At 47.8% G+C, this 144,179-nt stretch overlaps 2 protein-coding genes across 8 annotated transcripts; both read right to left on the bottom strand.

The window, feature by feature from the left end:
* Positions 1 to 39,603: 39,603 nt before the first annotated feature.
* PARD6G (par-6 family cell polarity regulator gamma) lies at positions 39,604 to 106,572 on the bottom strand. Its single transcript, XM_079783394.1, has 3 exons — positions 106,245 to 106,572; positions 81,076 to 81,298; positions 39,604 to 42,400 (listed from the first exon to the last, which is right to left on the bottom strand). Exons 1-3 carry the CDS (start codon positions 106,314 to 106,316, stop codon positions 41,583 to 41,585), a joined length of 1,113 nt encoding a protein of 370 aa, XP_079639520.1. The 5' UTR covers positions 106,317 to 106,572; the 3' UTR covers positions 39,604 to 41,582.
* A 7,127-nt stretch (positions 106,573 to 113,699) lies between these two features.
* On the bottom strand, positions 113,700 to 143,839 carry ADNP2 (ADNP homeobox 2). 7 transcript variants are annotated; one of them, XM_079783391.1, is made up of 5 exons: positions 143,817 to 143,839; positions 142,289 to 142,393; positions 134,845 to 134,965; positions 120,662 to 120,751; positions 113,700 to 118,435 (listed from the first exon to the last, which is right to left on the bottom strand). In XM_079783391.1, exons 3-5 carry the CDS (start codon positions 134,950 to 134,952, stop codon positions 115,169 to 115,171), a joined length of 3,465 nt encoding a protein of 1,154 aa, XP_079639517.1. In that variant the 5' UTR covers positions 134,953 to 134,965; positions 142,289 to 142,393; positions 143,817 to 143,839; the 3' UTR covers positions 113,700 to 115,168. The 7 variants fall into 7 exon arrangements, with proteins under 7 accessions (XP_079639517.1, XP_079639515.1, XP_079639516.1 ...); XM_079783389.1 differs by lacking the exon at positions 143,817 to 143,839 and adding an exon at positions 143,454 to 143,496; XM_079783390.1 differs by lacking the exon at positions 143,817 to 143,839 and adding an exon at positions 142,911 to 143,141.
* Between the last annotated feature and the right edge of the window lie 340 nt (positions 143,840 to 144,179).

Here is a 144,179-nt window from a genome sequence, read left to right as displayed (position 1 = left end):
TTTTTTTTATTACTTTTGTTTTCTCTTGCCTCACTTGATAATAGTTGCTGTTGCAGTTTGTATTAATCTCCAGGCTCGTGTTGCTGGAATTTGCTGGGATTAGTGGTTGTTCTAGTGGAGTCTACTCCCCATATATATAGTTTGTTCCCCTTTTCTCTCTTAGTATTGTTCTTGCCTCTCTTACTCATTTTTCTTTTCTTTTTTCTTACTGCTCTTCTCCCAAGTTCAGATTCACACTCTTTTTTTTTTTTTTGTTCTTTCTTTTTACTCTCCCTCTTCCACTCCTATTCCCTAATTTGTCTTTCTCTGGTGGTTACCTTTATTGGAGGTTATTAATATCGTGAATACAATTCTGTTTAGTGCCTTGTGTGTTGTGCCTGGTTGTGTTGTATTTTGTACCTTTAAATCAACGCCGGAGAGAGAGAACTATATAACCAGACATCCGGAGAAGAGAGACCATGGGGAAACAAAGAATTAGCCCCCCCAGGAAAGAGAAGCAGGCATCACCAGAAAAGGAAGTAAACGAACTAGAGGCAAACAACCTATCAGAGAAAGAATTCAGAGAAATGGTCATAAGGTGGCTGAAAAGGATGGAAGACAAATTCAACAATATGAGTAAGAACCAAGAGGAAATGAAGAAGAACCAAGAAGAAATGAAAAATGACATCGCTGCTGTAAAGAACTCAATAGAAAGCATCAAGAGTAGACTAGAAGAAGCAGAGGACCGCATAAGTGAGCTAGAAGACAAGATGGAAAAAAATACCCAATTACAACAGCTTCTAGAAACAAAAATTAGAAAGCATGAGGAGAGCCTAAGGGAACTTCGGGACAACACAAAACAAAACAACATAAGGATAATAGGGGTACCAGAAGGAAAGGAAACGGAGCAAGGAATAGAAAACCTGTTAGAAGAAATAATAACAGAAAACTCCCTTGATATAGGGAAGAAAAAACCCACACAAATGCAAGAAGCTCACAGAGTTCCAAGCAAAATGAACCCCAAAAGACCGACGCCAAGGCACATTATAATTAAGTTGGCAAACACCAACGACAAAGTAAGAATCTTAAAAGCGGCCAGAGAGAGACAGACAGTTACATACAAAGGAACCCCCATCAGACTAGCAACTGATTTCTCAACAGAAACTCATCAAGCCAGAAGGGAATGGAATGAAATATACAAAGTCATGCAAAGGAAGGGTCTCAATCCAAGAATACTGTACCCAGCAAGGCTATCAATCAAAATTGAAGGTGAAATCAGGAGCTTCACAGACAAAAAAGGGCTAAGGGAGTTTATCACCACCAAACCAGCAATGAAAGAAATGCTAAAGGGTCTGCTGTAAAAAAAAAAAAAAAGAAAGAAAGAAAGAAATAGGAAGCAAAGAAGGAACACAGGGGTATAGAATAAAAATGGTGACAAATAAGTGCCTATCAATAATAACTATAAATGTAAATGGATTGAATGCCCCAATCAAAAGACACAGGGTAACAGATTGGATAAGAAAACAAAACCCATATATCTGCTGTCTACAGGAAACCCACCTCAAAAAAAAGGACGCATACAGACTGAGAGTAAAGGGATGGAAAAAGGTTTTCCAGGCGAATGGAAATGAAAAAAAAGCTGGGGTAGCAATACTTATATCTGACAAATTAGATCTCAAAGTGAAGGACATAACAAGAGATAATGAAGGCCACTTCATAATACTAAAAGGAGAAATCCAACAAGAAGAAATAACTCTGGTAAACATATATGCACCCAACACAGGAGCACCAAGATACATTAAAAAACTCCTGGAAGATATCAAAGGAGAGATTGACAGCAATACAATTATAGTAGGAGACTTCAATACCCCACTATCACCATTGGACAAATCCTCTAAACAAAAAATCAGCAAAGAAACATCAATCCTAAATGACTCACTAGACCAGATGGAATTAATCGACATCTTCAGAACATTTCACCCCAAAGCCACAGAATATACATTCTTCTCAAGTGCACATGGGACATTTTCAAAGATAGACCATATGTTAGGACATAGGCAAAGTCTCTCCAAATTCAAGAAGATAGAAATCATATCAAGCTTCTTCTCAGATCACAGTGGCATAAAACTGGAAATCAACTACAATAAAAACAACCCAAAGAAATCAAACACATGGAGACTAAACAGCATGCTATTAAACCATGACTGGGTTACCAAAGACATCAAGGAAGAAATAAAAAACATCATGGCAACAAATGACAATGAAAACACAACAATCCAAAATCTATGGGACACAGCGAAAGCAGTCCTGAGAGGGAAGTTCATAGCTCTACAAGCCTACTGCAAAAAACAAGAAACAATGGTAATAAATTACCTAACCAAACAACTCAAAGAGTTAGAGAGAGAGCAACAAGAAAAGCCCAGTGTAAGCAGAAGGAAAGAAATAATAAAGATCAGAGCGGAGATTAACGACATAGAGACCAAAGAAACAATACAAAAGATCAACAAAACCAAGAGCTGGTTCTTTGAAAAGATAAACAAAATTGATGGACCTCTAGCCAGGCTCACCAAGAAGCAAAGAGAGAGGACCCAAATAAACAAAATCAGAAATGAAAGAGGTGAAATAACAACAGACCCTGATGAAATACAAAGGATTGTTACAAAATACTACGAACAACTCTATCCCAACAAACTGGACAACCTGGAGGAAATGGACATATTCCTAGACAAATACAACCTTCCAAAACTCAATCAGGAAGAATCTAAACAGCTCAACAGGCCAATAACTATGGAAGAAATTGAAGCAGTCATCAAAAAGCTTCCGGCAAACAAAAGCCCGGGGCCAGACGGCTTCACAGGAGAGTTTTACCAAACTTTCAAGGAAGAACTAAAACCTATCCTCCTCAGACTATTCCAAAAAATTCAAGAGGAAGGAACACTTCCAGGCTCCTTCTATGAAGCTAGCATCACCCTAATACCAAAACCAGATAAAGACAACACAATGAAAGAGAATTACAGACCAATATCCCTCATGAACATAGATGCCAAAATTCTCAACAAAATCCTAGCAAATCGGCTCCAGCAATACATCAGAAAGATCATACATCATGACCAAGTAGGATTTATCCCAGGAATGCAAGGATGGTACAATATCCGCAAATCAATAAATGTGATACATCGCATAAACAAATTGAGAGATAAAAACCACATAGTCATATCAATAGATGCAGAAAAAGCATTTGACAAAATCCAACACCCTTTCTTGATAAAAACTCTCAACAAGGTGGGAATAGAAGGATCATACCTCAACATAATAAAAGCTATATATGATAAACCCACAGCAAACATCATACTCAATGGGCAAAAACTAAAACCATTTCCCCTAAGAACAGGAACAAGACAGGGATGCCCACTCTCACCACTCCTGTTTGACATAGTACTGGAAGTATTAGCTACCGCAATTAGGCAAGAAGAAGAAATAAGAGGCATCCAAATTGGAAAAGAAGAAGTGAAGCTGTCCTTATTTGCAGATGACATGATATTGTACATAAAAAACCCAAAAGATTCCATCAAAAAACTAATAGACTTAATAAATGAATTCGGCAATGTAACGGGATACAAAATTAACGCCAAGAAATCTATGGCATTTCTATACACCAATAGTGAACTTAAAGAAAAAGAGACTAAAAAAGAAATCCCATTTACCATCGCACCAAAAAAATTAAGATACCTAGGAATAAACTTAACTAAGGAGGTAAAAGACCTATACACGGAAAACTACAGGACACTGAAAAAAGAGATAGAGGAAGACGTAAACAGATGGAAGAACATACCATGTTCATGGATTGGTAGAATCAACATCATTAAAATGTCCATACTACCCAAAGCAATCTACAGATTCAATGCACTCCCCATCAAAATACCAACAGCATATTTCACAGACCTAGAAAGAACTCTCCAAAAATTCATCTGGAATAAAAAAAGACCCCGAATAGCCGCAGCAATCCTTAGAAAGAAGAATAAAGTAGGAGGGATCTCCATACCAGATTTCAAGCTGTATTACAAAGCCACTGTTCTCAAAACTGCCTGGTACTGGCACAAGAACAGACATATAGATCAATGGAACAGAATAGAGAATCCAGATATCAACCCAAACCACTATGCTCAATTAATATTTGACAAAGGAGGCATGAACATACAATGGAATCAAGACAGTCTCTTCAATAAATGGTGTTGGGAAAATTGGACACACACATGCAAAAAAATGAAACTAGATCACCAACTTACACCATACGTGTATTTTTACAAAAATAAACTCAAAATGGATACAGGACTTAAACATAAGACGGGAAACCATAAAAATACTAGAGGAATCCACAGGCAACAAAATCTCAGACATATGCCAAAAGAACTTTTTCACTGACACTGCCCCTAGGGCAATGGAAGCTAAAGAGAAAATTAACAAATGGGACTACATCAAAATAAAAAGCTTTTTTACAGCAAAAGAAACCATCAACAAAACAACAAGAAAGCCCACTGCATGGGAGAACATATTTGCAAATGCTAACACTGATAAAGGTTTAATCTCCAACATCTACAGGCAGCTTATGCAACTTAATAAAAGGAAGATAAATGATCCAATAAAAAAATGGGCAACGGACCTAAACAGAATATTTTCAAAAGAAGACAGAAGGAAGGCCAAGAGACACATGAAAACATGCTCAAAGTCACTTATTATCCGAGAGATGCAAATCAAAACAACAATGAGGTACCATCTCACACCTGTCAGAATGGCTATCATCAACAAACCAACAAACGACAAGTGTTGGCGAGGATGCGGAGAAAAAGGAACCCTCGTGCACTGCTGGTGGGAATGCAGACTGGTGCAGCCACTGTGGAGAACAGTATGGAGTTTCCTCAAAAAACTGAAAATGGAACTCCCATTTGATCCAGTAATCCCACTCCTGGGAATATATCCAAAGAAACTAGAAACACAAATCAGAAAGGATATATGCACCCCCATGTTCATAGCAGCACAATTTACAATAGCTAAGATTTGGAAACAGCCTAGGTGCCCGTCAGCAGATGACTGGATCAGAAAACTGTGGTACATCTACACAATGGAATACTATGCTGCCATAAAAAAGAAGGAATTCTCATCATTTGCAGCAACCTGGATGGAATTGGAGAATATTATACTAAGTGAAATAAGCCAGTCAATGAAAGAAAAATACCACATGATCTCACTCATTTATGGATAATAAAGAACATTATAAACTGATGAACAAAAAGATAGTTACAGATACATTAAAGCAACAAATAGACTTTCAAATTACAGGGGGAAAGTTAGGGAGGGGGGGGTAGATAAGAAATCAAACGAAGGACTTGTATGCATGCATATAAGCATAAACAATGGACGCAAAACTCTGGGGGGTGAGGGCATGTGTGGGTGTGGGGTGGGGGGGTAATGGTAAGATATGTACACATATAATACCTCAATAAAAAAAAAAGAAAAAAAAAGAATACATTTCCAGTTCAAGTGACACAGACAGTGAGAGCTCAAGTGATGAGGAGAATCTTGAACCTTATAGACCTAGAGCTAGATCGATAGTAAGAAAAGGGGGCGTGTCCCTCAAACAGCTGATGGGGGAGATCTAGGTGGTGATGAAGGTTAGACAAGGAATTTTTTATCACCAAATACAGATCTGAATTTCAATGAGGATGGAAAAGGCCCAGTGAACATTTCCTGGATCTATCACAGAGGAGAGTGAACCGACTAACTTTTTATCCTTGTTTTTGGATGATACTTTCTGGCAAAATTTGACAGAGAAAACCAACCTCCGGGCCCACCAATTGCACATATAGCAAAGCCCAACTCCTACAATGCCAAAAATTTCAAGGATGCCACAGTAGAAGAAATGAAAGCTTTTCTTGGACTGAGGATCTATATGGAATGCTTATGTATAAAGCCCAGCTATCGGGATTATTGGACAAATGAGGGCTCTAACTTTGTTAGATTTACTCCCGGATTTCGAAATGTTATGACTCGAGACAGATTCTTGGCCCTTTGGAGTTTTTTACACATAATTGATGAGGAAGACACAGATATCGATAAGACAGATAGAATATATAAAGTCCTTAGGCCTTTCTTGAAAAGTCTGCTCCCCAAGTTTCTCCACTTCTATCTGCCAAAGCAACATTTGAGCCTAGATGAGGGGATGATCCCGACAAAAAACCACTTGGCCATCAAGCAGTATATCAAGGATAAGCCCACAAAGTGGGGCATCAAATCTTTCCTTCTCTGTGAAGGTGAGACTGGCTACATTTTGAATGCAGAAATCTACACTGGTGCTGCACCAATGCCTACAAAAGACTTGGGCGCAGTAGGAAATACAGTCATTCGTCTCCTGACCTCATGTGCAATGGAAAATAAATCTCATGTACTTGTCATGGACCGGTTCTACAACTCTGTAACCCTTGCTAAATATGCACTCTCAGAATTACACACAGGAATTGCGGGAACCCTGCAGCAAAACAGGAAGCAGTTTCCTAAGTCGCTGAAAAGTGTAAAAAAACTTGCTAGGGGTGACAGTCGCTATCTATGTCAAGAAAGTGTAACATGTTTAATTTAGCACGATAGAAAGCCCATCACATTTATTTCGAACTAACACGATCCAGCCAAAAATGTAGTAATAAACAGAAGAAATAAAGATGGCAGTGTGCAAGAAATACAGATGCCACAGCTGGTGAAGGACTATAATAAATATATGGGTGGCTGTGACAAAAATGACCAGATGACCCGCCTTCACCGGTCTCGTCATTACCACTGGCCCCGGCGGCTTTTCATAAAATTTTTTATGTGGGCCAGTTATAATTCTTATATCTTGTATGCTTCAAAGCAGCTAGCTGCTTCAAAAAAGCCAGTTTATTTCACCAGATATATTCAGAAACTGTGCCTGCAACTTATTGGTGGATACAGGACATCAGCCCACCGCCACCCACAAAAGGAACCCTCCCCTCAACGGATGACGCCAGGCAATCATTTTCCAGAGATTCCCCCTGGGACACTGTCTAATCATATCTGTGTTGTGTGCATGGAAAAGCACTCCAGGTACAAGCAAAAATCCTGGAGTGTCTTACAAAGACAAACCATGCAAGAAGGTGAAGAGCAACATCTGGTGCTCACTTTGCAAGAAGTACCTCTGCGTGAAACAAGGCTCATCCTGCTGGGTGGATTGGCACACAAAGGTGGAATATTGGTGCTAGATGAAAGGTAGACCTATTTTCTACAATGTCTCCAAATTCCATCTTATTCTAACCACTTGTTTGCATGTAACTAACATTTTTCTATATCATGTTGATTTTTTCTCTTTAATACTCAGGAGCCCAGGTATAGGGGACAGTTAGGTTCAGGGCCTCAGATCTGGTAGGGTTAAGAGAAAGAGAGGACAGAAAAGGAATGAAAGGAGAAAATAAAGAAAAGACAAAAGATGAAACATCAAGAAAAAGAAAGAGAAGAAATGAAGAAACAACCACATGATATCACCTTTCCAAGGTCTCATGAAATTCCTATTTAAGGAGTTTATTTTATGACACTTTTAGTCTGGGTTTACATTTTTACTGGTTTGTCAAGACCACAGCAGGTACACTGTCCAATATGTTAAAGAAAAAGCCCTATCTAATAAAGAGGGAATATGCAGGGGAAGGCATTTGGGGGTGACCGGGCTGTCAGGGGAGGGCAGTTGGGGATGATCAGGCCGGCAGGAAAACAGTTAGGCGTTGATCAGGCTGGCAGGGGAGTGGTTAGGGGGTGATCAGGGTGGCAGGCAGAAGTGGTTAGGGGCAATCAGGCAGGCAGGTGAGCAGTTGGGACCCAGCAGTCCTGGATTGTGAAAGGGATGTCCAACTGCCAGTTTAGGGGATTGGGCCTAAACAGGCAGTTGGACATCCCCCAAGGGGTCCCAGATTGGAGAGAGTGCAGGTTGGGCTGAGGAACACTCCCCCCGCCCCAGTGCATGAATTTCGTGTACCGGGCCTCTCGTCCTATCTGATAAAAGAGAAACATGAAAATTGACCGTACCTTTGCTACGCCCACAGCCAATCAGAGAATATGCAAATTAACCCAAACAAAGATGGCAGTTAATTTGCGTATGCAGGCGCTGAGCGGCCTGGGTCCCGGAAACATCCTCCAAACCCAGGCTGCTCCTAGCCTGTAGGCCCGTGCTTAGGTCCTGAGCGGCAGGGGTCCCAGAACACCCCCTGGCCACTCGGAGCCTATGGGTGCAGGCGCCAAGTGGCCTGGCAGGCTGGAACATCCCCACATCGCTATAGCCCCGCCCCCAGCCACTTGCAAAGGCTCGTGCATGAAGCAGCGGTTTGGGTCCATGCCTGCAGCCAGGCGCCCACGACCAGGGGCTGGCTGCTGGCCTCTGGGGTGTGCCAAGACCCTGGCGGCCACCGATGCATGCTGCCCAGGGTCCCTGCATGTCCCCAGCCTGGGGCCAATGGTGGGGCTGGCTGCTGGCGTCGGGGGTGTTTGGAGATGGGGATGTTCCCTCCCTGCCCCCAGCCGCTTGCAAAGGCTCACACACAAAGCAGTGGTTTGGGTCCACGCCCCCAGCCAGGTGCCCACGACGGGGGGCTGGCTGCTGGCCTCTGGGGTGTGCCAAGACTCTGGCGGCCACCGCTGTGTGCTGCCCAGGGTCTCTGCATGCCCCCAGCCTGGGGCCCATGGTGGAGCTGGCTGCCAGCCTCAGGGGCGTTTGGAGACAGAGATGTTCCCGCCCAGCCCCCAGCGGCTTTCCAAGCTCCAGCACCAAGTGGTGGTTCATGTCCTTGCCCCCAGCCCAGCGCCCTCCACAGGGGGATGGCTGCTGGCCTCTGGGGTATGCAGAGACCCCGGCGGCCACCACCGGGTGGCAGGGACACGCCCCTAGCCCAGTGGACACAACCCAGGGGCTGCATGAGCTGCATAGGATACACCTTTTTAAATATATATTTATTGATTTTTTTTACAGAGAAGAGGGGAGAGGGATACAGTCGGAAATATCAATGCGAGAGAAACATCGATTAGCTGCCTCCTGCACACTCCCCACTGGGGATTGCCTCCAACCAAGGTACATGCCCTTAACAGGAATCAAACCTGGGACCCTTCAGTCTGCAGGCCCACGGTCTATCCACTGAGCCAAACCAGTTTGAGAGTAAATACCTTTTCTGATAGCTCATTGGCTAAGCTCCCTGTAGGTCACCACTTGCAGTGTTCTTGGTAATTTGGGTTATAAGAATCCAAGAAGGTGATCTAGGGTTTTTACACCACACTCCTGTAGGAAAAAATGAAGGTCCCTTGAAGGGTCCCAGATTGGAGAGGCTGCAGGCTGGGCTGAGGGAAACACCCCACCCCCATGCACTAATTTCATGCACCGGGCCTCTAGTATCCTACCTAATAAAAGGGTAATATGCAAATAACCATCACTCTGCTACGCCCACAATTGGGCCGGTGGGAGGCTGGGGGGGGGGGCGGGACTCAGGGTGGCCTATCCAGCCGTTGAGAGGCGCCGCTGAGGGGGGACTGATGGGGCCGAGGGAGGACCGATGGGGCCGGCGGGAGGCGCGGTGGGAGCGGCGGCAGCGCCCGGTCCCGCCCCTCAGCGTTCGCGGGTCGGAGCGGCAGTGGCGCCTGGGTCCCTCCTATCACTGAGGGACCTGGGCGGTGGCGGCGCCCCAATCGCGGATGGTGGCGTGGGGCCCGGCAGCTCCCGCCCCACGCTGCCGCCGCTGGGGTCCAAGTCCCCACCCTGAAAGAAGGCGGAAGGAAAACTGGTGCCAGTAGCCAGGTGAAGGAAGGTCTATTGCACGATTCTTCATGCAAAGGGCCTCTAGCCCTACCTAATAAAAAGGTAATATGTAAATTACCATCACTCCGCTACGCCCACGATTGGGCCAGCAGGAGGCACAGGGGGCGGGACTCGGGGTGGCCGGGGTAGCCGATTGGGCTGGCGGGACGCTGAGCTCGCGTCCCCAGCAGCGGCACGAGCTCAGCGTCTGCGCCATGGCTGTGCTGCGGAACAGAAGGGGCCTTTGGGGCAGCGAGCTCACATCCCGCCACGGACCATCAAAAGCGGGGGAGCTGGGTGCCTGTCTGCTCCGGCACCAGCCACGCCGGAGGCTTCTGAAAGGCCTGGTGCACCAGCGGACAAGCACCCAGCTCCACCACGATCAGAAGCGAAAGCGTGTAGGGGACCCTACACATGCATGATTCAATCATGCACTGGGCCTCTAGTCCTATCTAATAATAGAGTAACATGTAAATTACCATCACTCCACTACGCCCACGATTGGGCGGCGGGAGGCTGGGGGGAGGGACTCGGTGTGGACTATCCGGCCATTGAGAGGCACGGATCCGCTGCCACTGAGGGGGGCTACCCTGCTGTTGAGAGGCACAGGGGGTGGGAGTCCCACCCCCTGTGCCTCTCAACGGCCAGATCCGCGGCCGCTGAGGGGGCGTGCCGCGACACCCAGCTGCGCCTCTCAATGGCAGGGTAGCCAGGCGTCCGCGCAGCCCCCCTCAGCAGCCGTTGAGAGGCGCAGGGGGCGGGACTCCTGCCCCCTGCGCCTCTCAACAGCAGGGTAGCCCCCTTCAGCGGCCGCGGACCATCAAAAGTGGGGGAGCTGGGTGCCTGTCTGCTCTGGCACCAGGCCTTTCAGAAGCCTCCGCCGCGCCGGAGGCTTCTGAAAGGCCTGGTGCACCAGCGGACAGGCACCCAGCTCCACCGTGAAAAGCGAAAGCGTGTAGGGGACCCTACACATGCATGATTCAATCATGCACGGGGCCTCTACTATATATATAAAAGCCTAAATGACCATCTGACCATTTGCCCAGTAGCTATGACATGCAATGACCACCAGGGAGCAGATGCTCTGACCAGTTGGAGGAGGGAGCCCGATTCCTCACGAAATCAGCCATGGGTTAGGTTGCTGTTGGGACACTACTGGCACCGAATCTGCTTCACCTGCACCCCAGACACAGAGAGGAGGGAGGAAGGATCCCGATCCCTCGCAGAATCGGCCATGGGTTAGGTTGCTGCTGAGGGGAAGGCGGGAAGAGATTAACCAAAGATCTTATCCTATCTAATAAAACAGTAATATGCAAATTGACCGTACCTTCACTATGCCCACAGCCAATCAGAGCAAACAAGATGGTGGTTAATTTGCATATGCTGAGGGAGGGAGGAGTGAAGAAAGCAGAAAGCATGGCGGCTGCGTGGGTGGGCGGCGGCGCAGCTGTGGAGCACGCGGCCATGGTGGCCTCTGAGGCGGTGGCAGGCAGTGTGAGCGGTGGCAACGCGGCCACAGCGGTGGCGGCGGCAGCGGTGGGCAGGGCGCGCAGTGGATGCGGCAGGCGGGGCGTGGCGGGCGGTGTGCGAGGCCGCGGTGGCCTTGGAGGCGGTGGTGGCTGTGGGCGTGGCGAGGCGGGTGGGGCGCGCAGCAGAAGCGCATGGGGCCGAGGAGGTGGCGGCAGCGTGCGCGGCGGGTCGGGGTGATCAGAGGCGGCGGTGGGCGGGGCGCGCAGTGGAGGTGGCAGGCGGGGCGTGGTGGGCGGTGTGTGAGGCCGCGGTGGCCTTGGAGACGGTGGTGGCTGTGGGCGGGGCGTGGCAGGCGGTGTGCGAGGCCGCGGTGGCCTTGGAGGCGGTGGTGGCTGTGGGCGGGGTGTGGCGAGGCGGGTGGGGCGTGCAGCAGCAGCGCGCAGGGCCGAGGAGGCGGTGGCAGCATGTGCGGCGGGTCGGGGTGATCAGAGGCAGCGGCGGCGCACGGCCACAGAGGCAGCTGAGGCAGCAGACGCAGAGGGTTGGGAGTGCGGGGCGAGGCGGGCTGGGTTGGGTGGGCGGGACGGGCGGGAGGCGTCCCACCCGTTCGGCCTGCCCCGCCCTGCCCGCCGCAGCGGGAGAGGTGGGGGGGGGGCGGGAGGGAAGCCTGCCAGAAGTCTTGCAGGAAATATTCCTGCAACGGGTCCCTAGTATGCATACTAAAAGCCCAGTGCACAGATTCATACACTGGTGGGGTCCCTTGGCCTGGCACGTGGGGATCAGGCTGACACTAGCTCTCTGACATCCCCCAAAGGGTCCGGATTGCAAGAGGGCAAAGGCCAGGCCAAGGGACCCCACCGGTGCACAAATCCATGCATTGGGCCTCTATCTACATATATAAAAAGCCAACGTTCCAGCGACTGGAACGACCGGTTGCTATGATGCCCACAGAGGCCAGCAAACCCGCCTGATCGGGGGTGGGGCCAGCCGGCCAATGTCACACAGCCACTCTCCCCCACCGGCCCCGCCCCGATCGGCCCGCCCCTCACGGAATGGCCCCCGCAGCTCCTCTCCCCCACTGGCCCCACACCTGATCACTCCCCCTACTCCAATGGAGGGGGCCGGCTAGTCAACCTCCTGCAGCTCCTCCTCCTGCCCAGCCCCACCCCAGATCAACCCCCTCCTCTCCAATCAGGGCAGAGCTGGCCAGCCAACCACCTACGGACCCTTCCCCCGGCCAGCTGCACGCTGATGGGTCCCCACCATCCCATTTGGGGACAGGGCCAGCCGGCCCACTGCCCACAGCCCCTCCCCACATCCGGCCCTGCCCCCAATCGGTCACCCACCCAACTGGGGGCGAGGCCTGCCAGACAATCGCCCTCAGCCCCTCCCCGAAGCTGGCCTGGCCCTAACAGGGCCCCTATCAGGGCAGGTTAGCTGGCCAATCTCCCATCGTCTCCTCCTCCCAACAAGCCCGGCCCTGATCTGCCCCGATTGGGGTCAAACTGGCCGGACCCCACCCATGCAAAAATTCATGCACTGGGCTTCTAGTCTACACAGTAGGTCCTAGGGTTACGTCAGAGATCCATTCCTATGGCGCAACGTAACGCAATTTTCGCCGTAAGTCAGTACCCACCTACATAAGTATCTACGTCACTCACATGGAGCACATACACAGCAGTAATGAAGTGAAACAGTAAAAAAAACTTAAAAGATAACAATTCCTGACCTCTACTTGTGGTAAGTAAATAAAAAGAAACATAAAGCACATATGTACACACAGCGAAATGACAGAACTTTTTTTTTTTTTAAATAAACTAGTAGCCCGTTTGCACGAAGATTCGTGCAATAGACCTTCATTCACCTGGCTGCCTGCACCAGTTTTCTGCCGGCACCAGGGACCCAGGCCTTGGCTGTGGCCACCGACTTCTGCCTTTTTCAGGTTCGGGGCTTGGCCCCGGGCGGTGGCCTTGGGCTCGGCGGCACCCAACATCCTTGCTAAGGATCGCAGGAGCCGACCCCCAGTGGTTTCCTGCGATCCATGCAGGCTGCCCACTGGTGCCCAAGGCCGGGAAAGCCTCCGCCCCAGGCTTTCCTGGCCTTGGGCTCGCCGCACCCAGCGTCCCTGCTACCGATCACAGGAGCCGACCCCCAGTGGTTTCCTGCCATCGGTGCAGGCTCCCCGCTGGTGCCCAAGGCCCGGAAAGCCTCGGCCCCTGGGACCCCCAGGAGCGGCCGGGCCACGCCCCCCAGGTGGCCGATCGACCCCCGGGACCCCCGGGAGGGGCGGGAGGGGCCAGGCCACGCCCCCCTAGGTGGACGATCAACCCCGGGACCCCCGGGAGGGGCGAGAGGGGCCCAGCCACGCCCCCCGGGGTGCCGATCGCCCCAGGCACCCCCGGGAGTGGCTGAATGGGCCCGGCCACGCCCCCCCAGGGTGCCGATCGCCCCAGGCACCCCCGGGAGTGGCTGAATGGGCCCGGCCACGCCCCCCGGGGTGCCGATCGCCCCAGGTACTCCCGGAGCGGCGGCATGGGCCCGGCCACGCCCCCCCGGGGTGCCGATGGCCCCAGGCACCCCCGGGAGCAGCGGCATGGGCCCAGCCACTTTGCACCGCCATCTTGAACTTCTCAACGGCGGATATGCCACCCGGAGTCCCGCCCCCAGCCTCCTGCCGGCCCCATCGTGGGCATAGCGGAGGTGCGGTCAATTTGCATGTTTCTCTATTATAAGGTAAGATGGGCAATGGCAGCGTAACCACGAAACAACGTACATCAAGTCCAACATAATCTGAGGACTGACTGTACTAATAAAAGCCTAGGTGGTCCTTGTGCAACACCCTCATATCATCACAAGATGGCCGGCAGGGGTGGGCAGTTGTGGGCGATCAGGCCAGCGGGGGAGGGCAGTTGTGGGTGATCAGGCTGGCAGGGGAGCAGTTAGGGGGCGATCAGGCTGGCAGGCAGAAGCAGTTAGAGGCAATCAGGCAGGTAGGCAGGCGAGCAGTTAGAAGCCAGCAGTCCCGGATTGTGAGAGGAATGTCCAACTGCTGGTTTAGGCCTGACTGGGCCTAAACCAGCAGTCAGACATTCCCTGAAGGGTCCCAGATTGGAGAGGGTGCAGGCCAAGCTGAGGGACACCCCCCTCCCATGCACAAATTTCATATACCGGGCCTCTAATCCTATCTAATAAAGCAGGAATATGCAAATTGACTGTCACTCCATCACAAAGATGGCGGCGCCCATAGCCACAAGATGGTGGCGCCTAGTCCTCTCAGCCTCGCCAGAGTCCCCCAGTCCCAGGGGAGCAGCCGCTGAGAGTGGGCAGCGTGAGCGGCGTGGCGAAATGCTTGCTTCATCGCCGTGGCGACGAGGCAAGCGTTCCACCCCAGCCATGGACGGCCTCTGGGCAGCAGGCACAGAGAAGCCGGGGGGGGGTGGGGAATGCTTGCGTCATCATCCCAGTGACGAGGCAAGCGTTCTGCGCCCAACCACAGAGGGCCTCTGGCCAGGCCGGGCATGGAGTGGCCAGGTGGAATGCTTGCTTTGTCATCGTTGCCGCGGAGACTCTGACAACAGGAAGGAGGAAGTCCCAACCCACAGAATCAGCCAGAATTAGCCAGAATCAGCCGTTGGTCAGACAGCCCTCAGCGGCCTGACAGCCAGGACTCTCATTCATCTGCATCTCAGACCATGACAGCAGGGAGGTAGGACTATGTCTAAAGAGCAATTTTTGATACAATGTAGCTCTGCAGCCAAAAGAAGCCGGCGTTATCGACAGAAAATGTCTGAAGTCTAAGTGCGTCTGATCTTGAAAGGAGGAGGCGCCAGCGACAGAATGTATCTGAAAAGCTACTATTGGCAAAATGTAGCTCTGAAGCCGAAAAAAGCTGGCATCATCAACAGAAAATGTCTAAGGACCAATGTGCCTTTGAAGTTGAAAGAAGGCGGTGGCGATGACAGAATATGTCTAAAGAACAGTCATCAATAAGTACTACCAATACTGGTATGAAATGCCTTCTCAGCGAAAATGGAGTACATAAGGAGCAATTCTCAAACATAGTTGTGGTGGAATGACTGTTAGATGTCAATTTTGCCTATCACTAAATTTCTCTGATGAAAAACCATCTGATGGGAAATTTACTTGATGTTGTAGCAAAGGTAGTCTGTCCGAATGATATACATTTTCCTGAATACCCAGCATATTTAAAAAGATTAGTGACAAACAAAGATTCTGACAGTAAAAATTTCATGGAAAATATTCATTCCATAAATAGTTCTTTTGCTTTTGCTTCCATGGGTGCAAATATTGCATTGCCATCAGGATATGGGCTATACTGTTTTAGAATATATGGACAAGTTTATCACCATACTGAAACTTTACATCCTTTGGATGGTGTTTCTCAGAAGCAGGGGAGGGCAATTGGGGGGAAGGGCGGACCAGGCCTGCAGGCAAGGGCAGTTGGGGGCAACCAGGCCTGCAGGAGAGGGCAGTTGGGGGCAATCGGTCCCACAGGGGAGCAGTTAGGCGTCAATCAGGCTGGCAGGGGAGTGGTTAGGGGGTGATCAGGCTGGCAGGCAGAAGCTGTTAGGGGCATTCAGGCAGGCAGGCAGGTGAGCGGTTGGGAGCCAACAGTCCTGGATTGTGAGAGGAATGTCCAACTGCCCGTTTAGGCCCAATCCCTGTGGGGTCCCAGATTGGAGAGGGTAAAGGCTGGGCTATGGAACAACACCCCCCCCCCCAGTGCATGAATTTTGTGCACCGGGCCTCTAGTATATATAAAAAAGGTTAAGCGACTGTATGGCCAGTCGCTATGACAAGCACTTACCACCAGGGGGCAGACACTCGATACAGGAGCTGCCAAACTGTGGTACTTGGCAGCAGCATTTCTCAGGTTACACACCCCAGAATCAAAGAGGGGTGTGTCACTCAAGAACCACCCTCTCATAATCTTGGACCCCTTGAGGTATGTCGGAGAGCCAGTTTCAGCTGGATCCCCACAGGCCAGGCAAGGACCCCACCTGCCAGAGCAATCCCACTCACTCCACAGACGCCCTTAAAGCTGCAGCGCTGCCCCAGGTGTGGCCAGCCAGGGAAGAACTGTGGGAGGTTGGCTCCACAGCATGTCCAGCCCATCTCGCCCAGTACCACCCTGCCAGCCACCTTCTAATTAATTTCCTTTCAATGTGCACAAATCCATGCACAGGTCATTAGTCCTATACAATAAAAGCCTAATATGCAAATTGTCCCCTTGGGCAGTCCTTCAACCAGTTCAATCACTAGCTATGACATGCACTGACCACCAGAGGGTGGTGCGGAACAGGGCAGGCTTCGGCAATGCGCTGCGACCTCTCATTGGCTACTTGGGGTGGGAGTGACGGGGATGGAGTTGCGATGAGAATGCAAGGTGTCTGCCGAGCTCACTCTCAGTCCCCCTGCTACCCACCTTGGGGACACCAGGGCTCATGCCTGGGGAAGCTCCCGCACTCAGGCGCTGGGCGAGCCAGGCCACAGCCGCTGGGACCACAGGGGCCAGTAGGGCTCCCCATGGGTTCACACAGGAACCGGTCTGCGAGGCCAGCCAGGAGAGAGCACGCTGCCGCCTGGCTTCTGTGCGGTGCTGCTGGCCAGCCCAGAAGCCCACGCTGTGCCCCGGCCTGGGGCGTCCAGCTGCACTCACCACATCTCCACGTGGGGACTCAGGCGCTGTGACTCAGGCAGAGGGGGGCATACCAGAGCCCAGGTGCTGCCGAGGGCCCAGAGGTTAGCTGGGACCTGCCCTTCCACATCAGACATTCACACTTCTATCGCCGGCCAGGCCTAGGGACTCACCCGTGCAGGAATTTCATGCACCTAGGCTCTAGTCTTACCTAACAGACAAACATGTAAATTGACTGTACCTCCACAGCCAATCAGAGTGAGTATGCAAATTAGAAGGCCAAAGATGGCGGCCACCAAGCTGCTCCAGGCACGGAGTGGCCAGGTGGGGCAGGATGCCTGCTATGAGAGGGAGGGCAGGGGGCGAATCTTACATAATAAAAAGGTAATATTTAAATTACCATCACTCCGCTACGCCCATGATTGGGCCAGCGGGTGACATAGGGGGCGGGACTCGGGGTGGCTGGGGTGGTGATTGGGCCGGCAGGACACTGAGCTTGCGTTGCCAGCGGCGACGCGAGCTCAGCGTCTGCGCCATGGCTGTGCTTCGGCACAGACAGGCCTCTGGGGCAGCGAGCCGAGCCGGCGTTTTGGAGGTTTGGAGGCGGCTGGCGGTGGGCGGGCGGCGTGGCTCCCCGGGGAGGAGTCTGGCAGCAGTTGGGCTGCAGGAGCACGTGGCGGCGGCCCCAGCCTTCCTGGGCGGGAGGCAAAGGCAAGACCCTGGTCTGGGCTCCGGCCGCAGGAGGACCACGCCCCCGCCCCGCCTCGCCCTAGGGGCCCAGGGACTTCGGAGCTGCCGACCAGAGGACAGACAGCTTACACGTGCATGATTAAATCATGCACTGGGCTTCTAGTGAATCTATAAGAGTGGAGTGCCGCAGCTAAGACAAGACTGCAGACTCCGGAGTCTGCAGCAAAGATGGCAGACTCTGGCTGGAGCGAAGGCCTGGGTCCCGGGTGCTGGAGGAAAACAGGTGCTGGAAGCCAAGGGAAGGAAGGCCTATTGCACGAATCTCTTCATGCAATGGGCCTCTAGTCCTACATAATAAAAAGGTAATATGCAAATTGCATCACTCCGCTACGCCCACAATTGGGCCTGATGGAGGCGCAGGGGGCGGGACTCAGGGTGGCTGATTGGCTGGCGGTAGGAGCGGGGGACGGGGACTCGCGAGTCCCGGACCCCCGCTCCTCCTGCCAGCCTAAACGGAAGATGGGGCCCGCGGAAGATGCTGGTAGCGGAACTCGGGGTGGCCGATTGCGTGGCTGCCGGCACCAGTTTTCTGCCAGCAGCAATTTTTCTCTGGCCACCCGCCGATCGGAGCGCCTCCCGATCGGAGTTCCTCTTGGGGTGGCCGATCGTGCTGGCTGGAGGCGCTCTGATCGGCGGGTGGCCAGAGGAAAACTGCTGCTGGCGGAAAACTGGTGCCGGCAGCCAGGTGAAGGAAAAGTCTATTGCACGAAACTTAGTGCAACGGGCTTCTAGTTGAAAAACAAAAATCATAGTGACAGAAATGAGCTGAGACAGAGCTGGCCTCACTGGGCCTTAGCCACTTATCCCGGCCACTGCCCCATACCTCACATCCTGCCTGCCCTTCACATTAGGTCCTCCCCACTGCTCACCTCACACCTCAGGACGCTCCCCACCTCTCACCTCAGGTCCTCCCCACTGCTCGCCTCACACCTCAGGACCCAGCCACGCTATTCCCAGATCACCACTCGCCTCATATCTGCCAGCCGCCTGCCTCATACCCAAAACATCAAGTGGGCCAACTTTCTCTCCTTATGTCCACTCTGCTCCCACTCAAGTTAAACCCACCTCTCACATCAATTCCCACTCTGCCACACACATCATTGCAGGCTTTCTGCTTCAGGTGCACAGCAAGGCCAATCCCCTAACTTCCAGCCCCAGCTCTAGCCTCAAGTCCAACCCTGCCACTCTACTCCAACATGGTCCTGCCTTACCACCCAGGAAAAGGCCCTACTGCTAGAGTTTTATCTGTGACTGCTGTCTGCCTCATGTCCCCACACCATTTATGATATAACTAGAGACCCCATGCACAGATTCTTGCACTGGTGGAGGGGCATGGCCTGCGGGGATTGGCCCGCTGTGGGAGCACGGCTCATCCTGGTCAGCCGAGCGGCGCTCCCAGTGTGAGCGCACTGACCACCAGGGGGCTGCTTCTGCATTGAGCATCTGCCCCCTGGTGGTCAGTGTGCATCATAGCAAGTGGTCGACCAGTCCATTCTAGTCATTCTGCCGTTTGGTCACTGAGTTTTTATTATATAGGATACCCATTTTTTTCTAATGATCTGAGGAGACATGTTTATCATGCAGAATTTACCTACAGATTTGGGTCTAATACTATACCTTCTATTGTGTTCCATTAACTCATCTATTTGGAAGTAGTGCATTCCCAAATCCTGACCGGAGGAGGAGATCACAAAAAGTGGTCCCACCAGAGACTGGAGGACTAATCCCAGGAAACCAGTCTTAAGGAAGTGCTGACTTGAGAACAGCCTGGAGAAAGTGCTCACAGGACTCCAGCTGGCTGCAGTACACCCCTCACATGCTGCCTAGAACAGGATGGGAAAATCACATCCAGTCTCTCCTCGCCTTTTCCCTCAGAACACCTTCTGCTCATCACGTACTTGGTGGAGCCAGGAAGAAAAAAATGGCTCCAGGTCTCGCTTCGCCTATTTACACAGGTACCAGCTGCCCATCAGATGCTGGGCTAGAGTCAGGATAAACATTTGCCGCAAGGTCTCTACTGGCTCATGTCCCTTGGCCTCTTTTCTCAGATCCTCTTGCTCATCACATCCTAAGGCAGGGATGGAAAATTCAGCTCCAGATCATTCTCCTTTTGCCAGGCAACCCCTTTAACCACACAACCGGGATACAGAATTCCTGGCCGCTTATCCCAAAAACCACTGTGCTCTTCACACCCTGGCTTAAGCAGGGAGGGAGAATTTGCCTGGACTCTCCTTGCCTGTTTACCCATGACTCCTTCAAAAGCTGTGTGGAGAGGGAATAAATAATTCGTCTCCAGTTCTCTTCTCATCCCTTAGCCAGGCATCCACTCTGCCCCTCACATACTGGACTCAAGCCAGAATGGAAATTTTACCCACAGGTCTACTGCGTCCTTCTCCAGACACCCCTCTTCTCAATAGCTGGATGGAGCCAGGATAGGAAATCCGCCTCCAGCCCTCTCATCCCTTACCCGAGGACTCCCAATGCAACTCACATAGCAGACAATAGATATGTGGATCCTAAGAAAAAAGATACCTCCTATGAAGGGCTCCTGGTGGATAACTGGGCTCAGTTTTTTTTTTAGAAAAACAGAGCCTCATGTTCATTTCTACATAGGGGCTTCTCATGCAAACCTCAGTTCAGGGAGTGACCTGCAAACTTCCACATTGAACTGACTGATAAAGACATCTAGGTTGGGCAAAGAAGAAATGACAGGTCCAGACTAGAACACATGGATTAGAGTAGAGCAGTTGTTTAGCCTGAAAGGGAACTCGTCCAGAGCAGCCTCATGCTTCATAATTAAGAAGTAGCACTATAGCCAGTCAGTGTTGCTCAGTGCTGAGTGTCAACCTATGAACCAGGAAGTTATGGTTCAATTCCCAGTCAGGGCACATGCCCAGGTGGCGAGCTCAATCCCCAGTGGAGGGTGTGCAGAAGGCAGCCGGTCAATGACTCTCTCTAATCATTAATGTTTCTCTCTCTCTCTCTCTCCCTCCCTCCCTCGTCTTCCATCTCTGAAATCAATTAAAGAAAAACTATGAGATACCACCTCACACCTCTTAGAGTGGCCATACTACTATCTAATAAAAGGGTAATATGCAAATTAACCGCCATACTGTCACAAAGATGGTGGTACCCATAGCCACAAGATGGCGGCGCCCAGTCTTCTCAGCCCTGCCGGAGTACCCCAGTCCCGGGGGGTCAGGGGGTAGGGGGTGGGAGCGGCCACTGAGAGCAGGCAGCATGAGCGGCCTGGCGGAATGCTTGCTTTGTCACCGTGCCTGGCTCCGCGCGCCCCCCCCCCCCCTCCCGCCACCCCAAGCAGACACCTCTGGGCCGAGCGCAGGCCTGGAAAGGAGACAGCGGCCCGCCTCCTGCGGAAGCAGCGCGGGTCCCTCCCATCTCCCGCATCCCGTGGAAGCAGCACGGTTCCTGCCAGCTCCCGCGGAAGCGGCGGGCGGCCGACTGCACGCGATATCACGCAAAGGGCTACTAGTCAATAAAATAAGCAATAACAAGTGTTGGAGAGGTAATGGAAAAAATGGATCGCTTATCCACTGCTGGTGGGAATGTAAACTGGAACCACCACTATGGAAAGCAGTCTGGTGATTCCTCAAAAATTGAGATAGAGCTACCATACAACCCAGCAATTCCTCTCCTGGGTATACACCCAAAATCCTCAAAATCATGTATTCGCAAAGATATACCCACTCCTATGTTCACTGCAGCATTAATCAAGGTGGTCAAGACCTGGAAACAACCAAAGTGTCCCACAATAGAGGACTGGATAAAGACGTGGTACACTGTTCAAATCCTGCCATGCTTTACAAATGATGTGAAATGATTTTTGTTTCTTGCATTATCAACATTTAAAGGGTACAGTTGGCTATTAGTAACTGTGTAGTAAAATAAAATCCTGTGGCATCTCAACTAATAGTTAAGAGTCTCAGTTGATTTCTATAATGTTTGACCTAATAATAGCCCATTTCACTCTGAACAAACATCATATCACCTTGGAGGCATCAGCCTGGCGGTCCATTCCAATGTTTCCTTCCCCTGGGAGAATGAGTGAGTGCCACCACAGGAGCTTTTGAAGTGTTTTCTCACAGACACAGGGAGGCCAGCTTTGTTTCAGAACAATTCTCTTCACCCATTCTCTGTTATGGTGTTGGGACTGAGTCTCCTGGCTTGTTTTCATTTCTACTGCTAAAATTCTGTCTTGATCACCTTCTTCTTCTGTTCCCGCTCCCTCTTATATGCCTATGTGATGCTGTGAACAGAAATAAATTATTTATACACAAAAAAAGAAAAGATGTGGTATATATACACAATGAAATACTACTCAGCCATATAAAAGAATGAAATAGCACCATTTGCAACAACATGGATGGACCTTAATAACATTATACTAAGTGAAGTAAGTCAGTTAGAAAAAGCTAAGAACCAGATGATTTCACTCATATGTAGGATCTGAAACTCGTGAACAGAAACTGTGTGTAGGAAAAAACCATAAAACAGAAACAGCAGTGTGGTGGTTGCCAGAAGGGAGGGAGGTTGGAGAAGGGAGTCCTAATATATGATGACAGGAGAAGATCTGACTTCGGGTGGTGGGCACATGGTGCAATATACAGATCTTATAACATGGAAACCCATACCTGAAACCTATATGTTCATGTTGACCAATAAATTTAATTTAAAAATAAGTAAAATAAAAAGCTACAAAACTGCATTCCTGTTTTCTCCTGTGTTATCTTTTTTGCTGTCAAAATCTTACATTTTATTTTTATGTATGTGATAAAACCATGACTTGTAGTTATTTTCAATTTAACAGGCTAATTTTCATATTTTAAAATTTAAAGATAATTTTTAGTTTCTACATTTTACTATTTTTAGTGATTCATATGTTATCATTTCTGGCACTTTTACGTTTGTATTTTTTTCAATTTAGACTTTTTGTTAGAATATAACAGTTAATGTATACTTCATTGTGTCATGTCAAGAGGGATGCAGAGTCTGATAACTTAATTTGGTGGCTCCAGATTTATACATTATTTAAAAATACTTTGTTTGTCAATATTCGGTTTAATTAACTTGCACCCAATGGCTATCCCACCCATTGATAATTCTTGCCTGAATAAATTATTACATCAGTGACTGCAGAAAGATGATTTTGTAGTATTAATTATGTATTTTTCACCCAACATTCTTCTGAAAAAGAAACTTATCCATCTCCCTCCCTTCTCTCTTTTTTTGGGGGGAGGTTGATTTTCGTTGTTCAATGGTTTCAAATCAATTGTAACCAGGTTGTTTTGACATTTAAATCCCTCAAAGTTGGACAGTAGGAGCCTCTCAATGCCTCCATCAGTCTTTATGAACTTCTTTGCTTTCTGGTACATTAACTCACCTTGTATCTTCTCTCACCCAAACTTTCATCAATTCTTCTCCAAAGAGATTAGCTTCTTTTACTGGAAAATGATATTAGGAATCAAGAACTGTCTAATTCTCTGGCATACTGGAGAAATCATTCTTATGTGTAGTCTTCATTTGTCATTTACTTGCTATCCTTCTTTTCTGATGTTTTGTAGTATCTAAGGAAAGATCACATGTTGGGCCTTTCTGAATATCATGTTTTTAATAAGGCTGTTATACTTATTTGGATATGCCATTAGCTCAAGAATATTGTGGGAGAGGGGCTGGGCCCAGTAAATTACAGCTTTTTTTTATATATATGTTTACATTTATTCCATACCACATTTCAAAAAGTATATGAGATATCTTAAAATGTATAAACAAGAGACTGCAAGTAACTTTTTATATAATGCAAAGAAAATTAAAGACCAAAGACAGGTTATGTTGCCTGATATATATGCCTAGAGCCCTTTATCCCTACTACAGTTCATGTGCATTATCCCATTTAATTCATAACACAGTCCTAGAAAATGGAGCCTGGCCGGTGTTGCTCAATGGTTGAGCGTCAACCTATGAACGAGGTGGTCACGGCTGGATTCCCAGTCAGGGCACATGCCCAGGTTGTGGACTCAATCCCCAGTAGGGGTCATGCAGGAGGTAGATCAATGATTCTCTCTTGTAGTTGATGTTTCTCCCTCTCCCTTCCCTCTCTGAAATCATTAAAAATATATACTAGTCTATAGGCATAATTAACCCAATTTTACAGATGAGGAAACTGTGTTACAAAAAGCTTTAATGTGTGGACGAAAGGAGCCACATGCTAACCTGACAAGCTCAGGGGAGGCCTGCGTGGCAGTCTTGCAAACTCAGAGACCTGGAATAACCACAAAGGATGGTTTGAAAATTAAATATTCAACTACAAACAGGTTATAGTGGGCAGTCATTCCTAGGCTGCTATCTTCCCTGACAAAGATCAACTTGGATCTTCTTTACTGAGCCCATTTGCCTTTTTGCCTCTAAGATAACATATCTGTGAGATGTCTGGGTAACTTGTAACTTCCTTCTTTTGCTGGAGCCCCTGGGGCACAACCAAATGTGGTAGGCGCCAGGACAGATGCCTCAAATTCCTTCATTATCCTGTTAATTGTTCCTGTACCCACCTAAGTATGTGTCCATCATTTTACTTTTTGTCCAATCCCAGGGGTTTCCCACCATTTGACTTTATCCAATGAATTTCATGTAGCCCACCTATGTCCCTCCTTTGATGGCAATGCTTAAATACAGATGTAACCCACCATTCTTCGGAGCATAATCTCAATTCGTTGAGGTTCTGCTTCCCGGCATATGTCGACAGTTTGGCTCAAATAAACTCACTAAAATTCTTTACAGGTTTCAATGGTTTTTTTCGTTAACATTACTTGGCGTAGTCGTGGCAGGATTCCAAAGAAGACTCACCCGGGATCATCCCTTGGACATGGACTTGGAGCTAGGATCCAGCAAAGGGCCCCTTGAGCCCACCGGTTCTCCGCCCATTGGGTGAACGTGGGTGAGTCGTCTCTTGGATCCAGGACCTTCCCTCGCTTTGGTAGAGGGTCTGACTTTATTTGAGCTGTTTTAAAATCCTCGAGGTGGAACCAGGGTTGACAGAACCCCAGGTTAAGGGTTGGCAGAACCCAGGCTAAGGCGGGACTGGAGAAAAAAAAAATGGGTGGCTGGTTTTGATTTTGGCTTTTCAATTGGAATTGCTGAGAGTCTGAGCAAAAGTAACTTTCGCCGTATAAATGAGCTGAACTCATTCAGCTCCGAAGATAAAGGGGCAACATTTTCTTTATTTTTAAAGAATAGTCCGATTCTGAGGTGTTCTTAGGTGACTAAGAATTTTGTGGAAGTGTCAGAAATGCAGGAGCCCCATCTGGAAGTTCCGACACAACTGCTAAATGGCTTTTCTAGGGGGCCACCATAAGGTTTGGTCTGCCCGGGCCCCAAAACTTTTTTGTGGTTTTAGACAGCCGGGAGAGAAACTGAGGCCACATTTGACCTACTACATAACATATCTAAAGTTTGCTCAGACTACAGATATCCAAAAATAAAAAAAATTTAACATGGGAAATTGTGCCTCCAAGGCTAGAAGCTCCCAAGACCCCAGCCCTCATTTAACACTCCTGATAAGAAGCCTTTACTTGCAAGTACTTAACAGAAATGAGAAAATTTAACTAGAAAATATTAACTGAGGAATGGCCAGAAAAAAGAAAGAAAAAAAATGCAGTTTGTTTGGGGTACCTATGTTAATATTTTGCATGCAGAAAAAAAAAAAATGCCGGCTCTGAAATTAAAGTGAATGAGTATATGGGAAGCGTATCTTGATTTGGAAACTAGAAGCTTCTAAGAAAAAATTTTCTTCCAATAAGATGGAAATTAATAAAAAAAATTTTCAGAGACTGTTTCAGAACTATTTTGAAGTTAACAAATGTCTACAGCCATTTTTGAATAGTCCTTTGGGAATGTACTGAAATTCTAGAGAGAGGCAGTTCCCGAACCGGGGACAAAAGACACTGCTTTGGTAATTTTAATGCTAGACATTCTCTGGTGTAAATTCTTAGTGTGTTTTCTGCGCGCCTGTATAAGAGCGTTGATGTTTTTGTGTCTCTTTGTTGTTGTTTAATTAGTTGAAAGGAGAGGCAAGTCCCGCTTTGGGGAAGCCTAGTTGTGTGTTGTGTGGTTGAAAGCGTGAGAGAGATTGCAAGAACATCCCAGCAGCTGCCAAGAATTCTTATTAATCTTGGGGGCTCTTCTTGCTCTCCCTCTCAGGGTTCAGCCTCCAGAAACAGCTAGTGAGATTTCTGTCTGTTTGTCTGAAATATAATTGTGGCAGTCTATCTTTTAGGGATTTGGTTTGCTCTTTCCTTATTTGTTGTGAGAATAAACAAATCATCTTCTCTGTCAAAGAATAGTTTAGACAGCCTCCATTTTGGACTGTGACTTGGCAGCCGCCATGTTGGCCGCATGGCTTGCTGCTCCCCTTGAAAGAGCAAGGGCCAACCCCTCCCTTTGAATTAGCCAATCGGGAAAGACCATGTGCCTGAGGTCCAATCAAGAGCAAGGACAGGTCACGTGCGTTGTTAAGGCACTCTGCTTCAGAAAGAAACTTGCAGAGATTCTCAGAGCCAAGTTCTAACAGGAAACTTTAGGAGGGTAGCATGTGTCCAGTCAGGGACACTGGCAAGCCAAGAGTCATGATTCCCTGTGGGGGCGTCTGCCAGTGATACTCTGGGTATTTGCGTTTCACATATTGGGAGTTTATGTATTATTTTCAATGCTCAATACACTGCTTGCAATAAGCCATGTGCCTCATTTTAAACTCTTACATATTATTTTTTATATGTTGAAATTATAATTGAATCTAAAGGTATACAAATTTTATATTATTCTCTATGTCATTTTACAGGGATTATTACTTACCAAGAAGTTGTTGTCTTGGAATGTTATATTTTATAGAAAAGCAAAGTTTTTATCAAATCTATAACCATGCCACTTTTAAATTTTTGTCATTTGTGGACAGCTTTATTCTGATGCATTTGTAGGTATATATGTCTAGAAAAATCCATGAAAAGGACTCAGATTTACTCTAACTTGCAGGCTTCTAAGCAGGTCATATTTTGAACTGGATGAAGATTTATAGAACTTCAAGGAATAAATAAACAAAAACAACTATGGGACTAAATAAATTGAAGATAATTATTCTTATGATTCTATTTAAAATATTGTTGACTCTTAAATCTCTTGTTTCCTGAATATAGGGAAAAGTAAAGAGCAGACATTCTGCATTATAGAAACTAACAAATTGGTAACAGATTCATTTCACAGTGCGCTCCCGGGAGACGAAGCGTTCAAAGATCATGGCTTACAACCAGGAGATTTGCTGTCTTGGAAAAGACACCAAATAAAAAAACTCTCCAACCTCATTGGAGGGGACCTTACCAGGTATTACTAACTAACCCATGTGCAGCTAAACTTAAAGGAGTTAGCTCATGGATTCACATTTCTCATTTAAAAAAGGCATCTGACTGAATGGACATCTACTCCCATCTCTGACACCATCTCCGTCTGCAGCGGAGATCACAGACTTTTCAAGGACGAGAAGTCGCTGACCACGGAGGCAGACAGCTATCCCAAGATGACGTCAACAAGGCCTGTATACTCACAAACTGATAGCTTGTTTTTATATCATCTGATTGATACTGATTGAATGTACATAAAATGATTTTCATATTATTATTATCCTTATGGTTCCCTAGTGGAAACAATGTCTACCCCCCAGACCTCTTTCTTTATTAGATATGAAAAATTTAACTTAGATACCTGCTAACCTTTCCTACCTACTATACAATGATGTTCTGGTTATCAGGTATGATAGTGAAATTAATGCCTTGTTAGCCACACATTGGTCTTCTGCTATCAATATAAGCTTTGGTTGTTGTTGTTGTTGTTTTCTGGCTCTATCTATGATAAAAGACCCACCTTAGGCAAATACCTCCAAGAATATCTCCCTGATAATTCCACTGGTAGAATTGTATATGGATGTAATTTGGATGAATATTGTATGGCTATAGAGATGGGTGATGAATAGCTAAGAAAAACACATGGATATGATGGCCAAAGGCTTGCAGCAGCTTGTGCTATCTGTCATAGCATACCATGTCCTCGGACTCACCAGCCATGCTCTTATGGCTGAATGTCTGTGAAACAAGAAAAAAATCAATGGATCCCATTTCAGAAATTATTGACATCATTTGGTGGGTAGAGATGTTTATAATTACCCCTCCATCCTTGCATCCTGGATGCTTGTGGGAAGCCCTATGGAATACTCAAACTCTAGCTCATTTGGGGGTCACCTTCCCATTTAACTATGGCATGGGAAACTCAACATTTTGGGCTCCACTCAGTATACCCTAACTGCTCCCAAGCCATAGCTACCCAATGGCAACAACATTTCTGGTGGATCCAACAACATTGGTCTCCCTAAAAGAAGCAAAAGAGGAATACTTGGAGGAGCGGGGGCTGGCCTTGGTATCCGGGACAAGCTGAAGTTGTATGTAGCTAATGAAGAATGTCATTCATTAGAAAAAAATTTTTATCTCAAATAGGTCACATAGAGGGAATGCTGTTTCTGGAAGAAGGAACAACAGTGGGAAGCAGCATAGAAAGATAATAAAGCCTTAGTTTAATGGATAGAACAGGCTCGACAGACTAAAAACTCATGCCCAAACCCAACAATGGGAACATGCTTGTGCCCTAATTCAACTGGGCCTGTTGTCTATGCTAATGCAAGGAATCTGAAATGGCTATGAAACAATGGCCAACTATAATGGCTGCAGAAGCCCAGGCCAGACACTTATGGGACTCATATGGTTCCCCAGGCATTTGGAAAATTTTAAATGGGAAATGTGATCTACAATATTGTGTTTTTAAAAGCCCAGGTGCGAGTTAAATCCTAAGCTTAAAATTCCCAGTAGTTCAACTGGCTGGTGTAAGGACCATCCTCAATAATACTAGAATACTTCCAATGGGAAGTAGATGGGCCATATTTAAAAATAATAAACAATGTGAACCCATCTCACTGTCTGTGAAAATTGGAAAAGTGAATGGTTATGCCCTCAATCCATATGGAATACTGAATTCACCCAGTCCTGGCTTATTATATCTACCCCCATGAATAACAACATATGGTATATGGGAAAGGGGCGTTTTTGCTGGGAAGGGTTAAAAAAAACTCTTCTGTTATAATAAGTGATTTTTACTGTAATAACACCAAATTTACATTAAATAATACTAGAATATGGTGTAATACTGAAATTATAGTCAGAATGACTTTGCCTGATGTTCATAAAATCTGTGATAATATTGATACTGAAAAACCAATGTATTGGGAAATTGAACTCCTCCCCATGAAGCCATTTTTATGGGAACTAATTGGCCAGAAGAAAATTAGAGCTTCTAGATAATGAAATAGTAGAGTCTTAATTCATTTGGCCAAACATATCATAAGGTACAAATGACAGTGGATGAAGGAGGAAAACATATAATTAACTTAATAAAAAATTATGATAATACATGTAAAGGGTTTTTCGGTTGGCTGGGATGCTTGTTCCCCTTAGACTTTTGCTTGTGTAATATTAGACATTTTCTGTTCCTAATCACTGTTATTGGTTTACTATTGTTACTTTTGTCCATAATATGTAAATGTTATATTAGATGCAGAAAAGCAAAACGTAAGACAAACAGCAAAAAAACTCGGATCATGGTGGCTCAAAATTAGAAATGATCCAGAATACTTTTTAACAAAGACATATAGGATCTGACTGCCTCCCATTTACCTGCCTTTTTTAAAATATATAATTTGACCTTAAATGCCATCTAAGGTTATGGTCTCGCCCCCATCCCCAGTGGTCCACCTGTTCAGCAAGACATGCTGACACTGAGACATCCTAGGAATGAGCCTTCCTAGTAACGTGGGATTCCATTATCCAACCAAAAGGTTGGTCATCAATGCATCCTTTGGATTGATTTATGACCAAAAGGGGAATGTGTGGACGAAAGGAGCCACATGCTAACCTGACAAGCTCAGGGGAGGCCTGCGTGGCAGTCTTGCAAACTCAGAGACCTGGAATAACCACAAAGGATGGTTTGAAAATTAAATATTCAACTACAAACAGGTTATAGTGGGCAGTCATTCCTAGGCTGCTATCTTCCCTGACAAAGATCAACTTGGATCTTCTTTACTGAGCCCATTTGCCTTTTTGCCTCTAAGATAACATATCTGTGAGATGTCTGGGTAACTTGTAACTTCCTTCTTTTGCTGGAGCCCCTGGGGCACAACCAAATGTGGTAGGCGCCAGGACAGATGCCTCAAATTCCTTCATTATCCTGTTAATTGTTCCTGTACCCACCTAAGTATGTGTCCATCATTTTACTTTTTGTCCAATCCCAGGGGTTTCCCACCATTTGACTTTATCCAATGAATTTCATGTAGCCCACCTATGTCCCTCCTTTGATGGCAATGCTTAAATACAGATGTAACCCACCATTCTTCGGAGCATAATCTCAATTCGTTGAGGTTCTGCTTCCCGGCATATGTCGACAGTTTGGCTCAAATAAACTCACTAAAACTCTTTACAGGTTTCAATGGTTTTTTTCGTTAACAAATGATTTTCTCATTTCCTAATTTCCTAACTGAGCTCAATGCTCAGTCCCTGATGCCTGGGATGCCAGGGTGGGAGAGACCCAGGGAAAGCTGGTATAGCCCATCCAACACTTTTTTGACCTGCCTGAGTTCAAGTCCCTCTGCTGTTCGCTGGCTCCCCAGCAGCCCTGCCTGAGCTGTTGCCATCCTTCACTCCTCCATCTCACCCCCACTGAGTTTCATTGAGACTCACTTTTAAAAAAAATATCTTTTATTGATTTCAATAAAAGAGGAAGGAAGAGGGAGATAGGAACATTAATGATGAGAATCATTGATCTGGCTGCCTCTTGCCTGCCCCACAATGGGGACTGAGTCCGCAACCTGAGCATATGCCCTGACCCAGAATCAAACTGTGACTTCTTGGTTCATAGATCGACTCAACCACTGAGCCACACAGCTGGCGGAGACTTCTTAATTAGTATAGGCATTCTATGCCTTTATCCTGAAAAAAAGCCCAATCTCCTTCAGGGGCTAAGTAAGGATCAGCTGAGCATAAACATTAGGATTATGTATTGTTATGCAAAGAGCAGAGGTCCCAGAAAACCTCAGTCTATTGTTCTTGGATCCCAAAGACGAGAGGTCAAAAGACATGGATTTATTAGGCTTAAGTGCGAACCGGTGGCCACTGGTGCTGGTGCAGTTTACTGTGGCACCAGCTGCCACCAATGAAGCTGATCTGCTAAGTCCCATACAGCCTTGGGCAGGCGGTGCTATTGTTTCGCCACTACCCTGACTTTCCAAACACAAGGTTTTATAGAGTCCAGTACAGAAAACAGAGAAAACCAGGGCACGCAGAGGGAGGGGGATGTGTTTTCGCACAAGCTGTGTGAGATCAAAACTGCTAGCTGTTTTTTTGACCCAAGAGCTGGCTAGGCTTCCAAGATCTCAGCATCCACTTACTGATGGCCTTCCTCGTCTTCCCACAGGGTGGGAGAGGGAGTTGGAGCAGGGGAAGGGGGTCCATGTTCCCATTTACCATACATGTACGTTAAGGCAAATCATGAACCAAAGGTCGTAATTATAGGAAATGTTTTGGTCGCAATACAATAAAGATCCTTCTATACACAGTTGTCTATACCCAGAGTGTGCGGGTGGTGAGGGGAGGCACTGCTGGGTAGCAGGCTCCCATCCCTGCAGCAGCTCCCACACAGGCTCCTGCCCGCCTGCCTGGGAGAGACGGGCAGGGGTCGCCTTGGCCTCTACTAGTTACATTAGATGCCTCTGCTTCCAACTCCTCCAGATTTTAGGAAGAGAGAGGAAGAGGGGGGATATAAGGAGAGTTTTCTTAAAAACTTTTTGCATTGCGTAAACATAACATAAATAAATATTGGGCTAAAAAACAATTAGGTACATTTACACAATGGAATACCACTGTCAAAAAGGAAATCAATCCACCCCCCCCCCCCGCTCCCGCCCCCCAACACACACAAAAGCACGGGTGGACCTGGAGAGCACCCATGTCAAGTGAAATAAGCCAGCCAGAGAAAGGCAAGCACCACATGACCCCACTCATACGTAAAATCCCATGAACAAAACAAGCCAACAACATGAACAGGCTCTTTCCATTTGAGACCATATTGTACTTTCCCTCTTATTATTATTACCTACCACAGAAATGGTCCTGCAGATGCTTGTCAAGACACAGTCCGGTCCCTTTGCTGCCTCTCACGAGATACTTCCCTCTTGTGACGCAGCAGCTTGTTGCAATGGCGGCTGCCTCTCCGAACAGTGTCTTCCCGTGGCGAAAACAGCCTGCCTCCCGCGATAATAGCCTGCCTCTCGCGATAGTAGCCTGTCTCTCGCGATAGTAGCCTGTCTCTCGCGATAGTAGCCTGTCTCTCGTGATGGTAACAGCTTCTTGCCAGTGCCCAGCCCGGAAGTCATTTCTAGCACTTCTAGTTTTTACGTAACTTACTTGTCATGTTTTCATTTAGGCCATTTGTAAAAGGAACTGCGGAGCCCGGGCTGAGGTGCTCTCTGATGTGTGTGAATTTTAATGTACACATATTTAAACAGTAACAGTAAATGATAGTGACGTGCAGCTGTAGACAGGCACATAGAGCATCCAAATGTGTCTCCTCCCTGCAGCCATTCATTCATTCATTCATCTAAAGAATTTGATGGCAGAAGGAGCCGAAAGTGGCCAGTTAGAAGTGCATCCAAGTATACCCTGGGCTTGAATTCAACACTTGTCCCCTGTTGACTGGGTGGGAAATTCACCTCCTGAGCTTATCTTACTGCTTCCTTACCAAAGCTGGGAGTGGGCGGAGAGCATTCATGTACTGGTACCTGATAAGTTGTTTGATAATAAGTGAGGCTTTCTTTAAAGGCAAATTCTGAGATTTGCCATGAGGGGAAAAAAAAAAGTGTGATTTTTTTATTTTGATGTTTCAATAGAATGTAGTTCCTAAGAGTGTCTTTTGCATTTGTGTAGCAATTACAGTCTCTGCCCCGATGAGTCTCTGGTCAATCCTGTGGGAGAGGCAGGTGAGACTTTCCTTTTTGCAGCCAAGCAAACCAGCAGAGAGTTAAGCAGCTTTTCTTGGTCTGTGGTAAGTAGCTGGAAAGTTGGAACTAAATGGAGTGATTGACTTATTTCCTAGCATATGCCACTTCAGAATGAACACAAGTCTTTTAAAAATAGAGTTTTGCCCTAGCCAGTTTTGCTCAGTGGATAGAGCGTCGGCCTGCAAACTGAAGGGTCCTCGGTGAGATTCTGGTCAAGGGCACATGCCTGGATTGTGGGCTCGATCCCCAGCGGGGGAGGGGAGAGAAGCGTGCAGGAGGCCGCCGACCAATGATTCTCTCTCATCATTGATGTTCCTATCTCTCTTCCCCTCTCCCTTCCTCTCTAAAATCAATAAAAAATATTTTTAATGGAGTTTTAACTGTGTGATAACCATTGACCTCAATGAGAGGTGGCAAAGCCGCGGAAGCTCAGTAAGGGCGGCCAAATGCGTGCACTGGTTCCGCAGCTGCGGGGAGACCAGGGTTAGTGACGGGCCTGTGGCTGTCACTCGGTGTGATTTCAGAGGAAGGACAAGAGGCAGAGTGTCTCAGCTTGCGTTTGACTGTTCGTAATCTCTAACAATGGTTTCCAGCCTGGGAAATGTAGGAAACCCTAAAGAAGAGAATTCAAGTCAAACAAAGAAAAGCAGAATGAGAAGAGATGCTTTCAAAGACGGGCAGGGCAGCCTGGAAGCCCAGGGACAAACTGCTGAGAGCATAGCAGAGGGGACTGCACAATCCCTGCCTGTAACCTGGCAGCGGCAAATGTTCCCCCTTTCAAAAGGGATGCGTTTGTGATCAGCCCAGGCTTACTAGAAGAAGGGCTTCTGCTGCTTGAAGAAAAACCTTGCCAAAGTCAGGACTGGGTCATGTCTAATGGGACCTGAGTGATTCTATGGGAACACAGCCCTTGACCTGCCTGCTTTCAACCTCATTTCAGATTCAGAGAAAACTCAAACCTCCAAACCCCCCAAACCCTGACAACAATGGCTCCTCCCCATCCACAGAGGCCTCTGGAACCTGGGTTGGGGGTAGAAGAAAACCTGGCAGCCCACACAGCCCAGTGGCCAGGAGGGACCCTCCAGACGGCTGGAACACCTTTTGGGAGGGGCTCTGGCACTTGCTTCATCCCTATGCCTGCTCAACTTGTGCCAAGGAAGGGCAGAAAGTCTTTTTTCTTTAAAACCATAGGACCCGAGGGGCGCACAGGTCCTGTCTTTGCTGGAAAGGGATGGTGATCCTTCTGGGTTTCTCCTGTGGGGACTGAATTTCATATCCAGTTGGAAAACACCACCTTCATGTTACTGCTGGACCCCAGACCTCACTGCCCTAGCCTTTCCCACTGGGAAAGCATGCTTAAATCAGCTAGTCTTTTTTGTTTCTTGCAACTAAGGACCAGCCTGATACACTGGCTATTGTGGATAATGCTGCCATGCACATGGGTGTACAAATATTGTATTCATGTGCTTCTCACTCATACTCTGAATGTCCAGGGTACCAGTATGGCTCAACTATAAGGTACATTTGTCACAAATAAATGACATGCAGTAAGGCCCCAGCCACACAATGGGTGGTGAGGCTAGGAGTGATTTTCTTCTTCGTGTTTTTCTGCATTTTACAAATTTTCTAAAATTAATGTGTATTTATTTATTTGTCTAAAAATGTAAGTAGCGTATCATCTAACAGTGTTACAGTTGGAAAAGTGACTAAATTCAATTGATCCATGAAGTGACTGTACACAGAGATGCTGATGTCATTGTTGAAGAAAGGGGCTGCTTGATTGTGCAAAAGTTTCAAAGCTTGGAGTTTGAGAAGCAGAGAGCAGGTTGTCTAGTTGGCTGTTATCACCCCCAATAGCAAAGTTCTAGGATAATCAAGTAATGAAATGTCTTTACTACCTTTGAAACTTGAGTGTAAGGAAACAACAAGCAGTACCTTATAGGAGCAAGTCCTCCTGCCAAAACCAGCCTCATAAAAGTGTTCTTGAAACTGTTTTCCTCCCGCTCTGCTTACTTTCACTAAGCAAAAGGCTGCAGGTGTGGTCTTCACAGCGTTTCTGGGATGTTCTCAGAGGTGGAGATGCCCACATGGTTCTCCCGCTCTGCCTCAGGAGTCCAGGGTTGGAAACTGCCTCGGGGGTTACAAACAAGGGGCCAGAAGACAGAAAGAAAAAAAAAAAAAAAGGTTGTTGAAAAAAGCTTCAGCACCACCTGGCGAGTCTGAATAGGCATCTGCCAGGCCCATTCACACCACCTGCCGTGCCTGTGGAGATGGATTACTAGCAACCACTTCTCCTGCCTCTTTCCTGAAATTCTGTTTCCTGAATTTCCTGAAATGCATGGCTTATGCTCCATATATCCACTGAATTCTATTATGTGCAAGTCTCTGTTGATGCTGGGAATGAAGCAGTAATATATGGAGCCCCCAAACCTAAGTGGCAACCTGTGCTGTGTCTGCAGGATCAGGGAGAAGGACAGAACCAGAGGATGTGGGATCAGAGTCCGAGAAGCTTACAAATCCTTGCTGTTATTTTGCCGAGTAAATAATTTGATATTACTCATATGGCAGCATGTCTGTGTGCTTGCATCAAGAGCTTCACACTGCCCATCTCTTCCCCCTCCTTCCCGCTCAGTCATAAATGGGGGCAAAACACTTCCAGGAACACACAGGTTTGGGAGGAGCTGGTGTGGGGAGCAGGCAGAAGGAAGCCAAGGTTGGACGGGGCAGGAAGAGATAATAGCCATTGTCAGCACACGTGCAGTGAGGAGGATTTCTGCACATGGGAGAAACCCAAGTGTGCAGAGGGCAGCCATGTGTGGACTGGTGGGGAGGGGTGGTGGCACTGGTTTGGCAGGGGGTGTTGAACCTGTACATGGGTTAGTAGGGAACCTGCATAGAGAAGAGTCCTAGTAGCTGACCCCTTCTTACCATGTGTGTGTACTCATGTGTTGTTAGTGCACACACATGCACATAGCCATGTTCTGTCTCTGGGAGGCCTGGAAGCAGGGTGGAGAGCTTGACTGTTAAATGCCATTTTCCACAAAAGGAACCAGAGCTCCTGGAAAAAAGGCTGCTTGTCTGAGGCAGGAAAAGTATAAGATAAACATGAAACATCTTGTTGAACCAGAAAGCAAGAATGTGCTTCAGGCCCTGGCCGGTTTGGCTCAGTGGATAGAGTGTTGGCCTGCGGACTGAAGGGTCCCGGGTTCGATTCTGGTCGGGGGCATGTGCCTTGGTTGCGGGCGCATCCCCAGTGGGGGGTGTGCAGGAGGCAGCTGATCGATGTTTCCCTCTCATCGATGTTTCTAACTCTCTATCCCTCCCCCTTCCTCTCTGTAAAATATCAATAAAATATATATATTTTTAAAAAGAATGTGCTTCAGGAATGATGGGGGATGTAATGAAGATCCACAAGCCAGCTTGAAGACACTCCCACTAGCCAAATCTGAGACATTTTGACATCAAAATAAATAATGATAGTAATGGATTGTAACTCATCGAATAAAATAGGAATCCACAAGCTTATACTGATAGAAATAAATTACTTGAAATTTGATGAGGAATAATATTTCCGTAGTCTCAAAATACCTCCCTAGAAAGTACTTAATTACAAAGGGAGAAAGAATAGCTTTTTGGTGGGGAAGCCTGACAGATTGACCACCTTGGTGATGTGGTCAGGGTAATAATGGACATCATCAGTAATGGGACAAATCAAAATGGCGTGCCATCTGCTCAAGGGTATGAAGAACAGTGTTACTTCAATGATTATTCCTGCCAAAAGGACAGCGTAACCCAAAACTTACCATGGGGTATCCTCAGACAAAACCAAATTACAAAATAACTGTAGCCTTCGGAAGTGTCAAGGACATGAAAATAAAGGAAGGCTGAAGAACAATTATGGATTGAAGGAGATTGAAGACAATTAACTGTAATGAGTGATTCTGAACTGGCCATTTTATTGTAAAGGACATTATCAAGGCAAGGGGCAAAGTGGGAATGAGGTCAGGGATTAGATGGTTGTAACGTATCAATGTTAACTTCTTGACTGGGGGGGATCATCAAAGGAGATATTTAAAATATTTTCATTGATTTGGGAGAGGGAGAGAGACAGAGAGAAACATCTATTTGTTGTTCCATTTATTTATACATTCATTGGTTGCTTCTTGTATGTGCTCTGACCTAGGATTCAACCTACAACCTTGGCATATTGGGATGACTCTCTAACCCAGTGGTTCTCAACCTTTATAATGCCGTGACCTTTTAATACAGTTCCTCATGTTGTGGTGACCCCCAACCATAAAATTATTTTCGTTGCTACTTCATAACTGTAATTTTGCTACTGTTAATGAATCGTAATGTAAATATCTGTGTTTTCCGATGGTCTTAGTCTCTACAGCAGCGGTTCTCAACCTGTGGGTTCCGACCCACAGGTTGAGAACCACTAGCAGGGTCGCCTAAGACCATCGGAAAACACAGATATTTACATTACGATTCATTAACAGTAGCAAAATTACAGTTATGAAGTAGCAACGAAAATAATTTTATGGGTGGGGGTCACCACAACATGAGGAACTGTATTAAAGGGTCGTGGCATTAAAAAGGTTGAGAACCACTGCTCTAACCAAATGAGCTACCTGGCCAGGGCACGAAATATTATTTAATGGGAAAATCCAGTGCTGGGAGCCAGGATCTCTGGATTCTCATGAAAAAATTTTAAAATTTAGGTATAATTGAATATAATGAGGAATTTTAAGATCTACTCTTTTATAACGTCTAAATACACAATACAGTATTATTAACTACTGGAGGACCGGTGCACGAAATTCGTGCATGGGTAGGGTCCCTAGGCCTGGCCAGCAATTAGGGCCGATCTGTGGGGCAACCAGCAGGGTGATCGGGGGGTCCCCACTGGCACCTGCCATGGCTGGCCTGGTGCCGCCCACTCGCCAGCCCCACCCCCTGCTGCCACCACTGGTCACCTCCCTCTGTGGGAGGTGATCGGCGGGGCAATCGAGGGGTGGCACCGCCCTCTCACTGGCCAGCTTCTTCCCCCCTCCCCCGCCACAGCTGCCAGTCACCTCCCTCTGCAGGGTGACCGGCAGAACGATTGGGGACCCCTGCTGGCACCTACCTTTGCTGGCCTGGGGCCTGCAGGCTAGGGGAAGCTCCTGCATTGAGTGTCTGCCCCCTGGTGGTTAGTGCGCATCATAGCAACCTGCCATTCCACTGGTCATTTCGCCGTTAGGTCAATTTGCATATTAGGCTTTTATTATATAGAATAGTCACCTTTAGGGAGTGGCTATAGGGTTAAGCCTCGGACTGATCTGTGGCAGGGCCACAAACAAGTCCCAGCTTGGAGAGCAGAGCCCTCCTAGCACAATTAAACTTGACCTTATAGTCCTCCCTTGCTCCTAGGTAGCTAGTGGGCTGTGGGAGGTGCAGCAAGTGATGCCAAAACAAGGCTTGAGAAATGGAATAGATTTGAAACTTGCAAGAACATTGTAAACCACTCCCCTTGTTTTGCTTTGTGTGCTCTGACTATAAAATAAAGCTTTGGGCTTACAGGCTGGATCACTGTGTCCTCATCCAGGCACAAGTGAACCTACCTAGCCCCAACTGTATTCTCTTGTCTGTCTTCTTTAATCCTTCACCACCCTTCAGGTTCACCCCTGGCCATGTTGAATGCGGTTCAGTCGCCATTCTGTATTACAACTTCATGACTTAGTTTACAACTGAAAGTTTGTACCTTTTTACCCTGTCCCCCATTTCTCCCTCCCTCAACCCCTTTGGCAACCACCAATCTGTTTCCTGTATCTTTTGTTGTTTGTTTTTAATTCCACATACAAGTGAGATCATACTGTATCTGTCTTTCTCTGACTTATTTCACTTATCATAATGCCCTCAAGGTTGATCCATGTCACATTGTGCAAGATTTCATTATTTTGTGGCTGAATAATATTCCGTTATATATATGTACATCTTTATTCATTTTTCCAGTGATAGACACTTAGGTTGTTTCCATGTCTTGGCTATTGAAAATAATGCTGCAATGAACATAGGACACATATATTTTTTAAATTAATGTTTCTTTGTGTGTTTTTTAATCCAGAAGTGGGATGATAATGTGTTATTGCAAATTTTGCAAACCAGAGTATATTTAGGAGGAGCTGTGTAAGAATTCAGAAAAGCTTTTTCAAAAGGACTTCAAAAGAAGGTTATAGACCTAAGACACATCAATCTCCCACCAAATATGTCTGTAATTTGGTAATTTAAAATGACACTATTACCTGCTTGAGTTTAGACCCATTTTCTCATCTGTATAATGAGGATAATACTTGCTTCATGGAGAACATGTGAAGATTAAGTGAAAAAATATGACCCATGACAGCCCTGGCCAGTGTGGCTCCTTTGGTTGGAGCATTCTCCCCTGCACCGAAGGGTTGTGAGTTTGATTCTTGGTCAGGGCACATGCCCAGGTTGCAGGTTCAATCCCTGGTCAAACCTGGTCAAGTTGAACCTGGTCAGGAAGTGTACAGGAAGCAACTGATAGATGTTTCTCACATCAATGTTTCTCTCTCTCTCTCTCTCTCTCTCTCTCTCTCAATAAAAACATATCCTCAGGTGAGGCTTAAAAAATAAGTATATATATGATCCATGACAGGCACATCATAAGTATTCCAGGCATCCCACCAGAGCTATAAGTTTATCTGTTTTGTTGTTAACACTGATATTGTCTCTGTTATTTAGAACACAACTGAAGAACACAAAGAAAATGTTTTTATTCTTTGATATATAAAACCAAGAAAACTTTAACACGTAATACAATATTGTTTGCTTTTTAAAGAAAATGGCAGAAGTAAAGACCTGGGTAGAAAAATACACGCAAGCAGCTATTCCAAGCAATTTGTAACTCCTAAAATTCTGAATAGCGCACAATCTTTTTTTTTTTCTTTAAAAAAATTATTCACATTTGCTTAACAACTTAAAACATGATAAGAAATATAACTTTATTTTGTGGTAACAGACCCAGTTATTCAACAAGATACTCTTGAACCAGCAATAACTTAGTAAAATAACATTTCCTTTGTGGTAGTATGTTAGCATTAGAGTTTTGGTTTTATAATACGTGTCATGGTTAAAAAAAAAAAAATACCTCCGACTGCTGGGGCACCAAACAAGATGCTTGCACAGTTCATTGGAGCCCACAAATTTGGAAGTGTGTGCACTCTCACTAGGACCTCAAAGTGGGGAGTGTCTTTGGTCTTCCCTATGCCAAGGGGAAAATGGGTAGGAGAGAGACTGGCATTCAAATAAAAAAAATCAAACATAGGCGCAGGGAACAAGTACTCAATAAAAGCTATTTCTGAACAATAAATACTTGATGCACAAAAGAAAAATAATTTGCTATTCACTTAACAAGTTCAGGAAAAATGAAAACAGTGAGAGAGTTTTCAGATAGTCTGACATCCATGAAGGAAGGACAGTTCTGCCATTGACCAGCAGGGGGTGCTGGGCCACAGGAGCAGCAGCTTGCATTGAAAGGCCACCTAAAAAAATATTTTTACCTGTATTTATATGAAAGCTTTATTTGGTCAAAGTTTAGTCCTCAAAATATAACTGTAACATTTTCTCCTCAATATCGGATTCAAACAGAATATACACTTCATATAAAATTTCATTGGTATAAACATGAATAAAACATTCAAAATTCCTACATATGTAAATATTGCTAGAAGATCAAAGGGAAGTGGCAATGGGTCTAATCCGAGATAAAAATCATTACGTTTCATCTGAAGATATTTTAAAATGAAGATAACCGACACAGGCCCAAATGTCTGTGAGCTTTCAAAGGCTTGTCTGGAGGTGTGGTAGGGTTGTCCACCATTTCTATGGAAACATTTCAGAAATTGTGCTCAGAGTCAGTGAAGTCATGGAAAAGACTGGTTTTTATCTCCAAGTAAATACTGGCTTTTGATCACAAATGGAATTGCTGAGCAGAGCTGGCTGCTTTCCTGAGGGCAACTGATAGCCCTCAGGGCGTCCCAGGTCACCAGGCATGACCTCAGGAGAGCGCCTTTTCCCAGTGAGGTCTGGGAGTGCAGCTCCCATTTGGCTATTTGAAACAGGACTATGAACTGACCATTTGAAATTTGTCTTCTACAGTCATACCTATGAGAGACGTGGGTGCGTCTGTTCTTAAAAACCAGTCTTTCCCTTCTTGCCATGTACCTTCTTCGCAGTGTCCAGCCCACCAGAAGGTTCCACGTGAAACAGAGAAGACGCGGCGCCAACATGTAGGTGTGTTTGCATCGCTGAAGTTAAAAACATGAATTTATCCTTTTAAAGGGTCATTTTAAAGCTTCATTTAAAAAAATAAAGTCTTTTTAAAATTTAAAAAGCAAGTATTTTCTACACTTGGTCAGAAAATAACTTGACAAAGGCCCTGGACCTGCAACGGGCCTGGTGTGTGCACACAAGTGGGCACCTTCTGTTTGTGGAGAAATTTATAAAAATAGGCAGTATTTTTTACTTTCTGTCCATAAGTTGAAACATCGAGGTGGGTTGTGGAAGAAAAGGGAGGGATAAATAAAAATACAGAGGAGGGGTGACATATACAATTACTTTCTTATTTTAAAAACGGGAGGGGACCGGTCCCTGCCGCCAGACTGTTGTCAGGACGCTCGGGCTGGGCCAGGATGCTCCAGGGTGACGCCCGGCGCTGCAGGGGGAGCCCCGCGCTAAAGGGTGACAGCCGGCCCGTGCTCCTCCACGCCGCCGGGGGGCAGCGCCAGGCTGTGGCGGGGGTCGGACCGCAGGGAGCTGATCAGCCGGAGGAGGCTGCTCTCGCGCCCAGGGCCGTGCAGTCCGGACGCTGGGCCCGCCCCATTGACCCGGGTGAGGCTGCCGGGAGGTAGCCGCGGCACCGACCGGGGCTCCAGGTCACCCTCCAGCACGACGTCGGGCTCCTCGTCGCTCTCCATGTCGTCAGCGTGCAGGCCGTGTGGCGCAGGGGCCTGCAGGCTGTGGCGGCTGGCCGTGCTGTCCGAGGAGCGGCCGGAGCTGCCGGAGGCCGCGCGGCTGCCGCGCAGCACGTTGTTCCGCTGGTTGGCCGGCTTGACCGTGACGATGAGGTTGTGGCTGTTGGCGATCATCATGTCCGTGACCTGGTCCAGGGTCTTCCCCGCCACCTCGATGCCATTCACCTCCAGCACCTCGTCGTCCACGGCCAGAAGCCCGGTGCTCTCGGCCAGGCCCCCCGGCACCATGCGCGAGATGAAGATGCCCGGCACCTTCTCCAGCCCCTGCGGCGCCACCCGCACGCTCATGCCGTCACGGATGTAGAAGCCCAGAGGTTTCTGGCAGCCGTGCCGGTACAGCCTCACGCGCCGGTGCGTCTCGGGCAGGATGTCCACGTCGATGATGGAGGACACGGGGCGGAAGTCGTGCGGGAGCCCGATGTGCAGGTGCGCGCGCCGGCGGGGCCCCTCCTCCCGCAGCGCCAGCGCCTTCTTGCGCCGCGAGAGCGAGCCGGTCGCCAGGCCGTGCTCAGCCTCCTCTGGAAGAGAAGATGAGAGTCAGGACCGAGGACGCCGGTGACAAAGCACAATAAATACAACAGCGCAGCCACCCGGAGCCCGGGCTGCATCCGGTACATCTCGGCTCTTCCTGCGGCTCACCTTTCAGCCGCTTCTCAGACTCACTCCCCACGGGACCCCGGGGACCATCGGAAGAGTGGGCCCCACTCACCCCAGCCCCACAAGTCACACACACACACACACACACTCACACTTCGGAGTTGAACTGTCTGTTCATTCTGTCACACTTCCCCGTTCTGGAAAGTATCAAATAACCTCCAGGATGATAAGCGCACAGCCATCCTGGTAGCAGCTGGGCTGGCCCAACAAGTATTCACCAGGCAAATGTTTGAGGCCAAGTTCAAGTGCAGCCACGTCCCTATAATTGACTTTCTACAAATCTCAAAACTGACCCACGGCAACCAATGAAACGATGGAAAGATTACGAGGTACTAACAAGACACTGCGATAAAGAGAATTAACAATAGGCGGAAGGGTTAGGAGTGCCTGTCAGGATTCTGGGAAGATGGTGGAGAGGAAGTACCAGGAATTTCTCCCCAGCAGGACAACATTTGGGAACTCTGGAGTCTGTATCGAAGGTCTGTACCTACAAGAAGATGAGTTGGAGAGAAAATGGTCAATTTTGGTAAATCCCATTGACTAGCACAGTGAGGCTGCCCATCCCCCGCCCCAACTCCCTGGCAGGCAGCTGTGCACGTGGTTTCGTACACAGCAGCCCGTACAGACTGTGGAAGCCACTGTGGCCAGAAAGACTCTGTCTTCCAAATACTGGGAGCCGGTGCTGATGGCTGATTGCTGCTTCTGGCTAAAGAGATGCAGACAAAGAGATGGGTAGCCATTGTCGATGCCCCTCCCCCTAGGTGTGAAGCCCCTCCCCGGCTCAAGTGGCTTCTGTGAGATTTAAAGGAAGAATGTCCGGGAGCCAGACATTAAAGACGAGGACATTCAAAAACAACTGTCACCTTGGCCTGGTGACTCAGTTGGTTGGGGTGTTTCCAGTGAACCAAAACGTTGCGGATCCACTTCCTGGTTAAGGCACATACCCAGGTTGCCCATTGGAACCCTGATGGGGGTGTATACGGGAGGCAACCAATCTATTTCTTTCTCTCGTCCCTGAGTTTCCCCTTTCTCTAAAATTGATGGAAACATATCTTCAGGTGAGGATTTTTTTTTTTTAATCACAAAAACAACTGCACATAGAGGAAAATTACAAAGTGGCAAAACATCCCCAGAAAAGACCCGAGGAAACATCTCAGGCTCATCCGAGGCACAGAAAGAGCCTATAAAAAAATAAAAAATAAATAAAAAGACTAAACCAGCAAACCCTGGGGAAGGGGGAGAATCTGATTTCCAGAGTTAAGGTATTAGATCCAAATGTCCAGTGTTCAAGAAAAAAACACCACAACATATTCAACAGGAGAGTATGTTCCATTAAAAAAAAGAAGCCTCCTCCTCCCCAAAACTACCTCTGAAAAGGCAAGACCAGAAAGCAACGTGTGAACAAAATGGAAATATCACTAAATGACAGAAAACCTAAGAGGAAACGAAATAGAAATTCTGGAGCTGAAAGGTATAATAACTGAAGTACAAAATTCACTAGGGGGGTTCAAAGTCAGCTTTGAATTTGCAAAGGAAGGAATCAATGAGCTTAAGCTAGGACAATATACATTATTATTGCTGAGAAACTAAAAGAAAAAAATTGGAGAAAAGTGAATGTCTGGTGCCTCAGGGACCTGTGGGACACCACAAAGCACACTGTAAACTATAATAAAAATGGAGTCCCTTTAAAATGGAGCCAGCCGGAGCTGCGCTCCCAGAGGAACTGCCTTGCATATCTTATGCCTCAAATCTTTGGATATTAAAGCAGGACAAAATAACTTTGGACTGGGCCCAAGCAATTTTGAGTGCCACCCCCCCCCCCAAATTGTTTGCAAAGATAACAAGAAAACAGTTATTATGACTACTAGATTGATGGCTACTCGACTGAAAATTGAAAGCATCATTTGGAATTGGCGTCACTATGTTATGTTATCTGCATCTGTAGAAATGCCTTCCTTCTATGGATATAATTGTTCCCCTTCCCTTTCTCATAAATACCCATTGCCTTTGTCTCCTAACCAGAATACTATTTGGGCTTCTACCTGAATCAGTGCTTCCTGAATAGCTATTCTTACTGATCTCACATAAACATGTGTTTGCTTCTCATTTTGAAAGGCCTTTTATTTTTACGCTAACAAAACCAACATGTGCATCATGGGAGTTCCAGAAGAAGAGAAAGGGATGGAGAGAGAATGTTTGAAGAGAAAATGCCTGAAACCTCTCAAATTTGATGAACTGCATGAATATAAACATCCAAGAAGCTCAATGAACTCTATGTAAGATGAAGTCAAAGAGACCCAAACTGAGATACATTACAATCAAACTTTCAAAAGACAAAGACAAAATCTTAAAAGCAAGAGAGAAGAGAGTCATCACATACAAGGGAGCATCAGTAAGATTATCTGCAGATTTCTTAGCAGAAAATTTGGAGAACAGAAGGCGGAGGGCTGATATAGTCAAAGTGCTAAAAGAAAAAGTACTGCTGCCCTAGCCCAGTGGTCGGCAAACTGTGGCTCTCGAGCCGCGGTTTGCCGCTCTGTTGACTAATGAGTTTGCCGACCACTGCGTAAGGCATTACCCTTACCCAGAAGTTTTGACTTCAGGTTAAAGACATTAGTACATTATTAAAATATTTTTAAGTGTTTTTCCCTAGCAGTGGTCGGCAAACTCATTAGTCAACAGAGCAGCAGACTGCAGCATGAGAGCCGTATGTGGCTCGCGAGCCGCAGTTTGCCGACCACTGCCCTAGCCAGTTTTGCTCAGTGAGTAGAGCATCAGTCTGTGGACTGAAGGGTCCCGGGTTCAATTCCAGCTAAGGGCACATGCCTGGGTTGCGGGCTTGAGCCCCAGTGTGGGGGGTGCAGGAGGCAGCCAATCAATGATTCTCTCTCATCATTGATGTTTTTATCTCTCTCCCTCTCCCTTCCTCCCTGAAATGAATAAAAATATATTTTAAAAAAGAAAAGAAAAAGAACTGTCAACCAAGAATCTTACATCCAGCAAAACTGTGAGAAATCCAGATAGTCCCAGATAAAAGCTGAGGAGTTTGTGAGCACTAGACCTGCCCTGCAAGAAATGCTCAAGGGTGCCCCAGCCAGTGTGGCTCAGTTGATTGTACATTGTCGTATGCACCTGGGGTTTGCCAGTTTGATTCCGGTCAGGGTACATGTCCAGGTTGCAGGCTTGACCCCCAGTAGGGGGTATGCAGGAGGCAGCAGATCAATGTTAGGCTCTCACATCGATGTTTCTCTCTCTAAAAATAAATTGAAACTACCTAAATAAGAACTACATTAAAAAATCTTAGACATAGAAGCATCAAACAGACCGTCAAACCTCAGAGGGAAGGCAGGAGGGGGTGGGAGTCAGAGATAAACCAAAGGACTTGTATGCATGCATATAAACATAACCAATGGACACAGACACCAGAGGGGTAAGGGCCTGTGCTGGGGGGTGGGAGCGGGCGGGAAGAGGTCAATGGGGGACAAAGGAGACATTTGTAATACTTTTAACAATAAAGAATTTAAATTAAAAAAATAAACATCTTTTTTTTTTAAATGCTCAAGAGAGTCCTGTAGGTCAAATGAAAGAACAACAGATAGTAACTTGAAGCTGACTGGGAAATAAATATCTCAATAACGGTAAATACATGTGCAGTTATAAAAGCTAGTATATTATTGTAACAATGGTTTAGAAATGCACTTTTTGTTTTTCCATGATTTTAGAGATTAATATATTTAAAGGAAAAAATAATCTGTCTAAAAAGCAGTATTACTATTACTTTGGTTTGCAATTTCAAATTCTATTTTCTACATTACTTAAAAGTCTAAACCATTTACAAGAATTATTAATTTACTAGAGGTCCAGTGCACGAATTCATGCACAGGTGGGGTCCCTTGGGGCATCGGGCCAAAACCCGCAGTCCAATGCTGCCTGCTGCTCCCGCGCATCCCGGCCCCGCTGTGCCTGCCTCGGGCTCGCGTTCAGTTAGTCCCGATCAGGAGAGGCTCACGCCACCACAGCAGTGCTCACCAGCCATGAGTCCTGCATCTGGCACCTGTCCCGAGGGGGGGGGCGGGCAGGATACGATCGGCCCACCGGGTGGGCGGTAGGACGCCCTTGCCGGTCTGGATCCATCCCGCTGATGTTTGCACCGATTGTTGGAAGCCACCTGGAGGCCGCTTTTATATTGTTTCTTCCTTGCAGAGCATCTAGGGAGGGGAAGCAGCCCCGGTGCCCAAGGCCAACTGACAGGAGGCTGGAGGTGCTGTCGGAATCGTGCCAGCGGTGCAGATCCATCGGTGCCTGGCCCATTCTCTAGAGACTGGACCTGCAGGATTACTGAGGGAGGGAGAGGCTGCCGCTGGGCCAGTGGGCCCCCAAGACCAGTCGGTCAACTGAGTGGCGCTCCGGCTGTGGGAGCGCAGTGACCACAGGGGCAGCTCCTGCACTGAGCATCTGCCCCTGGTGGTCAGTGCATGGCATAAGCAACCAGTGTCAACTGGTTGACTGGTCGACCGGTCATTCAGTCACTTAGGCTTTTATATATATAGAGATAGGATTCAATCGAGCAAGAAGATATAGCAATTATAAACATTTATACATCTACTGACAGCAAAAACTGACAAAACTTAAGGAAGTGAGTTCTAGAATAGTAGTTGGACTTCAATACACCACTCACAAAAATGACCAGAGAGAAGATAAGTAAGGAAATAGAAAATTTAACACAATAACTCACTATACCTAATGGACTTATACAGAACACTCCACCCAACAACAACAGCTAAATTGGTTACTTAGATGAAATGGACAAATTCCTAGAAACACAAAACCTACAAAGTCTTTAAAAAGACCTTTAAAATCATGAAGAAATTTTAAAAAGCTACACATCAATATTCCTTATAAACATTGATGTAAAAATATTCAACAAAATACTAGAAAGCAAAACACCCAACAGCAGCAGATTAAAAGGATTCTATACCAAGACCAAATGAGATTTTTCCTGGGATGCAAGGTTTAACGTAGGGGTAAAAATCAATATAATAAGACACATCAACAAAATGAAGTGGGGGAGAGGGGAGGCGGGACATGATCATCTCAATTAGTGCAGAAAAAACACCTGACAAAATTCCACACTCTTTCATTATAAAAACTCTCAACAAACTAGGAATAGAAGGAAACTCCTTAACGTAGTAAAAGTGATGTCTGAAAAAGCCAGAGCAAACATCAGATCAATGGTGAACGACTGAAAACTTTTCCTCTAAGATCAGGAATAAGACACGGATGTCCACTTTCACCACTTCTGTTCAACACAGTACTAGAAGTTCTAGCCAGAGCACTTAGACAAGAAAAAGAAATAAAAGGCCTACCAATTGGGGGGAAAGAAGTAACATTATCTCTATTTTCAGATATGATCCTACACATAGAAAATCCTAAAGACGCCACAAAAAGTTGTTAGATCTAATAAATGAATTCAGCAAGGTAACAGGACACAAAGCCAGTACACAAAAAGCAGTTGCATTTCTATCCATGAGCAAGGAATGATTTGAAAAGTAAATGACCTGTCAGGCAGGTGCCACTGGGAAACACTGAGGGAAACATTTTCTCATGTCAGAAAAACAGCGTGTTTGGTTTATGTCTTTTTTTTTCTTTTTTTTATACTATTCCTCTTTTTTTTCTTCTTCTTCTTTTTTCTTTTGACATGGGAAAAGTATAAGAAAAGTACTGGGAGCCGATGGAGGTGGTTTATGGGGGCAGGAGATGAGGGCTGTCCACACAGACAAGAGGAGGAGCCAGCCATCCCCAAAGGTGTGCCCACTCCCACACGCGCATGTCGTGTTTGGCATGGATGGTCCTGTGGAATTTTTGCTGCGTCCAAGAACCTCCCCCGTTTGGGGTGGGAGCCATCTCCATTGCTTTGCTAATGGAAACCTGACAAGAGTGCTGTTTCTCTCCATACCCCCCACCTTTTGCCAAAGGCTGACCATTTCTCTGATCGGTGCCCCACAGCAGCCATAGTGAGAACAGCTCACAGGCAACCACAGAACAGTCGGAGTGTCAACTACACGGTCCCTTCCTCATTCATGCGTCTGTGAGATAAAAGATGGATAGATTAAAAAAGCAATAAACCGCCCCAGCCGGTTTGGCTAAGTGGATAGAGTGCAGACCCAAGGGTCCCTGGTCAGGGGCATGCAGGAGGCAACCAATCTATGTATTTCTCAAACATCAATATTCCTCTTTCTTTCCCTCTCTCTTCCACTCTCCCTAAAAATCAATGGAAAAATATCCTCGGGTGAGAATTAAAATCAATTAATTAATTTAAAAGAAAGCAATAAACCACAGAAAGCATGAATGGGAATGTTTGGGAAGAGAAAAAGGAAAAATGGGAGGAGAGTGATTTGAGAATAATCATAGGAACCACCAAGAGAATGCCCTCAAATGCCTACCTATAAACAAGGAAATTTCTCCCAGCTCAGTTCCCTCCAAAAAGGTATTAATACTTCCCTTAATTTGCAGGAACCCAGCACACACCCTCCCCAGGGCCTACACCTGTCCTGCCCAGATCTGAGGCTAGAAACAGACCCCCAGGCAGCTGGGCTTTGCACTTCACCAAGCAGGCTCACCGCCTGAGTTTTCTAGGGATTGCAGAACTTGGTCACAGCTCAGGAAAGGACTTCAAAGACAAAGTAACTTCCACGTGCAGAGCAGGAATTCAGGCAGCTTGGAGCGGAGGCCTCGACAAGCCCTCGTGCAGGCACAAGCTGAATGCCAGGACACCTGGGCGTGACGAGGACCCAGTCCTTGGAGCCAGAATCCTATGCCAGCCTTTAGCAGATTGATCAATGAATTAATTACAGCATCAACCAGATTATCATCTCCTTTTAGTCCTCACCCAAGGATAGGTTCTTATTGATTTCAGAGATAGAGGAAAGGAGAGGAAGAAAGAGAACATTGGTGTATGAGAGAAACATCGACCAGTTGCCTTCCGACCAGGGATTGAACCCGCAACCTGGGTATGTGTCCTGATTGGGAATCAAATCTTCAACCTTCTGGTGTATGGGACGATGCTCCAACCAACTGAGCCACACTGGCCAGAGCAAATTATCATCATTTTTTTTATTCCACGTTGATATAGCAAGGTCCAGAAGGACTTCTGAAATAAAGTGATTTTTTAAAAAAAATTATAACATATGAACACATTCTGCTCTGCTCCACAGACATGCCCCCAACATGTGGATCTATCGGACCCCTTCCATACATTCACTGGGTCCACGTATGGCTGTCTGTGCTTTTGTTCCTTGGCTTTTAATGCTGACGACTGCCCAGTGTGTGTTCCTAGCCAGCATGCAGCCTCTGTACTCAGCACATGCTCCTACTGGCATCAGGCCCTGTGACTTTAGCAACACAGTGATGCGTTAGAGAAAGTCTGTCTTGAAGAAACCATGAAGCTAGTGGGAAAGGGCGAGAGAGAGAGAGAGAGAGAGAGAGAGAGAGCGAGAGAGAGCGAGAGAGAGAGAGAGAGAGAGAGAGAGAGAGAGAGGCATAATTTTAAATGAAACTGGAAAACGCTGTAAGAAGAGTACGTTCTGGACTTGACGGGAACAGTGAGGGTGGGGCATCCTGCCTTAGGTCTGCGGGAACTCGCCTCCCACCAGCTACAAGGCGGAGTAACAGGAGAGACAAAGTCGGATCCACATAAACATTAATTAAAGGAAAGCATGAGATGCTCCACTGACGTCAGATAAAGTAGACTTCAGGCAAAGGGGCCGAGAGAAACAGGGATAGGAAGGGACACACAAGGACAAAACCCTAAGCCACCACATTAGGGGAAATATGTGCAAGTTCTGGGAAGCAAAACTAACAAACTAAAAAGACAAGCAAAGCCTTGGAAGAGCTGAAAGGAGAAACAGAGCCCCAGTTACAGTTGGAGACACCAACCCTCCTCTCATTCATAGAACAAGTTTGCTGAGAATCAGCAATACACTCAATAGGACGGTCGACCAACAGGACCCCGCAGACACATCGGAACAACCAACAACAGTGGACACCCATTCAAGTGCCTGTGGAACGTAGCCAAGCAGACCATATCCTGGGCCATGCAAAGCTCAACAAATCCTTAAAAACTGCAATCACACTGAGTGTGTTCTCTGAGAGTGTGCTTGTGAGTCATGACTCAAACTTGAAATCAATACCAGAGACCACAGGAAAATCTCCAAACACTCAGGAAATAACACACTTATAAATAATCTATGGGTCAAAGAGGAAGGTTCCAAGGAAGAAACCACACTGACCTGGGTGAACACAAAACACGGCTGAGGGAGCCACGCTGACCAGCGCGGGGGGGGGGGGGGGGGGACGGGGGGGCAGGGAGTGTGCAGCACCAAATGCATCAGAGAGGGCAAGTCAAGTCAGTAATCTAGGCCCCAAACTCAGAAACCTAGAAAAAGAGCAACATGAGGCCAAGCGAGACAAAGGAAGAAAACTGTAAGGATAAACAGTGACTCAATAAAACTGCAAACAGAAAAAGACCAGAGAAAATCCACGAAGCCAACAACCGGGTCTTTCTGCTGCAGTGAGACGAGGCCAGAGCTGTGGTCCTGGCTGTGTCCCGTCTCTGCTGCCCCCCCACCGCCCCCCGTACCCAGTTCTACCAGGGCCTGTCCTCCATCTGCCTCACACGCTAGGACACCAAGGCAAACCACTGGTCTTTTCCCTGGAATCCAGATCCTTCCATGGCATGTTCTCTTCTCGTCCAAAAGGTGACAGCTTATCACTTTCATTTCAGTTTCTGCGGGGTCCACATTGCTCTTCCCTCGTGTCCTGTCTGAATGCCGTGTCCACAGCAGAGCTCACCATGGGTCCTGGACCTCTCAGGCCCTCAGAGAGGACGGCGTGTCGGGGAGCCTTCCGATAACAATATGTAATCCCAGCCAACTTCACCTTTTAATACATGCTTGTTGTAAATGGTGTTGAATTGCTAACCTAGGACGTTGCCAGAAAGCCATTTATCATTTCCACTTATTTCCTGAGTGACAAACCTACCACTTTGTCCCCATCAGGACCTGTAAACAAAGGCTGTGGCTCTTGGCTTGTGTTTTTCCTTCCGAAAGGAAGGCAGGGACAGCCACGGTGCTACCTGACACACAGCGTGGCTCCCCGAGGCCAGTGGCCGGGTTGGCGAAGGCCACGTGCCCCCACCCCAGCGACTGTGTTCCTGCTCCCTGTCCATTCCCAAGTGAAGCCAGCCAGTGTCTGTCCACGGGAGTCCCGGCCCACATCCCGGGAAACCCCAACGAGGCAGCACAGTCGGGGGGGTGGGGAGTCAGCTGCTGAACTCAGTAGCCTCCCCACCTGCAGGACATCAGGACTCCTCATCCTGGTGGAAAGCTCTGGAATTAGATTTTGAGAAAGGGCAGGAAGCTGGTAAGAAGGCGTGTCCTTAGGGCCTACCGCCTGGCTGGCGCTCTCGGTCTAGGATGGCAAAGTAGGCCAGGGAAATGAGAGCGTCTCCCAGGCCCTTACTTTCTAGCAATTCACAAACAGAAATACAGCGATTGCTCATATTTGCCTAATTATAAGTCAGACAGTAACTACAGTCAAAACCAGCCCTTACTTTTAAATGCTACGCTACATTTTTGTTGTTCAAATCACTGTTAATCCATCTAGCAACTATATCTGCACGCCTGTGTCTGAGTTCCTTAATCATCCTGACTTCTTGTACACAATTTTGATTTTGAAACTTTTCTTTGAACTACATATTATTATTATAGACTCGTTTCTCAACATTAAGACTGTTCATCTGTTTTTTTAAAAAAATCTTTATTGTTGAAAGTATTACATATGTCCCTTTTCCACGCCCCATTGACCCCTAACCTGCACCCGCCCCCCGCCCCAGGCCTTCACCACACTATTGTTGGTGTCCATGGTTTATGCATATAAGACTTAACAGTGTTTAGAATTAAAATTCTGTATTTTAATTTTTGAAATTCTGTTATTTTGCTTTGGTTTCATAATAAAAAGTTTTTTTTAAAAAAAGACTGTTAATCTGTTTTAACTAATAAAATATTCTACCTGTACCAAATAAATACTTGAAACTGAGTGCTGGTATGAGTTATCAGACTAAATGCACATACGTACACATACCTCCCCGTCCATTAGAACCTAAGGACATCAACAAGTTTATTGCAAGCAATTAATTTCAACCTCCCCGTCAGGGTGTGACCCCAGAACCACCGTTCCAACATAAGAAAACAAGAAACTGCTCAGTCCAGCGTATTCGAAAACAAAACAATATTTTCAATTTTCCACTAAATGTTCTCAGCAGGGACTATCAGACAAGTGGGGGAGACACGTGTGGGTTTCAGCCTGTTCTCACAGCTACGGCACCTGAGGTTTCTAAAGTGTGTCCAGCTCCCCTGGGGGGTCAAGGCCACGCGTGCCCAGGCACACGGGCGCTGGGGCTAAAAGCCCAGGCCCGAGGTGGCCACAGCGTGTGCGCAGCAGGGATGAGGGCTTTGTTCCTGCAGCACGTCACTCACCCTTGTCCACCCTGCGGGGTGGAGGCTGGAGGACGAGAGGAGATGGGGCTGGAGCTCCGTTCTTCGTCCGCACCTGGTGCCTCCCTTCTTTAGGGACCCCACAACTGCAACCACGGGAAGGCCCCACACACTGGGGCCCCTAACATTTGACCTTTGTCCCACATGCTGAAATGATGACTCCTCTGTGTCCAGAGACCCTGATTCATTTAACCAAGCCTCCAAGGGAGTTGAAGCAAATGGGAAGGACCCAAAGTGTCGCTGCGCTGGGCACTTGTTATATTTCAGTACAAGACCCTGGTCGGTCATAACAGAGAAAGGACAACGACAACTATAACCTCACAGTGTCATAGGACCACCCTCACTACCGCGAAACACGTGTCCTCCAGGCTGGTCTGGGATGCTTGGCAGAAGGGGACCCAGGACAAGTGTGCTCCGGGCACTTTGGAGGTTCCTGCTTTGTAAGTGGACTGATGCCTCTCGCTGACCCCGTGGCTGAGTGAGGCGGGCTGACCGGCAGAACCAGGGGACACCTCCACCACCTCCACCAGTTTTCTTAATGGAGGTAGTGACATTGGTTACTAACATTTTATAAGTTGGAAAACAGTTATTTAAACGGGAAAGTGGCCCTGGCCAGTATGCTCAGTGGTCAGAGTGCTGGCCTTCACACCAAAGGGTCTTGGATTAGATTCCTAGTCAAGGGCACAGACCCGGGTTGCAGGTTCGATCCGGGCCTTGGGTCGGGACACGTGTGGGAGGCAACCAATCGATGTGTCTCTCTCACATCAATCTCTTTCTCTTTCTCTCTCTCTCTCTCTCTCCTTCTCTCTCTCTCTCTCTCTCCCTCCTCCTTCCTTTCCACTCTCTGAAAAGCAATGGAAAAAAATATCATTGGGTGAGGATTAACAACAACAAATAAACTGAAAGGTGAACAAGTCTAGGCGTCTATCGGAGTAGGTGGCTCAGAGGTGGTGGCGTGCAGATGGCCTGGTGAGGAGGAGGGACAGTGACTGTGAGCCCAGCTGTTCTCGTCGTCCTGACAGGTGGGGTCGGCCCCAGTGAAGGGGTGAAGGTGCACAGCGCCCTCCTGGCCCACCCAGGGCGGAAGGTGCCGGGAAGGAAGCAGCGGGGCCCCTGGGCTGCAGCACCTCAGAGCTGCACACACAGCCCGCCGCTATTGACACAGGAGCCACTGCATGCGCACTTTATTAGTCAAAAATTCCCAACTGTCCTGAAGAATGTCACTTTCCTAACATTCCAACCTGGGATCCTAAAATAGCTTTTTACAAGAGTGAAAATCGTCACAGCTCTTCTATCAAGCAATCTGTTACATCTTGTATTTTCCACAAAGTAAACAATTAGGACAGGTAGTTATTGTTTAGGCAAATGTCCACCCACCCTCTCTCCATCCTGTTTCCCACGTCCACTCCAATTCAATGATATTTTCTTCTCTACTTCTAGTTCCGACAACAGCAGGAGGAGAAACAACCGGTCCGAGTCCTCACTCAGGCTCACGTGACACGAGGGAGCTCCTCTGTAAGAAAGTGCTTCTTGCCCAACTGGAGTGGCTCAGTGGTTGAGCATGACCTATGCACCAGGAGGTCACCGTTTGATTCCTGGTCAGGGCACATGCCCGGGTTGTGGGCTCGATCCCCAGTGGCATGAGGGAGGCAGCTAATCAATGATTCTCTCTCATCATTGATGTTTCCATCTCTCTCTCCCTCTTTCCTCTCTGAAATCAATATATATATTTAAGTGCTTCTTCGAATCATTTTCAGTTTGAAGACCTATAATGTCACAGTGTCATAGGACCAGCCGACCAGCAGCCTGATGGAGGCAGACTCTCCTTCTCACTGTGGGAGCTTCGTCCAGGGACCAACTCCTAAAAGACACACCAGGCAAGCAAGTCCAGCATTCGAGGGTAGGAAGCCCACGCACCACCACGGAGCCACGTGGAGCCTGAGGACGAGGCACCCCTGCTAACCCAGCTTTCCCATCAATGCTGTAGGTTAGGAACATTTGCTCAGAAAACATTCTGCTCTGAGATACTTTTATAGACTCATGAGACCCCAATAGATGGATCTGCCTGAATTTATTTAACCTCACTCTTACAGCTGCACTCCTGCTTCGATTTCACTTTTATTTTATTTTTTATTTTTTTTAATATATTTTATTGATTTTTTACAGAGAGGAAGGGAGAGGGAGAGAGAGTTAGAAACATCAATGAGAGAGAAACATCAATCAGCTGCCTCCTGCACAACCCCTACTGGGGATGTGGCCGCAACCAAGGTACATGCCCTTGACCCGGAATCGAACCTGGGACCCTTCCGTCCACAGGCCGACGCTCTATCCACTGAGCCAAACCGGTTAGGGCTCGATTTCACTTTTAATCTTACAAACAGCAGTGAGGGCGCGCGCGCGGCTGTGACCAGCTCTGACTGTGGAATTGCCAGGTCAGCCGATGAGCGTATCACGGGGACTCTCGGTGTCACATAAAATGACCGCAGCCATGCCCGTATGCCTCACTCAAACAGGCATCACAGTGACAACATGAAAACAAACACGAGAAAGCGCCATCCACAGAGCTGAAACGTGCAATTACAGGCGTGGTTGTGTGCGCACAGCAACTGTCAGACCGCAAAGAAACAGCTTGGCGCAGATATTCAGCAGAAATGACACTGAGAGCCAGGCTGCAGAAGGACATCAAACGGCAGGCACTGCACCCCGCAGGGTGTCTGGGTGCGCAGGGCGGAGAGGGGGAAGGTGCTCCACCCACGCACTTGATTCTTGGAGCAGAGACCGAGGTGCAGGGCAGGGAACCCATCCGTCGGAGGGTGGCTGCGGGAGGGGCGGCTTCACAGGCACCCGCTCCACCTGACAGGCTGGCTCTGCCCTGGTCCACACCCGTCCTTTCCTCCCAGGAGCCACGAGCTGACTTCACAGCATCATGGAGAGAAGAGCTTCCTGATCAGCCAAACTTGGCAGCAGGGTCACAAGATGAGCAGCCGGGAGCCCATCCCACCTGGTCACCTGGGAGAATCATCAGGGCTAAGCGCCACAGGAAGTGAGCAAGCAAATGGCTGCTAGCTTCAAAGCAAGAGAATTCTAGAAATAAAGAGGTGTGTGTGCGGGGGGGCGGGGGGGGGGCGCGGGCCTGTTTGTCACTGTCTGCGATGCACGCTGCACGGGGGCCTGAGTGCTCCCACAGAGACTGGAATCAGCCTTCAGCACAGCCGCTGCGAACACCGGCTCCAGTCTCAGCTTGTCCAGGGCAGGCAGACCACACAGCTCCCCTTCCCACACCTGAGCGGACACGCAGACACACGCAAACCTTCTGGAAGGACTGCTCCCCTGGATCAAAGCAAGTCAGAACAAGACTTCACTCTCACTGACTCCAGAAACGTCAGCACTATCAAAGCCTGCCACATAGGTCGAAAAACAAGAGGTGCCACATTGGACAAAGGAATCCAAGGCTCCCAGCAGTTTTCTCTCCCCAAAAACTTGGTCTTAAAGCCTTAAGCTGTCTCCTTACTCTACGGGCCCCTCCAGCCCCCAACCGTGCAGTGCGCGGGCACTGTTCCTTGAGGATGTGGGAGGGAGATCAGGATGGCGCTCCCAGGAGGCCGGCTGGTCAGCTTCTCCTGTTTGCACGAGCACAGCCCCCCAGGGGTGCTGCCCTGGAGTCCAGGGGTGTCTGTCTGGGGTGTCTCACTGTGCACATAGGCCCGTCCGTCGCAGGAAGTGGCTGCATGTGTTCCAAGTGTCTGTCCTGCACTGTGGTTGCTTTTGTCAATGCTGGTTCCAGATTCAAAGAAAATCCAATGAACGTTTTTAGGAAATGACTCAAACTGAATGCAGATACGATGTCGGGCGGCAAGTCCATTGGGACCTCTAGTAGTAAGAGCTCCAGTGACAAAGGAAACTTCTTAGCTGAAAACTGCAGGGCTGGGCAGATCACCCACCGTGTTCGTCTGTACCTTCCTGCTTCGAGGGCCCCTGCAGCCCTCCCCATGGCTCAGGCCAAGTACTTCGAGATGCTCGCCTCACTCCAGCCCTGAGCAAATACGAGTCATTTTCTCTCTATAGACTTGCCAATTCTGGACATTTCATATAAATGGAATCATACACTGTGTGGCCTTTGTGTCTGACTTTTTTCACTTAGCACAATTTTTTAAGGTTCATGTGTGTTGTAGCATCCATCAGTACTTCCTTTCTTTTTGCGGCCAAATAGTTTCCATTGTGTGGATGGATACATTCTGCTAATCCATGTATTCCTGATGGACACTTGAGTTATTCCCACTTTTTGTCTATTGTGAATAAGGCTGCTATGAAAATTCATGAACAAGTTTTTGTGTGGACGCGTGTGTTCATTTCTGTTGGGTAAAGATCCAGGAGTGGAATTGCTGGGTCACGTGGTAGCTCTCTGTCTGGCTGTCTCAGGAATCACCACCAGCAGTGTCTGAGGGGCCGAATGCTCACATCCTCAACATTTGTTTTTATCCGTGTTTCATGTTTTCATGTGCATGTTGGCCATCTGTATATCTCTTGGAAGGAATCTCTATTCATATGCTTTGCCCATTTTAAGTTGCTGCTGTGAGTTTTTTATATATAAGTTCTTATAAGATATATGACTTGAACTCAGGCAGTGTTGCTTAGTGGTTGAGCGTCGACCTATAAACCAGGAGGTCACAGTTCAATTCCTGGTCAAATCATATGCCTGGATTGCTGGCTCAATCCCCAGGTGGGGGTGTGCAGGAGGGAGAGAATCAATGATTCTCTCTCATCTTTCTCTCTCTCTCCCCCTTCCTCTCCAAAATGAAAAAAAAACTTGAGCCCTAACAGGTTTGGCTCAGTGGATAGAGCGTCGGCCTGCGGACTGAAGGGTCCCAGGTTCGATTCTGGTCAAGGGCATGTACCTTGGTTGGGGGCACATCCCCAGTAGAGGGTGCGCAGGAGGCAGCTGATCGATGTTTCTCTCTCATCGATGTTTCTAACTCTCTATCCCTCTCCCCTTTCTTCTCTGTAAAAAATCAATAAAATGTGGGTTTTTTTAAAGATATATGACTTGAAACTTTTTTTCTATTCTGTGGTTTGTCTTTTCATTTTATTATCGTGTCCTTTGACATCCAAAAGTTTTAAATTTTGACGAAATTCAACTTATCTAGTTTTTTCTTTTGATGCTGTGCTTTTGGTGCTATATTTAGGAAACTGTCACCTAATCCAAGGTCATGTCCCTATCCATTTCTAAGTAAAGAGCAAACAAAAGTAGCTGTGGCCTGATTTTAAAAAAAAACCCCATCAGAAACATAAATAACACCCTGGGCTTGGGGTCTGGTCTCATGAGCTCCTGCTGTCTGCCCTGGAGAAGCAGCCCTGCCCAAAATAGCAGGCGTTGGTCGAAGTCGCCTGGAACCAGCATGACATAAACATGAACAAACCAAGCGCTCAATGTGGAAAGTCCTAATTTAAGAAATTAAGTCCCATCAAGTCCAGCCACCAGCTTCCCCAACTTGGTACGAGTGTGATACACGCCCGGAAGTATGTTGCTCTGGGCTGAGGAGCGTGTCACGGAGAAGACGAGATGCGACCACACGCACAGGAGTGGCACCTGCCAGGCAGGGCAGTCCACCCTGGGCAGACACCACCCGGAAGAGGGGGAGAAAGCACAAACCTATCTTCATTTTTTCTGTTACAAGTTTCTTCAAACAACGGATCTCTCCCGAAAGCACCTCAAAATATAAATAAAGCCAACTCTGAAACAATCTTCTCCGCCGAAAGGGGCCCATGCTCAGATTTTGGGGGGCTTTGAACTGCTCCCCGAAGGGTTTGCTGAGATGCTCTCAGAGTGCACAGTGACAACTGTGGGGCTCCTGGCAGCACCCAAAGCTCTCCACTGAGATTGTGGGTCCACGTTGCTGACGAGACCGCTGAGGTCACAGAATCTGCTCCTCCTGGCTTTACGGCTTCAGGACAGTGGGAGGAGCCCGGCCCACAGCCCAGCTGTCAGCTGAGGCAAGCCGGCTGCCGTTTCTGAGCCAGTCCTGACGTCTCCCTGAGCATGAAACACAAAGACGCCTGCAGACACCCACCCTACTGCATGTTCACCACCTAAACCATCCTCTCCAACCTGCTCTGGGTGCTTGGCAGCATCCCAGGACCCACCCTTCCAGCCCAGCATCCCCCAGGTCCACAGACAAGGGGCAGATGCAGGGGCCTGGCAGCCACTCCCAGGGGACTTTCCTGAGGCCCCGAGAGCCCAAGTCAGCTGAGCACATCCCTCCTAGAAGCTGGGCCCAAGTCAGAGCTCCCCCCACACCACCTTCCTCTTGGTCCTCACAGTTCTTGACACCTTCCTTCAACAAGCGAGGAAACTGAGGCTAAGGCCGCTAGTGCCTGGTAGCAGGACTACCCGGTGCAGCGGCTACTGCACTGTGCTGGCGCAGGAGGAGGCCTCGGAAGGCGCGTTCTTCTCTGTTAAAGTGAAGACGTCCTGGGAAAGCTCACATTATCTTTGCTCACTCGTCACTCAGCTACACCAGATGCAGAGAAAGTGCTCAAATCCACGTGTTGGGAGCAGAATGTAAAGAGATTGGATCAAATGGGTTAAAAAAGCAAAATAGAAAGAAAACGCCCCAATAATCATGCCCTTTCCAAATAACAGTCTAGAGCACATTTCCCCGCACTGTTTAGTGCAACCAAAACACGCGTGTGTCAGTCAGGATTCTCCAGAGAAACAGAACCAATGGGAGATATACAGACGAACAGAAAAGATTTGTTATGGGAACTGGCTCAGGCAGTTACGAAGGCCAAGAAGTCCCCAAATCTGCCGAATGCAAGCGGGAGAGCCAGGAGCTTCGATGTCCAACGGCTGGAGAAGACAGACGCTCAGCTCAGGGAGAGAGAGGATTCCCCTCCCTCACCTTTGCGTTCCATGCAGGCCCTTGGCAGACTGGAGGCCCCCCCCCGCCCCGCCCCCCCCGCCCCGCCCCCGGCTGCTTTACTCAGTCTGCTGATTGAAATGCTAACTCACCTGAAAACATCCTCCCCCCTCACCTAGAAGTCATGTCTAACGTCTAACCAGCTATCTGGGCACCCTTCAGGCCAGTCAAGTTGACACATGAAATTAACCATCAAAATGTCCCATACAGACAATACAAAGAGTAACTGTTCCGTCATTGTTTTGTTGCAGAACTGGGACCACCCGAGGTTACCCGCTCCAGCTGCTCTAACAGAACAGCACAGAGGGGTGGCTTAAACGACATTCGCCTCTCACAGTTCTGGAGGCTGGAGGCTGCTGGGATCAGGCGAGGCCTCTTCCTGGCTGCAGATCCCTGTGTCCTCGCTGTGAAAGCCAGTGAGACAGGCTCTTCCTCCTCTTGTGAGGACACAGCCCGGCTAGATCCAGCCCCTCCCGTGACCTCTTTTAACCTTAGTTACCCCCTAAAGACCCTCACACTGGAGTTAGAGCTTCGACAGGCGGGTTGTGGGCACAACTAGCCCCCAGCCCTGTGCTCACTGTTACAGCCATCTCTTCACTCTCTGTCAGGACAGAGCGCCCAGCTGTGACAGCTGTCGAGGGCACACTGTGCTTTTCTCTGGCGTGGGGGTGCCGTGCTTTGAGTCAACATATAGGAAGAGACATTCTCCACCTGCTTCTGTGACGGCTCTGCGGGCCTCACCAGCTCCAAGGACCCCAACTACCCACCGGCCCCAGCAACCACCGGCCCCAGCAACTACCAACTACCAACTACCCACCGGCCCCAGCAACTACCAACTACCAACTACCCACCGGCCCCAGCAACTACCAACTACCAACTACCCACCGGCCCCAGCAACTACCAACTACCCACCGGCCTCAGCAACTACCAACTACCCACCGGCCCCAGCAACTACCAACTACCCACCGGCCTCAGCAACTACCAACTACCCACCGGCCCCAGCAACTACCAACTACCAACTACCCACCGGCCCCAGCAACTACCAACTACCAACTACCCACCGGCCCCAGCAACTACCAACTACCCACCGGCCCCAGCAACTACCAACTACCGACTACCCACCGGCCCCAGCAACCCGCTGTGATGTCATTCTATTCAGAGGACAATAAATCCCGAGAGGCTTCCTGAAGGAGGTGCTTTGGAAGGAGAGGAGAGGTTTGTTAGAGGAGGGAGAAGAGAGAAAGTTGGGAGGAGGTCAAAGGGGATGGGGGGAACTAAAGGACACACACACACACACACACACACACACACACACACACACATATTTTATTGATTTCAGAGAGGAAGAGAGAGGGAGAGAGAGATAGAAACATCAATGATGAGAGAGAATCATTGATTGGCTGCCTCCTGCACGCCCCCCACTGGGGATTGAACCCGCAACCCGGGTATGTGTCCTGACCAGGAATCGCACCATGATCTCCCGGTTCATTGGTCGATACTCAACCGCTGAGCCACGTCGGGCTAAAGGACACTTCTTGAAACTATGGGCATTCACGTTTTCACTGGAAAGTATTAGTAACAGGGAGAAGTATATGAAAGAGGAGGTAATAGTGGCTAAGGGGACAGATGACAACAGAAACCCAAGCAGATACTTGGCCAGACTTAAAGTATGTGCACATGTGCTTTTTAACCGAGGTTTTCCTCATTTCTCCACCTGGAAAAGTTCAACACACTGAGAAAAGGCTGATGGATGTGCTCGTGTGTTAAGTTTAAACTTAGAATGTATTTTTCAGAACCAGGCACCCTACTTATACTGTGTATTTCCTATTCCCTTCAAAACTGAAAACAAAACTGACCCCAAAACCCCAAACAACAAAGCCAGCAGCTGCTGTGGGATCTCGGCTCTGCCGGCCTCGGCCTTCCAGGCTTCTGCTGCAGGGAGGCCTTACAGGTGGCCCTGCCGTGGGCACGAGGCCCCGAACTGCCGCAGGATGGGAGGCCGGGGCCACAGACAAAGCTTTGTTTAGGTCAGCAGCCTTTCCCGGCCCTAAAACCGGAGGAAACACACGGGAGAGGCTGCAGTCCCATGAAATAGCATGTGTTGCCAAAGACGGGAGGCAGGGACTATGTAGTGTTCAAATTTACCGGATAGTGTGCTGTGCTCTGCTCCTAAGACTGCACGCATGCGCACAACTGCACCAAGGAACACGGGATTCTGACAAGGTGGGAGGAGGGCACCAGCGTGTGACATCCTGTGACCACTTTGTAGAACGCCACCACTGGGGAAAACAGGGCAAATACATGGGGATCTGTGGATTATTTCTGACGACGGCAATCTTCTAAAAGAAAAATCTCAATAAAAAACCCCACCCCCGCAGAGGTGGCTCCCAAGTGCCCGTTCCCTGGGCACACGGGCAGAAACCTCTGCCTCCGGCTGCGGCACTGCAAACTTTCTGCCTTTGCGGCCAAGTCCTCCCTGAGCTCGTGAGCCTGTGAGCGCAGCTCCAAGGCTCTACCGCCCAGCCCATACCTCCAGTGGCGGCACTCACGGCGGGAAACTTCTCCAGAGCCCTCTGTTCTCTGGGATGCAGAGACGAGCACAGACGCTGAGAGCCCACAGGGAGTTTCCAGAATCCCTCATGCGTCCTGCTGGCCAGCTGGCCCCACACTCCACACTCCCCAGTCAGGGTTTAAGGCTGGCCCACTTCAGGACAGCGATTCTCAAGGGGGTAGAAGGGTGGGGCACTGAGTTTGAAGGCGCATCCCCCTGAGCACAACCCTCTTATCAGGGTCCTTTTAGGAAACCAAAGAGAGTATCTCCATGACGCACACTCAGAAAACCAAAGGCAACAAAGGTAGGTGGAGGGAGACGCACCCTGGCGAGGGGCACGTGGCTGGCTGCTCTCAGCTGCTGAGAAGGGACGTGGACCAAAGACAAAAGGGTCGGAAGACACCGTGTCAGGGGCACCTGGAACCTCCAACGTGGCTTCCCTGAATGTCCTTCCCTAAGCCCACTCTTCTCTCCCTCATACAGGCCCGTGTCGACTCCAAAGCAGCCCAAGGTTTCATGCCATTTGCGCCTCATCCTGGAAGCAGTGACAGTGGATGAGGAACACCCCGAGTCCAGGGAACAAAAAAGCTAATCCTCCAATTTCCTACATTTTTTGCATGAGCCGCGAAGGGGTGCTGAGAACAAAGCACCAATCCAAACTCAGGGTTCCGGCCTCGAGCCCACATGGGAGGGCTTTTGGCCAAACCTCCTGGCATTGTGCCCACGGCCGTGCCCACGGCCAGGCCCACGGGGCGTGGCCCCCTCGCCTGCACAGGGGGGAGTCTGGACGGATGCCTGCAGTCACATTTTGAACCAGAGGGGAACATTTTCACTCAGTCATCCCAGGAGCTGCAGTCGCTCAGGTGCTTCTGGGTGAAGCAGCCTCAGACAGAGCGAGGCCAGGGCAGGGTGAAATCACCTGCAAGCAGGCTGGCATGCCCCAAAGTGCAGCAACACGCCTCCTGCCCACTCCACCCCTGGGGAAAACATTCCTTTCCTTTCAGGGCCGCATCCTGGTACCACCAGCAGCCGAGAGCGGGGGCTCTGTGGCAAACCTGGCACAACCAGCTTCCAACAGGGAGGTTCTGTGATGGTCCTGGTATAACCGATAGTCGGGACCGGGGCTCTGTGACAGTGCAGTACAGTCGGCAGCCAAGAGCCAAGGCTCCGTGAGGTTTTGGTAGAACCGGCAGCCAAGAGCCAGGATCCCGATGGCTGTGGTTCGGCCCTGCCCCCGCCCTGCAGGTTCCCGTGTGCCCGGCACAGATAGCTGTCCCACCCGGAGGCAGAGGTCCGACTGGAGTGCCCACTGTGCCTCTGGCCGTAATACAAGGGCGGTGCCCTGCAGAGAGGGGCTGCAGGTAGCCGCGTGCGCCCGGATAAGGGACAGGAAGGCTGGGCCTGGTGGGTAGACTTGGCCTTGAGCTCCATCTGCTCTGGGAAGTAGAGTCCTGGCAGCCCCCCTGACCAGAGGCCGGGGCAGGGTGTGGGCAGTGACCCCTGGGTGACAGCAGGCAGGGACAGGCAGCGTGGCCCACAGTGCAGCGCTCGGCTCCATTCCTCGGGGAGCGGACTCGCCCTGCACGGGCTCCCGCAGTCCTGAGAGCGAGGTCACCCACCCAGAACCACAGTCCATGCTGGCTGCCCCGGGCCCTCCCCGCACTGATCAGACCAGACTCAGGGTGGGGCCCAGGACACAGAGTCCCTGTTCTTCCCAGTCCTGTGATGCTAACTGCAGCAGAGCTGGGAGCCACCCAAAGGCCGGGGCCTGCAACCTCCCTGGAAGTTTCCAGAAGGACCACCGCAATTTTAGAATGACTCGTCTCTGTCACACCAGTGACAGGTGCTCTCCAAGGTGCAAAAAGCAGGTCTGGCCCAGCTCCGGCCTATGCCTTCCATGCACGCTCCACATGCCCGAGAACCAGAGGCGGCCCACCCTCAGCCCGCAAGCCCAGGGACTTGCCATGACTGACCCCAGGGTTCCCCAAACCCAGGGCACATGTGGTGATGGTGGAGATGCTTGTGGGTGTCATAACTGGGGGTGCCCCTGGCATAATGTGGGTGGAGCCAGAGGTAAACACCCCATAATGCTCAGGATGCCCTGAGGCAAAGAGTCATCCACCCAAACTGCCCGTGGTGCCGTGGGCGGGAGCACCTGTGGCACACACGTTTCCAGGAGGCAGGAGCCCTGCAGAGGCAGCTCTCCTAAGGCCAGCCTGCAACTAGTGAGCCATGGCCACGTGAAAGCAGGGTCACACGAGAGAGCCAGTGGGGACGGTGGGTGAGGTGGGTGCAGGTCAGCACCGCTGAGTGGGGACTCGGAATTCCCATGGAGACGCCTAGAGAAGTGACCCTTCTTCCCCAATGTCCCTCACACGGCGTCCGATCCTGGGCCCCGTGGGTGCTGAGAGGAGGCCTGGCCTTGGCCCTCATTTTGCTCGGCGGGGGCTGCCTGCCGCTTGGGCCCTCTTAATGCCGACCTTGTCCCTCCCTGTGTGAGGTGCTGCAGGGCTTGCTGGGCAGGTGGGACCATGGAGCTGTCCCCCTGAACTAGGCAGCGGAATCCCAGCCCGCCAAGACCCAGGACCACGGCACGTGGCAGCCCACGTGGAGCTGCCATGTACCTGCATCTGACTCCACCCCTCCCTCTTGTTAGCAGGGAAACTGAGGCCGGAATCAGGGCCACCCAGGCACTCAAGGCCCTCCTGTGCTACAACGTGATGTCACCTTCGACTTGGACTACTGTGTCCCTCTCCTGAAACACCTGGGCCTCCTCGGCCACCTTTGCTGATGGGCTCCGAAAAATGGGAGCCCTACCCCCACCCCAGCCCTGCTTTCCCCCATCCCTCGTCCTCGGAGAGGCAGACACAGCAGGTGAGGTGTGACGCTGGAGGAACAAGCTCTGTCCGAGCCCGGACTCTGGAACTGCAATGAAAACTATTAGCTTCCACAGATACTAAGCACACTTCCTTGTCCCTTGTTAATGGCCGAGGGGTCAATCTCCAGGTGTCGACACCTCAGCTCTGAATTTATTTCCAATAATATCTAAAATACACACTAAAAATTAACTCATATTTTAAGGTACTGTTTTTGGCCAAAGTGTCTAAGAACAAACACAAACTGCATAAAGACAACTTTCACAGGAAAAAATAAAACAGCTGCTAATCCAACACTTCCTTCAATTACCCAGAAACCATCTGGGAGGCAGTCAAACAGCCCAAGGTCCATTCTGCACCAGCTGATTCTTGGCCATGGCACCCACACAGCTCACCAACGCCTGGATTAATTCCTTTAAAAAGTACAGTTATTATTTGGGCCGGACAAACATGCACGAATACCTTTGTAATCCAAGGTCACAGTTTTACTTTTTAGTTCTGGGTGCAGGGCTGGACACTCGGCTGAAGCTGACAGGTGCCAAAAAGCTGAGGTGCTGCATTTAATGGCAGAGGTCCCTGCTCCAGCCTTCCCTCTGCCTCATGGGGCCGGGCCTCCTGGAGGAGCCGGCAGGGTGGGCAGTCTGTGCCGGCAGTCAGGGGGCCCAGGCGGCCTCCCTCGGAGACTGCTTCCCAACCCACCCTGTGAGCTCCCCGTCTGAAGGAGGAATCTAGAGGGAAACTGAGGAAGACAGGGGCTGGCCACGTGAAAGATGGTGACAGCCTATTTCTGTGAAACAGGCCATGAATGAGCACGGGGGAGGGGGTGGGGGGGACATAACAGCCACAGTGGAAAAGTATGCTGGTCTTCCCAATGCTGCTTCTGAAAAATAAAAACTGAAAAACCCAAGGACAAAAAAACTGCCAGCATCATTCTCCTCCCTTTATTTTACAGTCAAAAAACTCCCAGCAGCCCTGAGGGCACACGCTGGCCACCAGTCACGGCAGGGTGGGACCGGCTAACCTCCACTCAGAACTGAGCCAGCCTCACACACACACACACACACACACACACACACACCCCGAGCACCAGGCAGTCTGGTTAGGAATCCATTTCATCTTCTGTCTCCATCTCTGTGCTATGAATAACAAGCACTTCTCCGCTGAGGCTGGGAGAAACCTCTCATTTGTTTCTGCAGACATTCCTTTGGCTTTAGCACTCCACTGTTCCCCAGACCACGAAGATATGAATTTAGCAAAAGCAGTCATAATGATCTTTCTATACCAAAACCAGCCTTAACAACATTCTATACAACTTTTAAACGAAAAGGAATGGAAAATACAATACAACGGATCCTCTAAATAAAGCTGTGGTGTAGAGTTTAAATTCCCCGAGTCAGGAAATCAACTCAGATGTCTTCATGTGCGCCAAGAGCACATGGGACACACGGAAACCACACGTAGTCACAAGCCAGAACTGTAATTCCAACGACATGTGTGCAGTGAATGTTGACATGGCCAAAAGTGTTTTAATTCCTGTTTTTATGGTCTTTCTTTTTATAACTATGTTAGTGGTCAGGTAGCTCTGTATTCTTTGATCCTTTTTATTTCCAAAACAAGATGAAATTAAGACTCCCTGCCCCCCTCCTCCCGCAATGCACTTGCCCTGAAGTAAGAAACAAACTAGGGTCTTCAGCCTGATAAGGGGCTTTCACTAAAGAACACAGTGAATCTCATGCTCATTGGTGGAAGACTGAATGGTTCCCCCAGCCCAAGATCAGGAACAGGACTGTGGACCCTGAGAAAGAAGGTACCTACTAAGAACAGCTCCTGGTGGTTAACTGGGCTCAAATTTAAAAGTAGAGTCTATCAGCCATTTCTACACAGGGGCCTCTCATGCAAACAGCACTTTAAAAGAGAAGTCTGGCCCTAACCGGTTTGGCTCAGTGGATAGAGCGTCAGCCTGCGGACTCAAGGGTCCCGGGTTCGATTCCGGTCAAGGGCATGTACCTTGGTTGCGGGCACATCTCCAGAAAGGGGTGTGCAGGAGGCAGCTGATCGATGTTTCTAACTCTCTATCCCTCTCCCTTCCTCTCTGTAAAAAACCAATAAAATATATTAAAAATAAAAAAACAAAAATAAATAAAGGAGAAGTCTGCACAGAACTTCCCGCCTGTACTGTGTTCCTGTCATATGAGCTGGTCCTTCCTTACAAAGGAGTTCTTGAAATCCCATTTCAACCAATAGGTCTGAAGCTTTCCTCATCCAATCAGAGATTTGCAGTTCTATCCATGAACATCTTCACTGACCAATAAAAGCAGCTCCATCTGCCCAATCAGGACAATGCCTTTTGGACTAATCAATCCAAAGATTTGGAGCCCTGGTTTGCATAAGGATGGAGCAATCAGGGACCAGGAACAGGGACTTCTGTCTACCTAAGCCAGCCCCTGTGGCTCAGGGAGCGCACTTTTCCTTTCCACCTAGGACTGATGATCGCGCCAGGGCAGAGCAGAACAGAGCTGTCTAGCTGGAGAGAGGCCTTGTCCCAGTCTACCTCACAGCCATGTTGCTTCATCATTGAGCTTTTGGCACTGAATAAAGTTTCCTTCTTCACCACTCCAAACTGGGAATTCCTGTTGGTTCACCTGCTCTTCTATTGGACACTACACTGGAGGTTCTAGACAGGGCATTTAGGCAAGAAAAGGAAATAAAAGGCATCCAGGTGGGAAAGCAGAACCATGTCTAGGAATGGAACTGCTGAGTCACAGGGCAACCCTATGTTTAATATTCTGAGGAACTGCCAAACAGAACTGAACACAAATATCTACACAGAAACCTGCAGAAGAACGTTCATAGCAGCATTATCCACAATAGCCAAAAGGTGGAAAATAACAAAGTGTCCATCAACTTAGGAATGGATAAACTAAATGTGGTCTAGCCGTGCAGTGGAATATTATTCAGCCATGAAAAAGGAACGAAGTACTGACACATGCTACGATGTGGATGAATCTTGGGAACATTATGCTAAGTGAGAGAAGCCAGGTGACAAAAGATAGAATATTGTATGATCCCATTTATGTGAAGTGCCCAGAATAAGCATATCCATAGAGACAGGAAGCGGATTCGTGTTTGCTGGGGACTGGGGAGAGACTACTTAATGGGCTCAGAGTGAAAAAAATGTCCTAAAATTGAATGTGGATATTCAATTCTGTGAACATCCTAAAAACCACCAAACTGCACACTTTAAATGGGTGAATTCTATCTCAATGTAAATTGAGATATAAAATCAAATAAATTAATAAATAAAATGGTTCCTTCCAGCTTTTGGAGGAACAAAAATAAATACTAGGTCCCACAGACCTAATGGCACGGTGCTTTTCTAGTTGCTGCAATCTCAGAATGCCTTTTGAGAAGAAATCGCTGAGAGTTTAACCTTTTTCCTACTTTTGATGTATTCTTCTCCCCTCAATTAGGCTAAAATCAACATCAATGACTTAAAACCTGAAAGTGTTTGCCACACTGTCTAGTACAAGCTTCGCTTTATAAGTTCATATTCTCTACTTCAAACAAGCTCACCAGTACCTGTGTCCCAGGAAAAGGGCCCCACAAGAGCAGAGACAGGAGCTGCCCCCACCTCCCACCCCAGGTTCCCAGAGACCCAGCTGGGGAAGTCCTGGCTGGCAGCAGACCACTGGTGAGGTGCCAGGATTCACAGCCAAACGGATTTGTGATGTGTTTCCATTTTTGCTGAAGGCTCTTTTTCCTCCTGACTATTTTGGATTGTTTTCATTTTTGTTACAAACTTGGGAGTTTTCAGTCATTCCATCTTGGCTTCTGTGCAGGTCTCAGGTGGCGCTGGTGAGGACACAGGCTTTGCAGAAGGAAGGAGCAGCAATCCAAACACCTGTCCTGATTTCAGTCCACAGGGAGAGAGGCGAGTGACAGACGAACCTGCTAATTATCGTAGCTTCAACGATGCTTCAAACACAGGACCTTGCTTTTCAGAAGAAGCTGTAGGTCATCTGCCCACATTATCTCATTAACTGGAATAGCACCTTTGTCAGACAAGCATCCAACAATAACATCATCTTCATTTGCAGAGGGCAGAGATTAAGGCGACACGGTAGGCAGAAGTCGGCGCAAGTCTGAAACGATGATCCCAAAGGACAGGTGTGCTCTGTTCCTTCCGAATTCACCAGGTTAGCGACACTCGAGCAGCGCTGGGAGCCTGTGCCCACTCCGTGCGCCCACTGAAAGCAGCGTCCACTCCGCCTTGCTGCTGCCTCACTCCATGGGGACAGGTGTGAGCCAGTGGTCCCGCCGGCCACCAGCACAGTCCTCTGAGGTGGCTCAATGAGGAGGAGCGCAGGATCCAAAGCAAAGCCAAGACCTAATCAGACAACAGTTTACCCACTGGCGCAGCAGGAAGACAGAGGCTGAGCTGAGCAGGTAAATCCAGAGGACGTGGCCGGCTAGTTTGCAGGCAACCTTCTCAGCTGTCTGCGCAGGAGTTCCAGGTTCTGCTGTAGACACAAGGAAACTATTCTTTCTTGTGCATTATTAGAAAACCATATTGTCTACAATGACCTAGAACAGGGGTGGGGAACATCCAGACCGGGGGTCATATGAGGCCCGAGAAATCATTTGGTCTGGCCCTGCCAAGGCAACCGCAGACGGGACTCAAAATTCAATAAATCTAGGAGCTTTTTTTTTTTTTTTTTAAATCCTCACCCGAGGATATTTTTCCATTGATTTTTAGAGAGAGTGGAAGAGAGAGGGAAAGACAGAGAAATATCGATGTGAGAGAAACACATCAATTGCTTGCCTCCTGCAGGAGCCGCGACCAGGGCCTGGGCTGGGGAGGAGCCTGCAACTGAGGTATGTGGCCTTGACCTGAATTGAACCGGGGACCTTTCAGTCCACAGGCCAACGCTCTACCCACTGAGCCAAACCAGTTAGAGCTAGGAGCTTTTTTCATAGCAACATACATTTATATCAAGTGAATTATACTAAGCGAATGATGTTATAAATATCCAAGTGGCCCTTGTTAGAAAAAAGGTTCCCTACCCCTGACCCAGAGGGTCAGGCACTCAGGGGTGTGGCCTGGGTGTTTTCCAGTAACTCCCCTGATTAATAAAAGCCTAGAAGGTGCCGACTCGCTTTGCTGAGCTGAGTAATTAATTTCCTTGGGCATACAGGGGGCAAAGCCACAGCGTCTCTACTTACAGACCCATGTGGAATGGCCAATTATGTTCTTCAGAAGGTGGTTTACTTGTACTGCATTAGGAAGAAGTGATTTTAATGGAAGTAAGTTGACTTTCACTGTATTTCCTATCTAGCCAAACTTGAAGCCAAACACCACCCTGAAGCAAAACTATTTCAAGCACAAAACCAAAGACCCTGGGACACCATGATCCATACCTGCACATGCACACATGCCATGCGCACACATACACACCACATACATACATGTCATACACATGCACACACCAACCCTTAGCTGTTCACATCTGAAATCAAACATTAATAAGCACTTCATCTGTAGTTGCTACTCCTTCCAGTGTTCTTCTTTTTTTTTTTTTTCAATCCTCACTCAAAGATATTTTTTTCCATTGATTTTTAGAGAGAGTGAAGTGGCGGGGGGTGGGGGGAGAGAAAAATTAATGTGAGAGAGGCACATTGATTGGTTGCTTCCCACACGTGCCCCGACAGGGGCTGGGGATTGAACCTGCAACCGAGGTACATGCTCTTGGCAGGGAATGAAATTCCTGACCCTCAGTCCACGGGCTGGTGCTCTAACCACTGAGCAACCAGCCAGGTTTCCTTCCACTGTTTTAAAAGTAACTCACAACATTTTACCATCAATCCCTAAAATCTGCTTCATGACCAATGTCTTTTCATCTTTTCTGGTCTTCAGAACCATCTTAAGAAATCAAGGAAGAATACAATAAGAGTTACTCAATTAGGGGTGGCCTGGTTCTGCTGGGGGAGGGAGGGAGGTGGTTGGCAATGCACAGGTTCTGCACATGGACTCCTTCCCTGTGAGAACTCAACATGCAACACCGGGCTTAACTGTCCTCAAATTTTGCTCCAGGTGGAAGGAACAGGTGTCCCACAGCCGGAGACAGGCAGTGTGAGAACGACGGCTCTGTGGGCCTGCTGACCAGGTCTGCGAGGGGTGCGCAGCACGCTCAGGGCAGCAGCTGATCAGGTGCCAAAGGGAACCAGGCAGACCCAGACCCGTCCTGGTTGCTACTCAGAGACCAGGATCCCCAGGACACACCCACAGCCCCCATTACACCTCCTGGCGCCACAGAAGAGGCGGGGGACGAGGAAGCTCACACTCGGCAAAGCCCCGACGTGTCAGGCACCATTGTGAGGGGCTTCCAAATATTTAAAGCGAGGTTTAACAGGTGGGGAATCCAAGGCCCAGGAGAGATGAAGTCACCTGCCCAAGGCCACATGCCGATAAGCTGAGGAAGCAGGCTTACTTTAACCACTGTGTGTCCAGGGCCTCAGCAGCCCAGCAGCTAGAGGACGCTGGTGCTTTAAGGGAGCTGGATGGAAAACACTCGTGTTCTGGGAGCTGAGCTCAGACAGAAAGCTTCCCTAAAAATGCTCGGTACCAGCAGTGAATGCCTGGACTCAGTCAATCCTCTTGCTTTATAGGATTTCTACCTCTTCTGAGTTGTGAGACTGAAGTTGACACTATTTTATCTTAAGTCACCGATCCAGACACAGTGCCCCCTGAGAAGTGGGGTGTGAGCTCCCGCAGGCCCTCCTGTGGCCCACGTGCTGTCTCTCCCAACTGCACACCCGGGTTCCAGCACCCAGAAGATGCCGAGATGCTAGCAGTTCCCTTTGGCACCTGACCACTCCCGTCAGCCTTCCAACCCGGCCAGGGAACAAGCCACATGGCTGTGCCCCACTGGCTCGTGGCCTGGACACGACACTCCCGCAAGAAGATTAGTGCTCTCCTCTCATCGGCCCCTGCAAACTGTGCTGAAGGCCAAGCTGAGCTCTCCCCCTCCCCAGTCATCCAGCCCCTCCGCGTCCCACAAGTCGGCTTCCCACGCTCTCTCACTGAAATCTTTTTCATGGCGTAGGAGGAAGGGGATGGGGGGAAAGTGCCCCACGAGAACGCAGGCAGGACAGACTGCACTCGGCCTCTCAGGAGCCTGTCAGGACTGCTGCCTGGTCACTCTGCCCTGGGGGCAGCTTGTCTGACAGTGGGCAGACTTGGAGGGTGGCTGGGATCTCGGCAGCGACGTGTCCCCAGTTCACGGTGGGTCTGATACGAGCGACCTCAGTGCCTGAGCAGAGGCTGTGTGAAGAGCAACCTCCATGGGCTCTGCCTCCCCAGAGACGCTGCTGAGAGCCTCAGGGGAACCCCCGTCCCCTCCAGGAAGAGCGTGGCCATCCATGTGTCCACGTCCCAGCCGACTCCGCGGCCCGGGGCTGTGACACGCTCAGCCTGTATTTACAGGACGCTATAGTGGTGGCCCGAGAGGACAACTGTAATCAAACAGCCGAAAATAACTGCTGGCAGGAAAGCCCCTACTTAGAGCAGACCCTCCAGCGACTCGCACGGTGGCAGTCAGCAGCCCCGGCTTGGCCAGTGCACCAAGCCAACTGCCCTCTGCCCTTTCAAAGGAGATGGACGGAGCCCCACACCAGGGGGTGCCAGCCAGGTCCTCAGCCCTTTCCAACTCAGCCACGGGCCCTGCCTCCCTCGGCTGGCCCATCAGCCGAGTCCGGTGCAAACACAGCGCAGGCCCTTCCTAAGCAGAGGGTCGCTGGGCCGGACCAAGTGCCAACGGGCCAACGTCTCTGCTCCTCTGAGCCCTCCCAGATGCTGCCCGTGTCAGCTGTCCATCACTGCGCCTGCTGCTCCTGAGCACCGGGGCTGGGAGAAGCTCCCCACAGTGACTGGGGTGCGGCCCGGGCCTGTGTCTCCCACACAGTAGACCCTGAAGACCCCCTAGAGGGACCCGGCTTCACGGGGTCCCCACAGTCATCTCCATTAGACAAGACCCTCCTTCCAGAGAAGGAGCAGAGCACCAGCTTCAAGGCAGGTTCTAGGACAGCTGGACTGAGACATCGTATGGTACCTGGCTTACCTGCCACTGAGTGCGTGCGTGACTGTGTACAATCCCACAGCTCCTGGTGCGTCTGCTGCCTACTTCCTGAATTGTCATTACCCCAAAAGGACACCCCTGGGTGACGCAGTGCTCTACACCCCAGCTCGACCTGTGCTCTCGAAAGGCCGGCAGCATCACCACACTTTTTTGGTGGTCTCTGAAGCTGAGCTCCGCACTGAGGTCACACGGGGGCCATTTGGGGCCCATCTGCATAGAAGCCCAAAAGAGGCCTCAACCAACCATCCACTCCAACTGCAGCCCACGCCATGATGAGCCAAGGCCAGGGAGGGCAGACCTGACAGCGCGGAGAGCCAGCTCCCAAGGCTGTGGGGCTGGTTGTCAGGACACCGAAGGGAGTGCCATGCTGGGTCCACCAACTCCAAGACAAGCAGTTCCGGAGTGGGGACCAGCTCGTCACCTTGGGCGAGGAGGGTCGCCAGCCCCAAGCCTCCCCGTTTTCTCGCTCTTATCTCTGTCAGCAGAGAATCTCTTGGGCTTAACAGCTGCGGAGAGGAACTGTGTGAGCCGGGCTGTCACCAGGAGCCCCCACCTGGCTTTGGGAGACAAAATGGAAATGTTTGGAGGGGGCGGACCTGCAGGGTCTTTGTGGCTGTGCCAGCAGAGGACGTCCTGGGATTGTCAGGGTCTCCCACCCCCAACACACACACAGCACAGCACTAGCATCTCGAGATCCACAGCTCAGCGAGGTCCCACGCAGGTGGGGGCCAGGTTAGGGTTCCCACCCTCCAAGTCACTGCTGGTGCCCTGGCATGTCCCGGGGAGCCGGCAGGGGCCTCTTCCTGGTCATTTAACTTGAGACTCACCACCTGCCACGCAAAGTCCAAGACACAGGGTCAGCGTGGGAGGGCCAGGTCTGAGCACCCAGATGGGGGGGGGGGGGGAGCCTGGTGTCTCTGCAGGGATGTGATGACTCCATCCACAAGTGACAACTATTTCCTAAGTGATTTGCAGCCTTTAACAGACTTAAAGACATACAGCAGTGGTAAGTGTGCCATGGACATTGTATAGGAATTTGTACTTACAGGTACAGAGCTACTTCTTGGAGTTCGACGGTAACTCAGCAAAACACATACTGTTTTACTGCTACAGTTTCAGGGGGGAATGAAAAAGCTCAGGAGATAGATAGTGGTTGCACAGCCATGTGAATGAACTCAATAGTACTGAATCACATGATTAAAAATGGTTAAAGTGGTAAATTTTATGTTATAGGTGCTTTGCCACAATAAAAAATTAGTTATATATTAGTTAATATATATGGTATTAACACTCTCTTTTACAGGGTAAAGCACTCCCAACCCGCTCGTCTGCCCTCCGTGGTTCTGTGGAGGCTGCGCTGTGCTGGGCAGGACCACAGGGGCATCCCCTGCACTCACACCACCCCCAGAAAGCAGCTTAGGTGTAAATAGCTGCAAACTCCACTGCCGGTCCCACCCAGTGCCCTGTCTGCATCTGTTAAAGGCCACAAAGTGCCTCGGTGTTTACGAGAACCCCCGGGTGCAGGTGGAGGCTCGGTGCTGAGTCACTTTCCCACAGGAGAGATGGAAAGGACAGAGATACAGGGGAAAAAACAGGAAGACACACCAATGTGCAAGAGGAAATCCCAGTCTTGCTTACGCTGCTGGAAAAGAAGAGGTCATGATGGAAATTTTTATATCTCTGGACTCCAAACTGGTGCAGGTAACATCCCTTACACAATGAGCTACTCTACACAATGGGCCATGGAGTCCACTGTTTCCCAGGAGGGACCGTTGTGGTGACGGCCCAGGAGCTGCGTGTTCACTGGGGCTCTGTAGGTTGTGGTGCAAAGTTAGGGCTAGCTGGCTGACCGGGCGCCGTCGTCCAGGTCAAAGGGCAATGAAGGAAGGACTGGCCTTTTGGAAGGTGCCAGAGGCCAAAACCTCTGTGCTGATATCTGTGGCCAACCAACCCCCACAAGGGCCACAAAGCTCAAATATAACCCCGTTTTCCCCAAAGCCCAGAGTGGCGGGCACTTGTTCTGCCCTCCTTCAGCGACATTTCATAAAGCATCACACCAGGTTTTAACTCCATGCTCTCCAGACTCAGCAGGCCTCGCCTCCCAAACTGCACGCCTAATGCAGGAGACACTGAGCAGGTTAAGCCTCTGCTTAAACCTCCCCCTTGTCCCCATCAGACTCACCACCACCTGCCCGCAGGTGCTCCGCTGACCTATCCTGACAATATCTAGACATGTCCAACACTGTTTATAATAATGAAACATTGGAACAGTGGAAATACAAATTCATAAAGAATTGGTTAAATTTTGTTACATTCATACAACTGCTATGTCCATTAAAAGGATCATATAGCCCGGGCCGGTTGCTCAGTGGTTAGTGTCAGCCTGCAGACCGAAGGGTGGCTGGTTCAATTCCCGGTCAAGGACATATACCTCAGCTGCAAGTTCCCCAGCCCAGGTAGGGGTGCGTGTGGGAGGCAACCAATCAATGTCTTTCTCTCTGTCCCCCCTCCTCCCTCCCTCCCATCTCTCTCTCCTTCCTCCCTTTCACTCTCTCTAGAAATCAATGGCAAAAATATCCTTGGGTGAGGATTTAAAAAATAAAAGGATCATATATATCTACATATATGTACAGAAAGTCAAAAATATAATTCTAGGTTAAAATAATCTCTACAGGACACATATTATGACCCCGTTTATGTGCCACGGGGTCCCACGGACTGTCCGCTCCACGGGTCTGAAGGGGCGCACCAAAATGGACACGGTGATCACCTCAGGGCAGTGTTGTTTCCACGTTGTTTGAATTTTCTTTTATGAAGATGTTATGAGCAGAAAAGACTTTTAAAAACAAACAGTTTTACAAATAACTTAATGACATAGGACATGGTTATTTATGATGTTGAGTTTTTTAAGTGCATGAATCCAAATTATAAATTATACTACCAGCTTGAATATGTAAAAGCACATATGACTAGAAAATAAGAAAAAAGTAGAATCCGATTCCATTGTGTCAGCTCTGGCTGGAGGGGAAGAGGCAGAGCCCAGACTCAGGTGGACTCACTGGGCACGGCCTGCAGGCCGGCCCTCAGGACAAGGCCCGGGTTCTGCGGACAGTGGGCGGCTGGCCTTTGTTTTCCTTTTCACGAGCTGCATCAGCACATTCTCTCCCCATCACTCCCACTCCTGGGGGGCGGGGGGGATGCCGGGTCAGGCATTTTGTTTTCTGCATGTTCCCACGGGAGGCAGTGGGAGAGGTTCTGCCCTTTTTTCAATTAAAAAAAAGAAGAAGAAAAGAAAGAAATTCTCCAAATACTCAAACTTCCAGGACACAGTGACAATTAAAGAAGCAGACGTGTCTCGTGAAAAAGCTCCAGATTCCAGGGAGTAGGGACATGAGGAGCCCAATCCAGCAAACCTACACCTTTACCCACAACTCAAAGAGCCTCGACAGCCTGGGCCGCGTCTGAGGACGAATCAAACAGGGTGGGGGTACAGAAACTCAGTGGTGGCAGCTCCAATTCCTGCTACACGGGGAGCCCCCAACTTAAAACCAAACACATCTCCAGCTACTTTTAATACGGAATCCAAGAAAAGCCACCGTAATCAGGATTTCATATGCCTGGTAACAAGATTCTGCCAACGTCTAAACCCAACTCTCAATAATTCTATACATTTGACTTGGAAGAACACGCCTTAATTACTTTTTCTGGCAACTCGCTTAAGTGGAATCACAAGCAAACACACCCCTCCCCCTCGCCCCAGCTCCCAATCATGCAACTTCTGATAAATCAAAAAGTTTATAAATGTGTCTTCCTCATTCGAGAAACCCAAAGAATTGCCAGAGAACAGTTAACAGATACATGCAAGTGTGCTATATTTAGGCTGGTTTAAAAGTAAACAGTTCAGAGTACTCTAATTGTTCCGAAAGTCCTGTAGTATAATGAAGACTTCATCAACCTCCTCTTGATGCCCGGGCAGTGGTACCCCAGGGACAGAGAGCAACTGAAATTCAGCTAGGGTTCCACCTCTACTCCTGGGCTGGGGTCCGAGAGGTAAAGAGGCCCATCCCTTAAATAACAAGAGTACAGGGCACGCTGGTAGTTGAAGTAATTATTTGATGGGTATTTGCACTTCCTGTTTATTCTGCTAAAATTAGAAAGAGACACTCCAAATATCTCTGCTGGTCTTGTCCTGCGTTCTCTCTGGCTGGGCCAGCTTCCCCGGGAAGGACAGGCGTCCGCAGGGCACAGAGAGATGAGCTTCCCGAACACTGGCTGGGTCTGTCCAAATATGCAAATGGGACTCGCGATTCTGCCTCTGTGACTACTTTATTCTCTTACTAAAATGGGCAAAGCATGAAGTGAAAGGCATAAAAACATCTGTTATTTAATCCAGGGAAAACCCCACAGCTTGTAACAGTAGCCCAGCCTGGACCGAGGGCTGCAGAAGTCTAGTAAATGCAGGAGAGCCTGCAGATGTGAAGCCAAAGGGGTGGTCCTCTGCCCTTCGAGCAAAAACACCACCCAGCGTCCCCAGGAAAAGGCCCCTGACTGGTTCCTGGCCTGTTGTCCGAGCTCCCAAATGCTGACTGACTGCAACAGGGTCCTTACCCCAGTGCCCAAGAACGCTCAGCCAGCTCATAATGCTGGGGATGCCTTCTCGGGAAAGCATTTTTAAAGGCGTACAGTAAAATACATGGGATTACAGAGGAGATGATCCCTTTGGAGACAATTATCAAAATATTAAAGCAATTATGTACACAATATCCATAGGGGAACTGGTCCAGGATCCCACACACACACCCCCCCCCCCAAAAAAAATCCACGGATGCTCAAGTCCCTTCTATAAAATGGTTTAGTGGTTGCATTTACCCTACGGACATCCTCCCATACACTTTAAATCATCTCTAGATTACTTATAATACCTCACACAATTTAAATGCTGTATAAATAACTGTTACACTGTATTGTTTAGGGAATGACCAGGGAAAGTCACCACGCATTTAGTATAGATACCACCATTGTAGGAGCCTCACTGTGTTGCACATTAGCAAAAAACAAAACATTTCCCCCAAAATATTTCCGATCTGTAGTTGGTTGAACCCATGGATGTGGAACCCACAGACATGGAGAGCTGACTGTATGTGATTTCTCACTCACACATTAAATAACCATCTGTACCATTGTTGTAAAATTATGACCAACTATCGATGATATTCAAGATATCTGGCTACCACTAACACGATATGAACATGTCTGTGATTTCTATGGGCAGGTCCTGCCGATCCTGGGCAGGGACACTGACCGCTGTGAACACGGGGACGTCTTCCTGTGTCAGCCGGAAAGCACCCCGAGGTGGGTACCTCAGCTGAGGACAGGAGGGCTCGCTGGTCACAGCCAGGGAGCAGGTGCTGGAGGGGCAGTCTCGGGTGCTCCGAGCTCCTGCTGCCACTCGACAGAGAAAGGCAGGGGCTGTAGGTGCTAGGCCCACGCTGAGAACAAGATGGGTCGGAACCGTAAGCCAGCTCGTTCATCTCCGGGCTAAGTCTCTGATGCCACAGGAAGGAGGAAAGGTAAATAATGAAGACAGGATGCAGGACCTCGGCCCCACAGAGAGGCAAAGCCACGGAAGTTAATGCAACCCCACCTGCACACACAGACCTGGAGCTTCCCGCGTCACCGCGTCGGGGAATCAAGAGCGAGGGTGCCAAGCGTCCTGAGGACCGGCCTCGTAAAGGGCAGGCAGTGCCTCTGTCCTGCTCCACGCCCAGCTCCACACGCAGCAGTACAGAGACGCCTTCCCTTCCCGCAGATGACAAAGCCCGTGTCCCCTGCAGTCCACGTGGCGTCTCACACCCACTGCTCACCTCCCACCCCAGTGAGCCGACAGCACGACCTGTGCGGGCAGAGCTGTGGGACAAGCCAGCCCCGAGAGCAGCGAGCAAGCACAGCAGAGAGAGCGGATGGGCAGGCGGGCGCCTCAGATAGAGCCTTTGGGACCAGGCCCTCCTGAGAGGGGGCGCGAACACCTGCCCACGTGCTGTGTGGTGGGGGCCGCAGGGGCAGGGAGGAGGCAGCAGCCACAGCACAGCCAGGGCCTGCCGAGGCAGAAGAGGGTCCTCCGCCTCAGCCGCTCCCCCAGGCCACCTGAGGAAGTGACAGCTGTGTTGACGTCTGGGACACAGAGGCGGAGCTTTCTGATCTCGTGCCAGAAAAAAAGTCCGGAGTGAGGTCAGCGGTCTCCTGGTGCTCCCTCTCCACATGCGTTCCCTCCGTCACTACAAACAGGATGTGACAGCTCGTTCACGGGGCACCGACCACCGGCCAGTGTGCTCGCAGCTGTGCACGGGCTGCGCTCACCTCAGGACAACCTGCGCGGGAGAGCAGCACCTGCCGCACCGAGCCCAGGCCCCGCGTCCCCGAGGGCCTCCCCCGGCCTCGTGGCTGTGGCTGCTACTTTTGGTGGGTGCTTAGGCTCTGCCCCCATCCAGAGACCGGGACCCGCCCCCTCCGGCTAAGGTCAAAGTCACCGCAGCACGCACATGGGCTGCAGGTCTTCCCGAGGCCACGCTGTTCTTTAAGGGCACCCAGTGCTCACATGTGACAGAAGGCGCCCTCGGAGAAGGGGGGCAGGCATGACCAAGTCAACCGTAAAACGCCATTTTTCCATTTCCTGAAAATCACGTGTCACCTCAGGGGGTTCTTTCCGTCAGTACAGTTGACCCTTGAACAACCTGTGTGGGTCCACTTACACGTGGACGGCTTTCAATAAACACCTGCTCTGTTTCTGATCTGTGGCTAGGGGTTCGAGCATGCAGGGGGCTGACCGTATTCACTAACCTAGGCTGTCCTAGAAAGGGGACTCGAGCATCCCCGGGATTCTGGTACCAGCAGGGGGTCCTGGAATGGATCCCCGGTAAGTGCCCAGGGACAACAGCACTCTATGGAGTCAAAAGTTACAGTGGATTTTTGAGTGCCAGGTGGTTGGCACCCCTAACCCCCATGTTGTTCAAAGGTATATAATTCTGAAATGTTAACGCTCTCCCAAACTTAGCAAAGAGGAAAAAAAAAAAAAAGAGGCTCTGATGTTGTCACAGCAAAACTAGGTCTTCAGAGCTCAAGTTAACCAAAGTAACAATTTAAAACTAACATCTTTTTCCAATCCCAAAAACACAGTGGAAAACATACTGGCAACCTTAAGTTTCATTCTTGGGTTACTGACTAAGGCCTTTTCGTTACTGAATTAACTTGCTTCCAGTTAAAATACTGAAAGTATCAATATTACTTTTTTCCTCCGTATTTAAAAATCACAAGTCAACACTGAAGTGGAGAATACAGTTTAGATATTTTTAAGCCTTTCTAATAAAGCAATGTTGACCAAACAAACGTTAATTCCTTTCGTCTCTTACCACTGGCGAGAAAACAAAAATCTCAGGCTCTGTAATGACAGACAAAACTGAGGACTGTATTCATCTCTGAGATGAGTGCCGCGCCCGGGAAGCAGTACCTCGTTTCTGGATGAAGACCCTGAGCAGGGGATTCGCGCTCGAGACCGCCTTGCAGAAGTTGTCATCGTTGTTGATGGGCAGCAGGTCGCCGTGCACGTCTGCGTAGCCAATGGTCACTTCGGTGTTGGCGATGTGGTGGGTGTGCACCACCAGCTGGTAGAAATCCTCAAACTTCCCAGGCTTTTGGCGGTCTAAGGAGAACCTCCGGAACTCAGCCCCAAACTACAATGCAAGATACGGGCGTAAGTGAACAACAGGGAAAGGGCACCGAGGATTAATAAGTGTTTACCGAGCTTCTACAAGGCCTGGGACACAGTGGCAAGCAGGGCCCCTGTCCTCATGGAGCTTCCATGAGCCCACGAGGGAACAGCTGACTCAACAAGTCCTGAGAGCAGGCCAGGCGCCATGCTCAGGTTGTAGGGGGAAAGCAGTATCAAAATGAACTATAAGCACAGACGATGGAATAAAGCGCCTGTTTCGTTCCTCACCGGGTCTGGGGCCCGGGACCACACCTGCACAGCCCTGAGCAGCTCAGACACTCGGAGACAGGGGAGGCAAGTGCAGCGGACACTTCTGGACTTTTTCCTAAGGGCACAGGAAGTCCGGGAACAATTTTAATTTTAAGCAAGGAAATGATTTGATGTAATTTGCATTAAAAAAAACAACAAACAAATAGCTGTACTTCAAAAGGATCAGAAGTGGAAGCAAAATAGAAAAAAAGGAAGGAAGGAAGGAAGGAAGGAAGGAAGGGAGGGAGGGAGGGAGGGAGGGAGGGAGGGAGGGAGGGAGGGAGGGAGGGAGGGAGGGAGGGAAAGAAAAAGAAAGACGGGGGCGGGGACCTGGTGAAAACGACGATTCACAAATCTTGGGGAGACAGAGAACATAGAGGTCTCTCTTTAAAAAAAAAAAAAAAAGGCCCTGCCCTGGCCGGGTGGCTCAATTGGTTGGAGTATCATCCCCTACACCGAGGTTGTGGGCTCAAAGTCCAGTTAGGGCACATACGGGAGACAACCGATCGATATTTCTCTCTCACATCGATGTTCCTCTTCTTTCCCTCTCTGAAAAATCAATAAAAAACATATCCTCGGGTGAAGATTAAAAAAACAAAGGTGGTCCTCACTCTTCCTGCTCTGGGAATTGCCCAGGCCCCTCTTTCCCGGCCTCCCAGCCCTGGCCTGGCTCAGATACCCACAGAGTTGCCTGCAGAGCTCCGGGCCACCTGCCTGGAGAGGACCCCGGGTCACCTCCCACCGGGTGAACTGTCCAGGGACCCAAAGACACCGCCTGTTTGTTTGGAGTGAGGGTTCTGGCTGTTGTTCCTCACTTGGCAACAGGGACCTTCCTGCATCAGGCAGGACAGATTCTGTGCTCTTCAATAAAACTGCAAACAGACTATACTGGTTCCAAAATACACAAGAACGAAATGCCTGGTGTTTACACAAAAGCGAGTCGCCATATCCTCTGGACATGATGTCAAGAGCAAACCCACTCCAACCATACAGGTCTGCACGGTTCTCAAATCTGGGCAGGCGTCGGCCACCTAGATGCCCACGTTCTGGAATTGGCAGCTCAAGAATTGGCATTTTTACAAGTTCCCAGGAGAAGCTGATGCTGCTGGGACCGCACACATAAAACCACTGGTTTTAAGGGAATTAGTCTCCAGACGTCAACTTCCACAGATCTCGGAGAACCGGTCTCCTAAGGCATTTCCCTTTAAAAAAGCAAAAGAAAACAAACTCCTCACCCATCCTGCACTGCCCCAGGAATAAGAAAACTTCAAGGCACACAGCTGTGGGACAACCCAAAGCACTGGTTTGGGAAAAGCTGTCTTCAATGGCTGCGTTAGGGAACAAAGGCTCTGAACTCAGCAGGGCCTGGCAGGGGCCAGGGAGGGCTGGGGCCGGTGCCCAGAGCACAGCAGACCTAAAGCCCCCACATTACTTACAGATAAGCATTACTTTTCTTCTCAATATTTACTAGCATTCTAAGAATACACCATTGGCTGGCCCACACACGGGCTATAAAACTTTCTAAGACAAGAGATCAAGGCTACAACATAGGTTTAATGTGATTTTTTTCAGATTTGGTTAGCCAATCACATCACACATGCTTACTTCAATATCAACCATCATTTCCCATCCCATATATCTAATATACTAGAGGCCCTATGCACAGAATTCGTGCAAGGGGCTCGGCCCTCGGCCCCAGCTGCCTCACGCCCCACCCCCTGCCCATTGGTCATTCCGGAAGGTCGTTCCACAGTTTGGTCTAATTAGCATATTAGCTCTTTATTTATATAGGATGCTAATTTCCTGAGCAATTAGTTTTTGATCAGTATACACCATCTTCACCATTCTTTTATTTCATTTTTTTTCACTAAGTATATAAAATGATTTTTAATCATGTCTAATAAGACTAGTAAGAGTATTTCTGACTCCTATAAATAAATATTAGTTGACTATTCCCCCAAAGTGGGCATAACATGCTCATTTTCACTTAGGGACTCAAGCCCGCCCTCATTCCTCTCACGCCTCCTAGACTTGTGCCCCATCCTGCAATTTAAGTAATGAGAAACAGCAGCCATTAAATAACTTATTCTGCAATGTTTTAGTCTAACTGCATTTGGCACTTGATCTAAGATGCACCTCAATTTGTTTCTCAGTTCTTTTAATAATTTTCCTCAAAATATGCTTTAATATGTTAAGGTTTTATTTTTCAGTATCAGGTAACATACAATATTACATTAGTTTCAGGTGTAGAACAGCGTGGTTAGACAATCATACACTTTAAAAAGTGATCCCCTAGATAAGTCTACTGCTCACCTGGCACCATACATAGTTATTACAATACTAGAGGCCCGGTGCATGAAATTCATGCACAGGGTGGGGGTGTCCCTCAGCCCGGCCTGCATCCTCTCCAATCCAGGACCACTGGCTCCTAACTGCTCCCCTGCCTACCTGCCTGATCACCCCTAACCACCTCTGCCTGTCTGCCTGATTGCCCCTAACTGCTCCACTGCCTTCCTTATTGCTCCTAACCACATCTGCCTGCCTGCCTGATCGCCCCTAACTGCTCCCTGCTGGCCTGATCACCCCTAACCGCCTCTGCCTCGGCCCCTGTACCCAGGACCCAGGCTTCCCTCTTCTGGCCGGCTACAGTCACCCAGGACACAGGCTTCCCTCCCTCTGGCTGGCCACAGGCACCTGGGACCCAGACTGGCTTCACCCAGGCTGGCCGCAGGCGCCCGGGACCAGGGGCAGCTTCGCCCGGGCCAGCCGCAGCCGCAGGCACCTGGGACCGGGGGCAGCTTTTCCCAGGCTGGTCGCAGCCGCAGGTGTCCAGGACCAGGGGCAGCTTCACCCACGCCAGCCACAGGCACCCGGGACCCCAGCGGCTTCATCTGGGCCTGGCTTTGTCAGGAAGGACATCCAGAAGGTTGTCCGGAAGACATCCAGTCTAATCAGCATATTACCCTTTTATTAGTATAGATCACTGACTCTCTTCCTTATGCTGTACATTATACCCCCATGACTATTTTGTAACTGCCAACTTGTATTTAATTCCTTCACCTTTTTCACTTAGTCCCCCTCCTATTTGGCAACTGTCAAAATGGTCTTTGTGTCTATGAGTTTGTTTCTGTTTTATTTTGTTTTTTTAGATTCCACTTATAAGTGAAATCACATGGTATATGTCTTTCTCTGTCTGACCTATTTCACTAAGCATAATATTCTCTAGGTCCAATCATGTTGTCACAAATGGTAAGATTACATTCTTTCTTATGGCCTTGTAATATTCCATTATATATATACTAGTAGCCCTGCGCACAAATCCATGTGCCAGTAGCTCTCTGTGGGGCCTGGTCGCTCTGTGCCCACTGCCCAGAGGCTCTCCACGGCCCAGAGGCCCATCCGCGGCTGGGCGCGGCGATGAAGCAAGCATTCCGCCAGGCCATTCACGCTGCCCGCTCTCAGCGCTGACCCCTGGGACTGGGGGACTCGGCAGGGCTGAGAGGACTGGGCACCACCATCTTGTAGCTATGGGTGCCACCATCTTTGTGATGGAGTGATGGTTAATTTGCATAATACCCTTTTACTAGATAGGATACCACTGCTTTTTTATTCTTTCATCTATTGATAGAGACTTATATTGCTTCCATATCTTGATTATTGTATATTAAATGTTGTTCTTTTTAGTCTGTTTTAAAGCCTATTTTGTCCGATATAAAAGTATTGCTACCCTATCTTTTTTTATGTCTACATTTGCATAAAATGTATTCTCCATCCCTTTACTTTCAGTCTCTGTGTGTCTTTAGATCTAAAGTGGGTTTCTTATAGACAGCACATGTAAGGGTCTTGTTTTCATATCCATTCAGTCACCCTATGTCTTTTTATTTATTTATTTATTATTGATTTCAGAGAGGAAGGGAGAGGGAGAGAGAGTTAGAAACATCAATGATGACAGAGAATCATTGATTGGCTGCCTCCTGCACGCCCCCTACTTGGGATCAAGCCCGCAACCTGAGCATGTGCCCTGACCAGAAATCAAACTGGCAACCTCTTGGTTCATAGGTCAACACTCAACCTCTGAGCCACCCTGGCTGGGCAATCCAATATATTCTTCATGCCAGTTACTGTATTCTTCATTTCTAACTGGTTCTTTTTTATGGTTTCTATCTCTCTGTGTAAGTTCTCACTGAGTTCACTTATTCTTCCTGTAAATTCATTGAGCACCCTTATAATCAGTGTTTTGAACTCTGCATCTGATAGATTGCTTGCCTCCATTTCATTTAGTTCATTTTCTGGAATTTTATCCTGTTCTTTCGTTTGGGACAGGTTTCTTTTCCCCTCATTTTGGTTGTTTCCCTGTGTTTGTGATCTGCTACATCTCCTGGTCTTGGCAGGGTGGCCTTAGGTAGCAGGTGTCCTGTAGGGCCTGAAGACTATTAGGGTCAAACCAAAAGGACTCAGGAACTAGCTTGAGTAATCTCCCAAGAGCCAAAGATGGGATTATTTGTGTATTTGATCACCAATATGGATCATAATTGTTATGGGTTTAAACACATCCAGTATGTATCAATACATTTGTTTATAATAAACAAAAATTTATTTTTCACTCTTTGGATGATGCCATGGAAACCAACCCATTATTTTGAAAACCAGTAAAAAATAAAAAATCAAGCACTCTTTCATTCGTTATCAGGAAATTCACAGAGGTACTCCTTATTTCCCAGAGCTTGCAGACAAATAAACTGTCATTCTATTATTATTTTAATAATATTTATTGTATTTCATAGCTGAACCCAACTATTTTTCCTACAACAGAATAGTAAAAGCGGGGGGTGGGGGGGGCGGTTATCTCATAAAATTAAAAAACATCATCTCAAAGACAAAGAAGGCCAGTAAGTAAAAGTGAATCAACTTGTAAATGTGATTCATTTATATTCCCCTTAAAAATATTAAATAAGTAATAATAATATGATCATTATACTGCAATTAGAAAATAAACAGTCTGTCTACCTACCTACCTACCCACTTATCTCATTTCCTGTTGTAGTTAAGAAGGGGAGGCTCCTGCAAGTGCTATTGGAGTAAATAATACCAGTTGCTACAAAAGGCATGTGCTACCCAGTAAACTCCGTTACTGATAAGCTTCTTTGTCAAAGAGCAAGACCCTTCTCCTTGGTCAAGAAGCAAGGAGACAAAGGGGGTAGAAACCCAAGGGGGCTAAGAGCTTGGGAAGAGCAGAGTATTTGCTGTTTTAAGACATCAACTCAAAGCACCTCTGGAACAGTGGAGTAATAATCTGCAAAACTCCACTCCTAAGAGCCATCAGAACACTGGCGAAAAGGGTCAAAATAAAATTTTTAAATATATTTTATTGATTTTTTTTTTTTAGAGAGAGAGGAAGGGAGAAGGATAGAGAGTTAGAAACATCGATGAGAGAGAAACATCGATCAGCTGCCTCCTGCACACCTCCTACTGGGGATGTGCCCGCAACCAAGGTACATGCCCTTGACCGGAATCGAACCTGGGACCCTTGAGTCCGCAGGCCGACGCTCTATCCACTGAGCCAAACCGGTTAGGGTCAAAATAAATTTTTTGAGAATTGTGGAGTTTAACAAAGGCTTTCAACAATCCAAGGAGGGTTTATTCTGAATCTCAGAGCAGCAAGCTGTGTGGTTTTAACTTCCTATCTCCCTCTCTGCAGCTTTGAAAACCAGCAGCCTAACAGCCTGAGAGGGACACAACCGGTTTGCTGCTCACTCAAAACCCCTCACCCACGGAACTGTCACTACTAGACCGCCCTGGAGAGCCCTACTCACAGGGGAAAACCCCTCTCCTCGGGGCATTTGTTAAAACTATCAGCAGCAATTGTTTAATGATTAAAGATTATATGATAAAAGTTGTATTTTAAATGAAATTTTTACAACATGCTCGAAATTGTATACTTTGTAACTATATTTACTAGTAATATGAGAAAATTAGATCCAACTTCCAAATACATTATAATCTGTATAGAGGTAATTCTCAAAATTCTTTTAGTGAGGTTTTGATGTTTGAAGACTTTAGGGTATAGAAATCACTGTGAAAGTACCTGCGGTAAGGTGCCAGCTGAAGCAAACAAGAACTGGACAAACACAATAAAAAGGAATGCTGGGGATTCACACCTCTTAGGACGACAACTATAACATACACGCGCGCGCGCACACACACACACACACACACACACAACCAAAAAGCAAGTGTTGGTGGGATATGGAGAAATTAGAAGCCTTCTGCACTGTTGATGGCACTGTAAAATGGTACATCCACTGTAGAACATACTATGGAGGTTCCTCAAAAAATTAAAAAGAGAATTATCCTTTGACACGGCAATTTCACTTCTGAGTATACATCCAGGAAAACTGAAGGTAGGGTCTCAAAAAAGACATTTGTACAACCATGTAGCTTAATTATCCACAAGAGCTAAAATGTAGATGCAACTCAACTGTCCATCTACAGATGAATGGACAAGCAAAGTGTGGTCCATCCATGCAATGGAATATTATTCAGCCTTAAAAGGAAGGAGATTCGGGCTTATGCTACAACTTTATGATTCCACTTATATTTGATGTACTTCATGAGTAGTCAAAATCACAGAGACAGAGAGTGGAATGGTGGCTGCCAGGGGCTGGGAGGAGGGGGAATGGGAAACTGTTGCTTCATGGGTATCGAGTTTCAGCTGATAAGACGGAAAGAGTGTGGAGACAGATGGCGGTGATGGCTGCACAACAATGCAAACGTATTTAACAACACTGAACTGTACATTTAAAAATAGTTAAGATGGTAACTTTTGTTATGTGTACTTTACTGTAATAATAAAAAAAAAAGAGCGAAAAAGATATGCTGGGCAATGAGATGTCCACGGGCAGCTTTGAAAAGCTCTGATATATTCTTGGAGATCTGGAAGGCCACCCACATGTACAGGGCCGTGTGTAGGTCAGGAAAGTCCTGAAAAGCCTGTAATCCCTCACATCTGGCTGACCTTGGGATTCTGTACAATCAGGAAGTGGAGGCTGGAGGTGTGAAGTGCCGGAGGGTTGGAGATGTGCTCCAGCACGTACCCAGAGCCCCTGCGCACAGGCAGAAAGGCTGGCTGCCCAAATCACGTAAGGACCTCTCTGTCCAGTCATCAGCTGAACCGAGCTGACCAAGCAGAGACATCAGTGGTCCCACTCCCCACGGTGATTACAAATTCAATCCAACCATATTAAAATCTTACCTGCTTTTTTGCAGATATTGACAACCTGTTCCTAAAATGTATATATAAATGCAAAGGGACCCCAGAAATCCAAAAGATTCTGGAAGGACAGAGTTGGAGGACTCACACTTTTCAATTTCAGAACTTACAGTGTAGGGCTGGCATAAGAATAGACATACAATCAATAGAATAGGATTGGGAGTCCAGAAAAGAACCACCTTACATTTGCGATCCATTGACTTTTGATAAGAATGCCAGGAAAATTCAACGGTGGAAAAGAACAGTCTTTTCAACAGATGGTGCTGGCTTGATACCCACATGCAAACAATGAGGTTGGATGCCTTATTCATATCATAAGCAAAAATGAACTCAGATTGGATACAGACCTAATGTGAGAATTGAATGTATAAAACTTTTAGAAGACATAGGATGAAACTTTCATTACTTGGGTTAGGCAATGATTCTTTGATAGGATTCTTTGACAATGCGTTGGGAAGAATGGAGGAATCTGAACTCTCAGACGCAGCTGGTTCCTAAAACAGTGGGGCTGCTTTGAAAATCAGTTCCGCAGCTCCAAAAAATATTGTACATAGGGCCCAGAAATCTCACTCCTAGGTGTACACCCAAGAGTAAGGAACACATATGTCCACACAAAAACTGCACATGAATGTTCACAGCAGCGTTATTTACAAAAGCCAAGAGTGGAAACAACCCAGACGCCCATCACTGACGTTGGATAAACAAAACGTCGTCTATCCTTTCCTGTTTTTTAATCCTCACACAAGGATATGCTTTTTAAATTGATTTGAGAGAGAGAGAGAAAGAGAAATATCAATGTGAGAGAGAAACATCGATCGGTTGCCTCTTTTACATGCCCTGACCAGGGATCAAACCTGCAACCGAGGTATGTGGCCTGACCGGGAATCGAACCTGAGACCTTTTGGTGTATGGGACGATGCTCCAAACAAATGAGCCTCCTGGCCAGGGCTGGTCTATCCTTATAACTGCATATTATTTGGCCACAAAAAGAAATGAAAGTACTGACATACACTAAGGGAAAGACATTACGTTGAGTGAAAGATGCCAGACACAAAGACCACATGTTGTGTGATTCCATTTATACTGAATGCACAGACTAGGCAAATGCATAGAGAGAAAGTAGACCGGGGATTGGGGGTTGGGAGGAATTGAGAATAACTGCTAATGGGTATGGGGTGAAGAAATGTTCTAAACTTAGACAGTGGTCATGACTGCACAACTCTAAATGTACTAAAAACTACCTGATTTATACTTTAAAGGCGTGGTTTTTATTTCATGTGAATTATAGCTGCTAGAGCTATTTTTAAAATATTACACCTTAAAGAATAATTTTTCAAAAAACAGCCAGTTGAAGGCTGACTGGAGGCCACACGTCCAGAAACACGGAAACCACAGAAGGTCTGCTTTCTCCGGACAGACGGGAACCCCAACGGGCCAGGGGTCCAACCACCTGCTGTCAGCGCTCATCGGTTCGGAAGAGGAAGACCTAAGAACTGGGGGGAGGCCCCAGTGATTACCGGGCCCTGCAGGGGAGAAGCAAGAGATGATACTCGTCCAAGCTGGTAGGGCCAGCTTTTCCAGTTCGAATGGGTCCCACAAAGTTGAACTGGGAAGGAGGACGGAGGGCAGGATAGAACTTGCCACCTCTCACACGCCCCTCTCCACCCTGGCCACAAACTGCAGAAGGCCCTCCGTCTCTCCTCTCCGATTCAGGAGCTAAAACTTTGTATGAATGATATTTCTGGAGTCACCAGGCTCTGACAATATAAATCTGTTTTCATCATTCAATGTCATGTGACCCCCCCAAAGATAATCCATTACCACGAGCATTCCTTTTCTTTCCAGGTTAAAAGTATTAAGTTTCCCTTTTCTTGATGCCTAAGGAGGTCTCCCCACACTTACCCACATGTTTAAACAACTCAACTGTGTGTACAAACAAGCTGAACTCCGAGCAGGAGAGGCGTGCTTGGTGGGCGCCTCAAGTCTGGCCGGCTGTCCCCATTCCCACAGTCACAGCCACAAGCTCCCCACCTTCCCGCCTCTACTCCGAGGGGTCCTGTGGAGGAGGCAGCTCGGACTCACAGGTGCTCTGCACCTGAGAAAGGTTAAGTCACCTGGCCCTTGGTGTGTAAGGTGCCCACGGGGCACGATGGGGTGTCGTCAAACTCACCAGGCAAGGCCACAGGAGCCGGGCTATTAAGGAAGTCGTTACCAGTTAAAATCTGCTTAGTAAGTAGGTCACTGTAAGACACCTCCCCAACCCCAAGCGGCCACAAATGTTTAATCACCGCATGAGCGAGGGCAGGGAAGGACCACAGCTCACAACCAGAGGGGCCCGGGAGAGCAGGGTCTCGTGTTGCAGCCTAGCTCACACCCTGTATACAGCAGGCACTCGAATCTTCATTCAATTCATAAATTAAACTTCTGTTAACCATTTTTAAATAAAACTCTAGAATTTCAATTAAGTTAACACTGACTGACAATCACTAAACAGGAAGCCAGCCCTGGCCAGCGTGCTCGATGGTTAGAGCATCAGCCCATGCACGGAAGGGTCGCAGGTTTGATTCCCAGTCGAGGGCACCTACCTGGGTTACAGTTTGCTCCCCATCCCCATCGGGGCAAGATCTGGAGGCAGCCAATCAATGTGTCTCTCTCACATCAATGCTCTCTCTCTCTCTCTCTCTCTCTCTCAATCTCTCTCCTTCTCTCTCTCTCCCCCACTCCCCCCTCCTTTCCACTCTCTAATGGAAAAAATATCCTCTGGCGAGGATTAACAATAACAACAACAACAACACACAGGAAGTCAGATGTGAGCATGGAGTCGGGCTGGGTGCCTGCCTGCACCAGCCTCGCCCGGTGTGCCTGCCACAGCCCATCCACCTGAGGCAGATGACACGTGTCCTCAGGAAGGTGAAGATGTTTTCACAGGGGCAACCCAGAAGGCACAGGGGCAACCCAGAAGGCACAGGGGCAACTCAGAAGGCATGCTGGAATGTTTGCAAATGGGATGAGCGACCTGGGGGTCTCTGAGCGAGTAAAACACTCTCTGCAGGAAGCCAGCAGGGCACTGGCTTTGAGTTTATTTCAGACGTCAAAGCTCAACATGAAATGCCAATTTGAAAGGTACACAGTCTTGTGTGCTCGCAGCTATGCCCAGCGCTCCCTGAAGGTACTGGGTGTTTTCTTTTAAAAAAAGGCTTTGCTTCCAAATGACTTTCCCCAGAAGGAGGTGCAGCCATCATTTTCCTTCTCTGCTCCCTTTCACAAGAGTGACCCCAAGTACCCCAAACCACCAGCACACTTCTACTAAAGTGTCATTTTAAGTGACGTGTCTTTTGATTGAACTCCCTTCTCCAAACTGCCAATAGGAACTTAAAAAATATATGTGTGTGTGTGTGTGTGTCTGTGTGTGTGTGTGTATATATATATATATATATATATATATAATTGATTTCAGAGAGGAAGGGAGAGAGAGAAACATCAATCATGAGAGAGAATCATTAACTGGAGGGTTGAGCCCGCAACCCGGGCATGTGTCCTGACCAGGAATCGAACTGTGACCTCCTAGTTCAGTGGTCGGCAAACCGCGGCTCGCGAGCCACATGCAGCTCTTTGGCCCCTTGAGTGTTCTAACGCCACTTCTTCAAAATAGACTCGCCCAGGCCGAAAACCGACTTCTGCGCACGGGCCACGAAGTTTCAATCGCACTGTACGTGCGCGCCTGCACGTCGTATTTTGTGGAAGAGCCACACTCAAGGGGCCAAAGAGCCGCATGTGGCTCGCGAGCCGCGGTTTGCCGACCACTGTCCTAGTTCATAGGTCTACGCTCAACCAGCGAGCCACAACTGCCAGGCAGCCAATGGAACTTATTAAACAGACACTATCCTGCCCTGGGATTTTCAGTCATAAATTTCTTTTTAAATGTGATCCTGTTTCATCCCCCCACAGACCTCAGTAATAGTAGGCGCTCAAAATGCATTCAGAGAATGAACCATGAGTGTGAGGTGTGGGCTGGCAATCATCCTCAGACTTTATGAAATAGCTCTAAGCTCCAGGTACTGTCTGTCCTACACACTGGGGTACGCAGTGAACAAAACAGAAAAAAACGCCTGTCCTCACGAAACTGCCATCCCAGTAGGGAAGAGAGACAGTAAAAGTAATGAATACCTAAATCATACAGTGTGTGAGGTGATCGTGCCAGAGGGAAAAAGGAAAGAACACCAAGGAGAAGGGAGGGACCACATCGACTACATGGTCCGCTGGGGGCAATGTGGGGTCAAGGCCATCCCGGCTCCGGGACCTGGGTCCCGTCCACTTGGCCTGCACTGGCGCTGCTCTGGGCCTGGGGATGAGCCCTAGGCCTCTCTGGACGCCTGTTCCCCACGTGTGGGACGGAGCTGTGGGGCCTCAGGAAGCCACACACAGCGGTCGGGGATGCGACCTCTCTGGTCTTGATGCAATCACGGCCCTAGGTCCTGGACACGAGACCTTCCTGTTCCAATATCCCCAGAGTGGTCCTTGCCAGAGGTCCCTCGGTCATTTCCTATTGTCAGAGGCTGTGTTCATCTGGGACACAAGATACTCCTGGGGGGCACCCGGGGGCTACAGTACCCTTCACAGGACATCCTCTGATATCTGTCCTACAACGCAGACCTGAAATGTGCAAACAGGTGACCCTGGGGTCCCCGCAGCTCTGAGCGCCTTGCTGCTGGGAGGACAGACAAGGCCCCACCCATCGAGGCCCGCCCCACCCGACGGACTGCACCCAGCTGGGCCCCACCCTCCCACCCCCCTCCCTGCTGAGGCCCCAGCCCCTCCTGTCAGGTGAGAGCAATGGCAGGTCATCAGAAACACAGACAGATGAGGATGGAAAATGTTCATCAAAATATTTACAATAGTGAAAAACGGAAGCTGTAAATGCCCATCAAACAGAGGAAGCACATGCCCAGGGATAAAATGAAGAAGCCAACAGAGGGCTGTTTCAGGGTTAATGACTCAGGAAGCCTTTACGATACGGAAACTCAAGGAAAACACAACTGAATGTGATCCCAATGAGGTAAAAAAATAAAAATCACAGAACAAGCAGCAGGGCCTGGCCCAGAGAGGGAATTCTCGGAGCCAGGAGCGGGAGCCCTGCACACCTGGCCCACCGACCCCAGCCATGAGCCAGGGTCTCTGGAGCTGGGCCCAGGCTCCCAGGTACCAAAACCCAGCTCCTGCCCTGCCTGGCGTGGCTCAGTTGGTTGGATTGTGGTCCTATGCACCAAAGGGTCACAGGTTCGATTCCTGGTCGGGGCACATGTGGGGGTTACAGAGATGTTTCTCTCTCCCGCTTCTTCTCTCTGTAAAAATCAATAAAAACATTACCCAAGTCACACAGGCTCCTGTGGTATGTCTTCAGATGAGATGTGTGGAAATGTATTGGAATAAAAGAAGTTCATAAATATGCATTGAAAAAAATCAATGAAAACATATCCTTTGTGAGGATTAATAAAGAATAATAATCCTATATAATAAAAGGCTAATATGCAAATCAACGGATTGGCGGAAAAACCGGTTGCTATGACGTGCACTACCACCAGGGGGCAGATGCTCAACGCAGGAGCTGCCCCTTGGTGGTCAGTGTGCTCCCACAGGGGAAGCGCTGCTCAGCCAGAAGCCGCAGCAGCATTAAGGATGTCCAGCAGTCGAACATCCCCCGAGTGCTCCTGGACTGTGAGAGGGCACAGGCCGGGCTGACTCCCCTCCCCCCTGAGTGCACGAATTTCGTGCACCAGGCCTCTAGTAATAAAATAAAACCCCAGGTCCTGCTCCTCATGGTGCAGCAGCAGCAGCACCTGGGCCTGCTGAGAGGCACGGTCTGCATTCCACCAAGACTCCCAGGGTGCACACTGGCCTGAAGAGCAGGGTTGGCAACGTCCAGTAAGCATCCTGCTAGTCACCACTATGGGCTGGTTCACTCAACAAAGTTTTACTGAATGCCAGATGGGGCCGGGCTCTGAGCTCCTGTGAGTGTCTTCATGGGCTGGTGGTTTGTTTGGCAGCCAGATGATGCACAGTCATCACACGTGCAAATGTGCAATTACACACTAAGAAATACAAATGAAGACACCGTAGGACGCAGGCCTGGATTTAAAGAGCAGAGCGAGCACAGGGGCACGACCCACAGCACCGCCCGCAGGAGACAAGCCAGGAACCAGGAGTGCAGTGCAGGAGGTGGTTCTGTGGCTGGTATCTCTGACGTCCCCCCTCTTCATCAAGGTGGGTCCTGGAGTCACAATCAACACAACATTCAGAGGAAGAGGACCCTCGGTCTCATTGTCGGGGTTTGGGGGTTTGAGGTCACACGCCCCGCTCTGAACCAATCACTGCATGGGAGTGGGGCTCCCTAAGACCATCAGAACCCCCCTAAGAGCAGGATCGGGGCTTCTGTCAGGAAGGGGGCTGGACCCAATCACAAAAGGAGCATGCATCTGCAGGGTCCATGCAAGCATCTCGGGGCCGCTTTTGGGACAAGGCCAGGAGCTGGTGTGCACATGCACACCCTACAGAAAAGGCAGAAAGGCCTCCCTGTGGGGAACGGTCACCAAGCACAGCCGGCACCTGACAAGGCCTCTGAGTCTGTTGGAGCGTGGGGCCTTGCCATGGCACGGCTTCCTGGGCTGGCACGTCGGGACAGTTTAAAATCGGGCCACAGGCCTGTGAGTCAGGCTGGGTGGAGCTGAGAGAGCGCCTGGCCCCTTCCTGTGCCCAGTCCACCCACCGCGATCCGGAGCGATGACGGGGCTGCCGTGGGCACCTGCAGAACTGCCCCGACAAGCCCGCGTCCTGCACTAGGCTGCCCGGGGCTGCTGAGGCCTGAGGACCCACTGCGTGGTGGTCACCTCTGCGGGCACACGTGTCACCTGCACCCGCGGACCCAGCACTGCTCTGCAGGCACGGGGCAGGGCAGAAGGGGGAGGACACAGGTTCGAGAACGTGGTCTTTGGCCTCTGCCCAGCAGGGGTTTCTAGTTTGGGGAGAAGACGTGGCCAAGCTTTGCGTGCAGGCTCTTCAATCCTAACTCCTACAAGAGGTGTCACTGCTCCCACTCACAGACAGCAGCCCGGGACCTGGAAGGACGCAGGAAGCTGCTCACAGTCACAAGCCAGCCAACAAAGAAATCGAGCCTAAGACAGGGAATTTAGAGCCTCAATGGCAGGGCGAGGATTCCACATGGAAGGTCAGGCAGGAACAGGGACGCCCCATGTGGGAAGGGATTCCCCGGTGGGACAGGACAGCTGACAGTGTGGACAAGGAGGGGCTGCTCTAGGAGCTGGGGTGCAGGTATGGGGAGACCCTGGTGCTGTGAGACGTGAGCTGCAGACGGGCCTACTCATGGCTGCCACCTCCATGGGACATTCCTGAAGTGTAAACCCACAGGCAGAGGAGCCTGGACCCTGGGCTGTTCAGGGAAGCAGGGTCACACCGCAGTGTGAGCTCACGATGGATGGGCACAGGTTGAGGAGGGATGCGGTCTGGTTGGGGGTGTCTTATCAACACAGACAGTAGGGCAGAGTCGTTCAGAGCAAGGCCCGGGATCGACACACCAGGTTCAAATTCCTGACTCACCTTTACTGGCTGCGTGACTCTGGGCCATTGCAACCTCTCTGACTGAATTTCCTTCTTTGTAAAAAAGGGACAAAAGCACATTCCTAATAGGGTTGTTGTCGGAATCAAATGCAAGTGTGCGTGCCAAGAGATCCAGCAAATGGCAACTGCTCACCAGTGGCTACGACCAGCCCGTCCATAGACCGCCCCCCTACTCCTGGCCAACAGAGCTCGTGGGGTGAGGGCGCACACTGCCTCCTGGAGCAGACCTTCCACGGGCACACACGGGCCGCCCTCTGAGATCCACACTTGCAAACACAGTAAGGATGCCTCCTGCACGTGCAGCTCCGTAACAGATCCTCAAGCGCGTCGTGGGCACCCCCTTTCCTCAGGTGAGGCGCCTCCTCATTGCCGACTGAAGCCTGTACCTCCCCTCGCGGGCAGGCATTTACTCCTCAGGGCCATTTTTCAAAACGAAACCACCTTTTCCTAATTCCATAAGAGAAAAGTTGTGCTCACCATGGAGACGCAGAGCCCAGCAGGCGCTGCCCGCCCCCACCGTGAACTTCCAGGGGCCTCTGCTAAGTGACATGTCCAGGTGTGCTAGGGCCCTGGGAAGTCACGGATGACACTCTGGCGACAGCTGCAGAGAGCCTATGCAGCAGGACAGGAGGAGGTGAGACAGGCAGCCAGGGTCCCCCTGCAGCCACCCGCCCCCCCTCCCCCCCACACACACACACACACAGGCTGTGCACGGCCAGAGCTCACAGGAGTTCACAGAAAGCAGCCCAGCCCCGAGCTGGTGGCCAGGACACGTGGGGAGGGAGGTGTCGGAACACGTGCCGTGACTTCAGAGCACGTCGGAGCAGGTAGGTGTTGTCTGTTTCCCAGGAGGTGGAGTCCGGGGGTAGGGGAACTGGGTGGGAGCCGGTGTGGCAGCTGAGGGTTTGAGACCTGGTTCTGCCACTTACAGCTGGGACTTCGGGTGGCTGGGTGAGTGAACAGCCAGGGCAAGCCCCCGGGGCCTCCTCTCTGCAGCCCAAGTGTAAGGTGTCATGAGCATCAGGAAAACAGCAGTGCCGTGTGCCCCCCGGCAGGAGGGCTGGCAAAAGCCCAGCACACACCTGATGCTCCAAGAAATGACACTTCACTGAAATTGACAAGGTCACACCCACCTGGGCTCTCCTCCACCTGCTGTGACCTGGAGGCAGCTGTTCCCACCAGGCTGGACGGGGCACAGGGCAGGGAGAGAGCCCAGAGGCCAGGTGCCCCCCAGAAACACACTTGAGTTGGAACTGCAGGGCAGCCCCAACAGCCGGTCCACTCGCCAGGCCAGGTGCTGGGGCTCAGCCTGGCTGCGACTAGGGTCCATGACCGCTTGGGCCAAGAGGAGGCACCACTGCCCTGGCTGGCGTGGTTCAATGATTAGAGCATTGACCTGTGCACCAAGGTCACGTACCTGGATTGCGGGTTCACTCCCTGCCCTCAGTCGGGGGCATGTGGGAGGCAACCAATAGATGTGTCTCTCGCACATCGATGTTTCTCTCTCTCTCTCTCTCTCTCTCTCTCTCTTCCTCCCTCTTTCCTTCCCCCCTCCCTCCTTCCTATTTCCCTCCCTCCCTCTCTCTCTTCCACTCTCTCTGAAAAAGCAATGGACAGAATATCCTCAGGAGAGGATTAACAAAACAAAAAAAAAAGTAAAAAGAAAAGAAAAGAAGCCCGGCCGCCGTGGTTCAGTGGTTGAGCTTCAACCTATGAACCAGGAGGTCATGGTTCGATTTCCAGTCAGGGCACATGCCTGGGTTGTGGGCTCGATCCCTAGTGTGGGGCATGGGGAGGCAGCCGATCAATGATTCTCTCTCATCATTGATGTTTCTATCTCTCTCTCCCTCTCCCTTCCTCCCCAAAATCAATAAACATGTATTTTTAAAAAAAGAAGAAGAAGAAGAGGCACCACTGACAAGCAATGGGCCACATCCCTGGGAAAATGTTCCCAGCTCAGGAAGCGGGTGGACAGGACAGTGACTCTGAGCTCAAGGTGAGATGCGGAGTGGGGCTTCCTCAACACACTGTTTCTCACAAAAGCATTCCTTGATGTCTGGAATGTCTGTCGGGTGTCTGTCCAGACATACAGAGCTTCTACACCTTCGAGGTAACAGGAGGACGTTCCTGTTGGAGCTCTGCCTTCTTATGGCTGCACCTGTGCAGCTGCGGATGGGGCCACGGAGACCACAGGCCGGGGGCTGGGTGCCACCTCCTCCTCCATGTGGGGACCATCCTACCAGCAGAGAAGTTTGTTTTGTCCCATAGCAACACCCCGTTATTATTCCGGACCAGCGAGGGAAGTGAGGTCAGGACTTGTGGGTGGGGAGCCGATGGTCAGGCCCCCAAGCCACGGAAAACAGGATACTAGCATTACTTTAGTCTCCAATTCCCCAGGCACCGCTGACAAATGGCCCTCATGCTTCTCCCTTCCACAGCCCTAATCCAGGGACCTCAGGGCCCTTCCACAACAGCACATGTCCCCACAGGAGGCCACGTGCAGGGGACTTTCTAGACCGCACACCAGTACTCACGTCCTGTCTCAGACGCACAGGCCCAGAGGGCTCTGCGGGGAGGTCTGACTGCCGTGGAATCCAGCTTCTGACAAGCATTCTGATGTCAAATGGAAAATGAATGTACCCGCTCACTAGGCAGGACTTTCAGTGGGAGGGAGCAGAGAAACTCCTAGTCAGTCACACAGCACACATCAACCTCCTCAGGTGTGCACAGGGTCTCAGATCTCCACGGCCCACCACGCTGCAGGCCACTGGGGGTTCATTCCACCTGGGAAACTCTATGCGTGCGTGCGTGCGTGCGTGCGTGTGTGTGTGTGTGTGTGTGTGAATCCTCACCCTAGGATATTTTTTCCATTGATTTTTAGAGAGAATGGAAGGGAGGTAAGGAAGGGGGAGAGAGAGAGAGAAACATCGAATCATCGATGTGAGAGAGACACATTGGTTGCCTCCTGCACGCACCCTGACCGGGGCCGGGGGTCAAACCTGCTACCCTGGTACGTGCCCTTGACCTGGAATCAAACTTTCAACCCCTCAGTGTGCAGGCTAATGCTCTAACCACTGAGCACACCAGCCAGGGCAGGAACTCACACTTTTTGAAAGGAAGATTTTCCAGCATCATCAAAGAGCCTGTAGCCTTAGCTGTCCTGTGACCTGCCGAGGAGCACCAGCCCCGCCCGTGCTCACCTGTCCCACCTTCTCCCTTGATGCTCGGCCCACCAGCAGGGCTCACAGAAGCGGGTGTGGGCTAACGGAAATCCAGGAAAAGCAATGAGAGCAACAATTCGAACCACAGAATTAAACGAAGGACTTTGAGAGCACATGAGTGGTGGGAACCCTAAGCTCTAAGGCAAGGAATATCTCCCTGTGTCATTTTGATGTATTAATCAACAAATACTTAGTAAGCTGCAGCTCAAGGTCTTCGGGAACTCCCAAGTCCATAGACGTCTAAGGCAGCGCAGGCCAGGGTCCCCATCTACACACCTGAGTCGAGAACAGCACCCCAAGTTGTGGGTGAGGCTGGGCAGCTCTGAGCTCTGTGTCCTGTGAAGCCGGAGCACAGCGGCAGCGCAAGTGGCCACAGAACTGAAGAGGAGCTCGCACGCAGCCACCAGAGGAGTGCACGTGCGGCTCTCGGCACCAAACTGCAGGAAGAGCCGGGACCTCAACCCAGACTGATGCACAGAGGAATGCACGGCACCCCTGAAAAATACCATCTACTTCTCCTGCACAGCATGGACCGCACAGCATGGACGGGCCTACGGACACAGGAGTGCATCGTGACATCGAGTCCTTGGTGACAGAGATCCTGGTGGTGGTCACACGGGAGGGTGGTGCTGACTAGGCAGGCAGGAAGGAGCCTTCCTGGATGCTGGAATGTTCCACACCTTGACCTGAATAGTGGTCACCCAGGTGTACACACATGAAGTTGGGTCCAGCTGCATGCCTGAGATGAGTGCCCTTTGCTGTCACACCCACTGGACGTCACACAGGAGATCCAGTGTGGTAAGGCAGTCTGGAGCAGCTCCCGGGAAGGCTGAGCGTCCATGGGCAAGAGTAGGGAAGGGTGGGGTTGCTGGACTGTCAGCCATGGATCAGGAGATATGAAGAACCCCGCACCCAGCCCACCCCAATCTGTTCACTTGCCGACTGAACCTTCGCTGGCCTGTTAACTTTTAAGGTGGGGATACAGTCTGTCCTGGCTACCTCTGTACCCCAGCACCAGCCCCAGGTCTGGCACACAGCAGCTGTGAGTAAACAAATGAGTGGCTGGAGGACCCAGACTTCTAGGGACAGCTACTAAGCAGAGGACTTCCCTCGAGGCTGTGCAGCAAGAACCAGCTACAGAGAAGCAAGAAGAGCAGCAACTGTTCCCCCAAAAGCAAGAGACCTTCCTTCCCCAGCTCTAGACCCACACAGCCCAAGGGGTCTGTCTCCTACGCAGCACAAGCCGGGAACACCTGCACCTGGATTTCAGGGCTGCCTGAGGGAGAGGAGTCAGGACCCTCCCCCTCCCCCAGGGCCACAGACAGTTGGTGGTGAAGCACGTGACTCTCTGACCTTGGGCGCTTCCTGAGACTCCCTGGACATCAGCGTGGTTAGAATGGAGCTGAAAACAGAACCCATCCTGCAAGGCTGCGATGGAGATAAATCAGTGATCATTTGCAATCACTGTGTATTTTGAACAGTGTCTGACACGTAAGCACCTCTCTGTACTGGGGTGGGTGGTTAATAAGCTTGAAGAAATACTTGTGGACACAAACTACACAGAGGGCAGTGTCCAGACTGGGCCATCAGAGGCTGCCAATGCTCCGGGTTCACAGTGGAGCAGAAATCTGTGGCCAGAGCGTGGGCAGCCAGTAAACCTGACAACAGCCGGCTGAACAAGTGTGACACCTGACCCTCAGGACCCCTTACCCGCCCGCGTCGTGGGGCCGCTGCTGTCCTCACTCCTGGCTCCTTCCTTCCTCGTCTCGAAAAGCCCAGGAGGCCCGTCAGGGGAAAAGTCAGGAGGCCTCCCCTTTTTGCTGATTCCTAAGTGGTAGAGAGTCTGACACCTTGACCGGTTGCATCTTTCGACCCCTGACCCTCCTCCCTTCCCTGGAGTGGGGAGAATCCTCTGTCTGAAATGCCACGGGTCCCAGGCAAGGGCTTGAACCCGGGAAGATGCATAGGGCTTTCTACCGCTCCCAAGCTTGTCCCTGACACCATCACTGCCCACCCACTGACATGCCCACCTGGGTCCCTGAGGAGAGTCTCCTCTAGGTACAACGTCCCACATCAAGTCCCCAAACCTGTTTGAACGTGGCATGCACAGATACAGCAAAACCGGAACCTTATAAGGGTGTAGCTGACACACAGGTGAGTCAAACTGTGTCAGGCGGTTCTCAACGGGCCCTCGGAAGGCAAGGGCCCAGCACCCGTGGGGAGCCTGGCGGGGAGCCAGCGCAGCAGACGGAAGGGCGTGTCCCTGCAGGCCAGGCCAGGCACCCAGCACCCTCAGCCAGAGGCAAGATGTGGGGACCAGGGGACACACCAACTTACCACACTGTCACCGCAGCCCCCCTGGCACTGAATGGACAAATAGCTCCAAAGCCCCGTGAGAACAGGAAGAGTAACAGAAGAAAGGTGCAGGGAAGAAACAGACGTACAAACAGCCGACAGATATAAAAAGTTTCCGTTCACTAACACCTAAGACACAAATTAAAACCAAAGGGCAGTGTTCTAATCGGGAGAGGATAAGGAAACGGAGCTTTGGAGGGACGGAGAGGGACGGGTAGATATGAAAGAGGGCATATAACTTTCTATAAGAAAACTTAGCGCTAGGTACCCAAAGCCTTCACCCAGTAATTTCACTCCTAGGAATTTGTCCTCAAAAATAATGAGAGTTCTGAACTGCTTTAACAGAATCAGTATTCTTTATATACTTTATATGATATATTTATATAAAGATTTAAATAGAAAGATGTTATTCACAGCGTTTATTATAGGAGAAAGTTGGAAATACAATATTGGTTAAATTAATCAGTCTGTAGTCATTTTAAAAATATGTTTTCTAAAAATATTTATGACAGGAGAAAACATTTGCAACACACACCGTGAAGTTGGAGAGGGAAACACAGTCCTGATTCTGTAGAGCAAAGACGAATGCACACATTCTGGATATAAAGGGTCAGAAGGCCGTGCAGCAGCCCTAAGCCGTGGCTCATCTTTGGACCAGAAAATTAACCCGCCCGCCCACTCCCCACCCCTGCCTAATAAGGTTTCTAAGTCTATAATGACAAAGGTATTTGTTTAGAATCCAAAAAGGCCTCCAACATTAGTTAAACAAAGTGGTGAAAACTGCATTAAAGCCTCCCGTCGTGTTATTCTCCCCCAAACACAGCAGACACTGCCCTGTGCGTGTAAACACGGTCCTCCGCCCCTACTCTGAAAAGCACCCCTGTGCGAGCACTGTGACCAGGGCCCTGGGATGAGGGGAGCACGGAAGAGGGGTCAGAGGACAGAGGAGCCTGCCTGCTGGGTGGAAACGTGGGGCGGGCTTATAGGAGGGTCTTCAGGACAGAGAAGACTCAGAGACGGCATTTTGGGTGGGGCCAGGGAACATGGATGAGACCATTGTGGGACCCAAAACGGGGCTCCAACCAGAGGGTGGGGTGAGCGTGCAGCACCCTGCTGAGATAGGATAACCGGGTTCCTTCGCTTTCTCAGGCTTCAGTGAAAGGCACCGTTGAGAGTTCTCCATGGTACTGTGTGGCTTCCTATCTTCTCCTCAAATGACAACTCGTCACCAGTTGCTTTGTCCCCCTGCAGACTCTCCCAGCTCTGGCTTTCTTGCTACCCTCTGATGGGCCATGACTTGCTCCCCCAAATACCTGAAGGGCCCCTCCCTCCCAAGCAAGCGGAAAAACAGGGGCCCCACAGCCAGAACTGGGGAATCACAAGTATTAAGGCAGAAATGTTTGGGAAAGTGTAAGAGGCTACATGATGGGGGAGAGCCACCAGGTCAAGAAATACTGTCCCCAAAGCTCTGGGAATTGACCAGCTGTGACAGGTGGCTGACCTCAACTATTCTGAGTGGATCAGAGATGGTTTTTAGACCCAATATCCTGAAACGCAACAGAATCCTGATCTGCAGGCTTAACTCTTACGACTGTGGGTGCTGTGCAGTTTTCAAAGCGCTTTCTCGCGCATCGCCTCGTTGGGTCTGAGGAGGTAACAGAGCAGGCACCGTGCCCATTTCACAGATGAACAACTGAGGCTCAGAAAAGTTAAATGACTTGCATGAAAACTCACAGGGTAGTAGGTGTCAGAACCATCTGGATTTGGCTCCCCTGGCACCAGTTTCCTCACATACAAACCCAGGTGTTAAGGTGCGGCTGCATTTAGGTTAAATGAAGTCATCACTGCCCTAGCGGTTTGGCTCAGTGGACAGAGCGTCGGCCTGTGGACCAAAAGGTCCTGGGTTCGATTCCCATCAAGGGCATGCACCCCTGTTGCAGGTTCCTCCCTGGCCCACCCTGGTCAAGGCGCGCACAGGAGGCAGCAAATCAATGTGCTTCTCTCACATAAATGTTTCTCCCTGTCTTTCCCTCTCTCTTCCACTCTCTTTAAAATCAACAGAAAAATATCCTCGGTGAGGATTTAAAAAATAAAGACATCCCTGACATAAAGTTCTGCCTCCTGTACTCTGGCAGCAGAAGTAAAGGCTCCTGCAGACATGGACTCCATGAGAGCAAACATTGACTAAGAGGGTCGGTGGGAGGGTGGACGCAGAGGGAAGAGCCTCGTGGAGCCTCCGTACAAACAGCAAGGTGAGCCCATCCCCTGAAAGGGACGGGGGGCTGTAGGACCAGCCAGCCTCGCGGCGCCCACCTGGTGTGGTCCTCCCAGGAGTGCTCCCAAATTCAACCAAAACTCTGGCTCTGCCACTCACCTCCAGGGGAGCATTCACTGAACTTGAACTCAGGATCAGGATGCACCCCACTGGGCTGCTGCCAGCACCCCCACACCCCCAGTGCCCAAGGAGAGGCTAAGACAGACCCTTACTCTCCAACCCCCAGCAGCCTGCACGGACAGGCAGTCCAGAAGAGCTGGATAAGACCTTTGGGAGGGCACTGGCTCCAGAGGGATCCTGAACACCAGGCAGCACCCCGCTCTGCCCCCGCCCGTGGGACTGAGCATGGGGAACGTGGCTAGTGCGATCCAGGAATGGCATTAACGTTCGTGTCGCTCAGTGCACACTCAGAACCAAGCAGCCGTGTGAAGGGGCAGCAGGAGGGACCTTGTGACAGTGCTGGTGCTGACAGGAATGTGCACACGACCTCCACACATGCCAACGGGTCCGCTGAGGTCCTGGATGTGACACTGGCTACAAGAAGTCACTTGGAGGAGTCTCTATTTTATCCCACAACAGCCTGTGAATCTATGATGATCTCACTAGAAAAAGTTTTAAAAAATGAAACACCACACTGCTATTGTAGTGGACAATGAGCTCAAAAAGCCAGATTCCCACTGAGCTAAAGAAATGGACAATTATTTGGAACTCCTACTCATGCCTGCGGGTTCTTCTCCCATAGGACTCAGCGGGCACATTCGATTTTGGGGGTGGGGGCACTCACTGCCAGGCTAAAGAGCGGATGGGTGGGGGTGAGGACCATGGAATCAGCACTGGGGGGAAGGGTGCGAACTTACTGGAAACGAGGGGTTCACAGAAAATCTGTAAGACTGAAGATGAGAATGAAATCCTGCAACTCACTGCAGCTTGAAACCTCCAACCCCCTTCCTCGGCGCATGTCCTGGAAACCCTACACCAGAGGATCCCCCTAGTCGGTAGGGGCGCTGGTACAGGGGCCGCGGGACTTGTCTCCCCAAAGGCCCGGCCCGGGTGTACGCGCCCCGGGCCCCAAGAGTGCGCGCAGGTGGGGATCAGAGCCCACCCTCCGGCCCCGCCCCTCCCACCAAGCAGGCTGCTTGGCCAGACTTGACCGCGGGGAGGGGGCACAGAGAGAAAGGACCAGAGGGCCGGCTTCCAAGCAGCAGGCAGCCAAAGGCCCGAGGGGCCCCCTTCTCCAGGACCCCGAACAACTGCAGCTCCGCCTCTGCCCGAGGGGTCCCCCCATCAAGACCATGGCAGACAAAAGCGTCTGGGGCGAAGGAGCCGCCTCTGCAAAGTACAGAAGCGCCAGATCCTATCAGCCAGGAACCCAAACGCGCACTGCTGCCCGCAAGTTCGGGCACGCTCGAGCCGGGCGCGGGCAGCGGGAGAAGCCGCCGGCCGGGCGCGCCCTAGGAGGTTGGGCCGGGGGCGCGCCCTGAGGCTGGGGTCCGGTCCGGGGGTCGGGGCTGGCTGTGGTCTCCTCGTCGCCGGTTCTGAGGCTACTCCGGGGAAGGAGGCGGTACGGTCAGGGACCTCCCCCGGCCCGGGCCCCCGAAGCCCCTCCACCGTGCGGCGTGCCGGGCGCCTTCGGCTCGTGGAACAAAAGAGCCGCTCCCGCGGAGGGTCTGGAGCCCGCGCAGACCGGCCGAAGGCTCAGCCCTCGGAGCGCCTGAGCCCCAGCAGGACCCCACAAGGCTGCGGGCTTTGTGTCCGCGCAGGGGCGGGAAGGATGGCCGGACCCTGGATATCACAGACGGCGTCCGCGCTCCAAAGCTGTCGCCTGAGCGGGCCGCCCCCCGTAGCGCCCAGTGCCCTGTGGGGCACCCATTCATTCTCAGGGGGCGCAGAGCCTGCCCGAGCTCACCTTGCTCTTGACTTCCACCGCACTGCAGTCGTAGAAGCGCAGGGTCTGAGACTTGTGGAAACTCCGGTTCATGATTCCGGCCCCACTCAGCCTCGTCTTCGCCCTCGCCCCGCTCCAGGGGCTCCAGAAAGACGTTGGGGGCGGCGCCCACCGCCGTGGCCTCGGTCCCAGCCCGCGCTCTTCGGCCGCGGGGCTGGTCGGACTGCGGCGGCCCGAGCTGGGCTGGCCGCGCGCCTCGGGGACTTCAGCGGCCGCGCGCGGGAGGAGCGGAGGACGCCGGCGCGCGCCGCCCAGAGCACCCGCACCCCGAGCACCCGCCGCCAATCTCCACCCCGCGCCCCAAGGAACCGCCCCCTCCAGGAGCCACCCTGCAACTGAGAGCCCGCCCTAGGACCCGCCCCCCAAGGCCCGCCCCCCCAATCCCCGCCCCGCGCCCCGAGGACCCGCCCTCGAGCCCTAAGGACCCTTGTCCACCCCAAACCCGGAGCACCCGCCCTGCGAGGAACCGCCCCACGAGGACCTGCCCCCGGGCGCCCGGAGGACCCTTTTCCGAGTCCTACCCCGCACGCGGAGGACCGATCTCCCGAGGACCCGCCCCCAAGGCTGCTGATCTTGCATGGTGCGCGCTTCTGTACGCGCAATGCCAAAACCCGGCGAAGAAGCATCGCCTCACCGCCACCCCCACCTCGGGTGCCTCATTTCCACCTCCGTACTCCACCCCACCCCCACCCTCGCGCTTTCTCTCTCCAGCTCACCCCGCTTCAACTGCCCTGCCCGGGAAGGGGGTGGCTTTGGGCTGAGTTTTGCCATCGTCTGGGATGATATGGGAACCACACTAGGCCATAGAGTATGAATATCACTCAACCCTTTAATACAGATTGCCAAATTGCATTACCCAAAATTTGATTTTCATTTAATTTCACTACATGTCCTGTTACTGCAGGATATGATCACAGAAGCACAGAGTTACAGTCCCTGCCCATAAGAGTAAAAAAGGCTGGCCAGGGGGCCAGACATACAGAATTCCAAAGCAAGGCGCATGGGAAGTAAGCAAGCCAACAAAAATGCCAAGAGATTCCCACAGAGGCAGGGGAAACTATTCCAGACAGAAGGTTGAGGATGTCCACTGGTCTGAAAGGTGGAAAGGAACTGGTATATTAGTTTATTATCTATGCAAAATTTAATAAATTCCAGGTTTCCAAAAGATAACATTGGGCAAGCTCAGAGAGAGCAAACTGTGCACAGAGGTGCTGACTTTCTCTCAAAGGACAATTTCCTAAGCTGAATGCCAACCCAGAGAAGTGTCACAGGTTACTGCTGATTACTGACAGTGGACATTATTGTTCTATGTGGGTAGGAGAGGCTCAGAGGCATGCTCAGGTGAGACAAGGGGCTGGGGTGAGGGGGGAATTCTAGGGTGGGATGGCACCTACTGGCAAACTTGGGGCTTGAAGAGTGGGAGAAAAGGCTGGAAGTTCCAGAATTCCAAGCCTGATGGGATGAACGCATGTCTGTCACACCCGTGGCACAGTGTGGTCCAAGGCCCAGCAGCCCCTGCTCCAGCAAGCACTGGAGAGGCATTCCCCACCCAGATCCACTGAAGTGGGCTCTGCACTTGAACAAGATCTTGGGAGGTTCTTGGGTGGCAGCTATCTGCTGCCTTGTCAATTCTTGATTGGGAAAGCTGGCAGTTCCCATGTGGAGCCTGAGTTTTCAGCCACAACTTGGCTGGGGCTTCAAGCCTATGGGTAGACAAGAACAGCTGAGCCTTCGGCTGGAAAGCTTCTTTTCTGGTCCAGCAGCACAGTTGTAAATCTCTCCACAGGTCCTGGCCTGACACACAGCCGTGGGTCAGAGAAACCTGGGAGGCCCATGGGTGGGCTCTCTCTATCTGGGAGGTGGGCTCCAAATGGTGCAAACTTGCCCCAGTCACATGCTGATTGCGACTGTCAGTTATCTCTGAGCCAGCACCTCAGCAACGCATTCAGAGATTTCAGTGAAATTAAATGTGGAGACTCAGCAAAGGGGCTGGGCATTTGGGGAAGCCTTGCATTTCCACTATGGTCTGCAGGCATCTCATGGAGGACCTGAACCTTGATGACCTAGATGACCTTGGACAATTCACTTAACTGACCTCAGTTTTCGTTTGTGAAGTGAATGCTGCAGTGCTTCTCTGGCCTGTTTCATGGCGATATCCTGGCAACCAAAAGACTCACCAGCTGAGGCCCCGCTTCGAAATCATTAAACTGCTCTGCCAGTACAACTTGTAGGAGGGGTGCTGTGCCTTCCCAGGGAGAGTGCCAGGAGTGGGCACCGTTCCCCTTGAGATGAACTAACACGCCAGCCAGAGGCATTCCTTCACTGAGGTTGGGGCTACAGAGGTACACACTCACATGTATACAGGGCTCACTGCTGGCTTCCGGGAGGGGGAGGGGCCCAATCCTCCTCAAATTACCCATCCAGCATTGGTGCCCGAGCCCCCCAGGATCAAAAAGGAAACATGTTGTAGACTCAGGAAAATGTATTCCCCCAAAGCCCTAGGTTTTCCTGCCAGTTGTCAGTAGCTTAAATGGAAGCAACAGTCGTTTTTAAATCTCTAACTTCAAGGTACATGGTGACTCAAGGCAATTTCATGAGAAAAAAAGGGGGGGGGATTTAATAAATAACAGAGATAAATTGTTTTTTAGATAATAGAAAAAAGGTCAACCTCATGTGAGTTGGTGAATCGGCAGATCTTGTTGATGGAGAGGATATTGTGACGGAGAAGAGACCATGGAGGTGAGACCATGACAGAGAAGAGACTGTGGTGGAGAGGAGACCATGACAAGGAGAGACCATGGTGTAGAGGAGACCCTGACGGGAGAAGACCGTGGTGGGAGGAGACCAGGAGACTGTGGAGGAAACTGTGGCGGGGAACAGATGGTGTGGAGAGGAGACTGTGACAGGGAGGAGACTATGGAAGTGAGGAGACCATGACAAGAGGAGACCATGACAGAGAATAGACCATGGTGGGGAAGAAACTGTGACATGGAGAGACTAGTGGGAAGGAAACCGTGAGGAGAGGAGACAGTGACGGGGAGGAGACTGTGAAGGAGGCCGTGGTGGGAGGATAGGAGACCATGGAGACAGATGTGCATAGTACATTCCCAGGGAAATCTGGCCCAAATATACTTAACTACTTTAGCAAGAAAGTTCAGCAGTATTATTTGTGTAGTGAACTTTTTACAAAATAATATTGGGTTGTTTTTTTTTTGTGTGTGTGTGTGTTTTTAAGTTTATATATATATATATATATATAATTGATTTTTCACAGAGAGGAAGGGAGAGGGATAGAGAATTAGAAACATCCATCAGCTGCCTCCTGCACAACCCCCACTGGGGACGCACCCACAACCAAGGCACATGCCCCTGACCGGAATCGAACCTGGGACCCCCCAAGTCCACAGGCCGACACTCCATCCACCGAGCCAAACCGGGCCAAAATAATATTGTTGATAATCTTAGAGTATGCACACAAATGGTGCTTTATTTTTAATGAGGAATGGGACATTTGCATGATCTCATGCATGATCTCAAAGTACCTTCCCACATAGGTATTAACTACAAAGGGAAATAGTGTAATTTCACAGTGGATAAGTCTGGCAGACACCATTTAATAAAATGAATGCCAGTAATGGGACAAACCAAAATTGTGCACCACCTGACTGCATGCAGCAGTGTATTAATAGTGAGAAAAGCTGTTGGGAGAATATAACATTACCAAATGTAGGTAGCATTTTTAAATAAACACATTTCAAATAAAAGAAAATTAACCATTCCAGCATTCTCTTCTGGATGGTCTCTCCTGCACATCATTTGTCCTTATAGGCAGATGAACCTGCCTGTTGAGGAACATAGAGCGTGTAAAGAAAGACAGTCTTTCAAGACTTTTATGCTAATCTCAGTAGTTTGAGTCATGCAGCCAAATGATCTGGATTGAGGCAGACTTCATATGACAAAGCAAAGATTGTTCTGGTTATCCTTGAAAGTATACTGTGTTTTACTCTTTGCATCTTCCTGTCTAATCTTTTTTTATTTTTATTTTTTGCAGTCACTTTCAAAACCAATGGGAGGGAGGGCACAATATGGATGCCAACTAATCTATCCTAATGCAGATCACTGCAAGTAAGCAGCTTCTAATTAACCACTCAGGAAGTGGCAAAGACCCATTCTCTTTTTCTAGTGCATGGAAAATAGAGTGTATGATTATACTGAGACCACTTCTTATGAAATAAGGAAGAACTCACCTCCCCGCCACTTTCTAAGTGGAAAAACAGGCAAATTGGGACAAGAACTTGGCATAGATCCTCAGATGTGATAGAATAAGATTAAGCAGTTCATATTCAGAACTTAAGTGTTGAGAAATTAGATTAAGTATTTTGTTTAAACTTCAGATATTGTGGGTATTTTGATCCTGGAAACATATCCTGTTTCCAGGATCAAAATAGTGTACAGCTCTAAACATATATTTAAGAATTTATTTCTAAGTGGGACTCAAAACGATAAGAACTTTTGATATGGTAATGTCCCTAGATAATCTAACTTTATTACTGAATAGATCTCATACTGAATTTACCAACTTTGTCATTTTAGTTTTTAAAATACTGAATTGATACCATGTTTAACATTTCTGTAGCAATACATCTATTTTTAGTATCTCAACTTTTACCTTTAATCATCAAATCCATTAACACAGAATGTTAGGTAGAAGCCAAAAAAAATTGGCAAGATATAGAGAGACTATGGCTAGAAAATTGTATAGTACTGGGTATTGATATATGTGTACTCTGCTTGCTTCTAATTTAGTAATAAGTATATTGGACAAAGATGGTCTTTTTTATCACCTGAGGATAAAAGAAAGTCAACAGTGAACTAGATAGTGACCAGGAAACAAGGCACCAAGAGTTCCTATAGTAGCAGCATGCAGCTCTCCTCTGAGGTTATTGGTTTTCTAATAAGTTTTAGAAGAGCACCCATCTTAAAACTGGCCAGCAGGCCTTTGTTAATGCTCTGAAGGGTCATATCACTAAAGGAGAGAGCTGTCATGGGTGGGGCTGAACTTGGGGCTTCCCCAGAGCATGAGCTGTTGCGCCCCCTTCTTCTGTGTAAGTTGTCTTACTAGTGTACACATTCACTCTATCTAGTTATTTGAAAAGCACTTACAAAATCTAGACAAATTTAGTTTTTAGAAGTAACCAAAAATTGCCCTAGCTGGTTTGGCTCAGTGGATAGAGTGTCAGCCTAGAGAATGAAAGGTCCCAGGTTTGATTCCAGTCAAGGGCATGTACCACGGTTGCAGGTTCCTCCCTGGACTGGGCTCTGGTCGGGGGCGTGTGCAGAAGGCAACCAATTGATGTGTTTCTCTTACACTGATATTTCTCTCTGTCTTTCCCTCTCTCTAAAAATCAATGGAAAAATATCATCAGGTGAGAATTTAAAAATAATAATCTACATATATAAAAGCCTAAGTAGCCATTAGACCGAACAACTGGAATAACCAGTCCCCAGTCACTATGATGCACACTGACTCAACGCAGGAGCTGCCCCCTGGTGGCCATTGCACTCCCACAGCCAACCTCCCATGACCTGCCAACCTCCCCGTCTGGTCCCTCCCCTCAACCGGCAGGCCCCGATCTGGACTGGGCAAGATGGCCCCCCGATCGGCCCTGATCACCCACCAGGCCTAGGGACCCAACACGTGCATAAATTCATGCACCAGGCCTCTAGAAAAATGAGTAAAAGTAACCAAATATTATCTTCCCTGAAAGATGCATAATTTCTCTAAAATGATCTCATGCATTTCCCATTGTTTTCAGAAGTCATCTTCCACAAGACAGCAGCAAACCTTGCATGAAGCTCCAGTCCTTTTTAGGATCAAAGACACTTTCCTTGTAATGATAAGACCTTATCTCTAAATCTGCCTGAAAGCCCCTTCCAGCATTCTCAGGAAAACTGTCTTAAGAAAAACTATCCAACCCAGTAAAGCCTTAGTGTTATTCATTGCTATTATTACTCAATTTTCGCCCTGGCTGGGTGGCTGAGTTGGTTAGAGCATCATCTTCATGATACACCAAGATTGCTGGTTTGCTCCCTGGTGAGGGCACATACAAGAATCAACCAATGAATGCATAAATAAGTGGATCAATAAGCCACTTGTTTCTCTAAAATCAATAAATTAAAAGTTTTTAATTATTCAATATTCTCGTTTACTTTCACATAAATTTAACATTAAAATTTCCACATTATGGATTGTAAACTGCAAGAAACTATGTTCTGTAAAGATATTCATGACAACTAATTTTGAATTTGTATTTGAAGGTATCACCACACAATCTTAGTTCATGCACAGTAAAACATGTCTATATGGTTGCTAAAGTTGGTTTATAATTTAAATATTAATAAAATTTTAAATTTTTATTGGAAAAGCTTTCCTTCTGAAAGACTTTTACTTTTTTTGTTTAAAAATAAACAACTGCCTTGCCTGCGTGGCTCATTGGTTGAGCACCAACCTATGAACCAGGAGGTCATGATTCAATTCCCAGTTGAACATATGCCTGCATTGCGGGCTCTATCCCATGTGGGGCATGCAGGAAGCAGCCAATGATTCTCTCTCGACATTGATGTTCCTATCTCTCTCTCCCTTCCTCTCTGAAATCAATAAAAAATATATTTAAAAAATAAAAATAAACAATCATAGCCCTGGCTGGGTGGCTCAGCAGGTTAGAGCATCATCCTGATGCACCAGGGATGCAGATTTAATAACGGGTCAGGGCACATACAAGAGGCTTCTCTTTTTCTCTCTCTCCCTTCCTTCCTCTTTCTCCCCCAAAAAATTTAAAAATAAATGAACAATCATATTGCTCATGATTTTATGAGTGAGATAAAGTGGTTGGGGAGCACCTTCTTTAAAAAGTTGTAGAAAACTAACTGTAGCTACTATTTAGCAGCATTATATATTTTTTCCTCTCAAAATGTGTAACTAGATCATTTGTGTGATTTGTATGAATGATGGTATTAGTATTTGTTTTCAAACTGACAATATGGTGGATTTAAAGATCCCTAGCAATACAACCGATTTTGGCCATGTGTGCTTACCTGCCTGCTCACATCTGTCCTGGTCCCTGACTGCCTTCCTCAAGACTTTTGCCCTGTGGTCCACGTTACAGAAGACACTGAAGGTGGCACCCTGCACCTTTGTGGGAGTCACACTGATCTTTGGTCTGGGGCCCTCTGACTTATTCACTGTTAACAAGTGAACTGATGTGGTTTTTACTAAAAAATAATATCAAATAAAGGTAAATTAATTCAGAGAAGCTAAAATAGTATGCTACATTTAACTGAATAGATTTTAAATATGTAAAGCTGATGTACCCTGGCAGGTATTGCTAAGTGATTAGAGAGTCAGCCCAAGTACCAAGAATTAAACAGTTCTGTTTGTAGTGGTATAACAAATTTTAATTCAAAATAGACACTCTGAAAACAACAGGGTAAAAAAAAAATAAACTTCAACAAGCTCTTTTTGAATTTACAACAGAGTACACCAACAATCACAGACCAGTTTCACAATTGCCCCAAAAATGCACATTATAGCAATTACATGCAAGTATTATATTTAAAATCCATATAGTAACATTATCTTATTTTCCCGAGACTGTCAGATCCTCTGAATACATTGGACAGGTCCCTCTGCTGTGTGTCACCAGCAAAAAATATGACTTAAGGTCTATCCTGGTTAGTCTCCATTACTGGTTCCGATGCTTTAAGTTCTTATATACTATTACGTGAAAAGAAAGAAAGAAAAAACACACCCCGAGGTTTAACTGTCCAAAGAACAGTAACAAAATGGTAGTTCATTCCCAATACCAATCCCATTAGTCAGACTTTGGGCTATGGAACACCCATTTCTCTAGTATGAATATGCCGACTTCTGGGAAACTGTCAAAAAGTAATGGCCCAACCATGGAACTTAGAGCTCTTGGGTCTACTGATTTCCCCTTGTCCCTGAAAACTTGTTTCTATTTCAGTATCCACACTCAGGGGTAAAAATCTTATTCCTGAGTAACATGGTCCTTCCCTTTCACTGGTTTCTGAACAGTTAGATTAGTACGAGAGTCTGTGTGTGTATTTTCAATGTTTATTCTAAAGGCACTAAAGATTTATTGTCTTACCTTTGAATGGAAATATGACTTATCACCATATCAAAAAGAGGGGAGAAGTCTACACTGAAAAGAATTACTTTATTTGTAATATAACTCTTATGAGCTAAAATACCAGACTTCAGGTTCAGTATATTTTTTTAACAAACAAAAACATTTGGTTTTCTATGAGTTATAAAAAAAAATGGCTAAAACAAACCTTAAAAAAGGTAAATGAAAACTATAATCTAATAAGCAAATATCTTACAAAAATAAAACAGCATAGTGAATGCCATGCACCCTTAGCAGCTGCACACAACACAAAGGTCTGTGCTTACTTCTCTACACATTTACTGCATCATTTGCAGCTATGTGTAAAGCTGAGGGAGATCAAAGATTTGCAGTTAATTAATAATCTGAAATAAGCTGAAATTTCCTTAAGTGAAAAAACAAACAAATGTGGATTTCAGTTTTTATCATACGATCCTGACACTACTGGAAAAACAAGGTGTGCACATAATATCGAAAGATTTAATTTACTCAACAGAGAAAAAAAACCTAAAAATTGTGACAAAATCCAACTGCAGAGGATTATAAAAGAACTATCACTTCTTCATATGAAGTCTTGCTGAGCACCTGAAATACCTCTAAAGAGCAGCATAAAGACCACTGAAATTGATTAGTTCAACATACAGTGAAGAAAATAACATTTTTTAAAATCTCAATTAAAAAAACTAATTTCCTAATTTTTTACAAGTTTTGTGGTTCATACTCAAAGTTCAATCTATGTTTAACATTTTTAAGTTCAGACATATCAAAGCCTAAAAGGACAGAAGGCTTGTGACTTTTTATTGCTTTCATGCAAATGTATCTTCTTTTTCCAAAAAATGAAGCCACATCAATTTTCCACACCCACAAGAGTGAGGACAGCAGCTCTACTTCCTTTTTACTAGGATATGGTCTTTTGTGGAAATAATCTTTAAGAAACTGCTTTTTTTCTTCATAAGAACGGTCTTCATATTTTTTGGGATTTAATGCTAAAATCTGAAGAGCGTCATCATTAACAACAAGTGGTCCCTCCGTCCTGCTTTCATTCCTTTGTCTTTTAAGAGGAACAACACTCGTTACCTTCTCTGGAGCTGGGGGCACATCGGTGTTTATGGCCAGAAGTTGTTGCTCCCCTTCCTGCTGGTCTTCTGCCCCCAAGTGGCCATCAGGCAGCTTTCTCTTTACAGAAAAGCTGGAGTCGTGTAGCACCTCATCATTGACTAGAAGCAGTTCGCTGTTCTCAATGAAATTCGGCTGGACTTGCAGGTCTGAGCTGCTGTCCTTTGGAGCACTTCTGCAGCGCAGAAGGTGGATGGCAATGGCCGCCAGGGTCATGTTTCCAGTGTAAACCCCACAGCAGTGGATGCACTTGAAAGCTGGAGATTTCAAAATTGTGTGGACTGTTGGCGTGATGTGGTGCCTGTCCTTCAAATGGAGCTCATAGGCCTCAGTTGTCACAAAGGTGCCAAAGCAAAAGGGGCAGGTCAATGCCTGTTTGCTGGGTGCACCCTCCGTCTGAGGCCTCACTTTAATATACACGGGTACGAGTGACTTGGAGTGTATCCCAGCCAGTATTGCCAAGTAGACTTCCCGCCCCCCCAACTCTTCCTTTGGCAACATGGTAATGAAATCAAGATGGGGAAACAGCAGGTTGCCATTGGCATCAATATCCAGTTGGAAACCTTTGTTACTATAATCCACAGGTACCTTCTTCTTCCCCAGGTGCATGGTCCGACTGTGCTCTGAAAGATCTTTAATGTCATGGAAAGTGCGTGGACAGAACAGGCACCCCAGGCCATGCCTCAATAGGTGATGGATGAGCTCTTCCTCTGATATTAAGCATTTACAAGAGAGACACCGAACTGTCTTCTCTCTCATCCACTTTAAAAATGGTGCACATGCAGCCAGTTTTTCTGGCTCCCTTTTTTCAGCAGATTTGGACTCACTGTGCTTATGAGCCACTTCCATATGGACCTGGTAGACATTGGAAGGGAAGAGCTCATTGCAAACTGGACAGGTTTTCCATTGCTTCGCCTGTTTGAGCACTGGGCTCACCTCTGCTGCAGAGGAGGAGGGCTGAATGAACACATTCGGAGCTGCATTCACCACCACTGAGGGAGAGGGCATGCCAGCCATGGGACTGGCCATCTGTGCGGCTGTGCCAGACGGTAAGAGCTGGATGGGCACCTGGGGTGGGGCGACACCTGCAACGCCTCCAGGTGGCACAGGCAAAGTGACAGATACCGGAGCAAGTGTATATGTGGGAATCCCATTCACCTGCTTCCCTGTAGGTATCAGCTGCCTAAGAATGGAGCCTGATGTCAAGAAAGTTGTGTTTTGTGAAGCACCAGGTCTAACTGGCTGATTGGCAGGCAGAATGTTGGTATTCACAGACTGATTAAGGTGCACGACCCCAGGCCTCACTGGCTGGCTCACAGGAAGAACTCCTGACATGACTGGCTGGCCAAGATGCAGCACACCAGAATTCACACCCTGGTTCCCAGGGAGAATGCTTGACGAGACTGTTTGGTTGGGAGAAAGGAGCCCAGGTGGAACCACCTGGCCTGCAGGGAGAACACGCAGGGGGACCGTCTGACCAGGAGGGAGCGGCCGTGATGGAACTGTCAGCCCAGGGGGGAGAACCCCGGACGGAGCTGTCTGGCCAATGGGGAGAACCCCAGATTGGACCATCTGGCCAGCAGGGAGAACCCCAGAAGTTGCTGTCTGTCCTGAAGGGATAACCCCAGCCGGGGTCATTTGGCCTGCAGGAAGGACACCTGATGGGACAGTCCGATTTACAGAAATCACCCCTGGAGAGACTGCCTGAAGAACCCCAGGGGTGACAGAGGGACTGACAGGAAGGACAGTGGACCCAACAGGTCTGTTTACTGAAAGAACCCCAGAACCAACTGGTTGGCTTACAGGCCCAACAGGCTGGTTAAGGGGTAAAACCCCTGGGCAGATGGTCTGGTTTATGGGGAAGATACCTGTTCCAGCAGACTTACTGACAGGTCTAACTGGCTGACTCAAGGGCAACACAGGAGGATTTGCTGACTGATGTAGTGGGACTCCGTGAGAAAGGAAGACAGGCTGCGGCCCTGAGGGTGGTACAGCGAGGCTGCTCTGGCCCCCAGGCAGGGGACTGGAGATGAGAGTCACATGGGACTGGGCAGTGGCAGGCGGAGAATGGGTGAGGCTTCCAGAAGCACCTGAGGCCACAGTCACTGGCTGGACTGAGCCCTGAACTGGCTGGACAGCAGTCTGGCTTTGACTATTTGGTGGCAAGGCAAGGTGAAAGCAAGATGTGGGAGGGACACCCGGAGTGCTGCTGCTCGGTGGTATGGTCACGTGTGCAGCTGGTTTGGGAGCGATATGCATTTGCTTCAAAAGTCCAGTCTTCCTAATGTGTTCTGAAATCACAGACCTAAGCTTATTCTCCAAATCCCTGTGTACATCCGATGTCAAAATATGATACATTAATGCATCCTGACTGCTGGCATTGGCGTTGCACTTTTTACAGTAATACTTGTCAGAGGGTGGCATCTTCTCTGTAGAAGGGGGATCATCAGTTTTGGATTGCTCAACCATTTCCTCAGTTCGCAGACCAAAGTAGGAGTTAATTAAGTAGTGAAAATGGGCTACCAGCACATGCTTCTTCATGCTGTAGTACAAAGTGTTTGAAAAGTTACATTTTAAACATGTAAAACTGATGACATCACTCCTGGACGACTTAGCCTCACCTAAGATGTTCACTGTGTAGTTCTGCACTTTCCGAACAGGTGCATGGAACATTTTGAAGTGCCGTCCCACCACTTTGGGCTGAGAGGTAAATACACAGTTTGGGCAAGGGATCACCAGCTCTTGGTCAATTTCATCTTCGTGGTAGCGATGCAAATGATTTTTGAATGAAGTAAGCATTTTTGTAGAGTATTTGCAGAGGCCACAACAGTATGGCTTTGTTCGATATCTCTGTTAAAAGAAAAAGTCCAGCATCATTTAATAAAGCTATTATATGTGAGATACACCTACAGTTCACAAGTATATGACTCTTTTTTGTTTTAACGTGCTAGATAATTTAACACTATCACCCCTCACAGAACAATGTTTGTGTGTGTGTGTGTGTGTGTATATATATATATATATATATATATATATATATATATATATATAAATTTTTTAAATTGATTTTAGAGAGGAAGGGAGAAAGAGAGATAGAAACATCAATGATGAGAATCATTGATCAGCTGCTTCCTGCACACCCCCTACCAGAGATGAAGCCCGCATCCTGGGTATGTGCCCTGACCAGGAATCAAACCAGTGACCTCCTGGTTCATAGGTTGACACCCAACCACTGAGCCATACCAACTGGGCAAGAACAATGTGATTTAAGCCAGGGCAAGATTTTTCTTAAAGGGCCAGAGAGTAAGTATTTTAGGCTTTGTGGGCCACCCAAGAGCTTCAGTGGCAACCCCTCAGTGCCGCTTGATAAGACAAAAGCACCCACAGCTGGGGCAGGGAGTGGGGGAAGGCTAGAAGGGTCAATGGGGGGGAAAAGGGGGACATATGCAATACTTTCAACAATAAAGATTTAATTAAAAAATATAGCTCAAAGGAAAAAAAAAAAAGCACCCATAGGTGACATGAATATCCATGAGCATGGCTTTGTGCCAATAAAACTACAGACACTCATTCAAATTTCGTATCATTTTCACATCACAAAACAATATTCATTTTTTTCTTCTCAAACATTTAAAAATGTAACAACTATTCTTAGCCCATAGTTCATACAAACATATGACATGCCTAGTTTCCAAACCATCCACTAAAACCACAGATCTCATTACTTAGTCCTTATACTTTGAATTAACTGCTTCATCCTTTCTCCAATGTTGTTTTTATTCCAAATTCTAAAACCTCTGCAACTTATCTACAAATAACCTAACTTGCAAATTACAAAACCCACCATTTCTATCTTTTATTTCCCGTTTCTATTCTTAGGGAAGGTAAGAGCCACATTGACAGTGCTTAGCAAGTATAAGTGTCCAATAAACTATGTAACAAATAGTAAATAAAGAGGGACTATGCCAAAATCACCACAAATAACCATGAGGTAAGTTTCAAGCCACAGAATATATTGCTGACAATATGGAATTTCTCTTTAAGGCACACAATGGGGGATTTAACAAGCTCAGGGCATAAGAGCAGACACTTGAACCACCCTGGCCAACAGAGGATTGCAATGCAATAAACTGTTTGTCTGTGATGATGTGAGAGCAGTGCAACCTCTGGTCTCAAGAGTCTCTAGACCCTGGAGCTGAGAACCACAGAACACCTGGCTCTTGTTCCACAAAGGAGGAGGGTGAGACCTGAACAGACTGAATGCTTCATTGAGGTCCCACCATGGGCTGTGCAGATATTATCCATGTGGGGACACTGATCCTTGGCCACGGTTCAGACCCATCCTTCCTAGATCTGCTCTCGTGATCAATCTTTCTCATAACACACAGTGCCCCCATTCTGTGACTATCTCTCTCCTACTCATGTGCTTGGTCCTCTTGGGTCACAGGTTAGAGAAATCACCAAACACATCCAACAACATTTTGCTACTTCTCTACAATTAGCAAAACCCCAGATTCTGGCATTTCTGGTAGGATCTATAATAAACCCAGGGCTGAAAAACCCCATATATCTCTGAAATCTGGGAATACTTTATAACTGATGTCTCTGTGCTACATAGTTTAAGTGGAGTATGACTTTTTTATTAAAGGTTCATTAAAAAGGGTGTCTTATATTCAATGAAATACTGTATTAAAAACAAGATACTCAGCAAAAATTACACTTAATGAAAGAATCAACAAAACTCATTAACAACTGTACGTTATTATCTATTAATGTGGAATACGTCTCTGGGTAGGAAGAAAATGTCTTAAATGTGACACCAGAAATATCCATAAAAGGAAACAATAATAAACTAGACTTCATAGAAGTAAGCAAGCTTCTGCTCTTTGAAAGAAACTGTTTTAAAAAAAGAAAAGAGAAACCATAGGCTGGGAGACAGTATTTGCAAGCCACACATCTCACCTCCTCCCCATTCATTCATTAGTAACCCCACTGTAAGTGACATCTCTTAGAAGTGAACTGACCCTTACCCTCAACTTTTGAGGAAACATGAAAATCAAATACAAAAATACATACCACTTTCTTTCCAGAAGGTTCCCAGAGAGAAATATCTCCCCATGATGTATTATAAAAGTACTTCTCTCCTGGATCAAAGTCTTTAAGGTCCTTTCAAAATGGGAGAAAAAGAGAAAAATTATGCAATTTCAGCAGATAAAGAAATATTTCATTAGAACCTGATGGGATTACTTGGCACCTAAGAAATCTACATGGGAAAGGCAAGTGAAAATGCAGATCCTTAGCAAACTATGACAGAGCCATTAAGTATACACTGAGTGGCCAGATTATTATGATCTCTGAACGCATAATAATCTGGCCACTCAGTGTATATCCTATATAATAAAAGGCTAATATGCAAATTGTCCCCTCGACCAGGAGTTCCACCAGCAAGCAGGCCAGCCAACCACCCATGTTCCCTCCCCCTGGCCAGGCTGGCCGGACCCCACACACCCACACATGCACGAATTCATGCACCCGGCCTCTAATATATATATATATATACACACACACACACACATACTGAGTGGCCAGATTATTACGCGTTCAGAGATCATAATAATCTGGCTACTCAGTGTATAAAACCCAAGGAATAGGCTGAAATAATCCAAGTTAAAATTATAGCTTCATAAGAAATATATTTCCTACAAATAATTTTTAAAAGAAAAAAAAAAAAACATCAGCACACACCACCTCCCATCAGTGGTAAGTACTTTGGGGAAGAATTTCAGGGTGCTGAGAGTATAAAGTGGGAGCTTCGAGTGTGTGCGAACCAAGGGCACCAGGTGTCGGCCACAAGGAGGGCAGACCATGTAGACCAGGGTGTGTCGAACATGGCAGCAGGGGAGGAGACGGAAGGAGATGGTGTCACTGAGAACCTAGCAACCAGATCTGATGGGAGTCCAGATTGAATCCTGGTTCAAACAAACCAAGTGTAAAAAATTTGGGGAAAAACTGGAGAAATCTGAACATAAACTGGGTAATAGGTAAGACAATTATTTAATGACACAGAAAGATGAAAGTCACAGAAAAAAGCAAAGTAATAAAAAAGCATGGTCGCCGAAACTGGTTTGGCTCAGGATAGAGCGTCGGCCTGCGGACTCAAGGGTCCCAGGTTCGATTCCGGTCAAGGGCATGTACCTTGGTTGCGGGCACATCCCCAGTAGGGGGTGTGCAAGAGGCAGCTGATCGATGTTTCTCTCTCATCGATGTTTCTAACTCTCTATCCCTCTCTCTTCCTCTCTGTAAAAAATCAATAAAATATATTAAAAAAAAAAAAAAAGCATGGTCAATATGAGCTTAAATTGGTAAAGACTGCCCACACACACTAAGATATTAATAATGATAATCGCTGAATGGTAGAAACGTGGCATTTAAAATTTTATTTTCTAAAAAAATAATTTTTTGTATTTTCTCTTTCACAGTTTATATCACTGTCCTTATAATAAATTTAATTTTAATCCTCACCTGAGGGTATTTTTTAAATTGATTTTTTAGAGAGTGAGGGAGATAATATATATATACTAGAGGCCTGATGCATGAAGATTCGTGTAAGAATGGGCCTTCCTTCCCCTGGCTGCTGGCACAGCCTTTGCTCCAGCCGGAGCCACCTTTCCACCTTTGTTCCGACCCTGAGCCACCTTTCCACCTTCCCACGCTGCCCAGAGGCCCGGAGCGGCTGGGGCGGTGCGGAACGCCTGCGTCCCGCCCCCAGCCACTAGGCCTCTATGTATGCAAATTAACCTGACATCTTTTGGTGGGTTAATTTGCATACCCACTCCTGATTGGCTGGTGGACATTGCGAAGGTATGGTCAATTTGCATCTTTCTCTTTTATTAGTGTGTGTGTGTGTGTGTGTATATATATATATATATATATATATATATATATATCCATGTGAGAGAGAAACATCCATCGGTTGCCTCCTGTACAAACCCCAATCAATCAAACCTACAATCTTTTGGTGTACAGGACAATGCTCCAACCAACTGAGCCACCTGGCTAGGGGCAAAGGTCTTTTTAATATATTAACAAATATTAGTTAAGCCAAAGAAAGATAATTAATATAACTGCTGTTTCTGAATATACCTGTGCTAACACACTGCTTACCAAGTCAATTCAGAACTACAGAAAAGTACACATTATTACAAGTATTTAAGCTGGAAATAGTATATTGTGAGGTTTGCAACATACAGAAATAAGACACATGACAATAGCACCAAGGCTGGAAGGGGAGGAAAAGCACACTGCTATAAGGTTCTTACATCACATGTGAAGCAAACAGTATTATATTAGAAAGGTAAATGAAAGCACAGAGCTACTGAATCAATAATGGAGATGAAAATGGAATTATAAAAAATATTCAATCTAAAAGAAAGCAGAAAAAGAAAAAAGGAACAAAGAACAGAGAGACAAGTAAAAACAAATAGCAAGATGGGAGATTTGAACCCAACCCTATTGATAATTACATTAAATAGCAGGGGCTGTGTTAAACCATTTCTATAAAGGAGCAGATAACATGAAATCTTTATCAGCTATACAGTCTCTGACATAAGCACTCAATCCACCACTGTGCACAAAAGCAACCAGAGACACTATAGAAATACTGACAAGCACGGCTATTTTCCACAAAGTTTACTTACAAAACAGCCAAATTTGGCCCATATTTGGGGCTATAGTTGGCTACCCTAGTTTGAAATACTCAAATTAAGAGACACAGACTGTCACACTGAATATAAAAACAAGGTCCAACCCTATGCTATCTACAAAAATCTCACTTTAAATAATAAAGACACAGACAGAATAAAAGTAAAAAGATTTAAAAAGGTATATCATGCTACCATTAATCAAAAGAGGCTGAAGGAGCTACATTGATATCAAACAAAGCAGATTTCAGCACAGGAAAAAGAATGTTAACAAGGCATGTGCCCTAGCCAGTTTGGCTCAGTGGATAGAGTGTCGGTTTATGGATTGAAGTGTCCTGAGTTTGATTCTGGTCAAGGACACATGCCTGGGTTGCGGGCCTGATCCCCAGTGGGGGCCATGCAGGAGACAACTGATAAATCACTCTCATCATTGATGTTTCCATCTCTTTCTCCCTCTCCCTTGCTCTCTGAAATCAATTTTTAAAAAAATGGATAGAAAGTCACTTCATGATGATAGTGGGGTCTAGTCTTCAAAAGAACTCAACAATTCTAAATGTGTATGCACTTTAAAGAGTTTCAAAGTACATGAAGCAAAACTGATTGACCTGAAAAGAGAAAAAATTAAATCCAAAATTACAGCTGGAGACTTCAACACGGCTCTCTCAATAATTGATAGAACAAGCCCACAAAATCAGGAAAGACAGAGTTCAACCCTGACCACCTAGGGGTGGCGCGGAACAAGGCGGGCGTTGGAAATGCGCTACAACCTCTCACTGGTTACCTGGCGGTGGGGGTGACAGGGACGGAGGTACGGTAAGAAGACTGAACGCCACTAACAACATCACAAAATGACATTTATAGAACTCTCCACCAACAGCAAAATGCAATTCTTTTCAAATACTCATGATATATTTCCAAAGATAGGTCTCATGCTGAGCTATAAAATAAATCTCAATATATTTAAAAGGACTGAAATAATTATAAAGTACAATCTCTGACCAGAGAAAAATTAAATAAATCTGTAACAAAAAGACATCTAGCCCAGCTAGCATGGCTCAGTGGTTGAGCGTCAACCCATGAACCAGGAGATCATAGTTCGATTCCAGGTCAGGCACATGCCCAGGTTGAGAGTTCGACCTCCAGTAGAGGGCATACAGGAGGCAGCCGTTCAATGATTCTCTCTGATCATTTATGTTTCTATCCCTCTGTCCTTCTTCCTTCCTCTCTCTGAAATCAATAAAAACATATTTTTTAAAAATGGTATCTAGAGAAAACCCAAAATTTCTATAAATTAAACACATCCTATCTAATAATAGAGTACCATGTAAATTACCATCACTCCGCTATGCCCACGATTGGGCGGCGGGAGGCTGGGGGGCGGGACTAGGAGTGGCCTATCCGGCCATTGAGAGGCACGGATCCGCTGCCACTGAACGGGGCTACGCTGCTGTTGAGAGGTGCAGGGGGTGGGACTCCTGACCCCTGTGCCTCTCAACGGCCAGATCCGGGGCCGCTGAGGGGGTCCCTCCCCCTGCGCCTCTCAACTGCAGGGTAGCCCCCCTCAGCGGCCGCGGACCATCAAAAGTGGGGGAGCGAGCTCTGGCCTCAGTCAGCGAGCCACGGAAACCCAGCAAAGAATGGAGAGCAGCGACGAGGAAGACATGGAGAAGCACCGCATCCACCTACGCCCCGTCACTCTGCGCACACGCTGCACCTCCTGCCCTGGGAAGTCCGGGTTAACCGGCCCGCCCCTGTGGGGCGCTTTTTCACCCCGGCCATCCGTCAGGGTCCCGATGGACTCGAAGTGTCGTTTCGGGGCCGCAGTCTTAGGGGCGAGGAGGTGGAGGTGCCGCCTGGCCTGCTGGGATACGTGATGGTGATGGAAGAGAAGTCAGTGGGAAGCAGGACTTTTCAGCGGGATCTGACAAGGACGAGCAGGAGCTGGTGGAACCCCCGGAGGCGCTGGAGTGGGACTTCGACCGCTTTATTCATGCCTCTGCCAGTTTCAGCCGCTTCACCCTGTGGGGCCTGGAGAGCATCCCTGGCCTGGATGCCAAAGTGCGTGCAGCCCTGACCTGGCCCAGCCTCACCGAAGCGATCCATAAACATGTGCCGCAAGACTGAGAACCAGCGCTTGAAACTGGAAGCCACCGATACCTTCACCAGCTCTCCACTTTGGATCCACTGAGTCCACCACCCCAATAAATGAGCTCTTTCACAGCAAAAACAAAAACAAAAACAAAACAAAACAAAAAAAAAAAAGTGGGGGACCTGGGTGCCTGTCTGCTCCGGCACCAGGCCTTTCAGAAGCCTCCGAGGAGCTGGAGGCTTCTGAAAGGCCTGGTGCACCAGCGGACAGGCACCCAGCTCCACCGCGAAAAGTGAAAGCGTGTAGGGGACCCTACACGTGCATGATTCAATCATACACTGGGCCTCTAGTTTCTAAATAATCCATGGATCAAAGAAGAAATCACAAAGGAAATTAGAAAATATTTTAAACTGAATGAAAAGGGAAACAATGAATCAGTTGTATAGGATGGAGTTAAAAATTACTTCAGGAGGAGAAACCAAGATGGCGGCATAGTTAAACACCTAAACTGCAGCCTCACACAACAATTTCAAAAATACAACTAAAAGACAAAACGGACATCATCCAGAACCACAGGAAAGCTGGCTGACTGGAAATCCTACAACTAGAAGGAAAGAGAAAACCACAAGGAAAATCAGAGGAGCTGTAAAAGCCTGAGGTACGGAGACATGGGCGCGCGTGTGCGGAGAGGATGGAGCCGGAGAGGACGGGGCGGCTGAGTGCCTGGCTGGCGTTCTCTAGCGGGAAGGAGATAAAAGCTCCAGACTGCACTGAACCCCAGCTCCGACTGCACTGAACCCCAGTTCCAGGCGAGACCCTGGGGACCCAGGCTCATACTGGGGGAATCTGGGCTGTAAGGCGGAAACTCAGGGGAGCGGCGAAAGGCAGAGCTCCGGAGGCGCGCACGTGAATGCATGCAGAGGATGGACTGTTGACTGTGCCGCTGGATTGCCCTAGCAGGAAGGAGACAAAAGCTCCGGACTGCGCTGAACCCCAGTTCCGGGAGAGAATCTGGGAATCCAGATTCATTGGGGGAGAGACTAGACTGTTTTGCAGCGGGTGAAACTCCAGGGCGCCTTTCTCTCAGAGGTGCTTGCAGCTAGTACCGAGGGACACTGAGACCCAGGAACCTCATAGGGCGGGGCTGACGGGAAGCCAAGGCTGTAGGCTCCAACCTGTAACTCCACCCTATCCAAGCTGAGCACAGAGGCTTTTACAATTTTGCAAGTCTAGTCGAATAAGGCTGTCTCCCGGCGTAGACACAGCTGATCCTCACAGCCAATTGGCCTGGAGGTCAACTCCTCCCACTGATACCAACAACAATCAAGACTTAACTACAACAAGGCTGTACACACAGTCCACAAAGGGGTGCACCAAGAGTGTCCACCTCAGGTAACTGGGGAGGCCGAGCCACTGGCCCATATAGGACATCTAGCACACGAAGCTACCCTACCAACTCAGGGAAGCAGCGAAAATGGGGAGACAAAGAAACAGATCAATAACCAAAGAAATGGAGGAAAACAAACAACTGGAGATAGAGTTCAAAACCATGGTTATAAGGTTTTTCAAGAATTTCCTAGAAAAGGCCGATAAATTTAACAAGACCCTCGAGGATATGAGAGAGACCCTCAAGGATATGGAAAAGGACCAACTAGAAATTAAACATACACTGACTGAAATAAAAAATATTATACAGACACCCAACAGCAAACTCCAGTAACGCAAGAATCAAGTCAAAAATTTGAAATACAAAGAAGCAAAAATCACTCAACTGGAAAAGCTAACAGAAAAAAGAATCCAAAAATTTGAAGATAGTGTAAGAAGCCTCTGGGACAACTTCAAGTGTACCAACATCAGAATTATGGGGGTGCCAGAAGAAGAGAGAGAACAAGATACTGAAAACTTATTTGAAGAAATAATGACTGAAAACTTCCCCCACCTGGTGAAAGAAATAGACTTACAAGTCCAGGAAGCGCACAGAACCCCAAACAAAAGGAATCCAAAGAGGACCACACCAAGACACATCATAATTAAAAAGCCAAGAGCAAAAGACAAAGAGAGAATATTAAAAGCAGCAAGAGAAAAACAGTTAATTACCTACAAGGGAGCACCCATACAATTGTCAGCTGATTTCTCAACAGAAACTATGCAGGCCAGACGGGAGTGGCAAGAAATAGTCAAAGTGATGAATAGCAAGAACCTACAACCAAGGGTACTCTACTCAGCCAAGCTGACATTCAGAATTGAAGGTCAGCTAAAGAGCTTCACAGATAAGAAAAAGCTAAAGGAGTTCATCAACACCAAACCAGTATTATATGAAATGCTGAAAAGTATTCTCTAAGAAGAGGAAGAAGAAAAAGGTAAAGATAAAAATTATGAACAAATACATATCTATCAACAAGTGAATCTAAAAATCAAGTGAATTAAAAATCTGATGTACAGAATAAACTGGTGAATATAATAGAATCAGGGACATAGAAAGGGAGTGGGCTGACAACTCTCAAGGGTAAAGGGGTGAGGGGGTGCGGGAAGAGACTGGACAAAAATCGTACACCTATGAATGGGGACAGTGCCACGTCTGGGACCTGCCCTTCCACACCAGACGCTCACACTTTGATCACCGTGAGATAAGGGAAGAGGGTGGGATGGGAACCAGGTGGAGGGGAGCTATGGGGGGGAAAAAGAGGAACAACTGTAATAATCTGAACAATAAAGATTTATTAAAAAAAAAAAAAAGAAGTACTTCAGGAGAATTTGTGGCACTACTTAAGAAAATGAACTAAATAAACAAACAAGAATGATATAAACTGCCCCCTTAAGAAATCCAATTTTAAAACTTCATAAATAAACCCTAAACAGAAAAATCCTATATAATAAAAGTCTAACATGCAAATTGTCCCTTCGGGCGGTCATTTCGGAGACTGGGGTTAGACTGGGAATTCGACCGCTAGCTATGATGTGCGCTGACCACCAGGGGGTGGCATAGAACATAGCGGGTGTCGGAGATATGCTACAACCTCTCGCCAGTTACCTGGGGGTGGAGGTGATGGGTTCTCTGCTGAGCTCACTCTCACACCCTCTGCTACCCTTCCCCAGGATGCCAGGGCTCGGGTGCCGGCGTCCGCGAGGAGCCTGCCCCGCATCCGCACAGTGTCTTCTGGGTGAGCAGGGCCACAGCTGCCAGAACTGCAAGGGCCGGTTGGGCTCCCCATAGGTTCACGTAGGAGCCGATCTGTGAGGCCGACTGGAAGAGAGCACGTTGCCCGCCCGGCTTCAGTGCGGCACCACTAGGCAGCCCAGAGGCCCATACTGTGCCCTGGCCCACAGCGTCCACCCGCACTCACTGCATCTCTGTGTGGGGACTCGGGCACCATGACTCAGGCAAAGGGGAGCATGCGAGGGTCGAGACCCAGGTGCTGTCCAGGACCCAGAGGTCAGCTGGGACCTGCCCTTCCACACCAGACGTTCACACTTTGATCGCCGGCCAGGCCTAGGGACCACACTCGTGCACAAATTTCGTGCACTGGACCTCTAGTGGAAAACATAAAAAGCAGAAATAAACAGAATAGAAAACAGACAATAGAGAAAAATCAAGGAAACCAAAACCTGTTTCTTGGAAAAGATCAGTAAAATTGATAAACTTCTGTTCAGATTGAACAGGAAAGAAAAGACGCGAATTACCAATATCAAAATAAAAGAGGGAACATCACTATGGCTCCTACAAATAAGGAAATAACATAACAACTTTATGCCAATAAAGTTGTAATGAACAAATTCTTTTTAAAAAAAATAGTTTTATTGATTTCAGAGAGAGGAAGAAAGAGGGAGAGAGTGAGAGAAACATCAATGATGAGAGAGAATCATTGATCGGCTGCCCTCCTGCACACCACACAATGGGGATCAAGCCAGAAATCCCGGCATGTGCCCTTGACCGAAATCGAACCCAGGACCCTTCAGTCCATAGGCCAACGCACTATCCACTGAGCCAAACTGGCTAGGGCGAACAAATTCTTAAAAGAAGATGAACTACCAAAGTTCACTCAAGCAAAACTAGGTAACCTGGTAGCCTGAGTTCTAGGAAAAAAACTGCATTCATAGTTAAAAACCATCCCACAAAGAAAACTCCAACTTAGATGAGATACTACAGAAAATGAAAACTTCAGAACATATTCTCATGAACATAGATATAAAAATCCTTAACCAAAATTTTGCAAACCAATCCAATATGTGAAAAGGACCAAGTGGAATTTATCTCAGGGATACGATTAGTTTAAGAGGTGGTTTTTTATTTTAAAAAACAACAAAAACAAAACAAAACACATAATTCACCATGTTAGACTAAAACACAGAAAAAAAATATTTTAATAGATGCAGAAAAATCACTCAACCAAATTCAACATCCAGTCATAATTTTTGCTTTCAGCAAAGAAAAATAATGAACTTCCTCCCCCGAAAAAGGGATCTACAAAAGAGCACAGCTAACCATCATACTGTATCAAGCATGAGAAACTGAAACCCTCATACACTATTAACGGAGTACACAATCACACAATTGGTTTGGATAAAGAACTAGCTGCTTCCTATAAAACTAAATATGCAATCTTACTAGAGGCCTGATGCACGACGATTCGTGCAAGAATAGGCCTTCCTACCCTGGCTGCCGGCACCACCTTCGCTTCAGCCGGAGCCGCCTTCCTCCTCTGGCCTTGTCGTGTCAATTTGCATATTCCCTCCTTATTGGCTGTGGGCGCCACCATCTTTTGGCACAGATTTACGGTCAATTTGCATATTTCATCTTTATTAGATAGGATACTTCTACATGTAGATAATTTTCCCAGAGAAATCAAGACATGTCCACAAAAATATTTTCATAAGAATATTCATCGTGCCCTAACCGGTTTGGCTCAGTGGATAGAGCGTTGGCCTGTGGACTCAAGGGTCCCAGGTTCGATTCCGGTCAAGGGCATGTACCTTGGTTGCGGGCACATACCCAGTGGGGAGTGTGCAGGAGGCAGCTGATCGATGTTTCTCCCTCATTGATGATGTTTCTAACTCTCTATCTCTCTCCCTTTCTCTCTGTAAAAAATCAATAAAATATATTTAAAAAAAAAAAAAAGAATATTCATCACACCTTAATAAAAAAAAATGGAGGAAAAAAATAAAAAAAATAAAAAGAATATTCATCACCCTAGCTGGTTTGGCTCAGCTGGCCCTTGTACTGAAGGGTCTCAGGTTCGATTCCTGTCAAGGACATATACCTTGGTTGCACGCTTATCCTCAGCTCTGGTCAGGATGCATGCAGGAGGCAACCAACTGATGTAATGTGGTTTCTCTCGTATTGATGTTTCTCTCTCTCAGTCTCTCCCTCTCCCTTTGACTCTCTCTTAAAAAAAAAAAGGAAAAATATCAAAAATATCCTCGAGTGAGGATTGAAAAATAATAATTTTTAAAAGAATATTCATAAGAAAAATCTTATTCATAATAACCAAAACCTGTAACAGCCTCAGTGTCCCACCACCAGGAGAAAGGATCTACAAACTAATCATTCATGCTGTTGAATACTACTTGGCAACAAAAGGACCAATCATACATATCACCACTGAGAAGACTCTTCCATGGAAATACATATTATTTATTTTCCATAAAATTGCACAACAGGCAAATCTAATCTACAGTGAAAATTTCAGAATAGTGGTAGCCAGTGGGGTGGGGGCAGTGACTGACTAGAAAAGGGCTTGAGGAATCGTTCTGGAATGATGGACTTCTTCTAGGTCTTCACAGAGACTTGTATAACATGAGTAAATGCATGTTAAAAACCATCATTAGAGACTCTGAAGGTGCATTTCACAGCATATAAAGTCTCCTCCCCAAAACTGAAAACAAAGACTAAACTCTAGATAGTGACACGAATGCTGAAAGAATTTAGGGTGAAGTGTACTGATGCCTGCAACTTTCTTTGAAATGCATTAAAAAAAAAAAAAAAGAGTAACAGCCCTGACCGGTGTGGCTCAGTTGGTTGGGTGTCATCCCATGTTACAGAACATGCATTGGTTGTGGGCTCGATCCCTATAGGGGGCCTACAGGAGGCAGCCAATTGATGTTTTGCACCCACATAAATGTCTCTCTCTCTCTAAAAATGGATTTTAAAACAAAAAGAACAGTGGGTGAAGATAGATACATGTATGTTAATTTTGTAGAATTTCGGTGGTAAGTAGATGGGTTTTCACTATATAATCCTTTCAAGATTTTTGTAGGGTTAAATTTTTCAAAAGAAAACACTGGGAAGAGAAGCAGGAACAGTAATGCTATATCACAGGAGAGGAGGGAAAAGAGTTTAAAGGAAGGAATGCTTTCCAGAATGTCAGAAGCAGCAAAAAAGAGCTAGAAAAAAACAATTTTAAAAAGTATTAGAAAATAAATGAAAGGTATTAACAATATTTCAATATATTTTTGTAGGTATGATTTAAAAACAGAATAATAAACATTTAAATATATATATAGGAATGGTTTCAGATATAGGACTCCAAAGATTACTATAAGAGCTTTCCGTATATTATCAATTGAAATTTTCTCAGTCTATACACACACACTTGTGTTCTTAGCTTGCTGCTTTTACACTCTGCAAATATTACTTAGATTCAAATACCTATTACTAATAGACTATGTGTATATTATCTACCTTCTCAATCTTGCAACCAAATAATTACCCTGCTATTGTACTCATGAAAGCCATATTTTAACACTGCTCCTGGGAAACTGGGTCTACGTAAGAGGTTCCACTTCAGTATCTCTCCCATCGTTTTATTTCCAAACTAGAGGCCTGGTGCATGGATTCGTGCACCGGTGGGGTCCCTCGGCCTGTAACCTCTCGCAATCTGGGACCCCTCGGGGGATGTTGGACTGCCGATTTCGGCCCGGTTCCCGCAGGCCAGGGTGAGAGACCCCACCAGTGCATGAATCCAGGACTCTAGTATGCATATACAATCTTTGGTTAATCTCTTCCCGCCACTCCACCGGGCTCCTTCCCTCTGAGATTCATCAGTCTGTTCCATGTTTCCATGCCTGTGCGTTGAGCATCTGCCCCCTGGTGGTCAGTGCGCATCATAGATACCGGTCAAACAGTTGCTTAAACTTTTATATATATAGATGGACTTTCAGTCAGGCAATTATTAAAAGTAGTTCTCTACTTGGGTTTTACTTAAATTGATTCATTTAAAAAAATGTTTGTTAAACAAAATGTTTCTGTTAAGCTTCGGTATCCCAGACACAATTCTGATCAAAGGTAGTACAGTAGATAACAAAACAATGAGGTCCTTGTCTTCTTATACTCAAGGACCTCAAATATATTATTTGTGGGAGACAAATAATAAACAAGTAATTTTAGGTACTTGAGAGCTTTGAAGAAAAATAGAGCAGGTAGAAGAGAATACAGTGGGAGAGTGTAGCATCTTAGAGGGAAGAGCTCTCTGGGGTGGTAATGTTTAAGCAGAGAACTCTCTGGGTTCCTTTATCATTAACATTTGTCTACCTGCTGACCATTAATGAGAATCCTGATAATTATTAGTCTTTCAGTATCAGACTGCCTTTTTATTTTTATTTTTTTTACTTTTTAAATGGAGGGGATTTTTTAAAAAATATACTTTATTCATTTTTTACAGAGAGGAAGGGAGAGGAATAGAGAGTTAGAAACATCGATGAGAGAGAAACATCGATCAGCTGCCTCATGCACACCTCCCACTGGGGATGTGTTTGCAACCAAGGTACATGCCCTTGACTGGAATCGAACCTGGGACCCTTCAGTCTGCAGGCCAATGCTCTATCCACTGAGCCAAACCGGTCAGGGCCAGTATCAGACTGCCTTTTTAATAAATAAAATCAATCTGGTTGAAAGTCTGAGATTTAAAAATTAAGAAGCTGAACTCTTCACAGGCCAATAATACTTTGAATTAAGTTAACAAGTTTAAAAATTTCTAAGCAGACAGGGTTCCTATTTCGATAGTTACGAATAAAATATGCACAGAATTATCAATGGCTATAAGGCTACACAGCATGCCTTATTTAACAATTTTTATTTCTTTACAGATGTGCCAGCCATATATTCTCAAGTTATAAGAATAAAATTATAATAGAACACAACTTGTCAGTAGAGTGTAACTGCCACCTTAATTTTTAAACTTTTGTAAGACTAAATATAGTAAGTTCACAAATCAGAAAAACAACACCCTATCATATCATGTATGTATCCCCATTTATTGATTCTCTAACAATCCTGAGAAATTAAGTTAGGGTCTTCTTATGCTAAAATAATAAATAATTTAACACACTCTCCTCAAAGATCAAAAACAAATACACAGTTAACCCTTGACAACCCAGAGGTTAGTGGTCCTGACCCCCCTCTCCATCCCTCTGCCCACAACAAAAAAATCCACATTTTAACTTTCAATGCCCCCAAAGCATAGTTGTCCCTGGGCACCTACAGGGGATTGGTTCCAGGACCCCTTACAAATACCAAAATCTGGGGATGCTCAAGTCCCCTCTATAGTATGGCCTAGATCAATGCACACAGTTGGCCCCCCGCATCCACGATTCCCAACCACAGATCAGAAATACTGTTTTTGATCTGCAGTTGGTTGAACCTGTAGATGTGAAACCGAAAGGGCTGACTATATATTTATTGGAAAAAACTGTGTACCAGTGGACCCCTGAAGTTCAAATCCCTGTTGTTCAAGGGTCAACAGTATTTTAAAACTAATGACTATATATAGCTTACATACTCAGTGTCTGAATGCTTTCATGCTTTATTTCTGGTATCTGAAAATGTCCTTTGTATACAGTTAATGCAGTACAATGTTCAAAGTAAAACTTTAATAAAGCAAATTAAAAATGCAAGTGCCTTGGCTGGTGTGGCTGCGATTAGAGCGTCAACCAGTGCACTGAAGGGACATGGGTTCAATTCCCAGTCAAGGACAGGTACCTGGGTTGCAGGTTCGATCCCCGCCTCTCATATTCATGTCTGTTGGTCTGTTTGTCAGTCTCTCTCTCTTTCCCCCACCCTCCCACTCTCTCTAAAAATCAATGGAAAAAATATATCCTTGGGTGAGTCTTAACAACAAAAAAGCACACAAAACTTGCAATAAAAAAAACCAACAAAAACTTAATGACCATAAAAAGCCCCTTATAAAAGTCACTTTAAAAACTTGTCTGCTGCCCTAGCTGGTTTGGCTCAGTGGATAGAGCGTCCAGCTGCGGAATGAAAGGTCCCAGGTTCAATTTCAGTCAAGGGCACATGCCTGGGTTGCTGGCTCGATCCCCAGTAGGGGGAGTGCAGGAGGCAGCCAATCAATGATTCTCTCTCATCACTGATGTTTCTCTCTCTCTCTCTCTCTCTCTCTCTCTCTCTCTCCCTTCCTCTCTAAAAATCAATAAAAACAAACTTGTCTGCTCTTAATCTATTACTGATATCCTCTTACCTTTAGCAATTCCTTGCAGCTGTCAAGCCCAATATCCACAAGAATTCCTTTCACCTTTTTTCGTACCTTCCTGATGTTGTCAAGATTTTCCACAGGAATTTGAAACATTTTTGGAATTTTCCTTAGAAAGAAAGAAAAGAAAACTGTAATAAGTAACAGGATTGTTAAAACACTGAGAGTAATTTTCAACAAATCATGCTGGGACAACGAGTTATCCACATGCAAAAGAACGAAGTTGCACTTAAAACATTTTTTTTAAATATATTTTTATTGATTTCAGAAAGGGAGAAGGAGAGATAGAAACATCAATGATGCGAGAGAATCACTGATAGGCTGCCTCCTGCAAGCCCCTACTGGGGATCGAGCCCACAACCGAAGCATGTACCCTTGACCGGAATCGAACCCGGGACCCTTCAGTCTGCAGGCTGACGCTCTATCCACTGACCCAAACTGACTAGGGCTGAAGTTGTACTTTTTGCTCACACCATACAAAAAAATCAACTCAAAATGGGTCATACACCTCCACCTAAGAGCTAAAATTTTTTAAACTGTCAGAAATAAACAAGCAGAAATCTTCATGACCTTGGATTTGGCAATGGATTCTGAGATATGACACCAAAAAGCAACAAAAGAAAAACTAGGTAAGTTGGACTTCATGAAAATTTAAAACTTTGGTGCTTCAGCCCTGTCAGTAAGGCTCCATGGTTGAGTGTCAACTTATGAACCAGGAGGTCATGGTTCGATTCCCAGTCAGGACACATGCCCAGGTTCAGGCTCGATCCCCTATTAGGGGGCATGCAGGAAACAGCCAATCAATGATTCTCTTATCATTGATGTTTTTTCTCTCTCTCCCTCTCCCTTTCTCTTCTCTCTAAAATCAATTAAAAAATATATAAATAAATAAAACAATTTTGTGCTTCAAAGGAAACCACGCAAAAAGCAAAAAGAAAATCCACAAAATTGGAGAAATTTTTACAAATCGTATTTCTGATAAGGAACTTATACCCAGACTATAAAAAGAACTCTGATAACTCAATAATTAAACCAATATCCAAACTTAAAAGTAGCTACTATACAAATGGCCGTTAAGCACATGAAAAGATGCTAAACAGCCATGTGGAAATGCAAATGGAACCACAATGAGATACTTCTTTATACCTATTAGGAAGGCTGTAATTTTGAAAACAGAAAAGAACAAGTGTCGGCAAGGATGTAGGGAAACTGATTTCTCCTACACCACTGGCAATAAAATGGTACAGCCAGTTTGGAGGTCTAGCAGTTCCTCAAAGGATTAAATACACAAGCACCATATGAGCCAGCAATTCCATCAAAGAGAAATGCAAAACATGCATCCAAACAAGAACTGCAAGAATGTTCACAGTAACACTATTTTTTTTTTTACAAATTTTTTTCTTTTTTTTATTGTCTAAAATTTTACATATGTCTCTTTTTTCCCCAATTGACACCCCCCCCAGCCATTCCCACCCCAGGCAAGCCGCCACCGTCCCAGTCTCTGTGTCCATTGGTTATGTTAATATGCATGCATACAAGTCCTTTGGTTGCTCTCTAACCCCCCTCCCCTACCATTTGTCTCTAGATTGATCTATTCTTGTTCATCAAACTACATTGATCATTATGATATTTATCTTTCTCCAACTGGCTTATTTCACTTAGTATATTTCTCCAACTGGCTTATGTGATCATGTGATATTTATCTTTCTCCAACTGGCTTATTTCGCTTAGTATAATGCTCTCCAGTTCCATCCATGTTGTTGCAAATGGTAAAAGTTCCTTCTTTTTTATAGTGGCATAGTATTCCATTGTGTAGATGTGCCACAGTTTTTTAATCCACTCATCTGCTGATGGACACGTAGGCTGTTTCCAAATCTTAGCTATGGAAAATTGTGCTGCTATGAACATAGGGGTGAATACATTCTTTCTGATTAGTGTTTCTGATTTCTTGGGATATAGTCCTAGAAGTGGGATTACTGGGTCAAATGGGAGTTCCATTTTTAACTTTTTGAGGAAACTCCATACTGTCTTCCACAGTGGCTGCACCAGTCTGCATTCCCACCAGCGGAATAACACTATTCTTAATAGCCAAAAAGTAGAAATAACCCGTAAGTCCATCAACTGGTGAACAGATTAAAAAAAAAAAAAAGTGGTGCATTCATAAAATGGAATATTATTTGGCCCTAAAAAGAAATGAAGCACTCACTAGGCTACAATGTGGATGAGCCTTGGGGAACATGATGCTCAATGATAGAAGCCAGACACAAAGGATCAAGTGGTCTGATTCCATTTACATGAAATGTTCAGAACAGACAAATTATATATACAAGCAGAAGGTACCACATTGGTTGCCTAGGTTGAGAAAATGAAGGCTGAGGGGAGGCTCAGGAGAACTGGGAGATGATGGCTGAGGGGGAACAGTTTCTTTTTGGCATAACAGTGTCCTAAAACTGACTGTGGTGATAGCTACACAACTCTGCAAATATACTAAAAGCCATTGAATTGTACCCTTTAAATAGGTGAATTGTATGGTATGTAAATTACATCTAAAAAAATCTGTTTTTAAAATATCTGAAAAGACATAAAATTAAAATAAACTCTTGATACTTGACTGGAAAAGAAGGCACAGGTGTGACCTTAACTGCTTTTAATATATACATAGATAAAAATAAATGTGTGACCATTCCATAGCTCTGCCCACTAAAAGAGCCTAGAAGCAGTTTCCCAGCCCAATAGCAGTTTGAGCACTCCTATGACCCAAATCTTAATTTCTAAATACCACTTTCCACTAAAAGGAACCAGGGCTCCTTGGGAAAATGGCTGATTCGAGGGCTGGAACATGGAAAAGATGCTCCCAGAACACCTTGTGCCAGAAAATAAAGAAGTTGGTCAAAGAATGGTGAGACATATCAAAAGGATTCAAAAGAAGCCAGCCTGAAGTTCTCACAAGCAAAATACGGGACAATCTGGGCATCAAATAAATAATGATAGTAACAGATTATAGCCAGTGCACTAAATTATCCAGAGATAATGAAACAGTATCTTCCATTCCATGTGCTCTTCTTCAAATATCACTTTGATACTCTTTCCAAAAAGTAAGGGCATCTACGTCCCCACCCCATGAACCTGGGCAAAACTTTATGGTGCCTTACCTAATAAAGAATGGCAGAATTAATGCCACGTGACTTCCAAGGCTACACCATAAAAATGCCACACTGCTGCCTATTCTCTGGGGACCATCATGCTGGAATCCACACACGATGTTGAGAGGAAGCTAAACTACCCCAACAGAGACTACACGGAGATGTTCCATTATATGTGCAAATGAAGATGCCACTAAGACCCGTCAAGTCAACCCCAGCCTTTGAGTCTTCCCAGACTGAGACCCAGACATTGTGGAACTCCTAATTCAAAGAATGAGGTTTTTAAATAAAATGTTTTATTCTACCAAGTTTTGGGGTAGTTTGGTATACAGCAATAACTAAAACATAACCCACTAGAATATAAACTTAATTCCATGGTGTTATAATGAAATAAATTGAAAGCTTGATGAGAAATGGAATATTTACATGGTTTCCAAGCACCTACTCACAAAATACTTATCAAGAAAAAAGATTAATTCACAGAAGTCTGGCAAACAAACCCAAATTAAGAGACACTGTAAAAAACAACTAACCTATAATACTCAAAAGTGTCCGAGATCATACAATATAACACTATTCATAGTAGCCAAAATGTGGAAACAATTCACATGTCCATCAGATGGCCAATGGATAAACAAATGTGGTATATCCATACAGCGGAATGAAAAGCACTATTTGGCAATGAAAAGCACTAGGTACTAATAGATGCTATAATACAAATCAAACTTAAAAGCATAATGCTAAGTGAAAGAGGATGGATACAGAAGTCCTCATATTGTCTGATTCCGCTTACAGGAAACATCAGAAAAAGACAAATCTACAGAGATCAAGGGTAGCTTAGTGGTTGGCCCCAGTGGGAAGAGGTACTGACTGCAAACGAATAGGTTTGGGGTGGGTGGATGCTGGAAATGTTCTAATATTAGATTGTGGTGATGGTTGTACAACTCTGTGAATATATTTAAAAATCATTGAATTATACACTTAAAAAGATCATGAAAGGAAAAACTAAGGAACTATTCCAGATCAAAAGAAACTAGATAACTAAATATAATGTGCAATTCTATCTAGATTCTTTTACTCTAAATATTATTGCAACTGGCAAAACTTCAATGGTGATAATGTATTGATTTCCTGATTTGATGGTTGTTTTCTGGATATGTAGGAGAATGTTCTTATTTGTAGGTAATAGACAATATTTGGGGTAATGTGGCATCTTGTTTGGCAATCTACTTTCAAAAGATGGGGGGAGGGTTTTTTTAATTGTATTTCCGTAAATCTGAAATTATTTCAAATGAAGTTTTTAAATGTGTAAACTATAAAAGCTAAAAATAAAATCCATAAAATTTGAATTAAAGAAATGTTAGGTAGTATAATGAATGCCAATTTTTAATTATAGAAAATAACTTTTAAAGATTGACAATATTCACTAGTAGTGAAGGTAAGTAGAAAAATTATAATTTCTACATGTTTAGAGAGCAATTTGGCAGTATCTCCAAGATTTTAAATGACAATTTCTACAAGTCAGCAATTCCCCTATGCACCCTTCCTAGGACTCTCCAGAGGAACCAGTTTATACATCTCTCATTGCATTCATCTATGTTGTAATTATCTATTTTCCCTATTAGACTAAGCTTCAGGGCAGGAATCATGTTTTATTTGCATGGCTGGGCCTATCACAGAGCATAATACATAGCAAATGTTTATAATAAATTAACAAAAAGGGTAATATAAAACGTTAAGAGTCATGAGACATGTGGAAAGGGCTATGGAGGTTCAAAATGGAATGGCTATGGAAGCTTGCAGAGGTGGAGCCCAAGATGTTCCAGGTGAACACATCAGCATCAAAAATGACTGAGGTGAAGGAGGAAAAGTCTGGATATATTCGGCCAAAGGTCAATTAAGCCAATGCTGACCAATGTCTCTCTCATCATTGATGTTTCTCTCTTAGAAATCAATAAAAACATACTTTAAAAAAGGTAAATACACTGAATTGGGTTCCAGTCTTCAACAGCATCATCTAACAAAGGAGCTGTCAAGAACCTCATGATGGCTTTCTTTACAAAGCATGTACAAGGTGACTTTCCAGCCACACTGTCTTCTTTAGCCAGAGCAAGGCTCAACAAAAATTTCTATCATAGGCTTTCTACTCAATCAGACTTGCTTTCGTTTCCTCCTTAAAGTTCCACTATCCTCTGTATGCTAAGGAAGTTAAGTTTGTTGCTTGCAAATAAGTCTGGCCTTACCTAGCAAGCACTAATCTTATTACAGGATTCTGAGAAGCATGGAGAACAGGGATTGGTGGACTTGCCTGAGCAGCAGTTTTAGAACAGGCTGATTTCATAGGCTGGTTCCTGGAGTTTATTGAAGAATGGCTGACTCAGGAAGAGATACTGAAATGAAGCTGTGATTGAGCAAGTTTTAAATAGACTCTACAGTAACCTATTCAAGACTTAGGAACAAGGCCAAGGAATTGTCAGTCTTCTGTTTTATATTTGGAGAATAGTCCCAGCCAATGTGGCTCAGTGATTGAGCATCAACCTATGAACCAAGAGGTCATGGTTTGATTCCTGGTCAGGGCACAAGCCCGGGTTTGGGGCTCGATCCCCAGTAGGGGGCATGCAAGAATAGCTGATTGATGATTCTCATCATTGATGTTTCTACCTCTCTCTCCCTTCCTCTCTGAAGTGTGTATATATATATATATATATATATATATATACATATATATATATATATGTGTGTATATATATATATGTGTGTATATATATATATATTCACAAAGGTTCATCTACTATTGATGTTTTTTAAAAATTTGAATAGTAAATTTTTTAAAATATATATTTTTATTATTTCAAAGAAAGGAGAGAGAAAAATAGAAACCTCAATGATGAGAGAGAATTGTTGATTGGCTGCCCCCTCCACACCCCCCACTGGGGATTGGGGCAACCTGGGTATGTGCCCGACCACACCAGCTTGAGACCTAATAGGAAGTGCCCCCATTCCCTCATTGTTATTGATTCCCCCAAAACAAGCATTAAAAAAACTTTCCCTTTTGCCCTGACCGGTTTGGCTCAGTGGATAGAGCATCAGCCTGCGGACTCAAGGGTCCGGTCCGGGGTTCGATTCCAGTCAAGGGCGTGTACCTTGGTTGCGGGCACATACCCAGTAGGGAGTGTGCAGGAGGCAGCTGATCGATGTTTCTCTCTATCCCTCTCCCTTTCTCTCTGTAAAAAAATCAATAAAATATATTTAAAAAAAACAACTTCCCTTTTTAGCAGTTTGCTAACTGTTTAAGGGTAACAAAAAAAAATAGGTAAATTATAAAAGTTTCATAACCTTTCAAGAGACCTGTTTTATTGCTGCCAATCACTTTGGGGAAAAGAAGCTGAGTTTTACCATAATTTTTCATTCCAAAATACTATACTTTTTATCCATTCCAAGATGCAAGATTCCATACAAAATGTCTAGTGGATTAACCAGGAAAGAAACTGTTTGCTGTTTTCATATTTATAGATCCTCTAATGATGCTGTTCTCCATATATCTTAGTACTCAGTTAAATCTGTACATCTGTAAAAAAATGTATATTAGGAAACCAAAGGCTAATGCAGCTGCACTAATCTATCTCAGTTCACACTAAATTAATTTTAATTTCATAGTGTGGTAAACATGGACCTACCAAAATGTCCACTGATATGTACCAGAAACTGTTATTTCCCAAAGAGGCACTTAAAGGGTTTTCCTTTGTTGTTTAGTACCATGACCATTTAAAAATATTGCATTATGTAAAAAAATACACTCTAAAACATAAAGTCAATCAGATAATAAATACCTTTTAAGAGACAGAACTTTCGTTTGAGTTCCTGTGAAATCTAACTTCTAAAAGAATTTCACTTGAGAGGCAACACAGCACAATGATCTCACCAGCAAGGATTCTGGAGCCACTCTGCTCCAGTTCCAATCAACTCCACAGTTTACTAGTTGTGCAATCTTTCCCAAATTACTTAATCCCTGGGCCTCAGTTGCCTACCTGTGAAACAGGGAAAGTGCAACCTACTCCATGAAGGAGTTGTGAGGATGCATTAATACAAGAAAAGCACTTAGAATATCCGAATTTAGTTTGCTATGAACCTAATTCCAAAAATCGAAATGAATATCACAAGCATTGGAATAAGGGGCTTTACAAAAAAAAAAAAAAAAATGCCCTAGGCCTAGCCGGTTTGGCTCAGAGGATGGAGGATCCACCTGCAGATCGAAAGGTCTGTGATTGGTTCCAGTCAAGGGCAAGTACCTCCGTTGAGGGCTTGATCCTGGTCCCAGTCAGGGCAGCAACCAACTGATGTGTCTCTCTCACACTGATGTTTCTCCCTGTCTCTTCCCCTCCTTTCCACTCTCCCTAAAATCAATAGAAAAATATCCTCGGTGAGGATTAACAAAAACAAGAACACAGGCTCAACAAAGTCCCCGCTCCAAACGAAATAAAGTTTGTTCACTATTTGCCCAACTCTCCAGGAGCAGCTCTAAGTTATGATACATTACTTACTCCAACCAGAGATGAACACGCACTTTCCACGACCCGGTTTTTATGTGAGATTCTCTCTCCCACAAACTCTCTCCACACCAACGCCTACCTAGACTCCAAGCCCTACTTTTTGATGAAAACTGCATACCTTCCTATCACAGCGAGTTTTAATAGCATGCAGGCAAGTCTCTCATTCAAATGCAAAAAAAAAAAAAAAAAAAAAAATAGTTAAAATATGTAATAATTTCCCATTATGCAACTGGGCACTATTTGAACTGGCAGTTAAAACCTCGGACATTCCAAAGCCAAATGTTAGCAGAAATTTTGCAAACAATCTACGTCAACGCAGTCGGCACCGGCATATGAAAAGTTAAAATTTTAATGTTAACACCTGCATAGAAGTCATCAATATTCACATCAAACCATCAAAGGTGAGGAAACAGGGATTCGCCGTCAACTGTGGTTCACACCGTCCTTTTCTTCTGGGGTAAAAACACCACAGGGCAGGCTAAGGAGCGACCGCATCTTCATGGCCCACTTTCGCGGTCACTCAAGGCTGGTCCGGGGCCAGTCGGAGAAGAACCGGGACTGCGCGGGGTGCGCTTTGCAGGGGCCGCCCTACCACCCCCACATCCCCGGGCCGCCCCCCTCCCCCTTCTCCGTCCCCCCACCCCCGCCCCCGGCCCCCCAGTCCCAGCCCTTCGTCTCCCGCCCTGGCCTCGCGGCCCCCGCCCCGCCCCGCGGCGACCACCCCGGTCCCACGTGACATGGAGGGACGACCGGCACCGTTCGGGCCGCGAACCCGCTGCCCGAAGAACGCCGCGGGATTCGTGAGGCGGCCGTGGGTGTGGGCGGGACGGGGCGGAGCCGCCGCCGGGACTTCGCGGGCCCGGTCGGGGGCGTCGTCGCGGGGCCGGGCCGGGGGCGTACCTACCGCTGGGCGCCCGGAGCGCCGCCGCGTCCGCTGCCGCCTCTCGCCGCCGCCTCTCGCCGCGCCCCGCCCCGCCGGGGCCCACGCCCGCCTCCGCCCCGCGCGGCGGGACCCCCGCCTCGGCGCGCGCACACCCCCGCGCGACCCTGTCCCCTCCTCCCAGCTCGGCCAGAAAGAGAAAATGGCGCTCGATTTGCCTCCGGAAGTGACGCATGCACTCATTTGCATGTCGGTGCAGTCAGCCAATGGGATGAGAGGGTGCGTGGGGCCCCTGGGCCGGGCCTCACAGACCCCTTGGGGACCTTGCCTAAAGCTGGACTGGAGCCTCTGGGGTGGGAGTGGTGGTGTCCTGCAGGAGCCCCCTACCTTGACACCCCTTCTGCCACAGTGGACTGGCCTGCTAGTCCCTTACCAGCATCTGTGCAAACTCTCGTGAGAGTTTGAGTGGATAATGACGTCATTGAAGGGGTGGGGCAATTGTGTCATCAACCACGTGGCCAATCACGTGAGCTCACCATATCTTTGACCTCATTTGCATGGAATGGGGATGGAGCTAGTAGCTTCAGCAGGAATGGTAGCCCCGCCCACATATCAGAGCCAATAGGAAACTAGCTATGAAGAGAACCCTGCCCTGCCATTGGACAGTAGAACTTGGGCTATCAGAACTTTTAAAAGTGTGCCCTTGATTGGCACATCTTGGTGAACTGACTGGATAGGGTCTCCTGACTA

This window comes from Cnephaeus nilssonii, assembly GCF_951640355.1.
Source record: "Cnephaeus nilssonii genome assembly, chromosome: 11".
Taxonomy (NCBI): Eukaryota; Metazoa; Chordata; class Mammalia; order Chiroptera; family Vespertilionidae; genus Cnephaeus; species Cnephaeus nilssonii.
Note: the sequence above shows the minus strand (reverse complement) of the source record. Positions and strands in the feature narration are given on the sequence as shown.

Bases quoted from the DNA above. Each gene is read 5' to 3' on its own strand.
- PARD6G (XM_079783394.1), bottom strand. From the start codon at position 106,316: ATGAACCGGAGTTTCCACAAGTCTCAGACCCTGCGCTTCTACGACTGC. The intron at 81,299-106,244 runs GTGAGCTCGGGC...CTTGCATTGTAG, and splicing joins CGGTGGAAGTCAAGAGCAAG to TTTGGGGCTGAGTTCCGGAG. The intron at 42,401-81,075 runs GTACTGCTTCCC...CTTCTCTTCCAG, and splicing joins GGTCTTCATCCAGAAACGAG to AGGAGGCTGAGCACGGCCTG.
- ADNP2 (XM_079783391.1), bottom strand. From the start codon at position 134,952: ATGTTTCAAATTCCTGTGGAAAATCTTGACAACATCAGGAAGGTACGA. The intron at 120,752-134,844 runs GTAAGAGGATAT...CCATTTTGAAAG, and splicing joins GCTGCAAGGAATTGCTAAAG to GACCTTAAAGACTTTGATCC. The intron at 118,436-120,661 runs GTATGTATTTTT...TTCTTTTAACAG, and splicing joins AACCTTCTGGAAAGAAAGTG to AGATATCGAACAAAGCCATA.